General features: G+C 53.1%; 9 protein-coding genes, 2 long non-coding RNA genes and 8 other non-coding genes across 22 annotated transcripts in view; 9 read left to right on the forward strand and 10 right to left on the reverse strand.

Moving 5' to 3' along the window:
- LOC134146110 (partitioning defective 6 homolog alpha-like) overlaps window positions 1-3,357 on the forward strand; it is a 6,729-nt gene extending 3,372 nt beyond the window's left edge. Inside the window, exon 3 of the mRNA XM_062586308.1 lies at window positions 2,221-3,357. Coding sequence (XP_062442292.1) covers window positions 2,221-3,008 — 788 coding nt within the window. The 3' untranslated portion in view covers window positions 3,009-3,357. The remainder of the gene's footprint in view (window positions 1-2,220) is intronic.
- A 2,114-nt stretch (window positions 3,358-5,471) lies between these two features.
- ENKD1 (enkurin domain containing 1) lies at window positions 5,472-20,595 on the reverse strand. Its single transcript, XM_062586800.1, has 8 exons — window positions 20,267-20,595; window positions 14,974-15,082; window positions 13,966-14,190; window positions 12,407-12,579; window positions 8,706-8,867; window positions 8,041-8,210; window positions 6,984-7,120; window positions 5,472-6,429 (listed from the first exon to the last, which is right to left on the reverse strand). The coding sequence occupies exons 1-8, from the start codon at window positions 20,408-20,410 to the stop codon at window positions 6,269-6,271; spliced, it is 1,281 nt and encodes a 426-aa protein (XP_062442784.1). The 5' UTR covers window positions 20,411-20,595; the 3' UTR covers window positions 5,472-6,268.
- A 9,555-nt stretch (window positions 20,596-30,150) lies between these two features.
- GFOD2 (Gfo/Idh/MocA-like oxidoreductase domain containing 2) lies at window positions 30,151-47,574 on the reverse strand. 3 transcript variants are annotated; one of them, XM_062586351.1, is made up of 3 exons: window positions 47,537-47,574; window positions 39,860-40,203; window positions 30,151-32,421 (listed from the first exon to the last, which is right to left on the reverse strand). In XM_062586351.1, the coding sequence occupies exons 2-3, from the start codon at window positions 40,116-40,118 to the stop codon at window positions 31,523-31,525; spliced, it is 1,158 nt and encodes a 385-aa protein (XP_062442335.1). In that variant the 5' UTR covers window positions 40,119-40,203; window positions 47,537-47,574; the 3' UTR covers window positions 30,151-31,522. The 3 variants fall into 3 exon arrangements, with proteins under 3 accessions (XP_062442335.1, XP_062442333.1, XP_062442334.1); XM_062586349.1 differs by lacking the exon at window positions 47,537-47,574 and adding an exon at window positions 45,056-45,155; XM_062586350.1 differs by lacking the exon at window positions 47,537-47,574 and adding an exon at window positions 43,669-43,713.
- A 4,898-nt stretch (window positions 47,575-52,472) lies between these two features.
- TRNAG-GCC (transfer RNA glycine (anticodon GCC)) lies at window positions 52,473-52,543 on the reverse strand. The gene has a single exon. It is a non-coding gene; the product is annotated as a tRNA-Gly (tRNA).
- A 213-nt stretch (window positions 52,544-52,756) lies between these two features.
- Window positions 52,757-52,827, forward strand: TRNAG-GCC (transfer RNA glycine (anticodon GCC)). Its single transcript has one exon. It is a non-coding gene; the product is annotated as a tRNA-Gly (tRNA).
- Window positions 52,828-53,548: 721 nt separating this feature from the next.
- On the reverse strand, window positions 53,549-53,619 carry TRNAG-GCC (transfer RNA glycine (anticodon GCC)). Its single transcript has one exon. It is a non-coding gene; the product is annotated as a tRNA-Gly (tRNA).
- An 803-nt stretch (window positions 53,620-54,422) lies between these two features.
- TRNAG-GCC (transfer RNA glycine (anticodon GCC)) lies at window positions 54,423-54,493 on the reverse strand. The gene has a single exon. It is a non-coding gene; the product is annotated as a tRNA-Gly (tRNA).
- A 213-nt stretch (window positions 54,494-54,706) lies between these two features.
- Window positions 54,707-54,777, forward strand: TRNAG-GCC (transfer RNA glycine (anticodon GCC)). The gene has a single exon. It is a non-coding gene; the product is annotated as a tRNA-Gly (tRNA).
- A 667-nt stretch (window positions 54,778-55,444) lies between these two features.
- Window positions 55,445-55,515, reverse strand: TRNAG-GCC (transfer RNA glycine (anticodon GCC)). Its single transcript has one exon. It is a non-coding gene; the product is annotated as a tRNA-Gly (tRNA).
- Window positions 55,516-55,728: 213 nt separating this feature from the next.
- On the forward strand, window positions 55,729-55,799 carry TRNAG-GCC (transfer RNA glycine (anticodon GCC)). The gene has a single exon. It is a non-coding gene; the product is annotated as a tRNA-Gly (tRNA).
- An 802-nt stretch (window positions 55,800-56,601) lies between these two features.
- On the forward strand, window positions 56,602-56,672 carry TRNAG-GCC (transfer RNA glycine (anticodon GCC)). The gene has a single exon. It is a non-coding gene; the product is annotated as a tRNA-Gly (tRNA).
- Window positions 56,673-57,524: 852 nt separating this feature from the next.
- On the reverse strand, window positions 57,525-58,788 carry LOC134146393 (uncharacterized). The gene is made up of 3 exons (XR_009959834.1): window positions 58,711-58,788; window positions 57,675-57,961; window positions 57,525-57,561 (listed from the first exon to the last, which is right to left on the reverse strand). It is a non-coding gene; the product is annotated as an uncharacterized LOC134146393 (long non-coding RNA).
- Window positions 58,789-60,199: 1,411 nt separating this feature from the next.
- CIAPIN1 (cytokine induced apoptosis inhibitor 1) lies at window positions 60,200-69,585 on the reverse strand. 2 transcript variants are annotated; one of them, XM_062586122.1, is made up of 9 exons: window positions 69,470-69,585; window positions 66,243-66,418; window positions 65,792-65,944; window positions 64,331-64,404; window positions 63,755-63,923; window positions 63,476-63,549; window positions 63,056-63,171; window positions 62,134-62,203; window positions 60,200-61,503 (listed from the first exon to the last, which is right to left on the reverse strand). In XM_062586122.1, exons 2-9 carry the CDS (start codon window positions 66,397-66,399, stop codon window positions 61,393-61,395), a joined length of 924 nt encoding a protein of 307 aa, XP_062442106.1. In that variant the 5' UTR covers window positions 66,400-66,418; window positions 69,470-69,585; the 3' UTR covers window positions 60,200-61,392. The 2 variants fall into 2 exon arrangements, with proteins under 2 accessions (XP_062442106.1, XP_062442105.1); XM_062586121.1 differs by having other exon boundaries at window positions 69,465-69,585.
- Window positions 69,514-78,887, forward strand: COQ9 (coenzyme Q9). Its single transcript, XM_062586120.1, has 9 exons — window positions 69,514-69,622; window positions 71,258-71,429; window positions 72,072-72,207; window positions 72,575-72,717; window positions 72,990-73,074; window positions 74,264-74,368; window positions 76,385-76,540; window positions 76,961-77,014; window positions 78,682-78,887. The coding sequence occupies exons 1-9, from the start codon at window positions 69,556-69,558 to the stop codon at window positions 78,715-78,717; spliced, it is 954 nt and encodes a 317-aa protein (XP_062442104.1). The 5' UTR covers window positions 69,514-69,555; the 3' UTR covers window positions 78,718-78,887.
- A 214-nt stretch (window positions 78,888-79,101) lies between these two features.
- Window positions 79,102-87,301, forward strand: POLR2C (RNA polymerase II subunit C). The gene is made up of 9 exons (XM_062586123.1): window positions 79,102-79,237; window positions 79,607-79,656; window positions 79,927-79,995; window positions 80,195-80,247; window positions 80,374-80,502; window positions 81,351-81,402; window positions 81,925-82,093; window positions 85,967-86,041; window positions 86,737-87,301. Exons 1-9 carry the CDS (start codon window positions 79,152-79,154, stop codon window positions 86,879-86,881), a joined length of 828 nt encoding a protein of 275 aa, XP_062442107.1. The 5' UTR covers window positions 79,102-79,151; the 3' UTR covers window positions 86,882-87,301.
- A 1,412-nt stretch (window positions 87,302-88,713) lies between these two features.
- Window positions 88,714-93,719, reverse strand: DOK4 (docking protein 4). The gene is made up of 9 exons (XM_062586840.1): window positions 93,654-93,719; window positions 93,331-93,456; window positions 92,649-92,912; window positions 92,441-92,555; window positions 92,214-92,333; window positions 91,892-92,081; window positions 90,935-91,073; window positions 90,538-90,661; window positions 88,714-90,393 (listed from the first exon to the last, which is right to left on the reverse strand). Exons 1-9 carry the CDS (start codon window positions 93,717-93,719, stop codon window positions 90,269-90,271), a joined length of 1,269 nt encoding a protein of 422 aa, XP_062442824.1. The 3' UTR covers window positions 88,714-90,268.
- Window positions 93,720-96,120: 2,401 nt separating this feature from the next.
- On the reverse strand, window positions 96,121-104,563 carry CCDC102A (coiled-coil domain containing 102A). Its single transcript, XM_062586689.1, has 8 exons — window positions 103,835-104,563; window positions 101,628-101,845; window positions 101,345-101,453; window positions 100,869-100,985; window positions 100,393-100,602; window positions 99,904-100,074; window positions 99,315-99,418; window positions 96,121-96,831 (listed from the first exon to the last, which is right to left on the reverse strand). The coding sequence occupies exons 1-8, from the start codon at window positions 104,429-104,431 to the stop codon at window positions 96,705-96,707; spliced, it is 1,653 nt and encodes a 550-aa protein (XP_062442673.1). The 5' UTR covers window positions 104,432-104,563; the 3' UTR covers window positions 96,121-96,704.
- Window positions 104,564-111,625: 7,062 nt separating this feature from the next.
- Window positions 111,626-116,774, forward strand: LOC134146420 (adhesion G-protein coupled receptor G5-like). The gene is made up of 12 exons (XM_062586841.1): window positions 111,626-111,683; window positions 111,928-112,003; window positions 112,121-112,319; window positions 113,051-113,185; window positions 113,355-113,471; window positions 113,818-113,860; window positions 114,104-114,210; window positions 114,484-114,602; window positions 114,737-115,002; window positions 115,344-115,443; window positions 116,001-116,263; window positions 116,490-116,774. The coding sequence occupies exons 1-12, from the start codon at window positions 111,626-111,628 to the stop codon at window positions 116,573-116,575; spliced, it is 1,569 nt and encodes a 522-aa protein (XP_062442825.1). The 3' UTR covers window positions 116,576-116,774.
- A 1,092-nt stretch (window positions 116,775-117,866) lies between these two features.
- On the forward strand, window positions 117,867-120,631 carry LOC134146392 (uncharacterized). The gene is made up of 3 exons (XR_009959833.1): window positions 117,867-117,950; window positions 119,484-119,703; window positions 120,543-120,631. It is a non-coding gene; the product is annotated as an uncharacterized LOC134146392 (long non-coding RNA).
- Window positions 120,632-121,896: the final 1,265 nt, after the last annotated feature.

Below are 121,896 nucleotides of genomic sequence, written 5' to 3' on the forward strand. Positions count from 1 at the left end.
GGCTGCACGTGCACGTGCACACTTACCTACACGCGCATGGGCACGCATGTATGCGTGAGCAGCAAGACGCAGCCAGCGCTGTAGAAGCTGTCAAGGCGCTTGCAGCATTTGCTCTGCTCTTCTCTGCTGTCAGCCCTTTGGACACCTCCTTGGCTGCACTCTTGCGTGGAGGTGGCAAAGTTCCCGCTGGCGGTCCTGAGCTCGCGGGGTGCTCGTGGCCAGTCCGAGAGGGTACGCAGGAAAGGGGGCTCAGCTCCTCCAGCTCCGGGGTGCCTGTGGGTGTTGTGCTGCTGGCTCTCCCCGCGGGAACCCCACCACCACCACCACCACCATGGGCCCTCTTTGGGCTGCAGGGCTGGGCTGGCTGGAGGAAAAGCAGGGCCTGGCGGGAAGGGGAGGGAAAGGCCTGCGCCGCTAGCGGGATGGGGCCAGTCTGGAGGCATCGCTGGGGTCAGCCCCGGGCACGGGGCGCGGAGCTGCCTGGCCCAGCTGCTCCGCATCCCTCGGCTCGATCCCGGGGAGAGGAGCCGCTCGCTGCAATGGCTGTGGGAAAGCCTCGACCGCCCTTCCCTGAGCTAAAAATAAGCAAGGGAGTATTGCAGGGAGATATTTATAACCCAGGAGCCTTGGCAGGCTGGCTTGTCCTGGGAGAAACCCTGCTGCCTCCGGACTTCCTGGGGGTCGCAGCACCCATCCAGCTGAAGCGGGCTCTGGGCACTACCTGGGCACATCCAGAGCGGATGCTGCGCCTCGGTGGCACAGAGGAGCAGCAGCTGGAAAGGAGCTGGGGGTGCTGGTGGTGCCAGGCTGAAGCAGTCTGTGGCCCATGAAGCAGCCAGTCTGCGTGCCAGGCGGTTAGGAGGAACACGGCCAGCAGAAGGAGGGAGGCTGCTGTTCCCCATGGGGGACTTGCCAGCAACGCTGCCTCCAGTTTTGGGCTCCCTATATCCAAAGGGACGTGCAGAAACCAAAGAGGGACCAGAGGATGCTTGCAGATGGCCAAGGCCCAGGTGGGAGGTGGCAGAGCTGGCTCCCGTCGGGCTGCCAGAGGGGAGGCCCTGGGGTGATCAGCCGGGGCTGGTTCAACGAGCCATGCTCTTCTGGGTGGTGCCAGACAGCGTAAGGAGAGACAGTGCCCCCAAATTATGGGTTAGGAGGCTGGGGGGAGCCCCAGGCCACTCCATCTCCAGGAGATGAACAGGTGTCTGGGAATTGGGAGTTCTCCATCCTCAGAGAGGGCAGGACTCAATGGGATGCAGATACCCCGATCTGGTGCCAGTGCCAGTCTGGGGATTTGGGGTTCTGGTGGTCCCCAAACACTGCTGTGGGTCCTCCAAAGCTGCCAGATCCCCCAGTCACGTGGCCCGACTCACCCTCAGGGTGACCCAGCCCCAGGGAGCTCTTTGGCGTTAGAGCACACAAGCCCCTGGCAAGCAGCATGAGCTTGTCTGACCTTCCTCCTCCTCCTCCTCCTCCTCCTCACATGGTGCAGCCAGGTGACCTGCGATGCCAGGATACTACACTACCGCTGCCGGGGATGGGCCTAGGGTGCCAGCGCTGTGAGCTGGGGCAGGGGCGGCTCTGGGGGGGCTGCGTGGGGGCCCCGCTGCTTCTCGCTGCCTTTGGCTCCTCATGCCCCGCCGGGTGGGCACAGCAGCTCCTGTCGCAGTGAGACCAGCCGAACTGCCCCTGCAGAGCTGGCACCTCCAAGGGCAGGACGGGCTGACGGTGGGTGCCCAGCATCAGCGTGCAGGGTGGATTCATCCCACCGGGAGGGTCCTGAAAGTGCCTGCACCCTCTTCATGTTGGGATGGCCCATGCCAGGTTCCCTCTCCACCACTCCAGCCTGGGGCACTGCTGTGACTCCAGGGCCATCCGAGCTGGCAGCTCCAGTGTTAAACTGCAGAGTTGAGCTTAAAGTGTGATTAAGGCTGAATCACTGGCTAGAGCCCGCTAATCCTGGCCTCGTGTATGCTGGGTAATCCCAGGAGACGGGCCCAGTGCCTCTGCAGGGTAGATCCACGCTAGACGGAGACAGGCTGTGGGGAAAGCTGAGGGCGATGTTCTGGAGCAGACCTGGGAGCAGGGCACTTCTCCCACTGGGTCCCGTAATAGCCAGGCCAAAGGACCTGGTTCCCTGAGTCACCGGGTGATTGCTGGGGCAGGAGGCACCAGCTGGCTGAGCCCTGCCTGACCCTGCATCTCCCTTGCTCTTTGCAGCAGAGTCGGACGCCAGCGTCTTTGCCTCCAACTCCTTGCAGCGGAAGAAGAAGGGGCTGCTGCGCCCCGCGCACTACCGGGCCAAGCCTCACCTTCTCATCGGCATGCCCCAGGACTTTCGGCAGATCTCGTCCATCATCGACGTGGACATCCTGCCCGAGACGCACCGCCGTGTCCGGCTCCACAAGCACGGCTCCGACAAGCCACTGGGCTTCTACATCCGCGACGGCGTCAGCGTGCGTGTGGCCCCGCAGGGTGTCGAGAAGGTACCTGGCATCTTCATCTCCCGCCTGGTGAAGGGTGGCTTGGCGGAGAGCACGGGGCTGCTGGCTGTGAGCGATGAGATCCTGGAGGTCAACGGCATCGACGTGGCCGGCAAGTCCTTGGACCAGGTGACGGACATGATGGTGGCCAACAGCCACAACCTCATCATCACTGTCAAACCGGCCAACCAGCGCAACAACGTCATCCGCAGCAGCAAGGCCTCGGGCAGCTCGGGCATGTCCACGGACAGCACCCCCAGCCAGCAGACCCCCAGCCCGGCCTCGCAGTACTTGAGCAACTACAGCACTGCCGAGAGCGACGAGGAGGGCGACCTCGTTATCGAGAGCGACAGCGCGCCCCACTACATCCCCAGCGGCTGCCCCAACGGGGACCCCGCCGACAGACCCCTCCAGCAGAGCCTGTCCCTGCACAGCTCGCGGGGCTCCCTGCAGTCGCTCGGCAGCCATGACGGCAGCCCTGGCCGGGGCAGCGGGCAGGAGGATGGCACCCTCCTCACCCTATAGCCATGGGGCCCCTCTCCCCCGAGACCTTTTGCAGCAGTGGTATGGGCCAGGCCCCACGGCCGGCCAGATTTCCTCACCGCCAGACTGTTTGTGGGCACTGGGGCAATGCGAGGGGCCCGCTGGGGAGGGTGCAAAGCAGGGACTGCCTGCCCCACTTGCCTTCTGCCAGCGCCCATGCCCATGGGGAACCCCACTGTGGTTCCTGCTCACGCCGTGCACTGCCCACCCAAACCCCCAGGCCTCCCTCTCCTCTCTCTTCCAAACAAGTATTTTTTTTTATTGTTTTATCAAAATATGCATCATTAATTAATATATTGCAATGGACAGTAAAACCTTTTTTAGAAAGCTCTCCCGCTTCTCCCTGCTTTGCTTCACCGCAGAGGTCAGGCCCCATGGAGCCCAGCTGCTCTGGGGCTAATGAGGCCAAGGCACAGCCCTCTTGAGGACAGCAAGTAGCCTCAGCACCTTGGGACAGTGCAGGTCTGGCCCACAGTCTGTCCCCTGGGAGCATGTCAGGTCTGCTACGAGCCTCACGACCAGCTGCGTACCCAACACAAGTCTTCTGGGAGGAAGAGCTGTATGGGTCCCCAGGTAGGGGACAGCAGCTAGGGACCCTGGCCACCCCACAGCCTCCCTGGAGAAACATGTGGCTCTACATGTGCAAGGTAATGCCTGGGAGCTGCAACCACAGCATGGGAGCTGCCAGGCTTTGCTGCTGCTCTAGGTGACCCCAGCAAGATGTTCCAGGGAGGCCCATTGCTTGGAGGAGCAGGGGTTGGGGAGGATGCTGGGACACATCCCCATCCCGTGGTGTGCACCCAGGCTGTCCTGGGCAGTAAGCCTTGTATGCTACCTGACGTGATGAGCCTCATTTGGCCCATTCCCACCTTGCAGCAGGGACAATGTGCTGACCACCCAGTGGACACCTAGCAGGGAGAGGCAATGAGAGGTCTGGGGAGAGCTGGGAAGCACCCAGGCTGGCAGTGGGCACCCATAAACCCTGCTGGGGATGGTGGTTCTCCATTCTTCTCCTCCTCCAGCTCTAAGTGTGGAGGGCCACAGCCGTCCCTGCTGCTCCCCTGTGGTCTGCACAGCACCCCAGCACCTTCACTCTCTCTCCCACCACCCTGTGCCTAACCCTCAGGTTAATGGTCGGTAGCATCTGGCATGGGCTGTTGCCAGGCTGTAGCTGCAGCTTTGCTGCCAGCCTGGTCCAGGCCAAGGACAACAGAGGAGCTGTTGCAACTGCTCCCCCAAGCATCTTTCTGCTTAAAAGGAGAATGCTACACAGGTTGGAGCAATATCCCAGCGGAGTAAGTGCTTCCATGGACCTGTCAGACTCATAGCAATGTTGGCTTCTCCATTTCACACCTTGTTCCTCATCCAAGCTAGAAGCAGGCCTAGCCAGATGATGGCTGGACAGCCCTGTGGTCCCTCAGCCCTCTCTCTCCATACCTTCTGCAGCATTAGCCTCACAGCACTTGTATCTAGCCCCAGTGCTAAAATCTAGGAATCTGCAGTTAGGCCTAACGCCAACACCTTGGCATCTGCATCAAGGTCCATTACTGCCCTCCACTGCTAATAGCCACCATGGTCAGTCCTGCCACAGCAAGAGAAACAGGAGGATGGCCACTGGCCACCTTTGACAGTAAAGTGGCTCAGACAAGCTCCATCAGCAGCTCTGCAGGTAGGGATCATGTAAGCCCAGTACTTTTTCCAGCCTGCTCACCTGAGCAAAGGGAAGAACAGGACGCAGGCACGCAGGACGAGCAAGGGCAGCCAGCTAGAACGTCAGACCCCTTCGTTGCACAAGCTCTTTCTCAGTTACTTAAATCCTACAGAAAGCAAGTCCAGATGCCGCCCAGGCAAATCCAGCATCAGCCCCGGCTTGGCTCATATCAGCAGAAGCTGAGCAGTCCGATCAGATGGAGCTCAGGTGGAAGCATAGCTGGCTGCAATGTCTGTGGGGATCTTGCTTTTCCCAGGTGCTGCATTCACCACTTCCCAGTCTACCCACACACACTGCAATCCCAATCTAATCTTCCCAGGCCTGAAGGCTTCTAAGCAAGAGGGAAAGATCTTCTAGGGTTCATGCAGCAGGATCATTGAAAAGGCCTTGTCCACCTTTGGCACTTGATGGTGAGGAGGCAGCGGGCTCACTTGCACAATGGGACCTGCTCTGCACATCTGAGGACTGGGATCCAGCTGGATTTCTGCTCATGTTTGGCTTCTCCACTCACAAATCCACCAATGCATCCTGATATCCCAGCGCTCCAATACCTACCCAGACTGGCCCCTTCAGCCTTTCAGAGCCCACTGCCACCACATACAGCCCACAGCCCCCCTGTGGGGGCACCAACAGCCCTCCCCTCAGCTGCATCTAGTTTCCACCAGCCCATCACCACCACCACTCTTCAGGCCCTGCTGAACCTGCCCAGAACTGCAATTTGCCATACACAACAATGGAGGGAAACGATACTTTATTGGAGCACATCCTGCCCCATGGACAATGAAGGTTTCTCCAGACATTCTGTTGGCTTAGCTACCGACAGATTCCCCTGCTGCTGCCCCAGCTCTTCCCTGAGAGGGCAGAACTGGAGCACTATGCCCCTTTCCCTTGAGCTGTCCCTGAGCTGCTGAACACATCCAGCAGGTCAGAGGGTATACAGGTACCAGCTGCATGCTCAAGATAGGTCAGCACTGAGGCCCAGGACACGCATGGCAGACATGCAGCACAGTTGGTGGGTTTTTTTTTTTTTGTTGTTTTCTTTTGGTTTTTTTGTGGCTGCAGCTGGTCAGGCTGCCTCTAAATGCAGCCAAGTGTAGAGGTGCCAGGAATGAGCTATGCCCATGGACTAGTTAAGGAGAAAAAGGGGCACAAGGAGCACCAGGCCTAGAGGCAGCAGCATGGGAGACCTCCTACCAGTTTCCAGAAACAGGGAAATAAGAGATGATGAGATCCATCCCGTGGATCAAGAGCACACAGAGCAGATCTCTGTGAGAAGTCAAGCAGTACAGAAACAACTGTTCTCCACACTGTGCAGAGACAATAAATCAGCTCACCTCCCTCCCTTTCCCCTTGATGAGACAACTTTGGAGGGTGAGCACAAGATGCAGACTGGACATTAGACAACATATCAGCACCTGCATGGGCCCAGTGTCCTGAACTTGTCTTCCTCCCTCCCAAACTGACTCCAGCCCTTCTCCAGTGATGAAGGATGTTCACAAAAAGCAGCACAACACACCCAACCCCCAATGGCTCAAGAGTCTAGTTTGATGAAAACCTTGGGCCTGGAGAAAATTTTGAGGGCCTCCTCTATCTGGGATAGCTTTCTTTCCAGCTCCATCCGCCTCTTCTGAATGCTGAGGGTGTCTGCACGCACTGGAAGCATCACCAGGTCCTTCACCAGCTGTTCTTGGCCTGTAAGAAAGGAAAGCTGCATAACTGGAAGAGCAAAGAAAGTCATTTTTTTCCCAAACACTATGAACTTAGAAGCAGTGGATCTAGGACCTAGAGGGAACATACATCCTTGGATTCAAAACATAGCTGGATCAGTCCCAGGGAGACCTGCTCTAATGTTGCAGTAGCGCTGCTTTGAGCAAGGATTGGACTGGAAACATCCGGAGGTCCTTTCAACCTAAATCTATGATTTTAAGAGCAATAGAAACCCTAATATCATTGAGCCAATCCCACATCATTGACCACTGGCCCAAGCCCAGTCCAGACAGCCAGTCCTGTAACCTTCAAGCCCTAACAAGTTGAAAGGGATCATTCTTCCTGCACACACAGAGAACACACAGTTCAAGTGTGGCTATTCATGCAACATCTCAGCTGTATGTCTTATTCTGGACAACTCTTCAGTGGGGGAAAAAAAATCAGGTATAAAATCTGTGCCCCAGAACTTTGTTCTCCCTAATCCTGGCTAGCATCTCCTATTTTTTCTGAGCTAGAATTCCTATTTCTTTTCCTCTTACTCTGCTTCAGATTGCTGAGGGTCTCCAACCGCTGGCCCTCAGGCATCATGGTATGACCAGGTGGAGTGTCAGGATCTGGCAGGTTTCGCTGCTGCTCCTCCAACTGTCTGCGCCACAGCTCCTTCCTCTCCAACAGGCTGGCAAAGCAGAATGAAAGCACATTTTGGCATATCTGGAAGGAGAAGTTACCTAGGGCCTAGGGGAAACAGGCAAGAGGCTAGACACTGGCCCTTCCAAAGCTTCTCAGTCCCCATGTTGCTGTCTGAGGACACGGAGATCAATGTTGTCAGCACACACAGACCACACTCCACCCACCCTACCAACACATGCCCTTGCCATAAAGGGAAACACCCTTATATTTAGCCCACACGGGCTGGATTTGAACTCCTTGGAGGTAAGAGCTTCTGCTCCCTGCTTCCAGTCTAGGCCACTGAGCCCTCTCAAAAGCATCTGCGGGCGAGCGATGGAATGAACTCAGACAAAGTAGCTTACAGCCAGGAATGGCAGACACAGCAGAGCCAAAGGACCGAAACAGTGGTCAGTCTTAGGACAGTGTCACCCAAGAGTTGTTGGGGGCCACAAAACCATTTTTTACTTGGGACCCCAAAATGCAGCAAATTTTGATGTTTCTTAGACTCCAGTTGCAAGGCAGGAGGAAGGACTCCATTTGCAAGGCAAAGCAAGCTCTCTGCCTCTCTGGAAGCAGACCTTTTTGACACCGAAGCTATGTCACATGGAGCAACATTTACAATCAGGCAGGAGCACACTTCTCAGAACTCAGAGTATCCACATGCTAGCATCAGCATACAGCAACAAGCAAGGGGGAGGGAACCAAATTCTTTCCAAGCCCAGTCACACTGGCCATGGGATGCTCATTAAGTCAAGAAAACAGCAGGGACTCTAAATATTCCCCAGGCCACAGCAAATTGCACTGCCAGTATATGCAAGAGACACTCCTACACTCTTTCCCATTCCATTCAGTACAGAAGCTGGGGGACAAGGGGCAGAGTCAGGTTTGTTACATGAAGTCTCACGGACCAGACTGGGGTATACATACTACTGGGGGACGTGGCCCTTTTGTTTGGTGTTGTACTCTTCCTGCTCCCGGTGTTTCTGTTCCAGCAGCTCAGCCAAGGTTTGCAATGAGTGGGAACGCCGCAATGGGGCCCGCTTGGCGTTGCGGGCATTGTGTTTAATGAAGTCGACGCTCTTGCCCTCCACCTGGATCTGAAAGGAGAGGGAGGCAGCGGGAGCTGGCTGGGCAGACGCATTCGCACAGCTGCCCCATAGGGGAGAAAGCAAATAGTCAGAGACCTGTATAAGACACTGAATGTAGGTGTACTACAGCAAGATGGACATTTCCTCCACCAACCCTATCTGAGTAGTCAGAACATCCTGAAAAGCCCTAAGAAAAGCAGATGCAAGATTGCTGGCACTTCTAAAGCAAGGAGGAGGGATTTTCAAAGGAAATTTCAGTCTCTCTTCAAACATGAGCAAGGAAGAAGCTAGAGCATAGTATCAGCAATCACTGAACCCCTGTCTTACCACCCCTATGGTCAAGATCCTGCTCCTTCCTTCCAGCCAGAAACAGTATTTACAGATGTCCCTGCTCAGGCAGTGCATCTGACCTAGCGCTTTAGAAGAAACACATGAAGAGTCCAAAGCAGGAGCAACAGGCGAGTGTTGGAAACCCTGAGAGCATCCAGTCAGCATGCAACTCACCTTGGCTTCGGCACCTAGTGCCTCTGGAGCCTCTGTGTCTGCCTCTGCTTTCATTCTGGCAAGGCTTGGAGAGAGCGGCCTGCATGGCTTGATCCCAGGGCCACATCGAGAATATGCCCTCAGGAATTTCACAGCCTCTGGATTTGGAGGTGGGGAGCTTTCCTGGGAAAGGCAAAAAAAACCATGCTACTGGAGGGATGCTGGAGTAAAAAAGAAACCCATTCAACAAAGTTTGGGTGGTCAACCACAAGCTCAACCACAAGTTTCCAGCAGACAGACGAGAGCATGTCCTTCCTGCTACTATTTGGTGGAAGTTCTTGGGGGAAGGCAATCTGTATACAAATCATAGCCAGCAAAGGCGAAAGCAAACTTTGCCAACAGCATCAGATCTGGTCCTCTCAACTGAGCTTTGTGAAGTAACATTAAAAAAAAATGCAGGAATAAGTATACAGATCACATGTGCGCAAATCATTGACACTGTCTCAGAGAGTCCCTTTTTACTAACTAATCCTTCAGGTATGGAAAGACAGCAACATCAGATGATCCAAGAGGCTCACCTACTAGTGCTAGGGACAATCTCAACAGTGGGACAATCCAAACCGACAGTGATCATGACTCCTTAAAAAGCAGAAATTTTTCTGTGAAAAGGGTAAATGGTAGTGCAAAGTAAGTGTTCTGAAAGTTGAGAAACACATACCAGTATTCCTAGTTGGCAATGCTATAGAATATGAACTTTCTGAAGAAGCCTTCCCTCCTCCATAAATCACAGACATGCTACAGAGACCTGCTATAGCAAACTTTAATGAAATGATATACGCAGGCATGAAGCTGGCAGACGCACAAATTAGATGCTCTCAAGGTTCACTCTGTTCAGCACCCCAAATCTGTGATGATCCTATTCTAGACAGAAAGGTGCCCAGCTCAAAACAGGAGCAGAGAGTGAGACAGTCCAGTGGTTTGGGGAGGGTGGAATTGTATGTCAGAGGCATCCTCAACGGCAGTGATTAGCATCAGCACCTTGCAACACTGGCTGAGATCACAGTCAGTCTTGTTGCAGACTACCTGTCAGATAGCTGCCAAACAAACCCTGCAAGTTGAAAGCTGATGTTGTGGCAAGTGGATGGCCTTATGATAAATACCGCCAGGACACTGCTCTACTTCTGGAAGTTACAGGGACTAACAGGTATCCTCCAGATCTTTACAAACACCCAAAGTCTCAACTGCTCTGTCAAAATACTGCAGTCCACTAAAGGCAGATTCCTTGTTGCCTGGTTGTTGGGTAGTCCTGAAGACTGAATGTGGGATAGACGAGTAACATCAGTAACGTTGGTGTAAGGAGGACTGGGCTGCTACTGTACTGCTGAAGAAGTTCCTCTAACTAGTGCGGTCAGTTAGAAGTCAAACAAATTTGTGATCTTAAGCAGGAGTGCACTAGCAGAGTGCAGCGTGTCTCCCTTTGTGAGAGCACCAAGACACTGTCAAAGCCCTTTTCAAAGGAGCTGCTACAATTAGCAGGCGCTGGGACAGATGACAGAAAAGAAACCCCAACACAAGACATCAAGACCTAACAGAATCAACTTAAATCTCTCAGCAGAAGCTCCACAGAAGGTGGAGATCCTTCAGAGGGAACACACTAGCTCTAGGAAGGCAGCAGTAACAGTTAAAGTGACATGAGTCAGCATCAGGACCTTCTGCCACCTCCCTCTGGAGGAATCTGAAGAGTACTAGTAATACACCATGCAGAAATCATCTGCAAATAGATCATCCCCTTCTCCCCAGAACAGAAGAAGAAAAAACCCTCAATCTTCCTCTAACCCAAAGGATTTGTCAAATAAGAGTGTAGGCTTGTGTTCCTAAAGCACATGTGGGTTTCCTCCTTTCCATATGAAAGAATCATGGATGTCACAGAGTGGGTTGGTGGCAGACTGGAAAGAAAGGATGTGGTATTTGGGACTACTGACTTGAAAAATCATCTTGCCAGTTTTTGTAATTGTTGTCAATATATATAACAGTATCAAAAGTTGATCCAAAGGCTACAGACTGGAGATGAAGAAGGACTCGATGAAGTTTCCAACTCACTGAGCACCAAAGAAGGATTTGCATAAGTGAAGATCACCCAGGCTGCACCTACCAACTGCACAAGTAACAGCTCACTGTGTAGTGCCTTTCCACACAGAGTGGTTGCTGTCAAAGATGGAACAGAGAAGGAGACCACAAAGGAGTACTGGGGACTTGCAGAGAAACAAAGCCCTTTCCTGAACAGCCGACAAACCTGAAGCAAATGGGAATGTAGGATCCAACAGTGAGAGGTTACTCCTGACAGCCAGCTGCTTAACAGCTGAAGGGGTAGGCTCACAGCTCCCCTTCCTCAGCAGGGCCTCTCTCATGCAAGGATGAAGCTGGAATGGAGCTCCCAACAACCTCTAAGAGATCTCTGGGGCTGAGGGTGGGCACAGCACCCCTGCCCTCAGCTGTACAGCAGGGAACCAACCATCTACAACACTAGGAGCCACAACGTCTACTTCTTTTGGCTGAAGGAAGAGGACAACTGAAGGCAAAGGTCACCTGAATGACAGAGGCCCCCCAGATCCAAACTGATGATCCACTCAAAATGGATCCGCTCCAAATGGATCCACCTAAAGATGGCAACGAAACTTTTCTTACCTTTCCCAGTGGGCCTTAACTTTACAGTCCTTACAAACAGGTATCCTTCTATCCAAGACAGCCCACTTCATACATTACGCATGGCCCTTTGACAGGGGAACTATTTGAACACTGTTAGGCTCAGGGAAGCCATCAAGGAGAAAAGATTATTCAGAGAAAGAAAAAGAAAGAAACCAAAGATAAACAAAACCTTCACAGTGCTAGGCATGTGTGCAGAGCATAAGCTATAAATGTTTCAGCACAGAAAGCTTGGGAAAGACTTAGAAAAAGAGGCACGACCCACATCTCTCCTCGCACAAGCATATGTACATAAAATGAGAAGTATGCACACCCTTACAGGTTCTGCTAGAGCTATGACGCCTTCACCTTGATTGCCTGGATAGATGTTTGTATGCACCCACCACACAGTGAACGTTCACCGGGACAACTGCTTGAAGAAGAATCTGGAGATACAGGGCCCTCAGGACCCCTGAAGGTCTATAGGCTTGTAACAGTTGGACTGAAGTTCAGTGGCCAGCAGCCTGAAGGCCTACCTCTCCTTCTCTGTCCCAATTCCATGCAGAAATGGTGAGGACCATGATCTGTGAGGCAGAATACCACGGCCTTTTTGCATGAACTCCAGACAAGAGTTGCTCCAAACACTGTAAAGTTGAAAAGCTGGATACACCTCAAGATATTGCATATGCTGTGAAGGATGCACCACATTCAACCCAGGAACCACCCTTAGATGCTAGCAACAGAATGGCCAAGTGGGAGCCTGCAGCCACAGGGGTGTGACGGGACTTTTCTCTGCTTCCTTTACACAAAGGCTTTACTTGGCCAGAGAAGACAAAGATTATTACAGCAGTTACCCTCTGGATCCACACCACATGTTCTTGTCCAGGACAGTCTCACTGTTGCATCTGCCCTCTCCGCTTCAGCACTGAGTTGCCCCAAAACGATAGGGTCTGGGGCTCTCCTATTTCCAGTGTTCTGCAGATCTATTGGCTGACCTGCATCCCCAGGTCCAAAGAGTTAAGAGCTCAGTGGGTACTGACCTGAAGTTTGGCCTTCACCTTTGATTCCACATTGTCATATTTCTGGGATTTCCACAGAGCCTTCACAGGTTTGGGCTGATTGTGCTCACGGGCTCGCTCTTTCTCTTTGCATTTCTTCTGAATCTCCTTTATTCGCCTCACATTTTCCTTTTCATGGTCCTTGGACTCCTTCCCTACACAGCGAGGGGAGACACAGCCTTCATTCCTCAGACATTGCCAATAGACACAAGGTCTTGGAGCACTGGCACCAGAGCTGACAGCTCCATCATCAAAGCGAGTTCCATTGCCCACAGAAACTGCAAGCTCTCCCCTCTCCTGCAGGCTAGACAATCTGTTGTGTGCTTTCCTCCCATGCTACATGCACATTCCTGGAGGGACTGCACTCAGCAATGGACCAAGATCCCAGAGTGCCTGGATGAGTGTCAGCACAGGTTTGTGTGCATTCCTGGTGTCTGCAGACTCCCTCATCCTTAAGAAACATGGTTCACTTGTTCCATATTGGACTTTGCCAGACCAGCCAGATCTGCCCTTGTCATACTCTCAAGAGCTAGGCCAATGTCATGTTTCTGAACCTAACAAAACCAACTTTGCTTCACAAGAAAAGAAAAGTGTCCAGCTGTCCCTGTCTCAGATGCCAGGGAGAAAATCAACAGGCCTGTTGGGCATGGAAGGGAATGCTGGTTAATAGGTACAGGGCCAGCTGTTGTCAGTGGAAACATCATCAAGTGTTTGGAGCATACTTTTTGGGTTTGAATCAAGCAATAAAAGTGATCTCTCCTTGCATTCCCCACGTCAAGGAAGACAGCTGACACAACCAGACCTTCTTCCTTTCCCCTCTTGTTTTGGCACAGCAATTGTGGTAGCCACCAGCTGACATTCATCACACTGGTGACAGATAGGACCAGTGTCACTACCAGTATATGAGGCAACTTAAGTAACAGCCAGTACTTGGCTTCCTCTCTTCTTTTTTAGATCTCCCTATTTACTCTGGCTGACTTCCCTAGGGAAAAGGAGTATATTTTGCACTTGTAGTTCCCTCCACTATTCTCTTTATCCATGTACACAGTGTTTTCCTGAATCCTGGCCTAAATAGCAATGAATTCTCCCAGTTAAATATGCTCTATAAAGATGGATCAAGTGAAAACCTAATGTAAGTTTGACTAAAATGATAATGGTTATTTTCAGAGGCAGTAAACTAAAAGGGCTTGATTTATTTCCCCAGCATCTCTAAATAGTCTCTAATCCATGACTAGTCCTCAGTCCAAATTATATAGAGTCTTTTTCACAGTCAGGCATCTAACTGCAGACCTAGGCCAGATTGGAGTCTGGGAGGCCACAGCAGCAACCACAGCAGAATGCATAATGATCCAGGGACATCACTGCCAGCCCACATACAGACAGACCAAACACAGGAGATTTAGTGACCAGCCCTGTGGCCCTGTGACACTCGGATTCTCCCACACCTGGGGCAGCAGAGTAGAAGAATCCACCCAAACCCCTGACGTTTCATCCTTGGTCCCAAGCATGAACCATTTCAGCAGCAGTTCAGGTGTACTTACTCTTCACTGGCAGGCCCCTGTCAAGGGAGATGCCTTCAAGCTGCAGTAAGAGACTGACTGTTCCCTTTTGCCCCTTTTCCAGAATGTCCCTTCCACTGGGGCGAATACGAGGGGCTGGTTGGACCTGGCGGGCACTGCCCAAAGTGGGATATGGGTTAGGAACTGGGTCCAGGGGGGCAGAGGTAAAATCCAGCTTCTGTGCATTCCCTTCCAGCCTCCCTCGGGCTAAAGAGAAAGAAACAGAAGCAGATTATCAGGAAATGACTTTACCTTATGCTTTTCTTTACTTGCAGCTGCAAACAATACATACAGCACCTCAGCACCTCCCCACCTGTACCTTATCTTTTCCCATCTTTCAATCAGGTACACAGAATACCCTTAGGATCACCATTAGTGAGACAGGAAAAATACCTGCACTACTAGTGCAAGTGGAGACCAAGACTGCTGAGCACACCAAAGAATAAGGACATAAAACCTTCAAGTCCAGCAAACGGTTATGAAGATGATTAAAGGACTAGAGCACCTCTCACAAGAGGAAAAGCTGAGAAAGCTGGGACTGTTCAGCCTGGAGTGGAAAGGCTTGAGGTGGGGGGAGGGATCTTATCAAAACCTTTAAATATCTGAAAGGAGAGCATAAAGAGGATGGGATCAGAATATTTTTAGTTGTGCCAAGTTATAGCATGAGAGGCAATGGGCACAAACTGAAGCACAGGAAGTTCCATCTGAACATAAGGAAAAATTTCTTTACTGTGTGGGGTGACTGAGCCCTGGAACACGTTGTCCAGAGAGGTTGTGGAGTCTCCTTCCTTGGAGATATACAAAAAAACATCTGGACAGGGTCCTGGGCAGCAAGCTCTATGTGACCCTCCAGGTGCAGGGGGATTGGACTAGATGATCTCCAGAGGTCCCTTCCAACCTCAATCATTCTGTGGTTCTGCGAAAATGAGTTTGCTGTCTCATGCCAAAGTCCAAAAAAGATAGATACATTATAAGCACTCAAGGACTCACCTGAGAAAGGACGTTTGTAATAGTTTGGAAAGAGTGTAGGATCTGGAGGAATGGGTCCAGAAATCTTGGATGGCCCTTCACACATTCTGCCGTCACTCTGCTTCTGCAACTGAAACCAAACATCACTAAGAACAGAAATGAACGGGGCTCACTGAGCCATTGAAAAGCAACATTAACATACATTTAGACTTCTGACCTTCATCAGAGAGAGCTCGCACCCAGTTACAGAAACATCCTATAGGAAACCAGCCAAAACTGGACTCTGTGTGGGGTAAAGGCCCTTAACAGCACCATCCCCACTGTGTGACTAACCAGTGTTTTTACCAGAGCTGAACCTGAAATGTTCATAGTTGCTATCATAACTATATCTTCAGCACAGAAAATCTTTCCTGGATTTGCTCTCCCATACAGAAACATTTAATATAGATATACAAGCAAGAGCCAAGCTGTTACAACAGCCCTATGTGCTTTTAGCCTACAGGAAATACAGGGTAGTTTGACATCATCTGACAAATTTCAGTCTTACATTTGAATTATCTTGCACCATGGGCTCTTTCCAAATAACTACTGCACTTCACATCCCACCTGCCCAATGTAACATGAATCCCCTATCCTGTGCAGTCAAGCTCCTCTGCTGTATTATGAGCAAGAGATGTGCCAGTGAAGTCACCAGGCTTGAGCAGGCTGGGATTGAACCTCAAAAGGACCAAAGACAAAACACTTCACCTCAAGACAGTGTAGGGGTAGATGCTTCATTTCTAGGGAAGAGTCCTGAGACAAAAGAAGCCCAGCCGGTCTCTCAGATCTCAGGGAGAAAGGGGAGTTAGCTGTTTATAAAAACATCTTTTTTGTTTCTTCATAACTTTTCAAAGCAGACCAAAGGAGACACAATCCACAAATCCCTGTCCCAGCTAGTTTCTGACATATCCCATCACATGCCGTCTGGTCTAGCTCACACTGGTTCCTGCTGTCTCTCTCCCCTCCCTCTGACAAGGAAGGAGTACACTGCCCTCCAAAACATGAGCAGCCAGCGTCTATGTCCTTGTGATGCTAACTGAGATTTTTTGGACAAGAGTCTTGGGGGACTTGCTCCCTGCTCAGAAAACGAGGATTCAAAACCTCTGATTCACGCACAGGCTGCTGGTAAACTTCTGGCAGATACCACAAGAGCTTGGTCTCTTATTAGGATCACACCATAATTTCAATGGGAGTCAGGACAGATTGGCTAGAGTAACTACTTTTCAGCTAATGAGCTGAGGCTAGAACCTACATGCCCTTACTCCCAAGTCAGTAATTTAAAGATTTCAGAGACAACTGTATGGGAAGAACCCCTTTCAGGATCCTCAGCATCCTGTGCTGAAGACGGGCACAGTATCTTCAGTTTAATTTATAAACCAATAAACGATCAGTACAAGGATGAGTGAGCCTGTGTCATAGCAACTAATGCACTGCAGTCTTCCTTGCTAAATCACCCTTGCTGATGTGAGACCCATTAGCAAAAAGCTGTTACTCATCTCCCACACACAGCTGCAGAGGTAAGGTAAGCAATGTTGACTATTGCACATCAGTAAGCAAGTTCAGTGTCTTGTTTGTACACAGTTACTCTGGAAAAGCTATTTCTAAAGTTTCAGAACAGACTCTCAGTCTGAGATAAGTGGTATTATTTAGTTTCCTTTTTAATGGATCCAACTAAACCAGAACAGGTTCTCTTACTCTAGAAAAGAAATGTTCACCAAGCAATTACTCTAGAATAGCTACGGGCCTTGACATTCACATTTGATCTTGATCTGAACTCACTTTCAAACCCAATGATTTACACACAGAATGACAGACTCAAAACGAGACCTGTAACAGAGCAGACAATTAACATGGGGGAACGAAGGGGGAAAGGCAAGTTGATGGGAGGCGGGGGATAGAAGGCTGGCTTAAACCTTAACACAAGGCACATCTCATGTCCCAATAGCACCTGGCCCTGCCACATGAATTTGCAAATTACACCCACTCCCTGATTTGCAAGTCACATTGCCTCTGGATTTGGATCTTGCAAGATCACACAACCTCACTGCAATAGTATTTTGCCTATCTAGGTATCTACAGAAAACGCATCCTTGTAGAATACGAGTCCTTAGCATCGGTCTCTCTATCCTAGAACGAAGCAGCCAGTCCTTCAGTTACCAATGATCAGTACAGACATCCCAAGTTGCTGTTCTGCTCCTGTTTCTTAGCCATGACAACCAAAGGTGCATGCAGATGACACAGGAGAGAGAACCTAATGGCTCACGTCTGCCAAAAGAGGATGTGCTGACCACCTCCACACACTCCCACTGCCATTCCCATCCTTTTGTTTCATGTCTTGTAACAGCTCTGTAGCTCAAATGGTCCTGTGAAGAGCCAATTCAACTTACTGCACCTGCAAGAAACAATTCACTTCTTTCAGTGGGTTAATTTTCTGGCTGTTTAATCTTCTGTCTAAGCATAACCTGGTGCTACATCCATGGGGGAATCACAGAAGCACTGGAGCAAGCACAAGGACAACAGTGGGTACATTTGCTCATGATACAGGTGAGTAAGGAAAAGAGACCTTTTCAATAGTGACCTGATAGTTGGCTCAGCCACGCTGGCTAAATTGCAGCCAGAAAAGCATCTTCTTTACCTGTGTATTAGAACACTTAAAGGTCAAAAATACAAGTATCTGACTGTCCCGAAGATGCCAGGAGAAAGACACTTCACAGACTATGGCATTTTAGAGATGCAGGCAGACTGCAAACTCAATCTTGTTAAATGCAGGTAAATAGATACACATGTGCAACTCCTCTTCTTAACCCCATACAAGATTGCAGAACTGACTAGGGAATTAGTGATGCTGCTCCTAGCCACAGGGCTACATAAACCCTAGATTTCTATTCCCAGCTCACCTGAAATCAGCTACAGAAGAGGTGTACCACAGTTGCCAGAGCAACCAAAATACTTCAGCATTCCTTAGTCATCCAGTCTGATCCAGGATGGCTTGAAGCATTTGCTTTCTTGACTTGGGGTGCTTACTTTCTCTCCAGGACTAGAGCTTAATCCTGGCCTGGTTGTCACGAAACACAGCTCTAGCCCTACTTCTTTCCCAGAGTAGCCCTATAAGTTTAAGTACCATTAATTTAACTCTTTGTGCTCTTTGTCCTAGCTTATCAAATGGTAAAAATGTTACTTATCCCCCCAGATCTTTCAGAGCCTGGGAGAACTGTGACTTCATTTTGTGGCTTGTTTTTGTCATTGTAGTTAAGGAAACTACAAAACACACAAACAGACACAGCTTTGCCAGGTGCTCTTCACAGCCCAGTTAAAACCTGAACCTGAGCTACACCTGACTTTCAAGCACCCCCTTTTCTTCACAGATCACATTTCTACTGTGCCTGGGTCCCTGGCCAGAAGGCTGATGCCACACATAGAGCTGAAGCAAAACTAGCTTCATGCCTTCATGAGCCAACCTCTGCAAAAAGCACAGGGAAAAAAAATCCCATAGTTGTGATAAATTGTAGTTAATTAGAGTAAGTCTTCTGAAACAAATTAAAGGGCTAGTCTCAGTTCAGCTGGTCTTGGCTGTTTGGTCTGTCCCTCAATACTCTTAGCTTAAATGGAAAGTAACCCTCAGATATCCCTTAGGGCCAAGTATCACACAGGCTTGCACACAGATCTGGGATTACATCTATTGCAGAATCTCTAGGGCAAGATCAGCAGTTAGGAAACAAGGTCAGAAGAGCAAACACTTCAGGTCAAGACGGACTGAGTTTGTTCGTCTTTCAGTTGAGGGCTGGAACACTCCCTCCCTCCAGGATTCCAGTAACAGCACTAGTTTAGCACACAGGATGAGTATGTTTGACAGGAAGGGAAAGAGGAGACTGGAGACAGAAAAGGAAAAAGAGAGGAGGTAGAACTGGACAGTATGTCCCTGATTCCTAAAGTCTAAGTGACAGTCACTGTGCCATGTGTCACTGTATAATAAACCTACCTGGTGACTTTAGTCCACGTGCATGCTTTTTTCCTGCTACTCTGTGCAGATAGCAGTGCGATAGACTAATAATCTCCTTTTAACACCATTCCCCATGCATTTTCCCTGAGACACCAGCTCTTCATTGCCTGCCAGTCTCCAAGGCCTATTTTCTCTTTTGCCTCTCTGAAAACCAAGGGGGCCAGGTATAGCCAACTGTGGTACTGGCATTTGTATTTGGGACATCTGTTCCCTAGGAGTTGGGCAAGTGTCCACGAACATCCCCTCAGGAACAAAGCCAGCTTATACATTCTGTCTAATAAGTCGATAGCGTATCCTGCAGCAGCATCCTTGAACAGGAGGTAAACGAGAGCTGTGCTCAGCACTGGAAGGTAGGCAGAGACTGATGCGGGTATTTCAGAGTAGGAGCAGAGATACAGCCAAATCCTCTATTACAATGACAAGGAAGGCAGTGGAGGAGGAGAACACAAAGACACCCCACCTCAACACACGGGATCCTTCTCTGATGCAAGGATGAATCACGTGCTGAGCTTATAGGACTGACACGCAACGCTTAGCTCTCAGAGACAGAAGCCTGCACATTGGGGTCTACGATCTCCACTGGCTGTTTTGTTACAAAAAATCCACAGAAAGCCTCTTTCAGGATTCCACTGAACAACATCTAGACACTCCTAAAAAACATTTTATGCTTCCTTTCATTTCCTATGTGACCGGGGAAGGAGTGGGTGGGAAAAGGAGAGCCAGAAAAACAGATCTCAGGGTGCTACAACTTGACTGCCCAGAAAATCTGGAGAAATGCCATACAGATGCCCAATAGTCGGGGTAGGCAGAAGCTCACCAATGCTTCACCAAATGGGTGCAGCGACCCCTCCTTCCTGTACGAGACAACCGTCTAGAGGCTGAAAACCCACTGCCTGAAAACAGCTTATGGCTGATACGGTTCTGCCACGGAAAGGCTGCAGGCAGTGGCCAAAGCTGTGCATCACTAATACTTCATTAATATCCCTAAAACAACGAAGCCGCCCCTCCAGTCCCCCAGCGCTGGGCTTTTCTGAGCCCTACTCCACCAGACTGAAATTCCAGTCACATCTGGATGGTCCACTTGCCTCAACAAGCTGATTTCTCCAGGGGCACTGTACCCTGACACTAAAAACACCCTGCTCGCAAACAGCCTTGCTGTCTGACAGGCACCAAAAGCCCAAGAAGCGTTCCCAATGACACTTTAATGAAAATAGACCGTGGTCCCCTAGGACAAGGCACCGGGATGCCTCCCCGGGTGCCCAAGCCACAACTCACCAAGGGAGGCCGCAGAGAAACTCCTCCACGTGAGTCCCGAAACCAGGAAGGAGGCCGAGGCGCCTGCTGCCGAACTTCCCGGCGCCCCTGCAGAGCCGGGGTTGCGATGACGGGCTCTGCAGGAACCGCCGCCCCCCACCACATCCCACTTGCCCACAGCGCGATTTCGAGGGCTGCTCCCCGCCCCAGAGCCGGCGCCCCAGAGCCTGCCGCGTTTCCACGTCAGGCGGGCGGCTGCGGCCGGGGCTCGCTGCGGCCCAGAGCTGCGCTTCGCCCCGCCGAGAGCCCAACGGCCCCGGCGCCACCGGGCCCCTCGCGGGCGGCTCCGGCCGCAGCGCGGAGCAGGCCGCAGCGGCCGCAAGGCGCCTTCCCCCCGCCCGGCCCGGCCCGGCCCGGCCCGGCGCGGCGCGGGGCAGGCGGCCGGGAGCTCTTCCCCTGCGAGCCGGGAGGGCCGCGGGCGTCGGCAGGGCCGGACCCCCGGCCGCACCCCGCACCCACCCGCCGCGGCTGAAGGCTCGGCCCGGCCCGGCCCGGCCCGGCCCGGCCCGGCGCCGCCGCGCTCCCCCGGCAACAGCCGCTTCCGCCCGGCCGCCGCGCCGCCCCGCGCCGCGGAGGGGACGGGGACGGGGACGGGGACGGGGGGGCGGCCCTGGCCGCGCCGCCCGCCCGCGCCGGGGCGGCCCCCGCCCCCCTGCCCCCGCCTGCGCTTCCCCCGCCCGGAGCCGCGGCCTGGCGGCGCCGCCGCCACCGGGCTCGGGCCCGCAGCCGCCCCGCCTGGGGGCGGCCGCCCCGCGGCTCGGCTTGGCCGGCGGGAGGGTTTCAGCGAGCGGCGGCGGGGAGAGCAGCGGCGGCGGGTGGGAGCTTTGCAGCGCCCCGGCCGGGCCCGGGCGGCCCCCTCGCCTGCGCCCCGGCCCGCGGCAGGCCCGGCCGGGGCGCTCGCGCCCCAAGGCTCCCAGGCCGAGGGAGCTTTGGGTCACCCTGTCGGGTGGCTCCAGGAGAGGCCCCGGGCCCTGCTGCCGGCCGAGGCCGAGGCGTATCTCCAGTCAAGCAATTTGCCCTGCAGAAAGTCCCTAACAAACCAGTCTTCCCCTGCCTGGAGAAGCGTTCAGTCTAGATAGGACTGAACAAACAGCGATAAAAACTAATTTCGGCTGAAATGTTTTCTCTGGTAGAGCAGGTCTGGCTTTTAAGGCCTCCTAAGCAGAAGATAAGAAGGAGGTGGGAGGAGGACGGCCGCTTCTGTCAGGAACCAGCTGCCCGACTGGCTCGGTCGCTCCCCGGACCGCTCCTGCGGGGATGCGTTTCCGCGGCGGGGCGAAACCCGTCTCAAACGTTGCGGCTGCCGGGAAAGGAGCTGATGAGGGCAGGGCAAAACGAAAGCGCTGCAAACACGAGCGGCGTTCAAGCCGAGTGGGAACGGGCAGACAGGAAACGTTCGCTGCCCTCGGCTGCGGGGAGGCCCGGCGGGCTCGTGGTACGTGGGAAAACCAACCTCAGCTTTCCAGCCCTCCAGGAGCTAGTATTCCCTGCTTGCAAATAGGAATCAAATGGTAGTAATATTGTTATCGAAGGGACAAAAGGGAGATTAGCAGTGGATAAGCGGGCAATTAACTGATTCTTAAACCGTACCAAAAGCAGTTTGCTTATTTTTCTCTAGAAGGTCTCTTGTAGGCCAACCAGCTGCTTTTCCCCTCCCATCTTCATCGATTACCATAACAAATCATCCTGAGTAGGAAACTACCCTGCAGAAACCTCTTCCCAAAGTCTCTCGTATAGTTTCTTCTGGGCTGCAGCATTCAGACCCCAAAGTGGGAATGTAGTGCCTTAGGGTGCTCACTCAGCCCAGACGCATCTAGACAGAGATGATGGTTTAGACTTCTCTGCACCTCTCTAATTACAGATTGCCTCCATTTTATCACTCCTTTGCAACAGACCTACTTCTCAGACGTGGTAATGTATGCAGAACAGCCGTGTTCCCGGCCTTCGTGACAACCCTTCTTTCAAAGATTTATCTCCCCATTTTTTCAGGCCCCTCGTGCCCTACTGACTCCACCGACTTTTGACAAGCACCTTAAATTAAAAGAAGGAGGAGCCCTGCTGTGTCCTCAGCAAACGCATCCTGTGATGCTCTCCCTGTCCTCCTGCCTTCCTTTAAAGCTTCAGCGTGCAAAAGTCAAATGAAGTCTCTACATTTTCCAACCAAAGTCTTGTTGCAGCCATGAGGGATGGGCCTTCATGCTGGTTGCTATAGGAGCCACAGCAGCGTTTCTGGGAAGGGACCAGCACGGTCCCTCATCCCCCTTGGAGCAGGACTAACACCAGCACCTGCTAGGGGCGTTCATGTCCTATTGAGCCCTGACGGAGCCCCCACCTCCTGGTGACCACTACCAGGACTGCATCTAGTCCCTACCAGGATGGCGTGGCCTCGAGGTCCTCTGAGCCTCCAAACCCATAATCTGGGGGCACTGCCTCCCCTTACACTATTTGGCACCACCCAGAGGAGTTTGGCTCCATCCTCCTTGAACCCTCCCTGGGCGGTTGCCCTGGGGCCTCCCCTCAGTCAGCCTTACAGGGCCCAGCTCCACCACATACCCTCCTAGACCATGCCCCACAGCACTGGCCATCTAGGAGCATCTGCTGGTCCCTCTCTAGTTTCTCCACATCCCTTTTCAGGCAAGGAGCCCCAAATTGGACATAGCGTTGCTGCTGCGTCCCCACAGTGCCATGCAGGGGGATACCGGCTGTCTCAAGGTGTTCTGGAATTTCCCTTTCCAACTGGAGCCATTTGAAACCAAACTGCAAAGCCAACTCCCATGGCATGAGATAGGCTCAAAAGGGACCTGAGAGGAGGACAGGTTTGAAGTGACACAGCTCATCGTTATTACAGCTTGAAAACTTGCAGTTGACTTTTGCAACTCTGTACATCTCGGCCTCAGCCATCACCTGTGACGTGCTGGAGGCCTTCCAGGTGGGTGGGTCTGTTTATAAGGAGATTCAGTGGCTGGAAAGGGACTGTGCAGGGACCAGCAATAAGATGCTCTTTTCACTGGGGAGAGTAATTAGTGCCTGAAGCCACTCAGGGTTTTAGTCCTGCAGGAGAAATGCTTAAATCACGTTTGGATGTTTCTAGAATAGGCAAGACAGGAATGAATTCAGGACAATCTCTTGAAGGAAGGAGGCTAGATGAGAAAGCTGTAGTGGGTCCTTATTATATATTAAATCAGTGGGAAACTAGGTACTGAGCTGTTTTGTTGGATCTGATCCCTGGGTCTGTGCTAGGCCCCAGCTGTGTCACCATCCTCAGAGTCCCCAATATACCTGTGTTACAGGTGTCCCCTCCTTGCTTCATAGTCTCTTCCAGACTCTGCTCACCACTCTCCATGCCATCTTGGTTCCTTTTCCCTTTCCAAGGGTTACACTGAGAGTCATTTGCATCTGACAGATCTGTTTTTTTCCCATAAAAAGCAGGGCAGAGACATAGCTACTCAAATTTATCTGTCATAGGCTAAGCTAGCTGCTGCATCCATGCGATATGCCAGTAGTCCTCCTCTTTTTCCCATGAAAGGAGAGACAATGCCAAGGCTTAGGTCAGAACCTGGAAGCTGATGACTGACCTGAAAAGGATGCAAAAAAAAAGAGGTGCATGGTGTGTTGGGGTTGGGGGGGGCACTGGGATCTTCTGGCAGCTCAGGATGAAGTGGAGAGGGATAGAGATATGGATATGCTATGGGGCAGTGAGGTAGTTACAGACTGAGCAAACCAACAGTATGAAGGAGAAGGGGGGTTAATGACTGAGCACAAGATGTGGCTCCAGCCTCAATGCTCGCTCTAACACAACTCATGGAGGTATTGCACTGGGAAAAATTTAGCCCATTCAAACCCACCACCCTGACCTGAGACTGTGAGGAGGGCAGCACCATCTCAGCAGCTCCGTGCAGAGAAACAGCTGGTGCTGAGAATCCCATGTACATGCAGAGTTTGCCTTGCCCTGGCTCCAGGCTGGCTGGGCAAAGGATTGCACTTTGGTATGAAATCCTGAACCAAAACAGACGCTTACGTAGACATTGATCTGTGACCTAGAGTGTCTGCCACGTGGACATCTGTGCTGGAACTTCTGCCATGGTGAGGAGCCCCAGGGAGAAAAAGCCAAGAGGGAAGGCCATACCTGGGCACATCCTCTCCCAGCTATCAGCAGCCCTGGAAAATCCAAACATCAAAGCTTTGCAGGTGAACAGAGATTTTGTTTTTGACATGGGTATTATGGTGAACCCAAAGAGAAGTGGTGCCACAAATCAGAGCATTTGCCCCAGTGTGAACCTTGCAAGAGAATGGGGGGATCCTGATGTGCCCTAGAATTTGAAGATGAGAAAGTCATAAAGAAAGTGTCTTTCTGCAAAAGGTGAATATCCCAGGGGCAGGAACTGCTCACCAGAAACAAAAAGTACCACGTTACTGTTAAGTCTTTCTCAAGCCAAGAAGGAATGATCCCAAATATTTTTCTGTGATTTTCCAGTTAAAAACTGCATGAAATGGCAGCCAAATGATTTCCAGCCAACACTTCATCCAGTTGGTTCATGGTTTTCTGCCATAGTAGCACACTCAAGGGGTCCAAGGGGTCTTCCAAGCCACTACATGGGGCCTCACAATGGCATCACATGTGATGCCTCCTACTGTTGCTGGAGGGACAGGGTTGCCACTGCAAGAACATGGGTTTGCTTCTATCTATAGTCTAGCTGGGTTCATCTCCAAGACCTTGTGGCTACCGTGCATGTAAAACCATAAATGCACATGGTTATTAACACTGGCAAAGGGTTCAAGCCACAGTAACAGCGTCGGCAAAGACCATGCCAAGGCCTGAGAAGAGAGGGTACTGGGCTGGGCAGCATGGAAGCATTATTTGTTAGTGATGTCCTTGATGACCTCCCACATCTTGCCACAGTGGGACGAGGATGGGCGAGGTGTTGTTGTTCATGCTGAGCTGTATGAGGAGGAGATGCAGAAGAACAAAGATCTCTTTCCGGAGCTGAAGGATCTCAGATCTGTCTCAGCACTGCAGGTCTGGCTGCTAGCCTACGGCTTCCAACTCAAGGAAGCAAAGTAAGTCACTACATCTTCCTTTGTGAGCCAACGTTGTGTTGTAAAGAAACTTGGACTCACTGCACTGGGAACAACCATCAGCAAGGCCTGGACCTGCCCTAGGTGCACTTACATTGTGTGAGGGTGAAACAGGGTCAGGAAGAAGAGGGTGAGTGTAGCACTGAGGATATTAGCGTCAAGGATTTGCAGCTTAGGGCTAAGACATCTTTCTGCTTTGATTTTTGTTTTGTGCTGTTGAGATTTAAGGAGCTCTGTAGTAATTTTAAGAGTTGCTTAGCGTTCAAAAAAAGCAGATAGACCAGAGATAAGTGCATAAAGGGAATTCCCCCCAAGGGAATGTGGGGTCAACAGTAAAAAAGGGAACCAGAGTCTAGCTGACCAAGTCCAAGGTCAAGCCAGGGAGTCAAGTCAGTAAGGCAAGGGAAGGAGCAGCCAGATGCATAAACAGCACAGGCATAGCTGCAATGTAGCTCAGGCAAGGACCAAGGGTGACAGCTGAGATTAAACGCTGCCCCCGAGCCAGGGGCCAGAGGCCCTGCTGAGATGTCTCACACCTTAGCTTTTGCCCTGCAGCCTGATGCCAGGTTGCAGCTGCACCAGTTCGGAGCTGGCCTTGAGCCCAGACAACTTGTTTTGGTCCTGCAGGGTTGATTTGCAAATACTCATCTTCCAGCACACTGATTTCCAGAAGCTTCATCCCAAAACCGAAGAGACAGATGCCCTGAGAGGCAATTCTGGCCTCTCTGCCATACATCCGAAGAAAAGGAAGAGAAGGAAAAACACAAGTAGCCTGTCCTCTTGCACAGCCAGCTCTAGAGGGGCTGGCCTGAATGTGCTGGGTGAGCAAAGAGGGGAAGCTGCAGCCACATCGGCTGGCAGGGCATGGTGTCTGCAAGGGCTGGCATCTATTTAAATTATTTTAACTGATTTATCTCAGGAATGATGCCAGCCTCAGGGCTTAGTCCACAGCACAACAGAGTGGCCCCTGATGTTCAATGCCAGAACAGGCTCACCAGGGCTCTTCCCTCCAGCTGCTATTTTTGTCTCTGAGCTGTGGCCATATACTCCACTTTTGTCCCACTAGGCAGCCTCAGGTAGAGGGCATCCGCCTTGCCCTTCAACTTGTACCTCTCAGAAAAAGAAAAGAAAAAAAAAATCAGCCACCAGCTAAGCTAGTCAGCAAGCCTCCAAGATGGCTATGTTTGAGCCCCAGTTTTGCTTACAAACCTCTTCTTCCCTTAAGCCACTGCCTTCTCATGCCCCAAGAACTTCCCTATCCTCTAAGGATCCAGAAAAGATGCTACCCTTGGGCCACTGAGGGACATCATTCCTCAGGAGCAGCTTCTCTCCCAAATGGGATGCTGCAGCCCAGCTTGAGTTGGCAATGGCTGTTCTTCGAGGGAGCAGATAAAGCAATGGGCACTCTGCCCCTGACTCCTGTCCTAGCCTGGAATAATGTTCTCCTCCCCCTGTCCCCCTCATCTACTTTCTCCCAGGCCTGTTGCAGCCTGTGAGATAGAGCAAGGTCCTGGCAGGGAAGGGGTTACTGGTGTTGTGCTCCTCTCGCACCTATGCTAGGACGACTGCAGCGTCTGCGACCCTTATATCAGTACATCAACATGGACAGCCCGGAGCTGAGCTACCCATCAGAGGAGGAATGTGAAGCAGCAGGGCAGGCTGAGCCAAACCGAGTCACTGGAGCTCCGGAGAGGGCAACTTCTCTGGAGTTGGAGGGTGAGCTCCAAGGAGGTAAGAACAAACATGTTGGGTGATTTGAAGTTCCTCTGGGTTACCAGAGTGCCTGCTCCTCGCAGCAGACAATGCATGTCTGAGCTTGCCGGAGAAGACCCCTTCCCCAAAACCCACCCACCTACCTGGATCCGTATCTAGAGCCTTCTAGAAATGTAGAGAGAAGTAAACACTACAAGCATGGTTAATTCCATCTTAAGGTGGATGATGGTCCTGCTGGAAGCTGGCATGTTCAGTCCCTGCCAGAACCCCTGCCCCACACTTGTGCACATCTCGCCCGTCACTGCTGTCTCCATTGTGTGCACCTCTCTCACGCCACCTTCATCTTCCTCCTCCATATCAATAAGGGTAAAATGCAATAATAACTGCAAAGAAAGCAAAGGCTGCTCTAACAAAACGAACCATTTCTGAGCTTTTAGCTACAGATCCAAAAAGTCTCAAAGTCTGAGGGAAAATAGAACACAGCTCTGGTTTAACCATAGCTCCCAGGTACCCTCCTGCATCGGAGCTCTTATCTACAGTTCCCAAGGTAGATCCTTATTATTAGAGATTTGCAATTCACAACCATTTTCCATCTTTGATATGTTACGCTAAATTTTTGGCCATGGATAGGTGAAAAGAGACTTTTTAAAGGTTGGTTTGTTATTTTTTAAACCTGGGATAATTCCCTGGTCAGACTAACAGCACAGCCTCCAACCTGCTGTACCAGCCCTGGTGAGGGGTGGCAAGCAGCATGCGGGCAGGGAAGGAGGAGCGTTAGACCAGTGTTGGACCAGAATTGCTCTGACAGCCCTAGTTCTACAAGGCCTGTGGTGCTTGGACTTTGTGGTCTCCGGGGTCAATGACTTTCAAGACGTGGTGAGTCAAAGCCACAACCAAATGGAGCTAGTGCTGGTGACCATCCTGCCCCAAGCAAAAGATTGGGCTGGAGACCCAGAGGTCCCATCTCCCTACCACCGCTGGCATCCTGCTGGGGCAAATACAGGGTTTTACCCAATTTCGGATGGGGCCTGGCAGCTGATGCGCTCACTTCTCTTGCAGGTACCTGGGCCAGCAGCACTCCAGAAATCCCAGCCCTAGCAGTGGATGACAAATCCACACAGGTTGATGTTGAGAAGATGCTCAGCGTGTGTGCAGCTCACCTCGTGCCCCCTCTCTCACCTCAGTATAAATAGTCATGCAGCTTTTTGTGTCTTATTTGGCCCCTACAGCCTAACCTGCAAGGTTGTGATCACAGCATTGCTCATACAAACCTGTTTTCTCCCCCTTTTCTTAAAAACAAAGCAGTGAATATGATTTCCCTGGAAAAAAAGGGCATTTTTTCTTCATGAAATGCACTGCATGTTGCTCGGCGTTAGGATCCATAGCCCACCATTCCTTTTTTGTTTACGAAATGTGGGGAGCCCGGGAACCAGCTCTGCGCCACACTGCAAGATCCACCCTGCTCAAGGCAGATTGGAAGGGATACTACACTGCTGCCGGTCAATGGGGCAGAGCACAGAGCGTGCTCTCTTCCCAAACGCTTCTCACTGATTTTTTAAAATTTAACCCATGCACTAGAACATGCACAGTCCAGAAACATAGTGCATCATTGCAATGGGCTTAATATGAGCCTGGAGCAACATTTAGCACAGATTGCTGCTTAAATCACTCTTCGGACCCAACTGAAGAAATGAGATGCAGTTCCACAGCAGTGGTCCAAGTATTTCTTGGGGGAAGACGGTATGAATCATGGCTCACTCTGGCCTGCTATAGCTTTCTGTGCAGGTGTTAGCTCTGAGAGCAGGCATTTCCACTACTTCTGTGTTAAGCGAAGAGGGGTTACACACAAGACCTTGACTCCGTGATGAGGGTTCACCTCTGTGTTCCTTTGAGCACCATCCCAATACACTGTCACCCAAAGCTGGGCAGCTGGATACTGTAACTAGCCTATGAGAAGCCCTTCTCTCCTCTCTCTGCACTTCTGCAATCAGGTCTCCTGCTCACCAGGAGTCTTGGCATCCTTCTTACTCTGCTAGGATGGGGCTAGGACTTGTTTTGTACTCCTCTCTTCTCCTCTAGCAGAAGGAGTTTTACTTTAGGATTTTCTCCTCAATGAAAATACATGATTTGGTGGCAGAAGATAAGTTTCTCAGTTCAAGGAGGGCAACTTCAAAACAGGTATAAAACTGGCCTGAAATAAGCCAAATTCAGAAAGCCAAATACTTTCTGAATAAAAGTAGTGATTATTCCAGTTAAGCCCAGGAGATGTTAACTCATCCACTTTATGTAGCACAGACATCAGAGACAGCAGATGCTCAGAGCTACAGCAGAAACAGTCCACTATCAGTAAAGGAAGGTTTGCAGGGAAGATGCAAATCTTTCAGTGGTCCAGCTGATATAGCTGGGAATAGTGAACAAACTTCAACCATTTCACTTCACTTTTTTTTAATTTAACCTACAGCAAAGACGAGATTGCTCAGAGCACTGAGCAATCATCAGCCACCATCCTACCCTCTGAAGCAGCAGGTCAGTAGACTTGTTGCTGACAGAGCTGAAAATAGGGTTACCTGAATTAAGAAAAAACAAAACAAAACAAAACAAAAATAGTCCCATCTAACCAGTGGGGATTTTGCTTCTTACTTTGCTCCTTCCAGCAATTTTTGCATTGAGATAGAAAATAGAGATCATTAATCACAGAGGTTGATAGGAAGGAAACAACAAGGAGGTGGGAAATAGGTTTCACGTGACATTCTTTCCATTTGTGATACATGGGTGACCAGTACCTTTTCTTGGGCTCTATGGAAGTATCTCCGTGTTTTTCATAGAGCATGGAAAGGAGGAATGACTTAGCAGGCAATTAACCCCAAATGCAGGAAGTTGCAATGAATAGATATAAAAAAAAACCAGCAGAATCTTTCTTTGCTGCTGTAAGACATCTGCTACAACAGAGTGCTGTGCTAGCAACTAACAGTGATGGTCTTTTGATCACAGTTATTAGGATGCTTTCAGCTGGTCCAAATCAAATGCACAAATAGCTGCATAAAGAATGCCCTCAACAAACACAACTTTTTATTTCTGTAGAAAACAAGTAAGATACTCTTCAGGAAGGACCAGCTTATGAAAAAGCTGTTTGCATGTTAACGTACATAAATATACAGGGTTACAATTTAGTGTGAAATACATTTAAAAAAACCTTTCAAGTACACAAAATAAATGTAGTAAAATTGGATTATCCTTTCCAAACAACAGCCTAAGAGATAAACATTTCTCAAATGCAATGAGCTTCCACTCACGATGTGCCAGATATCTCCACTGGATACACACTGTAAGAGGGCGTGAGGATGGACAGGACTAGAAGGTAAATATCCAGTGTCTGAGAGTAAGAACAACTTACCCAGGATAGCTATCAGGATTTGCGTAGTGTGACGATTCCCCAGGCAGCCCGTAGGAGCTGAGAGAGGTAGGAAATACCCTCTTACTTCCACCTTCAGATTTCTAGAAGGTTAGTATTTTACAGCTTCATTAACAATAACATTGTGAAAATCCTGCGCCCCACTTGTGACACTGTGAGGCCATTATTAACAGTCACGGAAATGAGAAAATAGCAATACAGTCTTGGCATTTAGGCTGCCAGGCAGTAAACACAACTGACGGACGTGGTACTTAAAGAAAAAAGCTGCTGGATGCAGTCAGCCTCTTGTGTAGAAGGAATAATATCTGCAGATATGCAGAAATAGCACAAACCATCATAGACTTCCAGAACAGTTTCCTCATGACTGTTGAGAAGCTCAACAGAGAATCCATAGCATCATTTAAATAAAATAGCACATTACATGAATTTGAAAGACTTCTGCCAGGTACAAGAAGCCAAAGACTGATCCTTATTTTACAAACTGTATTCATTTCCTTCTACTCTTTGTACTACAGGAATTTAGAGATCTGTTACATCACCACACTTTTTTCTTTTTTATAAAATTTTACAAACTGAGGAGTAAAACTAAGTCAATCCCCAAGAGAGAAGGCAAAGGCACCTGGCTCCCTGATCCTGCTCTACTTGCCTTAATGTTAAAACTGTTAAAATAAGCGACCTGTGCATTTGGGATTGCATCCCATTTTCAAGCCATGCAATGGCAGAGATCCCATGCTTCACTTTAGCTACTGCAAGTGCAAAGGGCAATTCAAGTTTTCTTAACAGTCTCCAAGACAAAAATTAAACATTTTGAAAAAGGAAACATTTAAAACTCTTCAAACAATTTTAAATCAGAACAGTTTCTATCAGAACATGACATATTTCACACACATTAAAAAAAAAAAAAAAAAAAACAAGAGACTGAGCATATTAAATAAGAATCTACATATCTTAAAAACAGAGATTTTTACAGTTGCAGCTGGAAATGTTAACTGTCCCATCTTCCAGGACAGGACTGTTCATAAGTTATTTCTTTGCAGTGCCTCACAAAGATTTTGATTGGCATCTGGTTCCTCAGTCATCACTTCCACAGCTTCCCACTCTCCTGACCTGCTGGATTTCTTGATGGCCTCTACTACACTTTGCATATACAGGCCATCTTCAAAAGAGGCTGCCATAGAAACAGGTTTATGATCCCATGTCCGACGATCTTCCTGGTCTTGGAAAGACTGTCGCAATGCTTGCACCATGTACACCATTCCTTTCAGGTAAAGCAGTGGGATGTCTTTAAATTCCTTTTCCAAAAGGCCTTTGTTGACAGTCAGAGAATCTGTAAACAGTAGTTCTTCTTGGAGTGCCGTGTTCTTCTGCCCATACAAGTCCGTGCCACGAGCTATAAGGCGACCGGTGGATCCAACAACCATGACTTCATGAATGAATGATCCAGGCATGTTAAAGTTGAGAGTCACAGTGCAGCAGACACCCTCACTCATTAGCATCTGGAAAAAGCAGAAGTCATCACTAGTGACATGACGGATCCCACTTATAGCTGTGTTCTGCTTCACAAAAGTCTTGAGCAAGCCGTGCACTTTCTCTGCTTTCCTGCTAGTGAGATGAGTTAAGAGGTCAATAATATACGTCCCCATTGTATGCAGGCCACCTCCTCCCATTAACTCATCACAGATCCAGTTGTACTTGTGGCTGAGCAGGCTTCCTCCGTAAACTCGCACATCACAGATCATCACATTGCCCACGTAGTGTTCTTCTATCAACTGCTTCATCTTCACAAAGGCCGGCAAGAAACGGAGAACATTGCCAACGATGCTCATCAGCTTGGGATAATACCTGGCAGCTGTAACCATTCTGAAGGCATCCACAGAGGTAGCAGCTTTCTCACAGATCACGTTCTTCCCTATTCCTGCAGTAAAACAAAAACAAAAACAAATGGCACTCACGGAAGACAAGCATGCTCACATGCTTGCCATGAAGCAATGTCTTCTAAGAGTTGGACTTTCCCAGTGCAATTTCAAAGGCAAAGGTCTAGGAATTAACACAAGAACATCAGGTGTACCGCAAGACTCAAAGCTGCTTCCAAGATGTTTTGGTTGCAGAGCCAAACTCCCACAGAGAAAGGCTCCAAAGGAAGAGAGAGTTTTTAAGTTTGTGACAAGGTTTTACAATGATTGTCATTCGGTGGGGCAGCTCAGTTGTTCCATTTTAATTCCGCTCTTTCAAATTAAGGGTGGCAGGCTATTTTGTTTAGAAGCATGTTCCAGAAATGAAATAGTCCCACTAAAATAAATCTGATATACTTTGGGCTTCCAAAATCAAAAACAACAACAACAAAAAAACCCTAAAACTGAGCAACTGCTTTAAACTCTGCTGAGGGAACCCACCACCATCACCACCCTTTACTTTCTCTGCTTTCCCTCTAGTAGGATACTCATTCACATCCCCCCGCCCCTTGCCTTTTTTTTTTTTTTTTTTTAATAGGAATACTGCATTTCAGGAAATCTCCCTCTGGTAGGCAAATCTAGGTGAAATTGGACTACGATGCCATGAGTTATTAGGTGGAACAGCGATAGGCAGATGGTCAAACAGCATCATCCATCAAAACAAGACACAAATGTCTCTACAGCCAGAGAAGGAAAATCATCATGGGAATCTGTGCTCTGCAGAGAAAAAGTGACTGAAGGGGAGACTTGATTATGACTTTGTATCTTACTATCACTATGAGAACCTCATTTGCAAGCTGACCCACTTTGAGGTCTTATCACTAGCAATGTGCTCATCTTGCTCCCTGCCTGAATCAATTGGGACAGTCAATAATTCATTCTTTTACTTCTAAGCAGAAATAGCATCTCAAGGCAAGCTTCAGCCAGACTCCTACATCACACGCCCTGCTGCGATTCCTTCTCCCTTCCCCATCCTCACCTTTTTCTTCCTTCCTTCTTCTCCTTCTTCTTTATGGCATAATTTTACTTTTCCATATATGCCTATTCTGATAAATACTTACAGGCATTTTTCAACATAATATCACGAGACACATCTAAAGTCTCCAGACAGTAACTAGTGATGTCTGACTTGAAGGTCAGCCTCTTCATGCTACATTTTCTGCCTAAGAGTTACAGGAAATGCAGCATACAGTAGCAGGCACGTCTCTGAAAGCTACTCCGTACATGGAAGCGGACTGCGCTCCTTTCTCAGAACTGCCTTGGATTTTATCGATTCCCCAAGGAAAAGATCACAGCATAATCACTTAAAATCAGGCTCTTACATAATACGGCAAGCTGAATCCCACAGTGCAGTTCCTGCATCGAACACTCCACCTCCTGGCTGGACCGAGGAAACCTTTCAGTAAGCCATCAGAACAGTCCAGCTGCTGGCGAGCAGAATAAAGTGAAAAAAAGGGGTTCTTGTGATAGATCTCTAGGTCTAACTCAGCCAGAGAACGGACACACTAAAGCAACCCCTAAACAGAAACTTCTAATAGGTACAATCAAAATCCAGTCAGGAGAATGACAAGACTACAAAGTTGTCATTGCTAGCAATGGTTTGAGTACAAACAGTTCTTATCCAAAGAGCATAAAAATAATAAACCTCGGGCTTTATTAATTTTTAGCAGTCTTTTCCAAAGAAACCCCCTAAACAAGTATACAATGCAAGAAGCTTTGATGAACAAAGGGTTGGGTCAAACTTCCTGCTGCCTCCGGGAGCTTCCCGCTATCTTGCTGCCTGCCAGATATTCCTGCTTACGCACTGGTAACCCGTTCAGGGACCATTTCTGCCTCTCTTACCCTCGATCCCTACCACTTAAACGGACGCTGCTCTTTTTGCCAAACTTACTCCCCCAAACTTACTTATTTTCTCTTTATTCAAGAAACAGGCTGTCCATTCAACATCATAAAAGCCAGTGCTCTTTTGCTTCCTGGGAGATGCAAGTTTCTCTGTTAGCCCACACTGCAGTTAACAGCTCAGAGCCTCTGCAGACCCTCTATGCTTTGGTGATGATTCCTTGGAAAGTGTTTCTTATTTAATGTTATATGCTTTGTCAGTGAATGTGAAACTACATATTTAACATAATCATCTTAGTATAAAGGTATGTAGCTCTCAGACTGGTAACGACTGCAGTTAACCCTGAAGGGGCTTGAGGTGACTGGCCTTAGCATCCTTCCCAAAACAGTGCTGAGTTCTGCCCTGGTGAGAGTATAAGGAAGGCATCAAGTGGCTGCATGCCTTTTGACTAGTATTTTGGTTAGAAGTGGAAAAAGCAAAAAGTCTATTTTGTAGATTGCTCTCAAGAGCAATCTTCATTCTACATGCTCCAATCATTTATGATGATTTTGCCAACAGAAAAAGGCTCTGGCACCAGTAGGAGTCCACTGTGTCAGCAGAGGAAGGACATGCTGATGAGACCAGACTGCAAAACCTGATTACACACCTCCAGCAAAAACATCCAACTCCCTTGATCTTTAGAAGTTTGGTTCAGCCACTTGTAATGGGGTCAGTGTCCCTTCTGCAGAGGGCAGGATCTAAGGAGCAGCTAAATCCTATTTCATCAAGGTGATGATGCTTTTGGAACTAAGACACAGGAAGAGCATGCCCAGATGGTAAAGAGAAAGTGGTCCTGCCTAACCTCAGTGCTTAATGAAACTGAGGAAGCTAGCACCAGTTCACTGTTTCTTTCAGTGACAAGAACCACCTGCCTTGTAGAGCCAGTCAGTCTCACTCTTCTTATCAGGCTAGGTCATCTTCTTTTGCTCCTTTTCCCCTTTTTAAGGGAGACTCCAGCAGGTCTTTTGAAGACCTGGCTTGAACATGGACCCAAGTGAGACAAAAGGATGAACTAACAAATTGGAGTTAAGGCCAAAAATGTAATCATCATCCAGTAAAATCCAGAACCTACATCTGTGCTAGTAAGTTATACAGGCTTAGGTCTATTTGCTGGTACCAAAACTAACTGTCATAGAAGGGCCCATACTCATACCACAAACGCACCTTGCTCTCCAAAGCAGGATGCCTGCATCCAAAATGCTGGCTGGGAACAGCGTTTAGCCCAGATTGGTCCCTAAATTGTGCCTGGGGGTTGCTTGGGGGGTCTGACAGCTGGCACTGACCCAAACCACTCCATCAGGGACCACGCCAACTATTCCACAGTATGGACTGCATTCAGACTTGAGCAGGTTATTTTAGAAGCTGAAAGGGAAGCACATAGCAAGTGCCTGCAAGACCACTTGAGATGAAAAAGGAAATACCTCCTTGAAACACCTGTATTTCTATTAGAGTGCTTAATGAGAGCATGAACACTCAATATTCCTTACTAAAGCAATCTGTTCAGATTCTGAATAGACTGCTACTCTCTTCCTGATACAGCAGAAATCATCTTTTCAAAATACATTTCCAAGCAGATACACTCTTCAGAATGTTTATTACTAGCTCCATGCACAGAAGAAAAGCTATTCTTATTTATAGTTGTGGTAGTAGGATGAAGAGGAAAAAAAAATTTGACTCCATACCCAGGATTCCTTAAACAAATCATCCACTCCCATATTCAGACATAAAATCCCATGCTAGATTCCAAGAATTTTCAAACTGATTCCTGACTCAGGAAATAAGCTAAACATTTAGACAGACATCCTTCACTTTTCACTCATTCGATACACCCAAAATATAGTTTCAGGCCAGGAAATATCTGATCCAGAGAGTTTTTATATCCTATAGAAGCAATCAAAAAGTAGCAGATGAACTGAGACTTTTTGGATGGCAGAATAAACTAAATCACTTTTTTTTTTTCTCTCTCTCTCTCTTAAAGGAGTCTTATATCTTCAGTCAGACCCATACCGGCTATCAGCCAAGAGCTCTCAGCTTCTCCTGCAGCTGGTTAGCCATGTCAGATCCAAAACTTGCCTTATTTAGGAAGTATTTTAAAGCACTGGTTAATAAAACAGAAGCACAGAAAACCCACTGCTTTCTCATCCTACCTGTATTGCTTTCCTGTCTCCTGACACAGCACAAACTTTACTCTTCTCGGCCCCTTTCACTGCAACCCCACCATTCAAATCCATGGTAAATGGATCTCTCCTCAGCTAACCTCAAAAACCTTTCAGGGGAAGGAGAGGACTAAGGAAAAAGAAAACCTGGAGAAAAATCGAATGTTTCCAGTGAATGAAATACAGGGATGGGGTGCAAGGGTTTACCAGGCAATGCAGTTAGGAGGGGCACCTGGCTGGGGGTCACGTAGCAGAGGAGTGGGCTGGGATGGCCTTGCCACCAAGACAGCTACTGCTTCACCCATTTGCTTAGCTCCTGGCCATCATATGCACAGCAGCTCATACAACACTTCCTATAAATATCCAAGATCTCCCTAGTCTTGCCTCTTTCTGCTTGTGTTGCAATGCTGACTCAAACTACTAAAACTATTTATCCTATGTGAATATGTCCATTCCACTGAATTGAAGTTCCACTACTTTATTCACTTGGCTTTTGAATAATGTACGGTATCTGAGGCTGAACCTAGAAAGATGCATAGCTGGCCATTACTAAAGCATCCTAGGTTATTGCTTTGCCCATCATAAGAATTTGGGAGTGACAGGGGAGTCTTCATAAAGCAATCAGCTTACTTTCAGACTTGCTTGCTTTGGAAGCCTCCCAATGAATGACAGCTCAGTCCAAAATGCTCTTTCATTTTGTTTCTTGTTTGCATAAGTCTTGACAAGACTTCCATGCTATTTGTTACAGACATGGGAAGCAAAACATGCAAAGAGCACTCATAACGTGCTTGTTCATCCTGTTTCAGAACAGGAAATCTGGGTTTGTCATAATGCAAAGCAGTGATATAGCCCTTGCTGATTCTCTCCTTCATAATTTACAGGTATGTGCAGTAACTCTACAAAATCAGGTGTCCAAACAATGTATTTTGCTAAGATTTCTTATTCTTAAACTATGTAATCAACCCACATAATTCAAAACATGCAAAGTAAAAGGCTTCCTTTGTAGCCCTTCCAGAAAGTATCCATTTAAAGGCTGGGCTCTGTATGGGCAACACTGTTACCATTCACATCCCGAAAAAATGTTTATCTGAGGATTTCTAATGTTTTGTCTCCTTAAACTTGGCTTCATATACATATTGTATACTTTACATTCCACTCTAGCCTGTCATTCAGTTCTGAGTTCATTTAACACAGAGGTGAATGCATTTTAACTGTGGGACATGAACCACAAAATTAAATTTATTTCCTCCGAGATCAAAAGAAGCACAAATTTTAGAATAGCTCCTTGCTTCACCTGCTGAGATAAACCATAAGATTACTCTGTTTTAATTTGAATTATTCTCTAGGCTTTGATCTGTTCTGTCTGGTTCATGAATTCAATCTAGCATTATTATTTTGCACCTGTTATGCCAGGATTGTACCTATGCTCGTTGCTGGGTGACAGTCAGTGAGAAATTTAATGCAAATAAATAGAACACCCTGGAAACACTAGGGCTCTCTTTTAGGTATAAATATATATGTATAAATAATATGTATAAAAATAAAATGTAAGAGCACAATATGACAGACTATTTCCATTGCACCACATCTGATCTTTCCTAAATCCCTGTCTCTCAGCTAGTAAAATCTCAGTCTAGTATCATATACAATTCCCAGCCAAGACAAGAATCTTCTAATCACAAATATCACTAGGTCAATCTGAATTTCCCCAAAAGACATACTTCACATCTTTGTTCTGATTTTTTGTTGCTCCAAAATGCTGAAGCTATTCAATATTGTGCTTAAAATATGTCATGACATATTTAGTAGCAGGTATATAAATACCATTTCAATAAATCTAGAAAGCCAAAAGACAGGAGCAGCCTCAAACTGTGTTTGAGATAGTCGTACCGATTTGCAGATGGGAACATTTCAGGGAACATAGAAATAAGTGAAGAATAAATTGTCCTTTGCTACTTCATCCGCTGATCTGCCTAGCATTTTCAATTTTCAGCCGAAGCATAAATATCTACCTTGCAGTTAAGCATAACATACCGCCTCTGTACTTCTGCACTAGCTTTGACTCCTTTACCTCCTCTGGGTAATGTCATCTGATGGGTTCCCAATCTTTGCAGAAAAATCCAAATTCATCTTTTAGCTGCTAATTCACCAGAGAAGGTCTAAGTCTCCCTTTTAGATCACTTCATACTTGACCGTCAAAAGCTATGAGAGCTAGTTAAATGCTTATTACTTAGTAAATGTTTAAAAGAATTTTCAGTATTTAAGAGAAAGCTTGACTTACAGTCCAAATATTGAAAAAAAAAAACCAGAATTTCTTAAGGAAGTCTAACAACGTAAACCAAAAAAAAAAAAAAAAGAAAAAGAAAATCAAACAAACGAACAACATAAGAGATGATAAAGCCTGAAATATCTCTGTGCGTATCTAAGTGGCATTTCAAAAGGTTTTTGTGAGGAGTTATTTACTTCCAAAACAAATTACCATAGAGCAATGATGTTAAGAACAAATCACCCTGGCTCACACAGTTTAACATATTTCTCCCTCCTGAAATGAATTCATGTATATCTACTGTAAACACAATAAAAATATCACACTTGTTATTTACAGAATTATACACAAAGTCACAGCAGCACTGTACTATGCAAGAGGAACATTAATACTACAGAGTCCTGCACTGGAAAATTAAGAAATGTCAGGACGCCCATGCAGTTGGCTCCTACCTCCCTGCCCAACCAGTTCGATATATCACCCTTCTCTCCCGAGGGCTCTGACCCAGACCTCCTTGTTAGATCCCTGCTGCCAGGGCTGTGGCCAGGCTAACAGCATACTCACTGAAGACAGCATCTTCAGAGAATTTAAGTCCTCAGACATCAGACTATCAAGTAGATGCAAGCATTTTCTTCCAAGACTTGTAACTTTCAAATGTTGTTTTATTTGCGGGGAAAATAAGAAACACAGCTGAACAATCACCCCCTTCAGCTCCGAGGCAAATTTCAGGTTCCTATTCCAGAGCACAGGGAGGTTTGCAATGAAGTAATCACCATTTTTTTTTATGCTAATAAAAACTCCCCCTCGCCAATCATCATCTCCAAATTAGTTCAATCATTTTTATTACAATCTCCCCACCATAAATTCAGTCTGAAAAGGACATGGGCCTTTAAACAGTATTATAACTATTAATATTAATTTTTTACAAGAAATTCTAGGTAATCTCTCTTGCAGAAGGCTTTGCCAATTGCAAACAAAAGAGCCTTTAGCACTGTATGCGCACATCGGTGCAACTAGAATAGTACTAGGATAAGAGGTTCAAAATGCAATCCGCCAAAACACTATGGATTTGGGGGCCAATTCCAAAGATAAAAAGGTACCTAGAGCTTTCACAGCAATTTGCCGAGTTAGCGGTGGAGGGATATTGATGCAAACCAAATCTACGTCCTGGTGCAGCAAGACGTCATCAGTCCGACTCGTGTAGAAGGAGATGTTCATTTCCTCGGCCAGCTGTTCTGCTTCCTCTTCGGTCTTCCCCCAGAGCGCTTCGATGGAGAAGCCTTCTGCTCTCAGCAACGGGACCAGTACCCGGGCAGTGCTGCCAGTTCCAAAAACACCCACTCCAGGAAGCATTTTCATTCTGCGTTCATTCAAGCATCAGGGTCTACATGTATGCCTTCGATAAAATGCTAAACTCCTCAGCTTTCTGTTTTGACCACAGTTCCTAAAACATGAAAAGTTGCGAGTGAGTATCAACAGAGGGCATAATTCGTCATCAAATGTATCAAGTCCAAACGCTACCTACTATCTTTCACGCAGCATCCAAAATAGTCAAAGATCCACACACACACACACAAATAAATAAATAAAAAGGCCACGAGAAAAAAAAATCCAATTCTTGGAGAAATAATATTAAGGGAATAAGCCAAACAGTCCTATTGCCTAGGACAGGAAGAATGATAAGAAAGCAATTTGACTAACTCATGAGTTTCTCGCAAGCTTCAAAACACAGGAAGCACACACAGAAATAAATATGAGCATGCCAGGACAAGTCAGAGAAGTCAAGGCACAAACTGGAACTGAGAGGAGACATCAAGGGGACAGGACATGCAGTTTATCGCATCAGTAGTAAGAGTAGCATGCTGAAGTCGGGATAGTGTCAATCTCTAAATAAGATAAAAGTTTGTGAGATGAGGTAATACCTTTTACTAGGGCAACTGATATAGCTGGAAAAAAATAGGCAAGCTTTTGAGCACATAAGCCTTTTTTCCAAACTAAATATACAAGCTGAAAACAGCTCTTTCGAGTTTAACGGTTATGCCAAACAGTTAAGAGACTCCAGAGAAAGTCTAGAAAATATGTTCTGTGGAGAAAGTGGAGATTCACCGAGCTTCTTGGAGAGGAGGGGGCTAAAAGGATCCTTAATGTCACTGTCAAAACACGTAGAAGGCTGCTTCAAAAAAGAAAAGAACATTCTCCCATCCATGTCCGCTTTGAGTACTTAAGGTTTCCCTCAACTCCGGACCAGTTAAAAATACCTCCTTCTGCCCACAACATTTACTCTCTGGGAAGGCAGGTTCTTGCACACAATTATTATATGTCCTATACACAAACATTTGGTTTAGGCAAACTTTATTTTATTTTTAAACGTATTTCCTGATAATTTAATTTCTTCAGATCCCTAGTTGCATGTCTGTCTTAGAACTGCCTCTGGCCACGACTTGCTTTAGCAAAAGCCTGCTCAATCTGCGATGCCACCTACGATTCGGTTTTTGTTGCTGTGTGCTTTTTCAAATATGCATCTATTACACCCACTGTCGACGATCTTTCTCATTTCTTTGACTTTAAGAAGTAAGGTTCTTCAGAATCGGGTCTCCTTAAAAGTCTATAACGAAAAGGCAGAGGTCATGTTGCAAACAGAGCTGCTACTGGTACCGGAAAAAAGCCCCGCAAGCCATCCTAGAGGCAACGGGAGATGATCTGGTTTTGAAAGAGACAAAACAAAGCGCAGTTACACATCTCCCCATCCTAAAACGCTCACTCGAAGTTACAGTGCGTGAAAGCAAATCCTGACATAGCATTTGGAAGTACCGGCATACAAGTCAGAGTACCCATAGGGCAAAGGTTTCATATGCTATTCGTATTTTGTTAGTTTGTGGGCACTGCTTATACAAGAACATCCACTGACCAGCGTAACAATAATTATAATGCTGACCGAATGTCTGGGTATTTTTGTGATATAAACACTGAACTAGAACACAGAAACATCGGCATTTATGATTACTTATCTTGCAATATACATATAAATATTTACAGATGCTATAAAACGTTATGAAACGTTCACTGAATTAACTCTATTTTCCCTTGTTCTGTGGGACATGAGGTTTGCAGTGATACACGCACTGACTTTCCTTACAACTGTGAACAAAATTCATTTGCATTTAGAATTTACTCCTCTTTCTTCAACATTTAGTGGAGCGCTGAAATCAGGATGGTATCAAAGGGATCTTGAAAATGTTTATTTCTCTACAGAAGAAGATAGCTCACTGGCACGAAAGGCAGTTTATATTCATGATTGTTTTCTGTAAACCAAATGAACAAAAATATCTTCCATCCAGTTGTCAGGCTTTAAGTATAAATCTTAAAGTCACCACACACCTATTTGGCAGTTTATAGCTGGAATAAGTGACTGCGGTAAAAAGAATTCTTCTTTTTGAACACAAACTAAACATGTTGGAATACCGACAGAGCAAGTGCATGTCAGCTGGAAAAAGATTACAGACATGCTCAAAAACATCAAAACTACAAAATACGTAACGAAAGTTTTTAAAAGGTGAATTGCTTGAAACTGCTACTAAGAGCACACTGTAGTACCTAACATATATAATATGAGACTCTTGCCTTTCAAGAAAGCTGAATTCCATAACATTTCCTTATTTTAAGGGTTTTTTTTCACTTTCTTGTCCAACTGCCTCTTAAAAGTCCCAGTCACATAGAATTCACTCTAAACTCACCTGTCCCCCAGAAGCAGCGTGCAGCTGCTTCAGCATCACCAACAGCAACTGGCACAGACCCACAAAAAGTAGCATTTTACTTCCATGGAGACCTAGTACCGATCATGTAATGCCTTAAGGACAACACCAACTCACCATCAAGTGCCACAACAGAAGTCCAGGACCATCAAGAATTGGCAAGCCTAATTTTAGCAATGAGTTCCAGCAACTCAATCACGCTCTCAGCAATTGATAACATGGTTCCCCCCAAGAGAGTCTGAGAGCCCCCCCAAAAATGCAGCCAGTTGGTTCTGCAGACAGAAGAGTGTCTCAATGGCCAGAGGACATGCCTCTCTTCCCTGCCTTGAGGGCTCACTGTGCCCCTTAATCCCTCTCCAGTCTTTACTAACTGGAAAGTCAGAGCGGGATCAGTGTGGATGTCGAAGAGTAATGAAAACAAAGTATTATACAGAGTAAGTCACAGAGCATACGTGATGTGGATAGAATTAGAATAAATACTAAGAGAGTTGTAACAGAGATTTATGCAAAAGCTTTTGAAATGGGGTACCAGTATGCACCCTATGCAGCATACACACACTATTGAACTACCTTGCAGAGCCTTTGCCTGAGGCATTCCTGCCCAGGCCACCCCTGGGAAGCAATCTTAAAAACCAGTGTATCAGAATGAGCTCTCAGTTGAGAAAAGAGGAATCTGTAATTAACAGATATCTTCCTAAGAAAGGACAGAGAGACCAAAAGAACATCACTGTGTCACTGCAAAAATCCCTGGTGCACCTTCCTGCTGAACACTGTGTGCATTTCTGATTCTTCTAATCTAAAAAAAAAAAAAAGGAAAAAAGAAAGAAAGTAGAACTGGAAAAGTCTCAGACAAAGGCAATCAAAAGCACACATCTTGCATATAACACCTAACCAAGGAAAGACTCCTCAGCCTGGCAGAGATTAGCTAAGAGCCACGAGCAGCACAGACAGCGTAGAGAAAGACCAGTTATTCAATGTTACGAAAAACGGTATAGATCTAATAGAAAGCAAGATCAAAACAATCGGAAGAAAGATAAAACCACAAAACTTCGATAAGCCGTGAAAAGCCTTGCCATGGGATATTGCGGATGCTATCTGTTTACGTGGATCCGGAGGGCAGTCACCGGAGTTCAAGGAGCCCGCTCGGTGTTACTAACCACACAGAAGTCACATCGAGCTCAACAGGCAGCTGAGCTGGAAGCAACTGGAAGCTGAGCAAGTGCAGAGGGAGAGAATGCAAAAGGGCCTTGCATTCGTTCTTACGCCTCGTTTCTTTTCGTTTGCCTCGTTCTTACGCTCCTCCTTGGGCTTGTGCTATCAGGGATGGGCTAGTACATGGTCTTATCACCCTGGTTTTGGTAAGGAAATGAAGCAGTCTACTTTTGCAGATGCAGCAGTCTGTAAACATGACTTGGAACGGACACAAGCACGTGCTGACTGAGGGCCTGGAAGACAACACCACTCAGCGCCGTTTCTGTGTCTCCTTGAAATCTGGGTATCTAGAGTCACACAAGCGTACACAGCCAAGCGTTGCCGATGTGGCAAAGAGCTCCCTTCTCTGGCTGCAGGATGGCACTCCAAACGCATTACAGGATTCAGCAGGATAGGAACAGTCCTGAGAAAGACAGGCCTGAAGCTGAGGAGACGCGCGCTGGCTTCCGCACCCTCCAAACGGTAACTTAAAAAACGACGCGCGATTTCTAAACACTTCCACTCTAGGACCCAGCAAGCCTAAAATCTTAAAACAAGGCTGACCAAATTAGTTAAACAAATAGTTTTTTTAATAGCCAGCCTTTCAGAAAAATCCCATCTACTAGCATCTCTGGTGAGTAAACACTGGAATGAACACCAGAAGGCAGTACTCCTATCTGGAAATAAAAACTGGATTGAGACCACTATCTTGCAGGTCAAGCGATACAAACCAGTTTTCCGCTTAGAGAGACAAAATCATTCTGAATTTGTATTTTCAAATAGAAGCATTTAAGGCTCCTAAATCTAATCTTGGCTCTAGCTGCCTTTCCCTTTTATAACCACTGAAGGTTTTCATTCTGCAACGAATTTCACAACGTGTTTGAAGTCGCATCCTACAGTCACAGGAAGGAATAGTTTGACTTTTGGGGATACACGGCAGCAAACACATGACTCAACACAATGGAAAAACACGATTATTCCTGCAGCATTTGATAACGATTTAATTCCATGTGGAAGTAGACACGAGTTTAGGAGGCAGAAATCTCAAAAACCCGGGGCTACAACACCCTCAAACAGTTTGCGGACAATCACCGCTGGCCAAATACAGTAAAAAACACCCGAAGATGCCAGGAAGCCTCCGAACCGCCAGTGTTGCAAGGATCCCAGCAGAGGTGTCAGCCGGGCCGAGCGCGGCGGTGAGGGCCGCGCCGGGAGCAGCGGCAGCCGCAGGAGCGCGCCGAGCCCGGGCAAGGGCAGCGCGGCGGCCCCGCTGCGCTCCCGCGGACCGGGCAGACCCCCCCCCCCTCGCACCGCACCGCACCGCACCGCACCGCACCGCACCGCGGGCCCTACCTGCTGCCGGCCGGCGGAGGGGGCTGCGCGGCGCCGCCCCGCCTCGCCGCCGCCCCCCTCTCCTCCCCTCCGCGCATCTTCGCGCCGGGCGCGCTCCCGCGGCGACGCCCTGCCCGGCGCACGGCGCATGCGCAGCGGCCGCCCCCCTCCTCTCTCCCCCCACCCCCCCCACCCTGATGGGCGGGGCGGTAGCGCGCCGCCGCTTCTCGCCGGCGGGGCGCTGAGGGGGCAGCGCCGCGCCGCGGCCGGCTCGGCTCGCGGTCACGCATCCCGCGGCGGGAGAGCCATCGCCGCGGGAACAGGCAGGGCCTTGGGCCCGCCGCGAAGATGCCTTCCGGCGTCCCCGCGCTGAGGCGGGACAGGCACAGACGGCAGCGCGGAGCGGCTCCTCGGCGTTGGGAGCGGCTAGGGCCACCTGAGGGCGGTGCGAACGCGCGTCCCGGGTGAGCCCGGGTTTACAAACCCCTGGGCCCACCCTCGGCCCGAGGAGCCGGCGAGGGACACCTGCCCCTCAGTCCTCCTCGCTCCAGCATCTGTAACCAGAGCAGTTGCTCGTACAGTCCACCGCTCAGGGCTGCTGGGGCAGGATGGGGCAAGAGGAGGCTGCCCGCTCCGGCATCCTGCCGCCTCAGGGACCCCGCACCGGGGTTACCGCCAGCTCAGAGCCCGGCACAGTCACCCTGGGGCAGAAGGGAGCGAGGAGCCGAGGCCGACTGCCCCAGAGCAGGTCTGTACGCCCGGTTCCAAAGAGCGCCCACAGCAGGAACGGGGCAGGGGCTTCTAAAATGGCGTCGTTGCGGGCGGCTTCAGCCCGGCCGTGTGACGTAGCGGCCTGTCACTACCTAGAGCCGAGGAAAGGGGCGGGCCTTTAGCCGACTGACAGTGCCGGCAGCCAGTAGGAGGTCGGTGCTGTGTGTCGTCAGCGGCGGCAGTGAGGTCGGAGGCCCGTTGGGTGCCCCGCGGTTTTGCCCTCCGCCGTCACCGGTCTGCGAGGCCCCGCGGGTGGTACACACATCCCTGTGACCTGCCTGTTTAGACACCCAGAGCTTTGGGAAATGTTTTGCCTTCGCTATCCTGTCACCCTGTGTAGCCCAGACCCTCCCTGTTTACACAGTGACAGGGCCAGTTTCCCTTAAACAATTATCTTCTGCCTGTCCCAGAAAAAAAAAAAACATCCAGAGACGAGGAGAACACTCATCCCCCAATTTCTTCTGTCCAGTGGCCAACAAAAGTGCTAGTTTATGCCACAAGCTGCAGAGTGTATGCAAAACAGGTTTTCTTCTTTACTGCCCATGCTTCCAGAAATGGCAAGTCAAGACTCTTCTTCAGCCCCTCAAAGGCACTTCTCTAAAATCCTTGCCAGCCGCTTACGCCCCTCAGCAGCAAGCCTGTGGCTGTCTGACTTCAAAGCCAACCAGCCTCAGAACTCCTTCATCTGCCGCAGAGACAACAAGACCAATGCGGTTGTTTTCTACAGTTAAAATAATAATAAATCATCTACATTTTCTCTTTCAGGAAAACTTGAGAAGTGACAGAGATGAATCAGCTGAGCCCGGTAAGCTACAGCGAGCTTTGTCCTGGGCACACATCTCTGCACATCTTGTTCTCTCTGTGATAAAAAGCACTGACTGTCAAATGCTCATTTAAAGGACTTAAAAGTAACAGTTAAATCCGCTTTGCATTGGTAAGCAGGCTTCAGGAACCATGGTCCTAAACACCATGGGCCATAAGGGAATTTAAGCCTCTCACTTCTTATTAAATAGGAGCTTACAAGCCCAAACAGAAAGCTTCAGAAACAGCCATGTGGTGCGTGTTAGCATGGGAGGTGGCCAAGAGTGAGTGAGTTAAAAAAATGAGAGCAGAAGATGCCTTGCTTGTTCCTCTGCAGTGGTTAAACAGGGTCTTCAGAGGTTTTAAAAAAAAAAAAAAAAAAAAAAAAAAAAGTACTTTTTCTAAGCAATTAGAAAGGGAAGTTCAAGGCAAGAGCAAACTTTGTGCTGGGGCAGGCACCGTTTCCAAATATCAGGACACTGGAGAATGCTATGTTTTTTGCTGATACGCATCTCAGGAGTGCCAGGGGCTTATTTACAAGTCAGGGAGCAGTCTCCTGAGAAGCCAGGCCCTCTTTGACAGTGCTTGGCCGGGGGGAAAACATTTGATCCTAGAGCTTGGCACATGCAGAACTGACAGCCCAGGCTCCACTCACTGCTCGCTTCCTCTGCAAGCTGCCCTGGCATCTCAAACTGATGCTGACCTGAACTTTGAGAGGTTCTTTATGCTGAAATAAAACCCCGGCAAAAGTTGAGGAAGGAGAATGCCAGTGTTACCTATGCAAAAGCAAACATTTCCCATTAGGAAGAGGGCAACGTGTTCTAGTTAGATTCCCAGGGGCCAAACATCCCGTTTGGCCAGCCAGCACAAACTCACACACACACGCACAAACACTCTTCAGTAGCAAGCAGTTTATTAGTAGATACTTACAAACAGACCGACCCGATGGTAATCTTGAGAAGGACCACCTCAATGCTTGTGCCGATCGTCTGCATGGCGAGAGGGAGAGTCGGCAGGCACAATCTTTTCGGGTGTCCCCGAGGAGGCAACGTGGTCCTCTATTGTGTAGCAGCCTCCCCCTCCTTCGGAAAACTCTGGCATTTATGATTACTTGCGGTAGGCGGGAGTCCCGGCACCTGGGGCCAGCAAGTGCAGAGAGTTTAGCCCAACTCTGCCCCGGTTGCATAACCGGGCTATGATACTGCGCACGCGTGCAGACTTATTTCAGGGGCCACATTAGACTTTGGGGGTCGCTATTTCACTACTCTTCAGCTTCTGACCTTCATGTTGACTGCTTCTCATGGTGATTCTGTGGCTGGAAGCCACAGAATCTATATGTGACCAACCGCTGCTCTTTCTCACAGATTTCTAAGACCTTGTTAGTTACTTATTCGTATCCCGCTTAACACAGCGGTATTGTTCTAGGCACTAAAAAGTTACAGCACTAGACTATTCTCACCAAATAGCGGGTGGTACAGATACAAAAGTTGCAACACGGACCATTCCCGTCAAATATCACGTAGCACAGATACACAACGGGGAAGATGAAGGGGACAAGTAGCATCTCATGTGCCTGGCAGGGTTGTATTCCCTGAACACCAGGCATTTGCTCTCAAGGAGGTACAATCTTGGAGACTAAAGCCCTCTATTTACACCCAAATGGGTATCAAGGTGAGCCTCCCTCTTTCTACTTTACATTGCACTGGAAGAAAACAACTCTTCAGGTGAAGAAGGGGCTTGCCCAGCCCCTTTCCCACTTGCCTTGCTGCAGAAGGGCCAGTCAGGACAGCAGTCACACTGTGAGCACTGCCACATCTCAGCAACTCATTTGACAGACTCTGATCATTGCAGGGCCCTTGTAGCAAGATCCTCCATATCTCAGAAACATTGCCGGGCATCACACACAGCCACCCTGATGCAGGAAGGACTTACTCTCCGGACGGCACTAGGTGTGCTGAGTTGCCCTGAGGAGATCCCAGTGCTGAGGGACATCTGTACTGATAAAGCCCAGGAAAAATTTTCTGAGTTTTCTCACTTCATCCAGAGCAGGAGTCTTCTGTGAAGTGACTTGACCCTGCTCTGATGCGCTCCCTCGAAGCACAAGAAATTGGTCAGGAAAGCCATCATTTGCTTCAGAGGTACGCTGCAAGTACAGCTGCAATGATCTACAGAGAGCTGCTCCTTATACCAAGAGTGGATATGTATCCTCACGTATATAGAGCCTTAGTATAATTTAAAAAAAGAAAAGAAAAGGTATATTTTTCACTTTTTTCCAGTTATATGCTGATGATGGAGACCCGACTGTCCTGGAGGAATTACTGCAGAGCCAGGAAGCCTTTTCGGTTTCCCCCTTCAGTCCAGTTTCAGATCAACAACCAATTGGAGAGCCAAGAAGCAATGGAAGTGGAGCCCACGAACGCTCATCCTTGAGGCAGAGATTCTCGTTAATCCTCCCGATGGGGCAGATATAATCAGGGTCACACACAGCTGCAAAGACACAGCCACGGGGAAGAGCTATAGAAGGGGGGAAAACTGGGAAGATAACAAATGTTTGTGGGGAGCAACTGGCGAAAAAGGTATTAACTCCTGGGCATCCACAGGATATGGGGAAGGAGGATTGCTGGGAGGGTGCCCCAACTTGGAAAGGAAAAGCATAAATTAAAAGCTGAAGGAGAAGTGGAGCCACAACCTCAACAGCAGGTCCTGAAGGCACTGGAAGAGAAACTGTCATTTGAAACACTCAACATACTTTCTCCAGATGGTCTGGAGAAAGCTGAGGTAGTCATAGTGCCATTTTTTCATCCTCCTTCACACTTAAGGTTAGCTGGGGGCAGATCTGTGACAGCATTTTTTTGACAGGGAAATAAGGGAGCAGGCCAGAACCAAGAAAGAAAAGGTTAAATAGCGTTAGAGAGCAAGACGTGAAGAAATTCACCCACAAGTGCTTAGGGAACTAAGTGAAAAAATCTCGTAAGATCTAGTGGTCTTTTGCAAGAACACAGAAGAGGGGTGGGCGGAACACGTTAGAGGATCATCTATTTTTAAAAAGGTGAAGCGGGTAAATTCAGATCAGATCTTAAGAATTTCCATTCTTGGAGAATACTAGATGTCTTTCTGCTAGGTTCTCTTTCTACCTACTACTTGTTATGAACAGATGATTAAGCAAACGTGGGAGTGCTTATCGGATGATAAGGTGATACTGAATGCAATGCCCCTCCAAAACTTGCATTTGCCACCTCTGCACGGAGAGAGGTTCAGTCTCTGGCATGAGCTAGAGGGTTTCTTCACTCCCTGCAAGTGCTGCTCTCTGCACGGAGGGAGCTTCTGAGTCACACTGAAAAGGAGAAGCAAAATGTTGCTTTCTCCCGCTTTATTTTTTTCCAGCAGAGTCGCGTCAACAGGTATTTGGGCAGGCTGGTTACAGAGAAACCGCTCGCCCGGTTGCCAAGGTCAGAGCCTGGCTTTGCTGAAAGACGTTTAGTGAGCACTTGGCTGTGTGGGTCCATCCTCAGCGCAAGTCGGCTCAGACGTCGGCCGTCACAGCTGGAGCGCGGGGACGCGCTCTGTTTTGGCCAGCGTGGCCTGGCCACCCTGCGCTCTGCCAGATCACCATCCTGCGATGCAACCCCAGGTGTGCAATCTTCCAGCTCCACCAAGAGCAGGAGGCACAGAAGGGTCAAAGAAAGGAAAGGGGGGAGGCATTTGAGTGCCTACAGGTGGCACAAGAAAGAGAAAGGGAGAGGTCAGCACAGAAGAGAGAAAATTGAAGGGATTTAGGGAGAAAAGAACAGAAAGAGGTGGAGAGAAGGAGAAAGAAGAGAGACCGCAAGAGGTGGAAGAAGCTGGGAGAAAAATAGCTCAAGCTAAGGAAACTCCTGAATATCGTATCTGCAGGGAAAACAGCAGTTTAGGTGGGTGATCAATCATAGTTCTGCTGACAAATTCCTTTGACCTTACTACTGATGAAGTTCTTAGAGCCACAAAAAGAGGTTTATTCTTGGTTTGCGTGCCTCCCCGTCAGCAATGCAGCTGGTTCTCATTCAAGGGAGCAGGGGCCCTTTTCTTATTTCTCAGGAGAGGAAGTCTATCATCGTATTTATTTAAAAGCAAAGTAGTACATGTCAAGTAACCTGCAAAGACCCCGAAAGAAGCTTCCTGGCCGTAGCCCAGGTCAGACTCTGCAGAGGATGCAGGAGCGGTAGCAGACGGCCACCCTGCTAGGAGGAGTTGCTGAGCTGCCCATCCGAGACATCCTTCCTCAATATTCAAGTGGAAAGCAGCGCATCGGCTCATGCTTCTCCCAGCAGGAAGACAGGCAGCTTGTCCGACTCGAGGAGAGGAAAGCGGGTGCACGCACGAAGCACGGGAACCCCCCCCCCCAGCTGCCGCTGCTTCCCAAGCACAAAGCCCCGCGATGCAGCATCCCAGCCACGACGCGAGTGTGGGGAAACCCCCGGAAGGGCGAGGAGGGGATGCGCTAGGATGTTTCCCTGGGATGTTTCCCCACGAACCGCTCTTGTTCCACAGCACTGAGACCTGGTTCCAAGACAAGAAGGGACAAAATGGACATTCCTATCTGAGGAAATAAATGAAGAGACCATTCCAGGCAAGGAAACTGCTCTATCTGCTGCCATTCAGGGGACCCTAAGAGAGGTAGAAGAAGCAGAGAGAAAAATGTTATTAATCTCACCCATCAAGGGAATAATAAAAGATACAGATGCTAATCAGTTAAGCAATATTTGGTCAAAGAGAGTGGACCTGCAGCTTGCAAGCATGGTGAAGAAAATGGAAAAAATGCCATGAAAAGCAGGTGCACATCTCCCCTCCAAGCAGTTCATTGGGTTGCTGCTGACAAGCAGGCTAAAATGTGCCCAGCTGACAAATGAATGTGCAGCTAAAACAGCATTTGCAAACCAACCACCCCGCAAATCACCTTCGTGCGAGGATTATAGGGCCAGTTCCTCATTGCCTGTATATATGCATATATATACGTATGTATATACATGCAGAAGAGGAAGACCTGTGCCTGGCCTGCATCCCTGAAGGGCACAATGTTGCTCTCAGCTGCAATGAGGAGGACTCGCAGCCCTGTCGGGGGCTGGACGCCTCTCCCCAGGCAGCAGCAAGCTGGGCACAGCTTGGTCCAGCGTGGTCCTCTGGCTGCCCCTGAGGATGGAGGAAAGCAGAAATGATGGGTGCGCAAACTGGGATAGTGGCAGGGCTCGCAGCCAGCTGGCTGGGCCACCCAGTGAGGTCTCAAGGGAGGGCGAACCCGAGCCCCCAGGCAACTCAGGAGAAATGGTGGGGTGGGGAGTCTCTGCCCCTCACTTTGGCATAGCAGTTTGTGAGGAAGCATGAGGACAAGCACAAGCCCCATAGTGGCTTCTGCACAGCCCCTAGCCTTGGCCCCTGCCCAGCCTCTGCCCAGCAGGAGAGGCCAGACCCAGAACTGCACTTTCCATGACAGGGGCGACCTCTGGGTGCTGAACAGCCCCAGGGCGCTGGGACAGTCACTGCTGCCCGGGAGACGCCAGAGACAAGGACCCAGCAGGATGGGTTTGAAGCCAGAGGATGGGAAATGAGAGCGGCTGTTTCAGCTGCCTGCAACAGGAAGGTGGTCATTAGGCTCCAGAGTCCACACACAGTGTCCAATGGCCTGGGCGGAGCCCACCCGCTGCTGAGAGGAGCGGCCTGAAGAGCCAGGTTAGCTCCAGCGGAGCCCAGGATCCTGCTGGAGCACAAGGGGCCACAAGTCAGCGCTCTGGGCCCCCAAAACGCGGCTGCCCCTGGGGTGGGCTGCAGCCCCCGTGGGGCTGGAGCAGGGGCAGCCCAGGCTGCGCCGCGCAGCGGGGCAGAAAAGCAGAGCTGCATTGGCCGGGAATCAAACCCGGGCCTCCCGCGTGGCAGGCGAGAATTCTCCCACTGAACCACCAATGCTAGATGTGGGGCTGCCCCTGGCTGCCCCACATGCCAGCCCCCCTCGGGCACGGGCCAGTGCCCCTCGCTGCCACCCACCGGCGACAGGCGCTGCGGTGCTGCTGCCTGGGCAGCAGCAGGCGGGGAGATGGCGCAGGGCAGAGGGTCGGGGAAAGCGCGCTGGTGGGAGGGCTGCAGCCTGCGTGGGGCAGCCGTGGGGCAGCCCCACATCTGGCATTGGTGGTTCAGTGGGAGAATTCTCGCCTGCCACGCGGGAGGCCCGGGTTCGATTCCCGGCCAATGCAGCTCTGCTTTTCGGTCCCACGGCACGGCCCAGCTGCCCCTGCTCCAGCCCCACGGGGGCTGCAGCCCACCCCAAGGGCAGCCGCGTTTTGGGGGCCCAGAGCGCTGACTTGTGGCCCCTTGCGCTCCAGCAGGATCCTGGGCTCCGCTGGAGCTAACCTGGCTCTTCAGGCCGCTCCTCTCAGCAGCGGGTGGGCTCTGCCCAGGCCACTGGACACTGTGTGTGGACTCTGGAGCCTAATGACCACCTTCCTGTTGCAGGCAGCTGAAACAGCCGCTCTCATTTCCCATCCTCTGGCTTCAAACCCATCCTGCTGGGTCCTTGTCTCTGGCGTCTCCCGGGCAGCATTGACCGTCCCAGCTGCACTGTCCCAGCACCCTGGGGCTGTTCAGCACCCAGAGGTCGCCTCTGTCCCAGCACCCTGGGGCTGTTCAGCACCCAGAGGTCGCCCCTGTCGTGGAAAGTGCAGTTCTGGGTCTGGCCTCTCCTGCTGGGCAGAGGCTGGGCAGGGGCCGACGCTAGGGGCTGTGCAGAAGCCACTATGGGGCTTTTGGCTGCCGGGCTGGGTGACCCGGCCTGCAGCGATGAGGGTACCAGGAGGGAGCCAGCGCCCCTCCTGCGCCAAAACGCAGCTGCCCCTGGGGCTGCAGCAGCCCTGGCCCCCGTGGGGCTGGAGCAGGGGCAGCTGGGCCGTGCCGCGCAGCGGGGCAGAAAAGCAGAGCTGCATTGGCCAGGAATCGAACCCGGGCCTCCCGCGTGGCAGGCGAGAATTCTCCCACTGAACCACCAATGCCACATGTGGGGCTCTCCCTGGCTGCCCCACACATGGGGCACCCCTGGGTGCCAGGCGCTGCCCCTGAGCAGGGCTGGCACAGGGCTGCCCTCCCTCCCAGCCACGCAGCCCTGCCGGCACCGTGCTGCTGCCCGGGCACGGATCCAGGGGAACCCGCGCATCCCGCAGTGAGCGACTCCAGCGCCTCCGGGACGCGGTCGGCGAGTCCTGCCCTCCCCTCCCACGTCAGCCGCTGGAGCCAGGCTTGGCCTCCTCTGCGCACCGGGGCAGTTCGCAGCAGAAGAAACAAGGAGAGGAAAAGGCTTGGCCCAGCGCTGCGGTTTCCGTGACAGAGTCAACCTCTGGGGGCCCCGTACCCCTGCGCTGCTGGGGCAGGCACCGTGGGGCAGCGGGGCTGGCTAGGGCTGGCAGGGAGCCCCTAAGGACGAGGACCCACACAGCCCGCTTTGGTTGCGGGGAGTCAAGCCACGAAAACGTCAGTTTGTGCTGCCTGAGACGTGCTGGCAATTAAGGGTGTTGTCACTAGGCTCCAGAGTTAACAGCACTTCAACAGGGCCTCAGCTAAGCTCACGCTGCCCTGCGAGGGGTGGCAGACCCTGCCATCAGGGAAACACCAACCCCATCGACACTTTGGGCTCAGGCAGGAGGCATAACTTTGGGAAAGCAGCGCTCCCAGCTCCAAAACGCAGCTGCCTCTGGGGGCAGCAGCAGCGAGAGCGGCCCTCGGACACCCCACAGCAGTGGGGCTGGAGCAGGAGGTGGCGACGGGCCGGGGGGCAGGCTGAGCACTGGAAAAGCAGGGCTGCATTGGCCAGGAATCGAACCCGGGCCTCCCGCGTGGCAGGCGAGAATTCTCCCACTGAACTACCAATGCCACATGTGGGGCTGCCCCACGGCTGCCCCACGCAGGCTGCAGCCCTCCCACCAGCACACTTTCCCCGACCCTCTGCCCTGCGCCATCTCCCCGCCTGCTGCTGCCCAGGCAGCAGCACCGCAGCGCCTGTCGCCGGTGGGTGGCAGCGAGGGGCGCTGGCCCGTGCCCGAGGGGGGCTGGCGTGTGGGGCAGCCAGGGGCAGCCCCACATCTGGCATTGGTGGTTCAGTGGGAGAATTCTCGCCTGCCACGCGGGAGGCCCGGGTTCGATTCCCGGCCAATGCAGCTCTGCTTTTCTGCCCCGCTGCGCGGCACGGCCCAGCTGCCCCTGCTCCAGCCCCACGGGAGCCCCAGGGCTGCAGCCCACCCCAGGGGCAGCCGCGTTTTGGCGCAGGAGGGGCGCTGGCTCCCTCCTGATACCCCCATCGCTGCAGGCCGGGTCACCCAGCCCGGCAGCCAAAAGCCCCATAGTGGCTTCTGCACAGCCCCTAGCGTCGGCCCCTGCCCAGCCTCTGCCCAGCAGGAGAGGCCAGACCCAGAACTGCACTTTCCACGACAGAGGTGACCTCTGGGTGCTGAACAGCCCCAGGGCGCTGGGACAGTCACTGCTGCCCGGGATGTGCCAGAGACAAGGACCCAGCAGGATGGGTTTGAAGCCAGAGGATGGGAAATGAGAGCGGCTGTTTCAGCTGCCTGCAACAGGAAGGTGGTCATTAGGCTCCAGAGTCCACACACAGTGTCCAGTGGCCTGGGCAGAGCCCACCCGCTGCTGAGAGGAGCGGCCTGAAGAGCCAGGTTAGCTCCAGCGGAGCCCAGGATCCTGCTGGAGCACAAGGGGCCACAAGTCAGCGCTCTGGGCCCCCAAAACGCGGCTGCCCCTGGGGTGGGCTGCAGCCCCCGTGGGGCTGGAGCAGGGGCAGCTGGGCCGTGCCGTGGGACCGAAAAGCAGAGCTGCATTGGCCGGGAATCGAACCCGGGCCTCCCGCGTGGCAGGCGAGAATTCTCCCACTGAACCACCAATGCCAGATGTGGGGCTGCCCCTGGCTGCCCCACACGCCAGCCCCCCTCGGGCACGGGCCAGCGCCCCTCGCTGCCACCCACCGGCGACAGGCGCTGCGGTGCTGCTGCCTGGGCAGCAGCAGGCGGGGAGATGGCGCAGGGCAGAGGGTCGGGGAAAGCGCGCTGGTGGGAGGGCTGCAGCCTGCGTGGGGCAGCCGTGGGGCAGCCCCACATCTGGCATTGGTGGTTCAGTGGTAGAATTCTCGCCTGCCACGCGGGAGGCCCGGGTTCGATTCCCGGCCAATGCAGCTCTGCTTTTCCAGTGCTCAGCCTGCCCCCCGGCCCGTCGCCACCTCCTGCTCCAGCCCCACTGCTGTGGGGTGTCCGAGGGCCGCTCTCGCTGCTGCTGCCCCCAGAGGCAGCTGCGTTTTGGAGCTGGGAGCGCTGCTTTCCCAAAGTTATGCCTCCTGCCTGAGCCCAAAGTGTCGATGGGGTTGGTGTTTCCCTGATGGCAGGGTCTGCCACCCCTCGCAGGGCAGCGTGAGCTTAGCTGAGGCCCTGTTGAAGTGCTGTTAACTCTGGAGCCTAGTGACAACACCCTTAATTGCCAGCACGTCTCAGGCAGCACAAACTGACGTTTTTGTGGCTTGACTTCCCGCAACCAAAGCGGGCTGTGTGGGTCCTCGTCCTTAGGGGCTCCCTGCCAGCCCTAGCCAGCCCTGCTGCCCCACGCTGCCTGCCCCAGCAGCGCAGGGGTACGGGGCCCCCAGAGGTTGACTCTGTCACGGAAACCGCAGCGCTGGGCCAGGCCTTTTCCTCTCCTTGTTTCTTCTGCTGCGAACTGCCCCGGTGCGCAGAGGAGGCCAAGCCTGGCTCCAGCGGCTGATGTGGGAGGGGAGGGCAGGACTCGCCGACCGCGTCCCGGAGGCGCTGGAGTCGCTCACTGCGGGATGCGCGGGTTCCCCTGGATCCGTGCCCGGGCAGCAGCACGGTGCCGGCAGGGCTGCGTGGCTGGGAGGGAGGGCAGCCCCGTGCCAGCCCTGCTCAGGGGCAGCGCCTGGCACCCAGGGTGCCCCGTGTGTGGGGCAGCCGGGGAGAGCCCCACATCTGGCATTGGTGGTTCAGTGGGAGAATTCTCGCCTGCCACGCGGGAGGCCCGGGTTCGATTCCTGGCCAATGCAGCTCTGCTTTTCCTCTGCCTGTTGTCCCCTCACCCCCTGGGCTCAGCTAATCACGTTCCTGCCTAAAACTTCCGTACTGAAGGAGAAGAGGTGCAAAGAGCTGCTGTGGTTCTTGGCTTTGGCCCAGTTTGGCCGCAGCGAGCAGCTGGTGCTGGAGCGACAAGCTGGCCGTGAAGAGGAACGGGCGTGCTCGAGTGCAGCCGCTGGAGGGAGGCAGCAGAACGGAGATGTCATCAAAGAAACCTGAAACACCACTCGAGCCTCGAAACACCCTACGCAGAGCGAACCAGGGGGAAACGCACGCATCCATTCACCTGCAACAGGCGCTCTCAAGGTCCCGTGCAACTCCACTTTATTGCAATACTGCATTTATTAAGTCTGATGTCTTCCTGAGTTTCTGCAGCTGGAGAAAAGCCCAGGTCTTAGCTGTTTGTGCTGTGCAATTGGAAATAGCAGGAGGTGAGGATCAGCATGGAGAAATACGTGCAGCAGTCCTGGTCCAAACGCCTCAGTCGTGTTCCCTTTCTTCCCCTCACACCTCCGTATGTTACAGAGGCAGCCCCCGAATCCCGTCTCGATGCGGACGGGAGCTCCCAGCCTTTCCTCAGCACTCAGGGCGAGCGGAGCTGCGCAGCCCTCGTGCTCGCCCAGAGCCCCGTCTTACCGCTCCAGCCCCCATCCGCGCCCAGCGGGCGGCACGTAACGAAGGCCACGGGCTGCGCTGGACCTGCTGGTGAAAGGGAGTCCTCCCGTCGCCTGAAGGGGAGACCAGATACCCGTCTCTCAAGGCAGAACTCGAAGAAAACGAGGAACGAGTCCACAGCTGCCATCGCTGAAGACAGGCAATAACTTCCCACGGCTTAACTCAGTAATTTGTTGATACCAAGATCTTGATTTGCAACCAGCGCATGGCAAAAAATATTATTTTCCAATTAATAATGCATTTTTACAGTACAAAGAGAAGTCTGTTAACTATAAATACGCAAAGCAATGAGCATTCACCTCACGGATCTCAATTCATAAATCAGGGAGAAACATTAATTTGCCTGTTTGCGGATAACGGCGGCCAATTATTCAGCCGGGAAGGCAGAGCAAACACCAGTTAAAGGTCAGGTAGCTTTTGAGAGAAGGGTGCCGTGGGCCGGGACCGCTCTCCGCATGGAGGGCTTCAGCATCCCCCAGGGGTACGGAGGGGCCGCAGGGCTCCCCGGCCACGTTCCCCACGCGCTGTCGGCTCTCGACGGGTCCAGCGGGCTCTTTTTCATTTCCACTGCTGCTCCCTGCTCTGTCTAGGTTGAATTGAGAAAAAAAATATATATATATATATATATATATATATATATATATATATATATATGGGAGCAGCAGAAGGAAGTGCCTTTGACTTCCTAACTGCAATTCCCTTTGGGGAGCTGGGTTAGAAAGGTTAATACACCCAAATGGGGTCGTTAGGTCTTTGTCAATATGTGACAAAAACGCATGAACCTTTTCTAAGGCCAGCTCGCAGCAACCTGCAGCGACACGGAGACGTTGGCCTGGCCGGCAACAGGGTCGGCCCTCTCTGCAAAGGCCACAGGAGGCCTGGCTCCAGCCAGCCACTACCCCAGGAGGAGCGCGGTCCACACGCTTGGGAAAAAAACACCTCAGGAAAGACTAATGCGGTCCTAAGAAAGGGCAACGGGCAGCGCAGGGGCTGGACCGGACCTGCAAGGCAAGGTTTTCTCAGTCCTTGAGACAGCACGCTTTTCCCTTGCCAATCCTTCCCAAGTCCCCGCAGAACACCCCCCCGCGCCCCTCTGTCAGCCTCCCCACAGCCTTCCCAGCTGCAAGGGAAGGAGAACTTAGCCTCAGGTCACTCAGCTCCTGGGGACAAGCCCCATCAGCCTCCAAGATGCACGGTGGGCGGCCAGAGATCAGGACTGGGACGGAAGGACGAGAGGGAAGGCAGTGTGCCTATAGTAGACACTTGACTAGCAAAGGAAGGGGACTAAAAGGATAAATATTCATCAAATTCAGCTTGAGAGTAGCATATTCCCACCTGAAGGATGTTCCACTGCCAAACTCCATCCCTGGTTGAGGGCCTCTCAAATAGCAAGAGGAGCAAGTAACACTATTTAAAGAAGAAAACAAGATTATATGGCCTAAACCATGATTAACTGAACTCAACAGCTTGTGTAAATTCCAGCTGAGTGAATCATCACAAAAACAAAAGCCTCTGTTGCTTCCTCCCTCCGTTATCTTATTTACTCCTGAAGGGAAAGCAGAACTTGGCTCAAGGACTATCTTTATCTGGGACCTCTCACATGGAAACATTCAGCTCATTTAATCCAGGCACTGAGCAGTTCTGTCTCCAGAAAGGGCAATGCCCTCCTGCTGCTCCGGGAAATGCAGCATTGCAAAGGACTTCAGCTCCAAAACTTTGGAGACCATTACAAACTTCAACACTCCTACCCAAGACCACCAGTTTAGCCACACTGAGCTAGAAAATGCCTTAATGTCTCTGCTTTAACATGTTTTCATTGACCAGTGGGTTGCTATGGCCTTTGAGGCAGGCTGTGGTCTGCTGAGCAATGCAGAAGCCTCCCCCGCTGAAGGCGTAACCCCAAATTCCAGCTCAGTTCATGCCCTGCATCAGGACAAATGACAATCCCAGCCTTGCTGGTATGAGGTAGACTGCCATCCTCGTTTCACTCTTTAATTACCAAAAGAAGAAAAGAATCCCAGTCATTCCTTTTCTGCACCCCTTGGCATCTTACACCTGTTTTTCCAGATACAGACACATTTCTCTTGACCACAGCAGAGATATCTTCAGCTGCCAGTAAAATTGAAAAGAAAAAAAAAAAAGTAATAATTTTAAAAGCTTCATGGAGGTTTTTACCCATTTTGTTTGATGACAAGACAGGCACGCTAACAGATCTGTGGGATACGTTTATCACGAGATTGGTGTCTCCATGGAAATTGCCATTCCCATGAACAGAGCCAAGGATTTAGGAGCAGGGCGAGGAACACGTTCCATGAAAGCTGTGCTCTTGCCAGGGGGTAGCCAACACATTTCCCCTGTATTTACAAGCACTTCAGAAGTCACTGTAGCCTCCCAGTCCCTCATTTACCTCCAGCTCCAAAGTACCGAGTGTAACACAGCAGTGTCCACTCCTTGATCCACACAGGGTACCTTCCACACCTTGAGGTTTCCTGCATACTCATTCCTCTCCCTGTAAGCCTGGTTCTCTTAACTTTGAGAAAGCCTCTTCCTGAAATTAATGCTGAATTAAAAAAAAAGAGGGAATCTAAACATCTTGATTCTATTCTTTCTAATCCGTACCATGTATTCGAATCATACTTTCAGTGGAACAATTTTTTGTAGGAGAATTTCAAGATGTACTGTGTAGCCCAGCTTTTTAACTGCTCCAGAAATAACAAACAGACCCAAGCTCAGATTAAATGAGTAAAATGAGTAGAGAGTGAGGAGGAAAAAAAATAGAAAAAAAAAAAAAAAAAGAGGAGACATGTTTCAAACGCCACTAACGCCAGTTTTAAAACAAATGCTTTATTATTGGTCACCTTTATTTTAAGAACAGAGCCTTTCGTCCCAACAACCTGCACGAGTTTGTTGTGTAACTCAGAGAGCATAGTGGCAAGAAGTTACACTCTGTAGAGTGGCAGTTCCAGACAGAGCAATCCTCTTTCGAGATGCTGGATTTGGCTTTCCCACCTTTCCTTCCCTGAACAGGAGAAAGCCTGGCACAGAACAAGAACAGCTCTCTCATCCCATACCCGCATGGATGCTTCACTAACAGTAATTATGCAAATAAATAAAGACCTGTCAATATCTCACGGAGAGGAAGCAAATAGTGACCACAGATCATCCAGAAATTAAGTTATTGCTATATTCTCTCTTATTGGACACTGTTAAGTAACTCAGTTTGTAACCACCAGAAGAGATAACAGTCTTAGATTACCCTTGTGCCCTTACTGGTTCACGCTGGACGGAAAGGTGCGGGGGAACAGTGCAGGGATCCTATTAAATCCTTAAGGGCAGGAGGTTTCTCAATCTGAGTTAATCTTTTTCATTTTGATGGAAACAGAGGGTGGAATCACCTGCAGGCTCCCAAAACACTTGGAAATTCATCATGCCTGCCAAACTTTGCAAAGGAGTTCCATGTACACCGTGTATCACTAGGTGTACTTACTACTCCTGACTTACAACAGGAGCTGCTGAGCAACCTTCACGTGGCAAGGAACAGCAGGTTCAAATTTCCAAGAGGGCAGGAGCGCAGTGTCACCTTGAAAGCTAAGCCAGAGCTGCTGATTGACCAGGGATAATTATGGCAAAGAGCAGCACGCAGCAGGCTAGGGGAAGTATCAATGAGGCTCCTGCCACGCACACGTAAGGTCAGCTTGACACTCAATTCCACTTCCCTCTCCTAGTGGGACATGCTGTGATGGCCAGTGTCTCAATATCAAGTCAAGCCATCTAAAACAAGCTGTAACATTAAGTCTAATACATAGGAGACCACCTGTCAACAAAGATTATCAGATACCCCAGGGCTGATTACATCTGATGAGCTCACAGCAGTGTCAGTGCCCATAGTGTCCGTCCTCATGAAGAGTATTGGTTGGAGAGCATGAATTTGAGAAGATGAAGAGGACTGCAAGAAGCTCTGCATCTCAGACTGATGGAAAAGCAGGGAGTCCTTTGCATGACACTCAGAGATGTCTGTTAGGCATCATGCAGCTGGTTCTCTTTCAGAAGAATCTTCTCTCCAGGTTTGAATGCTGGCATCCCCAGGTAAGGGCAGCTGGCACAGCGGAACGCATCTCCCAGGTAGCACTGGCAAGAGAAGGAAAAGCATTTTCTGTTTAATCAAAAACCATGGGCAATTTTCAGCTCTCTCCCATTGTGATATGGTTTATCCAGCTAGAGAGATGATCCACATCTCAGTACGTATCAGCACAGAAACCACTTCCCCTCTGCCTGCTCTCAACACATGCTCGGTGAGGTCTGTTAGTAGAGCTGCACAGGGCCCTGCACTCACATGAAAGAAGCCAATTTCCACCACAGCCCCACAGGAGGGTGGCATCACCCAGATGCTGCCAGGTGCTGGGTTTCAGCAGCTCCCTAACCACCACCAAGTCCTCCTGCACTCCCATAAGGCAATCTTCAACGAGCAAATTGCTGATTAGCATGCCAGCAGGTTGGTAAAGGTTCACTGTTCACTCTGCCTCCTGTATGGGTGGTGGTGTGCTGTAACAGACAGCACACTGATAAGGAGCATGTGGGCACAGGGCAGGAAACTGTTTTAAGAGCCAAGACAAGTAGGACAAGAAGCTGTGCAGAATCTGTATGGGCAGCATTTGAAAACAGAAAGCCAGCTTAGGGAGCAGTCACTCAAAAACACAGTTCTTAAAATACAGATTGTACAGTACAAACCAGAGTACAGAAACAAAAGTGATCATTTACATTTCCACAGGCAGATTTGGGTTGTGAGCTCTTCTTCTCTTGTTCCAGCTCTTCAGCTAAGCCACATGTGCTGTAGAAAATAATAAAAAAGTTACTTGCATCTTTCTGCTTAAAGGTTATGAGTCATCGATACCTGTTCCAGCTCTGCTCCCGCACAACAGGTAACAGCCCTCATTCTGTCGCAGGACACAGCTGATACCAGGAATTTCACGTTATTTACAAAACATGTTGTCAGAGAATAAGTGCTAAAGTACATTCCTCTGGTTGAAATAAATTGAAAAAATGAGTCTAAAGTACTTGGTGATCTTTTTAAACCTACACGGACTATTTCTTCTGGAAATCTGAGAAAGAATCAGGATTTTAGTGAAAATGATACAAACTGTGCAGCTGTCCTCTACCCCATGACCACCCCATCACTACCATGAGAACGCAGTAATTTCTAGCAGTTTCAGTGTAGCTAGCCAAACGGTGAGAGGAAGATACTTTTAGAATTACCTTTCTGTACCTGGATTAACTTTTTAATATGAACTGCTTAATCAAAAGTGTTTTGGTTTTTAGTAAGATTTAGTGAATGGTTAGATTGGTATTGTTAAACCTCCACAACTCTTCAAATAAAGCAAGCCCTAAGGTCTTCAAAGGACAATTAACATGCTGGACACTTTAAGAGTAAGGCAAAGCAACCTCACCTGGCCAGCATTTCTAAATTCAGTACCTTAAAAAAAAACAAAAACAAAAAACAAACAAACAAAATCTTACTGTATTTGGACTTGCATTCAGATTGCTAAGATAAAAATAGATACAAACCAAATGAGCTATGCTTTGAAGAGCAGAAAGTGCTATAATATTTTTAAAAATGGTGCAGCTCTAGAGGTTCAATATTACCGTTAAAGAGATTCACCAGTAAGCTAATCCCAACACTGACCAGTTCTTGCAGGCTTTCTTCTTGCCCATTTCTTTGCAAGACGGAGCTCTCAGGGATGATGGATCTGGCTTCTTCAAGTCCTCCGAATCCAATAGCTCATCTGAGTCCAGAAGATCCTGGAAACACACAACAGAAGAGAAGAGACAGGAAAGGGATTGTCAGTATGTAACGACATTGCTGCATTACATTAAAAAAAATGTACTACCTGAATAGCATTAACTTTGAAGTGCTGCAGCCCTGCCCTCTTATCCATACTCACTGCACCTCTGGGGACAGTAGCAGCAGAGAAATTTTGCCCTAGGGATATTGTTCTAGCTCTAAAGCTGTAAAGCTTGCCAAGTGGTGTGGCTGAGACCATCTAGAGCAGGAAAGAACAGAAGGGAGAGGGAACAGCAAAACTTCACAAATAAATGTAGATACCATCTCTTCATCATTCATATCGTTGGCAGAGAGAGTCCACAGCTTAGCAGTTGCCGGGTCCACAGAGGGCTTTCCTGGAGCCAAAACAAAGAAAAAGGTGGTGGCTACTCCAGTCATTTTCCTGTCTACTCCCAATAATGGAAATCAAACAACTCTGGAAAGCCTCACTCTAAGTTTGTACTTCTTACCGTAGCACTCCCAACCCCAAAACTGTCTCGCTATTTCAAGAGATGCTTGCCACCTGAGAGGCAGGCAATCCAAACATTCCCCATTTCTTACCTGAAGGACCAGGTTTCTTGGCAAAGGAAATTCTGAGCTGACTTGAGGATCCCACTTCAAAGTTCGGTTTCCTGCCTTCTAGCTGAACAATGAGGAGGTCATTGCCTTGGTATCCCAAATGCTCTCGGACCGACTGGGCCTCCTCTGGGGTCAGAGGTTCCTTTTGCAGCTGCAATGCAAGATCTTGGGTTAACCTCACGCAGAGCCACCCTGTTTCAGTGCCCAGTCCAGAACTGCTTTAATACATTTCATTAGCTGTGACTGGTTCCCTTTAGCTCTGGCTACCCATCCCCTATTGCAGAGGGTGAGTCAGTCCCAGCCGCAGTGTAACAGAAAGAGTTGCTCAGTGTGACACCAGACAACAGTCACAATAAGAGACCGGTTCCTTTTAATTTTCAGCCCTAAAGAAAACCTTATTTTTGCACTAAGTTTTTATGTCAAGCAGCGTCCGCGCATATTTACAGCAAACCTGAGTGGCTAAAGAGCTAATATATAACAAGTCTTTCAGAAACCCCTGATCTACTTCTCGGGATAACAGCATGAGGGAATTTCTTAATGTAGTTAATATACACACACCTCCTTCACTTCTACCAGCCCAGAGAGGGTCAGAGCTGTAGGGAGTTTGGCTGCTGTCTTGATTTTGCTGTTTTCTGGAAGAGACAAAAGCAGGAGGTAAGAAGAGGGAAGATTAAAAATAAAGGTCATTGAGAAACAGGCATGGTGCTTGAAACAGAGAAGAGCAAGAACTTTGTAAGGAAGCACCCAAGCCAACGTTTTGGTTTAAAATAGGCCCTCTTCAGTTCATAACAGGAACAAACCAGAACAAAGAGTCAGCAGCTTGTTCATTAGAATGGCCTGAGGTTACAAAGCTAGTTCTAGCTGTTCTATATATGCCAAAACCTTCCTGAACCCAGCTAACACCCATTTAAAAAACCACCTCACTCCTAAAAACATTTTAACGTATTAAAGTGAATAACTCCTGAAGTTTTCAAAACATGGACTACTACATGAACATTATCTTCAGAAACATAATATTCAAGAGCTCATTCTAGAAGGCAAAGGATATTAATCGTTGTTTAAATCACAAATTCATAATAGGCCTCTTCCTTTGGGCACAAAATAGCCTTCTCACACTAGTCTCACTTGTACTTTATCCTAAGTCCATCAGATTCTTGATTGCCAGATAGGACTTTGGAAAGAAGAAACCTCCTCTACTCCTGACCTTGCATGGTCATTCCTGAATCCCAGAAATGTTCCCCCTGTAAGGTACTACCAGCACTACAGAGCCATTACTAGTTTCAATACATTGGCCAATCTTTTTAACCTCAAGGAGAAGCTTTCTGCTTCCGGTTAAATCACCTTGTAGATTATGCCAACAAAAAAAGACAGTCAGCATGGATGCTCCTATTCTTATCAGATAGGGAGTTACTTCCTCCTTCCAGCCTAAAGCAACTCACTACGCCAATGTCTGAATGCAAGTCATGCCTAAGACAGAGAAACAATCTTGTATCCACCTCCTAGTGTATTTCTCCAGCTGTCCTATGCAACACCTGCAGGTGCTCTGGCTTCACTCTTAAGACTTAGTCCACACATTTCTACCCTTTTCTGGGTAACACTCTCAGCTGACTTCTGAGACAGTCTCTCTCAGCATTTGTTGCTAACTCGTTACATCTAAAGGCACAGTACTTTTCTCAGGACACCTATTTTCAAAATCAGTTCAGAAGCTCTTCAAAAATATGACACCTGTAGCAATATTTAACTCTACAAGCTCTAGCAGAAGAACAATGTCCGTGAACTTTTCTGTGTGGTTTAGGAACAAAACTGTACTTTCGAGAGAAGGAGAATCCCTGTAGACATCTTGGATGGCTACCAACTTAAACACAGGATAAAAACATTGCTATTCAGGTTAGCGTGTAAGGAGAATGGAAGTCTTTACTTTGAATGTCAGTCAGTGTTCCTGCTCCTTTCATTTTGGCCTAATCCTCACAAGAATTTCTTTGGTTAGTTTGAAAGCAGAACTGATGCAGATTCTCTCACCTGATTCTGTAACCACCGGTTCCTTCAGGAGGACACGGCCCCCTGGCTTAAGTATCCGAGCTATTTCTGCCAGTACATCTGCACTGTGCTGAACTGTACTACCTGGCACCATGCCAGAGAGAATTACATCGAAACTGGACTCCCCATGAGCCGCTGAAAAGAGATACAGATGTAAGGTGATACAATTTTATATACATACATACACACACTCTTGCTTAATACATCAGTTTCACCCCCTTTCCACATCTCTCATGCTTGTGCACAACAGCAACAGCTGATTAAAGACACTAGTTATGAGAAGCATGAGTAGGGTGAATCACCTTCTTAGCTGTATGTAAGAGTTAGCTTCTGGTGTCATTATTCTGAATGTAGATCTACAAACCAGGGCAGCTCACAGAATGAAAGTGCCCTCTCCATTCAGAGTAGAGAAAAAACAAAAGATCATTCTTACATTGAGACAGTTGGTTAACGTTTTCCACGGACACACGGATATCAGCTCCCACCAGCGCTTGAATTCTATCCACCAAATCTTTCAGCGCCTCAACTGGTGAGGAGGTGTCCCAGATGATGGCCACACGCTGGCCGGGTACAATTCCATATTCCCCCATTTCTACAGCAGCACCAAGCCTGGCAGGGACAGATAGGAGAAGGGGTGGTGAGGGAGAGATGGACAAGAATGAGACAGAAAGTGATTAAGGGACTGGAGTTCCTCTTAAATGAAGAAAGGCTGAGAGAGCTGGGGCTGCTTAGGATGGAGGAGGCTCTTGGGGAACCTTATCAATCTGTATAGATCTCTGATGGGAGGATGTCAAGAGGATGGGACCAGACTCTTCTCAGTGGTGTCCAGTGACAGGAACGAGAAGCAATAGGCACAAAACAAAACACAGGAAATTCCAATTGAGCACAAAAAAATGCTTTTACTGTGGGAGTAGTTGCCTACAGAGGCTGTGGAGTCTCCATCCTTGGAGATGCTCAAAATCAACCGGATGCAGTCCTGGGTAACCGGCTCTAGAGGAACCCTGCTTGAGCAGGGGTTTGGACCAGATGATCTCCAGAGGTTCCTCCCACTGCCAGCTATTCTGTGATTCTTTGAAGAAGGCTAGGTGCCAAGAACACCGGAAGAGCTCCATGGAGTGTGACTTAATCCACAGAGTATTGCCTTCTTGTAATAAATGGGATTATTTTCAGGAGACAGACAGCACAGAGTTTCCACAAGCTGGGTGTTAATGCAGCATTAAAATGTGTCAACATTTAAGAGAATAATTCAGTTGCTCTCCAGTTAGAAGGCCTGCTTCTCAGGGAGACTGCAAGCCTTGCTTAAAACAAAAAACAAATAAACAAAAGAACACACCCTTACCTACTTTTCTTAAAGATTTAAATAAAGATTTACACAGGATTTCTAGAATTCCAGACTAGCGATAATTATTTGACATTAAGCACTAGCTTGCCTCTTCTGCTCCAAACATGACTCAGTGGGTGTACATTTTCACTGCCCGTGAGAAACAGTGAAATGTGACAGGCTTGAGAAAAACCGTCTCTGCACCAGTATTTTAATAAATACCGTATTTCTGATGGAGTGCAAAGAAAATCTGCATTACAAAGGTATCATTTATATAGCTTAACATAAAGGTACCTGCACTTACAGATGCACAGACTACTGAAATAAAAGCCACCTGTGCTGATTACTGAACAGGTTACATAGCTTCTTATTTCACTCATCCAGTCCAATCTACTTCCTCTGTAATTTAACACAACCACGGGGAACAGAGAGCACTGGAGAGAATACTAGTTGTACATTGTTTCTTCCAATTTGATGTGAGCTACATGCTTGCTTTGGAAGAGCCTGTTATATGTAAGCTCTTTTGGGCATCCAAAATCATTGGGCATCCTGGCTATCTACTGGAATCACTGTGCATCCTGGAGTTCCAGAGTTGGGTCTTCCCCTTGCAATATCAAGTCGCAAGCTTTCAAAGTAGCCTCACAAACAAAATATCTCAGTAGGTCCCAAACAAAATGTCACAATAACCACTTTTAGTCAGAGCCCAAACTGCATAAACAATACCAGTCTGCATCAACCCCTGGAAATATAATCAGAAGTCAGGAAGCTACCAGAGACCTCAAAGACATGATTATAGTCTGCCCGCAGTTAGTTTAATGGCTAGGAATGACTGTAGGACACACAGAATAAATTCTTGATAGGGCCATGGGTGAATATTTTTCATTTAAAATGCAAGGTTCTGTGTGCAAGCCTACAATCTCTTTGTTCTTTCAAGTATCTCCAGCTTTATAATACAACGACCTGGCTTGCTTAACCATCACAAAGCTTGACTTTGTCACCATGAATAAGGTGAGCACGAACTTTCTTCCATCATGAGCAAGGAGGATTCTTGCCAGCTACGATTAGGTTTCTTGGAGCCACATTAGGGAGGCTGTCCCAGGACTGGATACACGGTATGCTGGGGGGGGGTGGAGGGAGGGAAGTCCTTATCTTAATTTCACATACGTTTAACAGCCCTTGAAGCTCAGGACAGATACTCCCCAAAACAGGGTGAGGAAAGAGTTTTAAACAATATTGGAGGTTTCCAGCTTTGACAGTTTAACAAATCTTCTGTTCTCAAAGATACCCTGTGTAGCCCATCAAAACTGCAAACCAAGAAGGTTCTAGTGACCAAAGGCTCAGTTCAGCGCAGCAGGCAACAACCAAACTGGACCTTCAGTTGCTGAATATTTTAAATACAGTCCCTCACGCAGAAAGGGAACACTAAACCTTTAAGTCAAGGAGGCAGAGTTTGTAGGGACTTGGAATTAGCTACATGAAGAAATGTCACTGCAGAGCTGAAAAGCAAGCATTTGAATAAATGGTAACAAAACCCAATTTCTCAAGGAAAACTGGAAATATTCCAGTTCATTTTGAGAAAGGAGGAGACACAGTTAGTAGATAAGTGACCGGGTTTTCACTTCTTGCTAGTCTGACAAGCAGTTAAAGCACCTGGGAGCTGCACAATGACGTGAGCAACATTATCCAGGTTATTTCTTTGACTTGCACCACAGCAGCTACATGGTCAGGACAAGCCTTGGAGCCTCTCATTCCCAAGGGCTTCCCTCCAAGCCCAGCTCTCTCACCCGTCGCTTCAGACAAAGGCCTAAAGTCTTTGATCTCAGGCCACTTGACCTTCCCAACATAACGCTTTGGGTAGATTAAAGCTTCAGGGAGGCTGCTGGGAGGGGCAAGGAGCTCTCCTTTGAGGCTCTCACTAGCTCTTTGAAGGTATAACCAGCCGTGTTCCTCAGCAAGGAGCTCGAGCAGATTTTAACCGCCTTAAGAGCGGTCACGTCGGCGCTTCGGGGGGGGCCCGACGCGCCCGGCAGCACCGCGCCGCTCCTTCCGCCAAGGACACGAGGCTTCCGCAACCGCAGAAGGGAGGCGGCGGGTAGAGACGGGAGCGCTCCGGCCCGGGGAAAGCGGCTCGCCTGTCGGGGCGGCGGCGGCGGCGGAGGGGCCAGCGGGGCTCGATCGGGGAGGAAGGGGCCCCGCACACGCACCCCCCTCCCACCCCCCGGCGGCGGGACCGACGGAGGGGCCGCGCCGCAGCCCGTCGCGCGGGGGGGGGAGGAAACGCAGGGGTTTGCCGGAGGGCGCCGCTGCGGAGGGCCCCGTCCCGGCCCCGCTCACCTCACCTCAGCGCCGCGCTCGGCTCCGTCTGACGGCGTCACCCCGCCGGGCCCGCCCTGCGCAACGTCATCGCCTCCTGCCCGCTTCCAAGATGGCGGCGGCGGCGGCAGCGAGCAGCCTGCGGCGCGCGGGCTGGCGGCTGTGGCGCGGCCGGCCGGGTGAGGGAGGCCGGGGACACGCGCGGGCGGCGCGGGCCGGAGGGGGCGCGCGCGCGGCGCGGCGGGCGGGGCGGGGCGCAGGGGAGGGGAAAGGTGAGGTGAAGGGCAGCGGCCGGGCGCCGCCAGGGGGCGGCAGGGCCCGGCGGGGCTTCCCGCCCGCGGCGCGGGGGCGGGCTCGAGGCGGGCCGGGCCGGGCCGCGGCCTCGGCGCAGCTCGACGCCGAAGCGGGCGGTTGGCGGCACGGGGGGTGCAGGCCTCGGGGTCAGGGCTCCCGCAGACCCTCCAGTAGCTAGGGAGCTTGGAGAGAGGTGACCTTGCTGGTGAAGGTCTCTTCAGGAAAAAGAAGCGGTCGGCTGAAGGGTATTACAGAGGCCTGCTCTGAAAACCCGCTGGCTGTTCGGGCCGAGATATGAAGAAACTCAGTTTGGCTGCTCAGCAGGTTGGCGGCCTGCTGAACCTTTCGACACCCTGAGTAAAACTGCCCCGTACGGTACACACACGGCTTTCCCCGGAGAGTGAGCTGGCAGGATCTCCCACCCGCGCTGTGCGCTGTTCTTTCTGAGCCGAGCACGGTTCGGTGGAAATGTTAAAACTCGCTTATGGGACAAAATAAAAAAAAAGCGTAAGGGCCTTTCTGGCGTTTGCAAGCTGGCACTGTTAAAAAGGAGTTGTACTTGCTGCACGCTCAGTCTAGCAAAAATTGACCTCCTCTTTTAATCGAGAGAAGTTGGACTGGTGTCTGTCAGAAAAGTCACTGCTCTGCATGTAAATGTTAAGTGACAATTTAGCCAGCTTTCCTTCTCAGCTGCATGCGAGTTTCGTGCTGTCCAAGTCTAGTTCCCACGCTACCACTTCCAAAGCGAGCTGTGCACGTTCTTTCAGCCGTGTTCTGCTTGACGTGGCTCTCAGAATAGCCAGCAAAGGAATTCAGTAAAACAGCTGTCCAGCTTATTTGTTCCTTTTCTTTTTTTTTTCATCGCTGTGTGACGTTTACCAGAAAACTGAAGTAAGAGACTGGTTTCCTTTGAGTTTGCAAAGGAAATTGGGTTGTGTGCCTTTTAAGAGCAGGTCATGTCTGTCCCCTTAAAATATATGCAACCCAACCTTATTGAAAAACAAAACTTCAAAGCAGCTAAATTTAAAATTCTCATAGAATAGCCATAATTGAAGGTCTTTGAGTCATCTTAGAAATAAACGCAGTGATCACCATGTCGTATCTGTTAAGTTTGCTATCTCTCCTGAGTATTACTCACCCCTTGTCCCAGGCTCAGGAGTCGACACTTCCAACACATCTGATTCACTGTGGGCCAAAAAGGAGAGAAGGCGTGCTGGGCCGCACTCTGATGAACGTTTGTTTGCGTGGTCACCAGCGCAAGATTGTGAAGCTCCTTTCTGTGGAATCGGTGCTGTCTGCAGGAGTCTTTTTCTCACAAAAACATGTTCTCTTTATTTTTATCAAGTAAATGTAATCCTCAGCTGAGAGGAGTTTTTTTTCTGAAGTAGAAAAATACTGTCTCCCTGCAGAATTTTGGGGGTCTTTCAGCGGTATTTGCCACAGCTCTCCTCTTCACCTTACGTTCCCATGCTTTTCTCTTGTTTGAAGGAGATTTCTGACTCTCTTGGTTTCCATTTCAGTGCTCAGGTGCCAGCTCTACCCACCCCAGCGTGCCTTCCACGCCTCAGCTGTGCTGAGGAGAGTCTCAGATGAGCACAAGAAGGAGTCATCAGCATCTTCCTCTCAGCAGCAGTTTGATTCCCATCCTACAGATCACGAGCCTGAACAGGAACCTCAGGGCCCTCGCCCCAGGTAACTTACCTAGCTATTTCTAACGCTGTCCTGTCAGCGGTGGGATTGGAAGGCCTTGCTATGCTGAAACTCGTGTCTGCTGAAAGACAGCGAGATCCAGAGTTAATCCAGAGTGTCAGACTGCAGCAGCTGGAGATCTGATTTGCTCTGACAGTGCAAATTCCACTTGCAGAATTCAATCACACAGTCAAGATGGGACTTGCTTTCAAGAAAGAACCTCTGCAGTCTGCAAAGCGCAATACTTCACTTCTGGATTTTTTTTGTAAATTTACAGTTAGGTTGTTCATACATCCATTAATTTAAAGGCCCTTTTGGGGCCTTATTTGGCTTATAGTTAGAGTAAGGATTTTTTGTTTGTTTGTTTGTTCTAAAGGAAGTTAATAGCTGAGCCTGGTCATTCTCCAGATAACTATCTCGATTGAGACGTCCCTTATTTCTCTCTTTTCACCTTATGACAAAGGTCAATCAAGAGTCCTTTTTCCAGAATGGTAAGGATTTTAGAGGGAGAGGTGAGGTTTTATACTAAATGAGCAGATCCTGAAGTGTGTCTTCACGCAGCGGTGGCAGTGAATGAACAGTAGAGTCCAGGTTGCTGATGTTTGATGGTGACATTCCCCTCACTGTAACAATACCTTCTCATAGTTACACTGGCCAGGGCGGCCAGGAGTCTGAAGACTATGAGAGCGAGGAGCAGCTGCAGCATCGAATCCTCACAGCAGCGCTGGAGTTTGTGCCTGAACATGGCTGGACTGCAGAAGCTATTGCAGAGGGAGCCAAGGTATGTGGGGAGAGAAGCAAAGAACCAGTTGAGAACTGGATGGAGCTGAAGTTCAAAGACAGCCAGGCCTGCATGCTTCCCCCACATACTCTTGGGCAATGCACTCTAGCCAGGGTGGTTATAGCAGCAAATGGTACTGGGCAGAAACAATCCCAGCTGCTACAAGATAACACTGTCAAAGTTAAACTTTGTGGTAAACTAGTAGTAGTGATCCTAAAGAGAGGAACATATGTACAAGACGAGTTTTTTAATGCTGTATTGTTCTGTTTAAATTTACATAACGTCATATACAAAACAAAGTATTTCCTAGCTGGATCCTGCTTAGTAATGTATGATCTGGTCTATCCTTATCCCTTCTTCCCTGCAGACCCTGGGTCTCTCTGTTGCTGCAGCAGGGATGTTTCAAAATGATGGCAGTGAACTGATCCTGCACTTCGTGTCTCAGTGCAACACCAAGCTCTCCGACCTGCTGGAGCAGGAACAAAAACTAGTGCAGCTGGGTGAAACTGAGTAAGTATCGGGTATGAAAAGACACCTTCCTTGGCACACAGGTATTCAGGATTGGATAGACAGAGGGGTTATCCAGTAGACAGATACTTAAGTGAAAGTGTTACTTATCCAAATAAACCTACCTTCTTTGACACATTTGGACTAGAGGCTGGAAGGATACAAAACAGCTTGTGTCTCTAATGCTGAAGCAGAACAGAAGATGATTTTTTTTTCAAGTTCAGAATTGAGTTTAACTTAGATGTTCGTCATATTTTTATTTTTTCCTCTTCCAGAAAGAAGACTATGGATCAATTCCTGAGAGATGCTCTTGAAGCCAGACTAAGGATGTTGATTCCGTATATTGAGAAGTGGCCGCAGGTATAAAATGAATATAAGGATTGTCTGTCTTGTATGTATTTTAAACATCCTGTGGCCTTTAACATAGTCTCTCCACCAGACTAGTTCAAGGCTATAAATGAAATCCTCAGTAGACATTTCAAACGATTTGCAGCTTTCAAGAGGAGAGCACCCTTGGAAACAGGCAATTGAAGGTGTCTTTAGAACAACGCTATTTCTTGCAGTTCCAGAAAGGCAAACCTCTCCATTGTTCGCTCCACCCATCTTGAATCCCCAGGGGATAATCTGTCTCTCCACTTAGTTGTACTAGTTGTACTTGAAGCATCATTGCAAGTTAGGCTCCTTGCAGCACTGTTGCAGCTGCATTGGTATCACCTGAAACTTGGAAATGCAGAACTACAAGAAACTGCCCTGCTTAGCATGTGAATGAGAAACTTTTGACAATCTGAGGAGAGTAGCTCTATAAACTGAGAGGGGTTTTGCTCCAAATTCAGATTTAATTCTCAAGTCATTCTTCCCAGAGTCAGAAGGGATTTGTGCCTCAGTAAGAAATAAAGAGTTTCCATTTGAGCAAAGATATTGCTACAGAGTTAACTTTTGTTGGCCAGTTGCTGGTTCATTGCTGGTCTCCAGAAGGCTGAATCCAGCGCTCCCTGGGGAGAGAGAAGATAGGATTTACACCTTTGTTAGCATAACTTGTCTTGTCAAGGATACGGTTGGTTTGTGACTTTTCCTGACATATATGTTATTACATTCTTAAAAGGCTACAAGATCTCAGCAGGGCTATCATGGCTGTATCTATTCTACCATTGGTAGCTGGGTTTGAGTTCGAATGCAGAGAACCAAGTGATTTGACTCCCTGCGTGTAGGGACACAGCGCAAGTGTGAGTCACCTCAGCCTGTGCTGAGTTTCCATGTCTGAGGCGGCAGCTCAGGAGATCTAGCACACTGGCATCAAAAATGAGCAGAGAGCTTGGGCTCCAATACATACTGAGTTGTGAGTTCAGCTGCCACACTGTACATTCCTCACAAATCTCGCTCCTTGGAAAGACCAGTGCCAGCTGAATGGAGCTTGGAGGACTTGCCGTGGGAGAAGGAGGCAAGTCAGTCACAATAGGGAAAAGATACCAGAGCAAAGAAACGTTGATTTGTTTGATGCTGTGTCCTTCTCTCTTCGACTCTTCCATTTATCTGTGTATGTTCTTCTCAGGCTCTGAGCATCCTGCTGCTCCCACATAACATCCCTTCTAGCCTCAACCTCCTCACCAGCATGATTGATGATATATGGCACTACGCTGGAGACCAGTCCACAGATGTAAGTCTTTCTGCTAGGCTGGTTAGAGCTCTGCACTTCAGCAAAATGAAGGATTGAAATAGGCATTGACCTGTGTCTTTCTCGAAACAATCCATTTGTTGAATGGGGAAGACATTTTTCTGAAGCACCTAAGGGGCTTCAGAAGCTATATTCTAATTTTCAAAAAGACTTAGGAGCCCTTGGGACTCACTTTTTAGGCAAATTAAAAGCACCTACTTTCCTAGACTTATTTGTAAGCACTTTTTTCTTTAGAACCCAGACAAAATTGCTGAGATTTTGAATTAGTGACTAAAAAGTTGATCCACTATTCTATTAGCAAGAGAGGTATCTCTGTTGAAGCAGCTGTCTGTTCTTCCAACAATAGCATTTACTGATTTTACTTGAAAAGCTTTAAAGAATCTACCTAAAAATACCAGTAGCTTATTAAAGCTTTCATCTTTCTGGCAGGAAATAAAAGAAAATTATAACCTTAATTAAAGCAATTAATAAATTATTTTAATTCATGTAGATTTAGGGAGAGATGAGAAAACCTATATGAACTATTTTAACAAAGTACTTTAATAAACTTCTTTTATGTGAGTATAAAAGAGAAGCTACTGCAGTGAAAAATAAATAAGATGATGGAAGGATTAAAGGAAAAAGCCAGAAAAAAACTGAAAGGTTGTGATTGCATCAAGAACTGCAAGTCCCTTATGGGTTATGAAAGTCACAGTGACACATCAGAGTCAGTGCCTGTGCTGAGCTGTTCCTGAAGTCTCCTCACTGACTCAGGCAGCAGAAGAGGTTCTTATGCTTTTTAAAAAAATCTTTTATTTGCACCTTCTGGTTGATATGCAGAAGTTTTCTTGGTGGGCTTCAATGCTGATCACACTCCATCTTTTCCCAGTAAAGGGGTTTAATGTCACTTGCAGTAGAGCCCTCTTCAGAAAGCCAGGAACTATGCAGTGTATATACCCTTGCCTTGGGGACCCCCTTCACATGCTTTTCAGAATTAGCACAAAGAATTCAGTATCCGTCTCTCTGGGAGAGACCAGCTGCAAATGGCAACATGAGGGATCAAAGCTTGCAGGTTGTGGTGCAAACAGCATAGCTTTCAAGCAGACAGTTATTTTCAAAATCTAGACTGGTGTTTTTATTTCTCTGTTGTTTTTTTAATCGTGAATGGAACAGCCAGTATTTTTAAAAGTACCTGAATTGTGTAACCACCATAATAGCAGCAAATGAAGTTCAAAACCCATTTTGGTAAAAATACATAATTTTGTCTGCTAATGATTCAAATGTAGCTGAAAAAACTGAAGAGAGTTTCTGAGTTTTTTGTGCATCTTTGCATTGCTATAACCTATTGTTATAACACATCTTACAGGATTGCTGCCAGCAGTATACTGATGCATTTAGAGGCTCAGCAGGCAGTACTGGTATTTCAATGATAGGATTTGGGAAAGGTGAATCCCTGTGGTGTCTTGTTCATTTCTGTCATCTATTTGTTCCCTTCCTATGTGCTTGTACCTAGTGCAAACTACAGCTGAAGTTCAATATTTAATAATTTTTTTTCTTCCAGATTAGATCTAGAATTGTAGCTTTGTATTTCCTGATAACAGTCTTTAGGGCAAGATGAACTCTTGTTCAATGCAGCTGGCCAGCTGGGCAAGGGAGAATTCCTTTCTGTATGCTGCAGGTGCCTGCTTGTAATCAGAAACAGGTGGTGGTGACTGTCACTATTTTGTTCAGCAGTTTTATAGAAGTACTTGTGACCTCAGTCTGGTGCCACAGGAGCAGCTGTGCTCTCGTGTGTCACTGTTGGATGGTGGCCTACTGCATCACAGAGACAAGTTATACAGGAATGAATGTGCAGTTCTAGAGCTCTGTTTGCTAAGCAGTTTCTTTCACCTGGGGCTGCCTAGTTGCTAATGATGGAGAGATGCTATCTTTTTTAACTTGTTCTCTGGTCTGCTTTCGTGGTCTGCATCCTTACAAGATTCAGGTCAATTTTCTCTCTCTCAATTCACACCCTTGCAGTTTAACTGGTACACTCGTCGGGCCGTGCTCACTGGCATCTACAACACCACAGAACTGGTGATGATGCAGGACTCATCCCCTGACTTTGAAGACACTTGGCGCTTCCTGGAGAACAGAATAGCTGATGCCATGAACATGGGCAACACAGCTAAGCAGGTAATGTTATTGGCAAGCTCTATATATAGTGTTCCTCTCTGCCATAATATATGTGCAGACAGAGCTGGCTTTTCGATCTTGCAGGCCACATGCCTGCTTAGAAATTGCCTTGTACTTACTTATTTGCAGGCAATTGCATAAATGCTATCAGTTCAGCACTAAAAAATGCTTATGTATGTTCTAATAAAAAGACATACAGGCTCTTGTCTGTATCATACTGGCCCATTTAACTAGGAGATCTATATTCCCAGGAAATCTCCTCTTCTTTTTTTTTTTTTTTTTTAATCTCTGGCCATTATTAATCTCCAGTACTTGGCTTTTATCAGCACCTTCCTGTAGCAAACATATGTTTGTTACATCTCTGTATTTGGTGTAATGGCAGAAGGAAGCTGGAGGTCATGTTCCCCTCATATCTCCTAGGTACAGTCAACCGGAGAAGCTCTTGTCCAGGGACTGATGGGAGCTGCAGTTACTGTAAGTAATGCTGAAACTAGCAAGGCTTTAAGGGCAGAATTGTTTCTGTTCCCTTCCGTGCTTAATGTCAGCATGTTTTTCCTCCCAAATCTAGAGGACAGCAAGAAAGAGATTTCTCTTTCATAACTTAACTGTAAGAATGACTTTCTGTGTAGCTGGGAGTCAGTTTACTATTCTGTAGTGAAAGCACTTGTGATACAGTGCAAAAATAAAGCTGCAGCTGCAGGATGAGTGATCAGGATGAGAGACAGGAGAACAGAATAAAGATATAAACCTGTTCTCCATCTCTTGTAACAAAGTCCTTCCTCTGCCAGTCTGTGCATTGGAGATCTTGACAGGGGGTCTGTGTGCCCATGGATACATAAGAGGTGACCCTTTTCACTAGCCCACACCAGGATTACTTCCTCAATCTGCATTCTGCAAGAAGACTGCTTGGGCTGGCACAGCTTGTCTGACATGCAAATAGAAGCTCCTGTCCCCTCTGGGGAGCTCGTTGTCCACATTAGGGTGCCTGCCAAATTGTTTTGGGCCAAATTGCTACCTGGCAGACAATCATGATCATGACCTGTCTCTAGAAGTTGCTTTCATGGTTTCACTTGATTGCAATATCCTTCTAAGAATTCATTCAGTTCTTGGTAGCATCCCAGGCTACTCTGTTCCCATATAAAGATAGCTGCTATTTTTTGGTGGGTCATGAAGTAATCCCTTGTGTACTTAATGATTTTTAAAGCGCTTCAGGGCCCATTGGGATGGTTTATTTGGACACCTCCCATTGTGTGTAGTAGCAAAGTTACTTCCTTGTTGCCAGAAGTACATTTCCTTTGTGCTTACAAGTACAAGAAAGATCCTGAAACATAAATTAGAAATTACTTCTACTCTATGACGTAGTTCTCAAGGATCTCTCCCACCTCCTTCCACCTGCAGCTATGGTGAAATCATTTCACATTCTTAGTGTTTCTCAGCTCCTCTCTGCATTCATACCCATAGTGTTTCTTCTGACACTTGCCAAAAGCACTGTAGGATCCTCTACTAAGGAAATTCAAATGCAACTTGTTATTGTTAGTATTCATCATATGCCAATAATGTGCTCCACTACAAACTGCATCTGTGCAGTTTATGACCCATTATTGGATATTTAGTCTTACCTGTGCAGCAAATAGTTCCACCACTCATGTAAACGAGAGTGTCTTTACAAAAAGTGCGTTCTTCCAAAGGGAAATGAGTAGCAGCCAGCTGGTTATTGCAGAAGTATCAGACTGTTAACACTGAGAAGGAACCAGTATGGGTCTGCCAAGTCCAAAGCTGCAACCACTGGGCAGCTGTACTGAGCTCTCCGAGTTCATTCACAACAGATAAACAAGCTTAGTGTTAGTAGGCTTAAATTCAGCCTGCGTGGGTATACACAGTCGCGCAAATCAAAACAAGCTGACACCCAGTAACCAAAAGGGCTTTCACAGCTCGCGGGGGTCCGTGCAGCTGCTCCCCTGAGCGGATCTAGAGCAGTGTGTCTCCAACCGTTTTTCATTAACCCTCTGCTTTTGAGCATAAATCACACCTTTCATCGTCACCTCTCAACTCTGGAACTCCCAAGCACCCCTTAACGTCTGCTTCGGCCTCGATAACGCTCAGCCTTTTAATTGCCTTCCGCTTCTCCACGTATCCCACAGATAAAGAACCTGACGGGGCTGAACCAGCGCCGGTGAGGAGGGAGCGGCGTGTGCGCGCCTGGGCCGCGCCCGCGGGCCCGGCGGGAGCGCGCGGGGCGCCGCCGCCGCCGCCGTGGGACTTGTGCCGCGGCTCCCCGGGACTGGCCGAGCGCCGCGGCCCGCGCGCGCCCCCTCCCCACTTCAGCAATAAACGCGACCCCTCTGCCGCCGCGGCGCAGGTGTGCGGGGCGGGGCGGGGCCGGGGGCGGGGCCGGGGGCGGGGACAGGGGACGCGGCGGCGGAGGCCGCCAGGGGGCGGGGCGGGGACAGGGGGCGGGGCGGGGCGCCCGCCAGGGGGCGGGGCGGGGACAGGGGGCGGGGCCAAGGGTCGCGGCGGCCGCCAGGGGGCGGGGCGGGGACAGGGGGCGGGACCAAGGGTCGCGGCGGCCGCCAGGGGGCGGAGCGGGCGGCGGCGGCGGCGGCGGGCGGCCATGCCGTACGCCAACCAGCCCACGGTGCGCATCACCGAACTCACGGACGAGAACGTGAAGTTCATCATCGAGAACACGGACCTGGCGTGAGCGGCCGGCGGGCGGAGGGCCCCGGCGGCGCTGCGCGGCGCGGCCTTGTCCGCCGGGAAGGGCGGGCCGAGGCGCGGGATGGCGGGGGGAGGGCGGGAGTCGCCGTCGGCCTCCCCGCGCGCGCGCGCGCGGCAGCGCCTCGGCGGCCGAGCGGAGGCCGCGGCGGGCGGGCGGAGGCCGCGGCGGCGCCGGGGGGACGGGCCCGGCCCGGGCGCGGCGCGGGGCGCGCAGGCCGCTGCGGCGGGCGGCGGCGGTGGCGCTCGCCCGTGTGGGCCCGCCGCCGCCGCGGGGGCGGCTCTGTCGGCAGGCTCGGTTCGGAGCTGGCGCTCGGTGTCTGAACGCTGTCCGTGCTCTCTCCCCGTCAGCGTGGCGAATTCTATTCGAAGAGTGTTCATAGCGGAAGTTCCCATTATAGGTATTTGCCTTTACTTATGATTTTGCCTCGTTGTGGCCGCGGTCTGATGCGCTGCTGCTGCAGTCGCCGTGTTGCCGCTTCCCATCTCTTTTATCCTCCAAGCACCTTGCTTAGAGGCCACCTGATGCGTAGCTAGTCCTCACGGCTGAAATCTGTAGAGTGAGTGCTGTTGCAGCCTCCCCGGAGCCTCTGTAATGTTTTGCGCTTTATAAATGCTCTCGTACCTTCTCCACACGGCCCTTTCTCAGTTTGTCTCTGTTCTCTTTACAGCCATCGACTGGGTCCAGATAGATGCCAACTCCTCTGTGCTCCATGATGAGTTCATTGCACACAGACTGGGTGAGTCCCGGGCGACTTAGAGGAGGTCAGTGCAGGGGAAGCTAATATGTACAGTAAGGAACTGGACACGGGCAAAATCTGTCTCTACACTACTAATATCAGTCATGGGACTGCTCTTCCTCTGTTAGTCTTGGTAGGAGGGTCAGTGCTTCCACAGTCTCACTCAGATGAGTCTCTATAACTGCTTTTCCTTCCTCAGGCCTGATCCCACTCACCAGCGATGACATTGTGGATAAGATGCAGTATTCCAGAGTGAGTAGAGTAAAATGTCTTTGGTGCTTTCTGAGTTCAGGGCAGAGGAGTTTATCTAATTTGAACTGTTACTGATTCTGGCGAGGAGAGCATTGGCATCAAGGTTTTGACCTGTGTCTGTCTTAGGACTGCACGTGTGACGAGTTTTGTCCGGAGTGTTCTGTGGAGTTTACCCTTGATGTCCGGTGCAATGAAGACCAGACTCGTCATGTCACATCCCGCGATCTCATCTCCAACAACCCCCGCGTTATACCGGTCAGTGTCACAGTCTCTCTGCCTGTCAGCAGGTCCCCTCTCTACATTTCTGTGGGGGCTGGAGTGGTTCATACATGGGATATGGACCAAATAAGGCCTTTGAGAATATTTCATATTGCCTAAAGAGCCACTAAAGTAGTGAAAGTAAGAAGCAGGAATATCTGAGGAAAGAACAGTGTCTACAAATGCCCTCCTGTTCTCTGCTGTGTTCTCCTTCATTGGCTGTCTGATGGCATTTCTTCTGCAGGCAGTATGGTCTTGTTAAGACCTTATCTTTCCTCTCAAACTCATGGGAGGCTTTAATGTAGCTTATCCATCTTAACCTTACACACTCAGAACTTGTGCACTTGTGTCCTGCTGAAAGGATGCAAAGGAACTTAATGGAGAGTGTTTTAAAATGCTATCGGCTGGAGGAGCCCTGTTCTGAGGCTGCATCCAGAGCTCTCAACAGTCTGGGGGCTGCTTTTGGTAGTGGCTGCCTGGTTATAGCCTACTTCAGCCTTCTGTCTCTTCTTTGCTTCAGTCGTGCTGCTGTGAGCAGTGCGCGTCACCTTCCAGCAGTCTGTGAGTGGCTGGACTGTGTCACACAACCAAGCAGCTGGGCTGGGCCTAGGCAGCAGCTAGGGAGGCCAGCAGGCTGACTGAAGTGCGCTATCGATGGCATAGCTGCAACTGTCTGAATTGTCTTGATTTCCATTAAATAGGGTGGACTGGATTTGTGGCTGAGAATAAATCACTGCAGGCTGGCCCTCTTGCAGCCTCTAATTTTTGTAGGGAGCTGCCATTTGACCTGGGGGGAAAAAAAGTGATCTCACCATTAATGCATCTGCTTTCCTTCTCTTATGCAGGTGACATCTCGGAGCAGAGACAACGACCCCAATGACTACGTGGAACAGGATGGTAAGTATCACACTGGGAATAAACCTTGCAGAAGGGAATGGATTTTCTTTTCAGGCTTTTCAAGCTCTTCCTTCATTTACTAATCAGGTAAGCCTAAGGCAGCTGTAAACCTGGAACTGACATGTAAAGTGAGTAGCTGAGAGACGCCAGCGTCAACAGGGTTAGCATTTGGTCCAGGACTCAGGCTTAACACCACTTACATGTTATTCCCAGGGCTAATGTTTTGTATCAAAGATGTTTTCTCTCTCCCTTTTGAGAGCTCAGGCAAAGATGCAGAGTACTGTGCTGTCTGCTATGGCTTTAGGGTCTGAGCTGTGCCTACGGACAGGTGTGCAACTCCTCTTTTTACTTAGCAGGATGTTTCCTAGTTACACTAGATAAACCCATTCAAAAATCCAAGCAAGCACTGGCTTCTGGTGACATCTCTCTGGGCACTAATAATTACTGCCTTTGCCCTCATGTGATCCTACACACTCGTTTATCCTCTGCGGCCTTCTCAAACTCATTTGTGCTTTTCCTTAGATATCCTCATTGTGAAGCTGCGGAAGGGCCAGGAGCTCAGATTGCGAGCCTATGCCAAGAAGGGCTTTGGCAAGGAGCACGCCAAGTGGAACCCCACGGCTGGCGTAGCCTTTGAGTACGACCCGGACAACGCGTTGAGGCACACGGTGTACCCGAAGCCGGAGGAGTGGTATGTGCTTGACCCTATGGGGCCAGACTGGCTGGGTTTGGGGTGAGATATGTGGTCCTGAGGTGAATCCTGGGGTATCAAGTAAAACAACAGCTGTAGTAATGGCTCAGAACTTAAACCTGACGTTTAGGCTCCTAAACCCAAGCAGGTTTCTGCAGTGGCTGTATTTTTTTTTCATTGCTGTTAGTCCTCTGTGGTAAGTGTGGGTCAGTCTGGAGAGACTTGAAAAGGTTTTCCAGAAGGCACTTACACTTGAGCTCCAGGGATAATTTTGGTCAGTAAATGATCCTGAGCATCCCTTTGCACAGACATCCCCTGTCCCCTCTGCTCCTATATTATGCTACCGAAGCCAGTTACTTTGTTGTAGCTGCGCACAAGGTGGACTGATTTGTGGCCTCCCTTTGTCTCTCCTCGTGCAGTGTCCTTGAAACAGTTACCGCCATTTTATCTCGCTCCCTTTCACATTTTTTCCTGCCACTCCTTCAAGTTTTTCCTTCCCTGCAGAAGTTGTATGCAGTAGAAAGTAAGATTTGAGGAAGGAAAAGAACTCCCCTAGACAGAGGAGGATGCTATGAGAGTGGAGAGAGGAAGGTTAGGTTGCAGGATTAATTTTGAAGCCCAGCCTGGTTGAGGAAGGCCCAGTGTGTGGCTCTAATTTCACCCACAGACCTCCTCACTTGTGGAGCTCATGCTGGGAGTTCCCCTTTGACCCTCTCCTCTGCCTAGCCCCTACCAGAGTGCCTTATCACTCTGCTTCAGTTGTGTGCTGAGTCTCAGCCGAAGGTAGCCTGGTTTTGCTTTCGGGAAGCTGCTACCCTGCTTTGGCCAGGGTGAGGAGTTCAACTAGCAGAATTTTTCCACCAGTAGACATCTGAGCTGCACCTAATAGTCATCCTGTCATGGACTGTGCTGGAGCCAGCAGCAGAGAGAGAAACCAGGTACTTTAGGCAGAGCAAGATCAGAGCAGAAACTAGAGAAGGAAGGGGATATACTGCTGTAGCAGCAGGACAGTAGAGACAGCCTGAGCTCAAGGTCAGCAAGACTTTGGTATAGGAGCAGGATTTGGTGCAAGGACCGTGGGAGTGAGGGCTGAGCAAGCAGGAACAAAGCGTTGAGCGCAGCTGCAGCTGGACAGAAGGCTGAGCAGGAGAAGGGGCTCAGCAGGCTTTCCTCCTACATCAGGCATGTTGCTGTCAGGCCCCGCGTTGCCAAGGTTGACTCTGCAAATGGCTGCAAGCAGTAGCAGACAGGTAGTGGGCTATAGTCCATCCATGGTTATCTGCTCTGATCCCAGGTCCTTGGACCCACTACAGAGCATGGCGTTATGTTGCCCCTTGCTTAAGTCAGCTATCAGTAAATGATCTTCCTGGAGGAGTAAATGGCCTAGAGTTCACACCTCAACCAAACTGCCGGGGTTTTCTGCTGCCGCAGAGATGTTGTGCCAGGTTTGTGCTCTGGAGATCTGAGAAACCTTTGTCATAGAGGGCGGAGTTGCAGGTAAATCTGTAATATGGATAAAACGGGCAGGAATCTGCCTGCAGCAATTTCAGTCCTGTTTTATGGATGGAGGGAGAAAACCACACTTGACTTTGATGGGTTCTGCAGGGCACGGTCACGAGTCTGGTTCAGTCCGTCTGGGTGAGAACAGGAGATGTCAGGCATTCAGTTCCCTCAGCAGTTCATTGGTTGATACTCTGGGATCTGCAGCAGTAACCAGGCTGACTCGTAGTGCAAGAAATTTGGAAATGGGAATGCATTTTCTTAGCATTAACGAGCTTCACGGGAAGCTGGACTTTGAGATGGCCAGCTACAGACTAGGCCATCAACGGCAAAACCCATGTAAAGGGCTGGTTGTGACAAGGTGGTGCAGAGCAGGAGGAGGCTGCTGCTCAGCAGATCTTCAGTTAGGATCCCATCACAAGAATTGATGGGCAGGTAATTCAGGACTCTTTGTCCGCAGGAGTTCTGGGAGAAGAACTCACTAATTTTGAAGTAGCTGAATGATTTGTGGCAGGCAAATTGCATCGAAACTTATTTGATTGTCTTGAGTCATACATGGGATGCTTGAGAAGCAAGAATGTCTCCTTGATCTGGATTTTCAAATCAGGGTTTAAAATAATTTTAGATTTCATTTTGGTACTGAATAAGTCTCTGGTTTGATTGATTGTGGTGCTAGATATTATTTTTTCCAACACTAATGGAGGTAGGTTTTGGAAATACTGCTTTGAGTCATGTAGACACATGCATGTAAGCTCAAGTATCAGGTTTACCTTCTTCTGGACACAGGATGTCACAGTGTGTGCTTTTGGAGCCTTCAGGGTTGCAGAGAACAGCCCCAACTGCATAGCTGAACACATATATGTCAGCGATGAGGAGCTTCCTGGTCTGGGTGGCCCAAGGCAGTTGTTAATGTAGATTATTTTGTTTCATGGTAGACTAGGCTGTGTCCTCACGAACCTGGATATGATAAGCTGGGTATCTGGAAACAATTTTTGAGGAGTCCTTCAGAAAACACAGGTAAAAGCTGGAGAACCCCAAAGAAATGATGATGGCCATTGGAGTTGTCTGTTCCTTGATGATATGTGTTTCTTTCTAATCTATCTTAATCTATCTGAAGACAATACAGAGACAAATCCCTCTGCTATCCAAGGATATTTATGTTTTTGGTTTGGTTTTACATAATAGCTGTTTTCTGGGGTATCTGAGCATCACAAACACAGCCAAAGTCCTGGAGACAACTAGGATACTTGTCATTATGAATGATCAGACTGGTCTGATGTATGACTGAAGAAATTGTTGGCAGAACACTGGAACACAGCTGGATGCTCAAAGCCAGCTGCCTTGGGGGTAGAACAGCGGGTTACTCTGTGCCTTGTTTTCCATTATGGACGGTGTTGCAAGTAAGGTGAAGATCCAGCTCCATTAACACTTTATTTCTCATTTCTCTTGGTAGTTTGTTACGGACAGAGGATTTTTTAGGGAAGTGCAGTTTGATTTAAGACAGTTGATGACAGGGTGCTAGGATCAGCCTCTCTTGACATCACTGGGACAGCCGGCAGGAGGCCTTGATGATCGTGGGGTTTTCTGTGCTTGCTTCTCAGACAATTCAAGGCTTTGGGGTTTTTTGTTTTTTGTTTTTTTTTAACAAGAGTTATGCACTTCCCAACAATCTCTTCTATATGATGACCTATCAGCCAAGAGATGCAACAGGTAGAAAGATACAGCTTGTTGACGCAGCCTAATTCTTTGATATTGCAGTGATTTTGGTAGTGATGTGTACAGGGGAGTGGAAGTGCAGGGCATGAGGAGTGCTGAGCTCACTAGTGCAGTTGATGTCTGAAGTACCAGTGAGCAAGCCCTAAAGCTCCAGGAGAAGGGTTTATTTCTGCTGGCCACAGGCTGATCAGGGCCTTCCCATCTCAACTGTGCTGCAGAGACAGTGCTGGAGTCCTCCAGTGTTTTTTTGGCCAGGCAATCAGTAGCGGAGTCCGTTACTCCATAAACACGGAGTGCAGGCTTTATAAACACCATCTCTGCAGGCATCGTCATCCCTTCCCTGCAAGCGCGTTGTCAGACCCTACCAGTGCAGCTGCACGGAGCTGCAGTACTGCACGCAGAGCAGGCCTGACCTCTTTCTCCGGTGTTGCTGAGAGAGACTGGAAGGTGGCAGGTCCCACCAGGTGCAGGGGCAAGGAGTCATTCCAGCTGTCAGAAATAAGTGCTGTGCTGTACCAACAGCGCGGCAAACCTCACTCTGAGACCTTCCAGGAGGGGAGGCATCCTCCAAACAGTGCCCTGAGTGCCTGGGTGCTCTGGGGCTAAACAGGCTAGTGCGTGGGCTTTGTGCTAACCTTTCCTGCTACTTGATTTCAGGCCCAAGAGCGAATACTCCGAGATCGATGAGGAAGATGCTCAGGCTCCCTATGATCCTAATGGGAAGCCAGAAAGGTAGGAACCTAAATGTGATCCTGTTGCTGGAAAACCAGGTGATACTGCTGGGTACATCTCTTTGGCTTTTGTTGATGTGTGTCAGATACTCTGCACTGAAGTTTACCAACCCATGGAGCTGGTGTTCCTTGAAAAGCAGAGCAGGAGTTGGAGTTAACTGATGAAATGTCCCTGACTGGCAGGTTTTCCCCTCTGGGAAATACTAGACTCTTCTGAAATCATGTTAACAAGCAAGGCAGTGCAGCGCTGGGTGGAGTGTGAGGCTCGGGAAGGAGGTGGCCTGGGATGTCTGCGAAGATGTCACCAGCACCTGCGGTATTTATTCACCCATAAAGGTCTTTCACACCCTGATTGCTGATAGTACCCCGACTCCCATGTTGTTTGCGTTGCCACAGTGCCTGCAGCCAGCGTTAGCTCCCCTGGCGCAGGGCTCTACGCTGGCTTGCACGTTGCGGTGTCTGGATAGAGAAAAGCTCAGAAGGGCTCTTAGCTGGTGTCACAAGTGCTGGTGTGACCTCTGCATGGGTCTGCAGCTGTTGTAGAGGAGCAGTGCTGCCTGCTTGGGAGGTCAGTGATGCTGACCCCTACCCTCCTAGGAGTAGGGTGTGCTGGGCTGGGATGGCATTGCGGGTGCTCTCTGGTTTTGCAGCTCCTCGAAGAGCAGATGGTAACTTTTCCCCAACTTGTAACATCAGGTTTTACTATAACGTGGAATCCTGCGGTTCCCTTCGCCCGGAGACCATCGTTCTGTCTGCGCTGTCCGGCTTGAAGAAGAAACTGAGCGACCTCCAGACCCAGCTGAGCCATGAGATTCAGAGTGACGTCCTAACTATAAACTGAGGTGGCCCCATGGCAGGAGACTCTCCAGGCACAAGTGATGCAGAAGAGTTCCTGCCTCTGCCTGGCAGCAGGCTGGGCAAAGCTGCACCTGCCTGGACTGAGGCTTTTACCTCCTCATCCCCCCCTCTGCCTTTCCTGACCTGGCTCTGCTGTTCGATGACACCTCTTCCCTTGCTTCCCTTCCCAAACTATGCCATCACAACGTGTATAGTAAAGCAGGAAGAGAACTTACGGGTACTGTGAATGCCTTTGTTGGGATGGGGTTTTGTCCCTAAGTGATCCCAGTGTTTTAGCCCAGAGTTTTGGACTCCGGTCACGTGGCATTTGGAACAGGGAAGCGCATACCTTGGTTACACAACCCTATCTTATTTGCATGTCCGTTCCTTACTGTGCTGAATAAAGCCTTACCCCCTGTGTTCAGTGAGCCCTGAAAGCACGTCCGGGGCTGCAGGAAGAGATGTCACATCATTTACATCTCTCCAATAGACATTAACTTAATGAGATCTGCTTTGGAGGGAGCGCTGCTCTCTGCTGCTGATTGCTGCTCTTGACATTATCTCCTAAGGAGACTGAAACCCCCTCCAGTATGTAGCCCTGTCATTTATGGATCCAGCACTATCTTTGAAGCATATGTTTGAAGCTGGGCTGGAAAGTGAGATGCTGCAGAAGGCAGTGCTGCAGGGGAGCCCAGATGGGCCAGGGAGGTTTAGCTGTACTTAAAGATTCCTTTGGAGCAGGCTCCATCCATGCATTATATAATCTTTACGTTAGGAGCTGGGATGTCAGGGACTCTGTCATTACTAAACCTCGGCTGACAGCTTCAAACGTGCCTACGGCCCCCAAGGTACGAGGTGGCTTGTGCACTTGGCTGGAGCTTGGGGCACATACCAAGCCGTTGCCACTGTGGCAGCGGCTGAACGGCTCCCAAAGTTGCTGGGTCGCCCTTTCTCTTCCTCTCCTTCATCAGCTCCCAACAGGATTTAGGATGAGCTTCTCAGTAGCTTTTTTTTTCTTGGCTGCTGCTGGAAAGAACATGATCTAGCTGGAGGGGGAGACGTGTATGCTGCTGCGCTCGTCCCAGCACGGCCAGGGCAAGGGAACAACAGGGTGTGGGGACGTGTCCCGTGCAAGGCCGCTGAAGCAGGGCCTCACTCCCCCACGGCAGCCTGCTGAGCTCCTGGGTGCCATCCTGCCACGGAGACCTGCCTTGTCCCTTGTCCCTGGAGGGAGTGAGGTGAGAGGGGCTGTTCCTTGCTGCGGGGGGAAGGTGGCAACCAGGAGACCAGGCAGCTCTGGGCGCAACCGAAGGGGTCTGCACGGCTGCTCTGGCCTCCGTGGTTCCCTCTTCCCTTGCCTCGAGACCGGCTCCAGCGCTCTGCCAGACAACTCAGGCGGTGATAACCTCGTCGGCGCAATCCTGGAAGAGCCTGGAGCTAGAGGGACTTGAAACGCCTTCTGCTGCCCTTGCGCGTCCCCGAGCTCCCCGGGCGGCGAGCCGTCGGCGTGCTGTTTCACCAACGCGTGTCAACGAGGGGGACAACTCGCTACACCTTCTCCCCTCCCCAGCGCTTTCAAGGCTTCGCCTGAAACGTCCTTGCGGGCGCTGGAGGCAGAACAAAGCTCTCGGCCAAACACGCTGCCTCGTAGCGGTGGGGAACCTCCTCTCCCAATCAGCACTTTTTTTCTCCCGCTCTGGCGTGCGCTATTGTGGCTTGTACTTCCCGAGCGCATTTGGATGGAACAGACAGACAGGAAGGGTGGATAAGGATTGTTTATTCATAGAGCAATTCCTTTAAAAAAAAGATTTTTTTTTTATCTTTTTTGGTAATAAATGTTAAATCCCATCTTTTCCAGACGAGGTGTGTAGCCGGGCCAAGCCAGCAGGTTCCACCTCTCCTCCCCGGGGGAGGACGCGCTACCAGGCAGTGCTGGGGTGCTCACGAACCCGTCTGCACCCAGCAGTAAGGCGAGGGGAGGGGGATTGGGGGGAAGCAGCCCTTCTCTGGCCCAAAACTGCTCCAGCAGATCCCCAGTATCATCCACAAGCTACACAGATCCAAGACATAGTATTTACAGGCCACAGACCACAGGTTCCCACAGCACAACACTCCTTGTCCTAACAGGAAGGACCTGGAGCTTTAAGGGGGAAAAAAAACCAAACCCCACCAACCAACCAACCAACCAACCCAGACCAGAAAGAAAATTCAAAGGAAACACCTTAGTTTGTACTGCAATAAAAAGATAGCCCTTCTAAAGGAGTTCAATAAATAGGAGACCTAGAAAATCAGTTGCTTTTGAGTTCGGTATATTAAACCCGGCTCCCGTGTGCAAGGGAATTTCACCCGTTCTCACTGGTGCCCTCTGGCAGCAGCGGCGAGGCGGAGGGAGTGCGAGAGCGACGGATGGAAACGGGATGCAGCTAAGGAGAAAGACGGCTTTTCCCACCGACGCCTCCTCCGTCTCGCCCGTGGGAGGTCCTGGGGCTGCGGAGGTGGGGGGGAGCAAGGGCTCACAGCCAGCGCCTTGCCTCCACCCCGGGAATTTTTATTTCAGCAAAGCTGCCCCTTTGCTCCCGGCCGGTTCTGCTGGGCAGGTAAATGGGGCGCGTTGTCTTGGGGGGGGGGGCATCGAAGCGAGGAGAAGCTGGCGATGAAGGAGCAAGAGGCGCCGGGGACCGGGTGGTCTCCCCGGGTGCTGGCCGATGAGACGCCTCCCGGCCCCAGCAGCCGCGGCGGTGCCCCCGCTGCACGCGCGAGGCCTCCGTTCAGAAGGGAAAAACCAGTTTCTCCTGAGACGTCTCAGTTCTACAGAGCGCGTAGAAAATTCACCGGTCCGTCCGAGCGCCGTGCAGGGGGGAGCCAGGGCTGTTTTCCCTCGTGGCAGTGCTGCGCCGTGACTGCGGTTGCCTGTCCCGCGAGGTCACCTCCCCGCTCTTTTCCACCTCCCAGCTGGGTCCCCAACACTTAAAAAAAAAAAAATCTCGAGTGTCTCCTCTTCCAAGGTCTCTGCGGTGGCTATGAAGTTGGCATTGGAGTGAGAAGGAAAAGTCTCGTCCTATATAATATGTATGTGCAATATATATTTAAAATCATTTAACATAGAGCTAGTTATCACCACCTTCTGCAAGGTCCAGCCAGGGCGAGAGCCCCCGTTGCCAGCACCTGCTCCCCAAAGGTCTTGGCACGGAGGATGCGTCTACCTGCCGCCGTCTCTGTCTCTGCAGTGAGGGGCTCTTCACCTCTCCATCGAGAGGGGAGGGTTCTCAGATCCTTGACACCCCCAGGAAAAACAAAAAAGGGGGCAGAGGAGCACCCGAGAAGCAACCCTCTGAAGCCGCACGTGTCCTGCGCTCCTTGGCCCCGGCGGCGGGCGCCCCGCACCGCGGGCTCACTGCGACGGTTTGGACTCCCTGCTTTCGGCCTTATCGCTTTTGGAGGGCTTTGGCTTCAATAAGATGAACCTGTTGAGGAGGTCGGTGTCCGAGCTGGCCTGGGCGCCCGAATAAGCCTCCCCTGGGGACGAAGCACAGCTTGGTCTCGCGACGGGACCGACGCCACGTTCCCACGGGTGGCTCAGCCCCACCGCGGGAGGGTCGACGGGTGCCCGCACTGGGCCGGAGGCTGTCGGAGGCGCGCGGGGCGGACGGGGACACTCACCGGCGTAGCTGGAGGACTCGGCGATGTTCTGCGAGCCGGTGATGTGATGCCAGTAGGCGCTGCGGGGCAGCATGGTGGTGGGGGTGCAGGGGTAGGAGTAGTGCTCGGTGCCCTTGTTCAGCAGCTGGAGCAGACGGAGAGGAGATTAGGGGGTGCTGGTGGCCGCCAGCACAGCGGCGCCCCAAAGCACCAGGAATTGCTGCCCGTGGCCTTGGGAGCTGCATTTGCTCCCAGCGAGGGCAGGGAGAGGCTGCAAACGGCCGTCAAGCGGCAACGGCGCGTCGGCACGAGCCGGGAGCACCCCAGGCAGCGCTACGCGGCACGGCGCGGCGCCCGGCTCGCCGTCCCCTCCGTCAGGCCACCCCGAGCGGGCTGGGTCCCTGTGGGCCCCGCTCACCCTGACGTTCTTCTCCATCTCCAGCAGGACCCTCTTGTGCTGCTCGGCGATGGCCAACGTGGCGCTGTGCACGCGCTGGTAGATCTGCTCGCCCTCCTGGGTCTGGAAGGTGTAGAGGCCTTCGCCTGCGTCGCACATGCTGCCGGGCCGGAGCGCAGGGTGTCACGCGGGCTCACCGGCGCCCAGCCGGCACGCACGGGCCCGTCCCGCATCCCCCAAAGCCGGGCCGCGACACGGCCGCTCCTTGCCCCCCCCCCGCCTCCTTGCCGCCCCCCCGGTAATCCCCGCACCCGTCCGGCCGCTCGCGCACGCCATCGAATCTATTTCCAGTCTGCTAAAAATACCAGAGAATCGGAAGCGACGGAAACGCGCGCGCACCAGGGCTCTCCCTGCCGCCCCGCGCCGGCTCGACAGCGCGGCCGCAAACTCGGCACGACGCTCGGCTGCCTGTTTCCCAGGGCGATACCCGGCACCTTATTAACTAGCCCGTGCGAAGCGGCTCTGCCGAGCGCCGGGGCCCGGAGGGGGACAGCGGGGAGGGCCCTTCCCTGAGGGGGAAAAAAAAGAAAAAAAGAAAACCCCCCCGCAAAAAAAACCCTGATCGCTGCCTGGATCCTGCCGAGGCGCCAGCTCAAAGCCCCCGGTGAGCGGGAAACGGGCGGGGGGGGGGGGATGGGGACGGACCACCGCCTCCCTCCCCTTGGCTCCATAAAAGAGCCCAAAGCGATGAGTCAGCGGAAGCCGAGGGCCGGGATGAAAGGGAAGATCATGTTTCCTCCCGTCTGTAGCTAGTAATTAGCAGGAAAGTTCCTAATATAGTCAGGCCCGGTGGAGCCAAACGAGCCTCGCAACGGGCGCGAGCCCGGAGCCCGGCTCCGGGAGGGCTGAGGGCGCGGGTGGCCCCGGCCAGGGCCCGCGCGGGATCCCGACGGCCCGGCCGGCGCGGCGGCGTCTCACCGGCCCGCCTCGAAGGTGAAGCGGGTGGCGTCGCGCCCGTAGCGGCGTAAGGAGCACAGCGGCCAGGACACCAGCTTCACCCGGGGGTTGCGCGTGTCCCAGAGGTAGATGTTCTCGTGGGTGATCTGCAGCTTGCACTCGCCGTAAAGGTCCAGGTTGGGGCAGGGGAGGAGGAACACGTTGAACCGGTCTGGATGGGGGGGGGGGGAAGGGAAGGGAGAGAAAAAATAAATAAACGAATCAAACAAACCAAAGGATAAAACCAGCGGGGCGGTCGCCAGGCCGAGGCGCCGCCGCCGCCGCCGCCGCCGCCGCCGCTCACCCGTCTGCTCGCTCTGCACGCCGGGGGCCAGCAGGTCGGGCTCGCCCAGGCTGATGTCGTTCAGGCGGGCGCCCAGGCACTCGACGGACAGCGTCTTGTACCACTCCTCGGCCTCCAGCTCTGCGAGGGAGCGGGAGCGGCCGCTCAGGCGTGCCCGCGGTCGGCCACGGCGCGGGGCCGCGGCGACGCTCCCCCCCCCCCCCCTCCCTCCCCGGCGCGCCCCTCACCCGAATCGCAGGTGAAAGTCCGGGCCGAGTCGTCGGGGAAAACGATGGCCACGGCCTGCCGCTTGGTCTCCTTCGGCAGCCGCGTGATGCACTTGACGTTGCTGATCTCCGTGACCTGCGGAGGCAGCGGCGGCGATGGCGGGAGAAGGCGGAGGGGGGGCCGGGCCGGGCCGGGCCGGGCGCCGACCGGGGCTGCCTCCCCCCTCACCTTGGGGCAGCCGCGCAGGCACGCCGCCTTCTCGTCCGGGTACTTCTCCAGGCGCTGCGGCCCCTTGCTGGAGGATTTCCTGAAGACGAGCCAGCACCGCCGGTAGATCTGCGGGACGCAGAGCGCGCCGGGGCTGGGCGCTTCCCGCCCGCTCCTGCCCCGCGCAGTCGCCGGGGCGGCGGGACGGACGCCGGCTCCCGAGCCGCCCGCGCCTCGGTTTCCCCATCTCCTGCCCGCCCGCCACCCCCCCCCAGCCCGCTCCCTCTTTGTTCACCCTAATTAGCGCGAAATTACCCGGCATTCCCGCCACTCCTAGCGATGGGGGGGGGGGGACACGGCCTCGGCCCCCCCACCCCACCCCACCCTGCCGCCCGCCGCGGACCCGGAGGCGGAGGGGCGGACGAAGGCCCGCTGGGGGTCCGGCCGGCCCCTTCCCCGCCCAGGGCGGGTCGCTCCCCAGAAAGGCCGGCCGGCAGCTCGGCCTCCCCCCCCCCCAAAACAGGGGGCAGAGCGGGCGGGCGGCGGAGGGCCCAGTGCCCGCAGGATCTGGCCCCACGGAGGGCGGGGTGGGGGGGGGGGTGTCACTCGACGGCTCGGATGTCACCGAGTGGACGGGCCCGCCGGGCAGGGCTGCCAGCGGCACGTGGCGGCGGACGGACGGACACGACCCCCCACCTCCCACCCTCTCCGCCCCGGCGGCGGTAGCGCCCGCAGCACTGGCCGCCCTCTCCTCCTCCTCGCTCCCCATCCCCGGCCAGTCCCGGTGGGGGGGGCCGGGCTCGCTGACGGCCCGGCAGGCTGCTCCCGGCTAGCGGGCGGCACCGGCTTGAGGAAGAGGATGCCGGAAAAAAAAAAACCCTCTCCGAGGCTGTGCTGTGACACAAAGCCGGGGGGGCCGGGGAGGGGGGAGCCGGGGCTCGCTCCTGCAGCCGCCCGGAGAAACCCGGCAAGCCCGCTCCGGCGGCGCATCCGCCCGGCCGCGGCCCCTTCCGACCCGCCGCTTACCCCCAGTTTCCTGCTCTTCATTTTCACGTAGCCTTGCTTGACGATGTCGTTAAAATTTGTAGCCATGGCGGAGCCCGGGCTCCGCTCGCCGCCCCCCCCCCGCCACCGCCGGGGTCTGCTCCCGAGAGGCTCGAGGCTGCCGGCGGCACCCTCGCCCGCGCTGCCTTCGGCCCTGCTCCTCCTCTTCCTCCGTTCACCTGTCCTCGGATGCTCCCAGCGCCCGCCGCCTTATCTCCTCCTCCACCCCAGCTTTGTTCTAGCGGCAGCCCGCATCTCCTCCCTGGCGCTGGTCCCCTTCCTGGCACCGGCTGTAAAATAAAAATGACAGATAGATTCGAGCTAGTGACATCTTTCTCTCTCTCGCTCTCTCTCCCTCCCTCTTTTTCCCCTCCTCCCTTTTCTGGCTGAACCATCTCGGAGAGGCAAGGTGGGCCGGCGGCGGCGGCGGAGTGGAACAGTCCGGCGTTAACCCCTGCCTTCGCGGCGGCGCCGCGGCGAGCGCCCGGCGCCGGGCACCGTGGACACCCGCGCTCCGGGCCGAGCGGGGAAGATCGCCTTCCCCGTGCCCATCCCCATCCCGGGCCACGCACGGCCTCAGCCCAGAGCTGCTGTCTCCGTTCCCCGCCCCGCCAGTCGCCTGTGCCTCCCCCCCTCTCTCAGCAACCCTCCTTCTCCGCGGTCCCAACGTGAACGTCACTTCTGGCAGGAAGGCAACCCCAGGACACGCGCCCTGCTGTCCCCTGGCTGGGAGATGCCAGACCTCACCCCCGGGTCTCCGTCACCTCTCGGACTTCCCTTCCTTCCTCCTAGACTGCTCGCTTTGGCAGCAAAACGGCCGCAGCCACCAATGGCGGCATCAGTAGGGTTCAGTGTTAACGATCTCTTGCCAGGAGCAGGACGAGTCGGAGCCGGGGCTGTTTGCAGAGAGGCTCCCGAACGGAGGCGTCCGCTGGCGATCCCATCGCCAGCCTGCGAAGCCCCCCGGCGCCAGCCGAGATGTTCGGCCCAGCTCCTCCTTGCCGGCCCTCCCCACCGGCGGGCGCCGCTCGCTCCCCACCCCCCCAAACCCTCCACCGAGAGCCCCGCGGCGCCCGCCAAAGCCACCCTGCGACCCCGCGGCCGAGCGAAGGCAGAAGCGGAGCCGGCCGGCCCGGGGGCCTTCTCTGCCCTGCCTCCGCGGGGCTGCTTATCCGCTCGGAAAGACGCTTCGCCGGCCGTTTCCCCAGCCCCAGCCTGGGGAGCGGGCACCCGCAGCCGGGTTAGCGACCGAGCCGCCGGCGCCTTCGGAGGAAACTTCCCAGGTGGAGCGTCGCGCTGCCGGGAAAAGGCTTGGAAGCGCCTTGGCCTTGACACTAGTGAAATCACCGCCTGGATTTCCTCTCCGGGGCCGCCGGCCCGCGGAGGAACCCGCCGCCCGCTCCCGGCCCGGCCGGCCGCGGGGAGAGCCCGTCGCGCGCGCCGCCCCGGAGCCGCCGCAGGCCTTCCCTCGACGGAAAAATCCCCTCCGGGAAGGCAGCGACCGGCATGGCAGCTCCTCCCCAGGGATGTTTATAACCGAGACAGCTCGAAGCAGGACGGTCCGGTCCCGGGAAGCGCTCGGGATTCTCCCGGGACAACCCAGCAGGCCTTTCCGTCGCGGCCAGACACCAGGATTACCGCCCGCGCGGGCCTTCGGCAGCTCAAACCCGGGAGAAGCAGCTCCGGGTCTCCCCGCCGGGCAGCACGGCCACCACCCTGGCCCGGCCGGCTGTCCCCTCCGCAGCCGGGCTGTCCCCTCCGCAGCCGGGCCCTCCGCTCCGGAGAGGCCCAGTCCGCCCAGTTCCACCTGGGCCGCGACCTTCCTTTGGCCCCCAAAAGTATTTTTGGGTGCTTTTCCAGGCGAGGGTATTTGTGGCCACCAAAACCGTCTGCAAGCGCTTCCACCCCCACAGGCTGATTTGTTTGGCCATAAAAGAATTAACGTTTGTGGCAAATGAAGGACATTAAAAACAGCAAGCACTGGAGAGCCGTGCTTTTAGCTAATCAATTAAAAGGCAGAGCGAGGGAATTAGCTCACCAAAATATGAATTTTTAATAAGATTGCGTCTGAGTTCCTCCAAACCCCGCTTGCTGGGCTGCCTGGCCCTCCCCGGCTGAGCGGGGCCATGCAGGGCTGGAGCTGGTGCGACCGGCACCCATGGGTGGGTGCTCCAGGGTGAGCACCTCTGCGGGTGAGGGGGGGGGAAGCAAGAAGATGGCTCTGGAAATTAAATAACCCCCCCCCCCAAGGAAAGCGTGGTGCAAGGGGGTGCATTTTAGTTACAGGGCAGGCTGCTCGTGGCCCCGTGGCTGCGTGTCCCCGCTGTCCCCAGCACCCCCACCCCTCGCTCCTTGGGGGCAGGGGGGTCTCTTGGCACAGCCGCAGGACGGCTGTGCAGCCGCAGGCAAAGAGCAGTGGGGCAGCCCAAGCCATCACAAGAGCCTGGACCCCTCTCAGCTGTATATTTATAATAATAATAAAAGAAAACATATACAAATACATACATATATATAATATATATATATATATATATATATATATATATATATATATATATAAAGTAGACAGGATCAATCTAGCTGGCTCCAGGGACCAGGTCTGTCCAGGTTAGCTCGGTCCTCTCTCCATCCTCTCTCCAGCTTGCGTTTCCTCCTCGTGGTCTACTCAGGTGATGCTTATTTTGGTGTCCACGGCCGTGTCCCGAGAGGAGCCGGCGGCTGATGGAGCACAGGCAGGCTGGCCGAGAGGCAGCGGGTTTGGGGCTATCAGACCGGGCAAGTTCCTCCCCGCTGCTCTGTGCCTCAGTTTCCCCATCCGTAAGGCAGACTGCGGCTGTTTGCAGCGAAGGCTGGGTGGCGCAAAGGTTTGGGACGAGCCCCGTGGTGGCAGGCACTTGTCGGGCGAGGAGAACCACCACGGCACGGCCCCATCGCGGGCAGCCCTTGCATCCCACTCGGCCTCGGGTCCAGTTCGCAAAAACCCAGGCCACGGCCAGGGAACACCTGACCCGCCTCGCGCCGCAGCCCCGGGCGCTAGGGAACCTGGATCTGCAGGTCCTCGTCCTCGTCCGGGTCGCTGGTGCCGTCTCCGGGGTCGTCGGGGCCAAAGCGGGTGCCGCGCATCTTCCCGAAGAGCGGGGCGTTCTGCTGCCGCCGCAGCCTGCCGGAGGGGAGAGCTGGCTGGGGCGGGCGGCGGGGACCCTGCCGCCCCCCCCGGCCGGGGCTGGGGGCACGGGCCACCCAAAGGCACCCGAGGAGAGCCAGGCTGGGGGCCATATGGGGCACGGGAGCCAGGGCAGCCGGCCGGCGACTCCGGCCCGGAAGGGCAAAATCAAGGATTGCCTGGGACCGAGGTTGAGTTTTAGGGGTGCGCACGCGGTCTGAGCTGCCGCGGACGTGGGCCGCCCTGGGCACGCGCCCAACGGCGCTGCTGAGCCCCCTTCTCACCGAGTCTTCTCAACGTGGCTTTGGCCAAAAGCCTTTGGGGGTGGGGGGCGGGGGGAAGGAGGGCCTCAAAGCAAACCTAACGCTAGCGATTCTCCATTTTTTTCCCCCAAACTGCCTATCTCCAGTGGCCTGGGCACAGCTCAGACAGGCACCTTTGCACACACTGGTGGGGGGGGGGAGGGCGGGAAGCGAGGATGTGCCTCAGTTTCCCCAATCCCTAAACCCGACGACGCTAGCGACCACTGCGGCGGAGCATCCCAGCAACAGCCCAGTATGAAGCACGGCGCAGGCTAATCCACGGTGCTCGGGCACGGCGCGGCCGCTCCTCCGCACGGAGGAGGTTCTCCCGCAGGAATGCGCCCGCATCCGGCACCGGCGCGGGCGCCAGGGCAAACCTCTGCGCGGTGTGGCCGGGAGCCAAAGCTCCCGGGCTGGTAGCCCCAGCGGAGCCTGCAATGAGCCACGGGAAGCTTCCCCGGGGCCGAGAGGGCTGCGGTAGGGACGCCGGAGGCTTCGGGCTCCGGTGCCAGCCCGCGGCCTCCCCATCAATGGGAAGCGCTCGGTATTTTTAGCTCCTCACTTACCCTCGCATTAAAATTCATCAGCTGAATTTATGAGGCGAATTTGAAATCAAAGGCCTGAGATTGTGAAAAAAACAGTTCTCCCATCAGTCTCCGGTCAAAATGGACAAGTTTGCTGCATTTTACTGGAAAGCATGAATTATTTAGAGCAAGCGTGCAGGCAGGCTGGAGGGGGCAGGGAGGGGAGAAGATGAAGCCTCCATTATTCCTCTACGATTTAATGAAGATGTCCCAATAAAATAAAGAAAGAGTTAAAAAAAAAAAAAAAAAAGAAAACCCAAGTGCCTCCCAGAGATACTTGGATGGAGAATCGATTTCTCTCGTGGCCATTTCAGCTTTTTATTGCTGGAGAAGCAAAGTGAGGGCAGAGAAAGTTTTTAAGAGCAATAAAACTAGAGGGCCTTTAGGGAAGCTCTGGTTGCCTGGAGTAGCGGCTGCCCGGTTCCTACCTCCCTGCACGACTCCCTTGCCCTGCACAGCCTCATTCTCCGCGAGGTTTTGCTCGGGACATCTGTGCCACCCCGGGGACAGGGATGGAGAAGCATGAAAGGTCCTTCGAAGCCACTAAAGAGTCAAGCCAGGAGGAGTCGGCGAATTTGAAGGACAGACCTTCAGCGCCCTTGAGGTGCTCATCTCCGTGTTTTTGCGCTTTTGAACGTCCCAGATAGGACAAGCACAAATGCGGTTGGGATCCCAGCACAGGGACGAAGATGCTCTTTGCTGGGCCAAAAGGACAAGCAGTGAAAACGCCCTGAATGCCTTGTGCCCCCTCCCGAAGCAGCCCTGGATGGAGCAGGCGCCGCGGCTGGCCCATGCACGGGGCTTTGGGAACGGCTGCAGCATCCCCCCCCCCCCCCCCCCCCCGCCCCGGCATTGAGATGGAGGGAGCTTCCCTGGCTTTTAGCTTCCTGAATGAAAGTGGCAGAAAGAGGGAGCGAGCGTGCCCCCGCCGAGCCCTGCGATCCATCACCACGCGCCGATAAAGCACTCGCCCGACGTTCTTCCCTGTAAAAGCTCCCTCCCTCCCTCTCCTCCGCTCGGTAGCCGTCCCCCGGGGCCGGGAACGCTTACGTGAATTAGCCCCCTTTGGAAAGACCGCTTTGCTGCTGAGCAGCTCTTTATCATCGGCGTGATGCTTCTCCCTGGCTCCAAGGGATAAATCACTCCCGACAGATCCCCTGGCTGCGGCGCAACCCTTCGCCTTCTCGTGCTTCCAGCCGAGGGTCTCTGAGCAAAGGGGCGCTGCTGGATGCAGGCCACGCTCGGCACTCACCCGCCAAAGCCTGTTTGGGATGCTCAGAGCCTGCACCCAGCATTCCCCGTGGACACTACGGATGAAATCCAGTCCTGACCCAACTGTTAAGAAAATCAGGCTGCACTTGGCAGCCTTGTACAAGTCACAGTAATGTGATACCAGCTTAAACTGGTGTGAAGGCTGCTCCGAGGCTATGGGGAGCTCTGGAGGCCCGTAGCCCCCCAGTAGACACAGCCAGAGAGATGCTGCTAGAGGGATGCTTGCAGAGAACGCCCGATCCCATCCTTCGGTTTCCCCAGGTGCCTCTCTGCCGTTGCTGCCCGTGACGCCCGCGTGGCGCAGCCGCGGCCCGCCGCTCACCGGGACTGCAGGTGCTCCAGCTGCACCTGGAAGTTCTCGCTCTGCTCTGTCTGCTCGTCCAGTGACCGCTGCAGCTTCCGCGTCTGGTTGTGGGCCTCGTCCAGCTGCAGGACAGACAGGAGCGGAGCTGTCTTTGGCCACGGGGAGAGGACAGAGGTCCCCAACACCCGCTCTACTACTCTTCCCCTTCCTCAAGAGCAACCTGTTCCCCATCTCCAGGACGGGACAAGCTGTGCTCGACTCTCAGCTACTAATCTGAGCTGGCCGAGATTTCAGCCTACAACCTGGGTGAGACAAGCTCTTGGCACATGTCCCAGGCTGCATTTTTAATGCTCTTCTCCTGGAAGATCTTGGCACCTCCTTCACCAGAGCACAGTCAAGAGTTCAATTCAGCCTGCTCCAGGCTGGGATCTTACTTCTGAGAGCACTGTGGTGACAGCTCTAAGATAAGGAGATTTTCTGTTGTTAATGTAAAGAGGGAGTTTGCATGCTGCTAACCCCAGGCCTCAGCAGCTTGCTAGCCAGGCTCTCCTCCCTGGTCCCTGAGGCGCCCCCCATGCCATGGCTCTGGACACGTTCAGAGACTCACCTCATCCTCAGCTTGGGCCAGCTCCTTCTTCAGCTCCTCCACTCTCAGGCGCAGTTTCTTCACCTCACCTTCATGCTGCTCCACACGGCGGTTGGCGTGGGCCAGCTCAGCCATCTTCTCCTGGTACTGCTTCTTCAGCTTCATGTGGACATGCTTCAGGTCAGCCAGCTCCTGTGGTGGGCACAGCATGGCCAGGGCTGAGCGAGTGAGCTGCCCTGGCCAGTGCATCCTCTGCTACACGATGCCCCAGCAGCTCCTTTCCCCCTGCCAAATAACTCTCCTTCTGTGATGGAGGAGCTGTGATGGAGCCTACAAACGGGCTCCAGAACAGAGTCACTGTCACTGTTCACATGAAGGGAACAAGTGGAATCTGGGGTCAAGGGAGTCTGCAGGACCCAGATCCACCATCTGAGTGACATTACTCAGGGTTCTTCTGGCAGGGGGTGGCATGAGGTTGGGGGTGGCCCAGGCCCGAGCTGCTTATCCCACCTTGTTCTTCTCGAAGAGCTCAGTCTGGATGGTTTTGAGGTCGGTGTCCAGGGCACTGGCTGTCTGACGCCGCTTCCGAGCCAGCACCTCCTCCAGGTCCTCGATTTGTGCCCGCAGCTTCTTGTTCTCCCGCTCCAGGTTGAGCTTCTCGGTCTCCAAGCGCTCCCGCTTGCCCCACTCAGCCGCGTTCTCTGCCTGCAGTCGCTCCATCTGGGTAGGGGGATGCCTCGCAGGTTCAGGCCAGGGTGTCCCCTGGTGTAATGGTGGGGACTCCCCTCCACTGCCATGCTCTCTTTGCTCTCTGCACTAGCAATTGCCTCTCTCCTCACCACAGTCAGTCGTCCCAACCACCCTCTTGAAACAGCTCCTTGAAGTCCTTCCTGCCCTTATTCCAGTGCAGCTAGATGATGTTGTCCCCCTTAGTGAGGGCTCGGTCCCACTGTCCCCACCAATTCAGCCCCACAGCCCACCCTCACCTCCGTGCGCAGCTCAGCCAGCTTCTTGTCCATGCTGGAGCGGGCGCCCAGCTCATCTTCCAGGTCCTCTGAGATGCGTCCCAGCTCGTCCTGGTGGATCTCCTTCAGGATGTTCAGCTGCAGGAAGATACAGAGTGTGAGGGAAACAGTGAGCACTCTTAACCAAGGAGATTCAAACCCAAGTCCTACTTTGCCAGCAGATCCCCACCTGGTCTCGGGGAGATGTGGCCTCCCTTGGCTACTCCACAACTACCACCTGTAGTGGGGCCAGGCATATCCAAACCTCTGGAGAGGATGGATGGACTAGTTGTAGCTAGATCAATCAAGCTAGTTAAGATAATTAATGAGCGCCTCAGACACAGGCGGCTTGTCTGGAGCAGCAGTGCCCCCTCGTGGAGTTGAGGCCAAGGGTCCCCATGCCCCTGGGGACAGGGCAGCCTCCCCAGGTGGCAGCAGTGCCAGACCCCTCTGCTTACCTGCTTCATCACCTCCTGCTTGTTCTTGTTCAGCTCCTCATACTTGATTTTCCACTGGCTGAGCTCGCCCTCCAGCTTCTCAATGCTCTTGCTGAGCGCCAGCTTGTCCCTGAGGAGAGGCAGCCCCACGTGAGGGCTTGCAGAACCCCCCGCCCCAGCCCGTCCCAGAGGGGAGGGTCTCTGCTGGGCTCCCGAGCTGACTATGCCTGCGTGCCCAAGACCCCTTGGGCTGAGCTGGGCTCGCACCCCGTGAGGGTAAATTCCCACGACCCAGGGCACTCACTCCCGCTCCTTGAGCAGCACTTTCTGGGACTCGTCCAGCCTTAGCTTCAGGGCGGTCACTTTGGTGGCGTCCTCCTCAATGACACTCATGTCCTCCCAGAGCAGGCGGTTCCTCTCCTGGCGGGTGAAGGAGGTCCGTACGCTCACGGTGCTCCGCTGCTCCCAGCACTCAGACCCGTCCTGTTTGCTCTTCAGGATGTTTTCCATCAGCTCAAACTCCTGCAGCGACACAGGGTGGCCAAGCAGAAGGAACGTTACACAAAAAGAGATGAACACCCTCAGCAGCTGACCACTACCCACCCTCATATTCCAGGACCTCCAGCCTTGTCTCCCAGCACCCCACATTGCCCCAGGGCAGCACCCACCACACCAGCCGTTCTGTTGGGGTGCACAGCTGCTGCCCCACACCGAGCAAGGGCAGTTCTGGCTCCCTCTTTCGGCACCCCATATCCCAACCAGCTTGCACCCTTGCCTATCTTTCTGGGCTTTGCTCCATGCAGAGTTATAACGAGCAGCATCCCTCCATGCTGTACCACCAGCAGAACAAGGGAGCGTTACTGGGCCAAGCCACCCTGCGGCTGACATCTAGAGGACCCACTGCAGCAACCACATTTTCTGCCATCAGCCTCAGCAACTTGCTTTGATTACATGGTGCATTAAATTAAGGATGGAATAATATTGATTTATTAATCCAATCTCAGTGCGACTACTGCATAGGTTCATCTTTAATTAGACTTAGTGAGAGTGTGGCAAATTAGCTCGGTGTATAAAGCTCACTCACTATTCGCTTGCTTCTGCTTTTTGCATAAAATCCATAAAAAGCATGCCATCTCCATGACGAGGGGTGGCGGGAGGTGTTGTGCACACAACTCTACCTCCAGATCGCTGCCTAAGCACTGCTCATTCCCGGGGCCAAGTTAGGGAAAAACGGCCTCTCTGCTAATTGCACCAGGGAAGACGCAGTTGATGATGTCCCCTTGGCTTCAGCCAGCAAGATCTCTCTCTGCGGTGGGCCCTGCCTTGGGAGCCGGGAAGTGGAGAACGGCAAAGCCTTTCTTCCCTATCCAGTTTCTGCTATAACTGAGGAGACGCAGACGGCTAAGATTTGCTTTAAGATCAAAGCTCCTCTAGAGCAGCCAAGAATAATTTCTTTGGTTCAACTGGCTTAAAACTAGCTGGGCTTGAAAAAGGGAGGTGCTCAGGCTGCAAAGTCATGACAGTCTGCAATGAGATTTTCTGTCACTGAAGCCCATCAGACGACGGCTGGAGAAGTTGTGGCTGGAGAAACTGTGGGCATGGAAGAGGTATTTTTCCCCTCAGCCCTGGAAGAAAACCCAAGACAAAAGCACAGCAGGGAGCAACAAGGTCTACACTTGGGTTGAAGATACTCTAGGACCACAGAGCTCCAGACTGCATTTACTCCATGTGCTCACATCTGATGCTGCCACAAGGACTTGCCAGTGAGGGATGGGCCTCCCTGTCCTTGTCCTTCATGTAGGGCCTCCCACGATGTGTTGGGCAAACAGCACAAAGAAGAGCCAGACTACACCCTCATAAGGGGGAAATTAGGTCCTTAGGGTTTTTTTAGCAATGAGGTGTCAAGTCCTCAGGCTGATTCTTTTGACCAGCTGGGCTCTGCAGCAGCACATGAGGAGTTCGGGAAGACTCAGCCCTGCGGGTCAGCTGCATGGAGATGGCTCAGTCTCTTTTGATGCGACACTGGTGCGGTTGCACAAGAAATAGGAGGAGGCCAGTGAGACACAATTGCAGACAGCTATTTTCGGGCAGGAACTGCACTAATCCCAGCGACTGAGGAACCCCCTTTGACTCCTGCTACAGCGGCTGCAAGGTTGGCTGCAGGACAAGAGAGGGGCTAGGAGAGAAACCCTCCAGAAAAGCTTCCTAGTGGGATGCTCCATGGGATGCTCCATGACCTTGCCTGGGATCCAGGCGACCTTGCTGCACCCAGGTTACAGGAATCTGGGGCTGGCCGTGCTGCTCAGAGAGGGGTTTGACCCCGCCAACCTACCCCAAGAGGGGGTCGTTCCCATCAGGCTGCCCCAAGAAGGGTCCAACTCTGCCACGCAGCTCCAAGAGGGGTCTGACCTTGTCACCCTGCCTCCAAGAGGGGCTTGGCCCCACCACGGGGGAGCACCCAGAGCCACCCCATTCCTTCCTCCCGGCCCCGCGCGGCCAACGCGCCCTCACCTTGTTCTTGGCCGGCTTGTCAGAGCCCACATCTCGCACGGGCTCCTGCTCGGGGGCGGCCTCGCTCTCCTTCTCGGAGGCCACCCGGTTGTCCATCTCCTTCTCCTTCTCCTCCTCGCCCTTGAGGCGCGCCACCTCCTTGCCCAGCTGCTCGTTCTCGTTGAGCACCTCCTGCCGCTCCCGCTTGAGGCCCGTCAGCTCCTTGGTGAGCGTCTCCAGCTTGTGGCGCAGCTGGCGCACCTCCTCGCGCGCCTTGTTGCGCTCGGCCCGCACCTTGCTCCACTTCTCCCGCCAGTTGGCCGTGCAGTCCGACCACCAGCGCATGGTCTTCTCCATCTGGGCGGCGCGGGCCCGCGCCTCCTCCAGCTCGCGCAGCCGCAGCTCCTCGCGGCTCTCCCAGTCGCCCTCGAGGCAGGCGGCGCCCAGCAGGGGCAGCTGCGGCGGGCCGGGCGACGGCGTGCCGCTCGGCGGCGTCGGGGGCGGCCCCGACTCGGCCAGGCTGGCGCGCTCGGCGTGCGCGCTGCCCAGGATGGTGAGCAGGGAGCCCTTGGAGAGCTGCGGCGAGTCGGCGAGGCGCGAGCCGGCGCTCTGGCTCATGGCGGCGGCCTGGCGGCGGGCACGGGGCGAGGACGCCACCGCCGCCGCCGCCGCCTCCCTGACACGCGGCCTCAGCGGAGCGGGGGCCGCCCCGGGCGGCTCAGCATCGCCGCGGCGCCCCGGGCCGCCTCTCGTCCCGGCCCTGCCGCGCGGCGGCCGAGCGGGAGGACCTGCGGGAGGAAGAGGCGAGGAGTCACGGGGGCCCCGCTCTCCGCAGAGGGGGCCGGGCGCGCGCCGGGAAGGCGGCCGAACGCGGGCAGGGACCGACAGAGGGAGAGGAGAGACAACCGCCCCGGCGAGGGGAAGATCCTGGCACGCTCCGCGCTGCAATTTGGAGCTGGCCGGCCTGCCGTGAGCTCGGCGGGAAGGCGCCCGGAGCCGCCGGAGCCGTGGCGCCGCGTTCCCGGAGGGAGCGGACCCAGCTGCAGAGGAGCAGAGCCGCCGGCAGAGCCGAGCTCGCCCGGCAGCCCCCTCCCTGCGGCACAGCGACGGGAGCTGCGCGAGCCCCCGCGGGACGCGGGCGCTAACCGCCCTCGGGCTCGTCCCCGCGGCGCTGTGCCACGGCTCCAACGCCACGTCCGGCCCGGCGGCGGCAGCAAGGCCCGGCCCGGGCGAGCAGGCCGCGGGGGCAGCGGCGGCCGCCGCGGCCCTCCCCTCCCTTCCCCCTCGCTGCCCCCCCGGCTCCCCCCCTGGGGTGGGGGAACAACTCCGGAAAAGCCGGAGTTGTTGAAACCGGAGAGCGTCCCAGGCGAAGGCGGCCGGGGAGCAAGCGGAGCCTCGCGGCTCCTCCCGGTGCGTGCCGAGCAGACGGAGGCGGCCGCCCGGGGAAGGAGCCAGGAGGGGGGCCAGACGCACCGGAAAGCATCCCTTGGCCGGGCTCGGCGCTGGCGGGCAGCCCGCGCGCCGCTCCGGCGCTCCGGCGCGGGCCCGCCGGCGGAAGGACGCTCCCGCGGCCCGGCCCTTCGCTCCGCGGGCGCGAGGGGCCGGCGGGGGGCCGGTCCCGGGGAGGCGAACGCTCCCCAGCTGCGAGAACCTGCGGCCGCAGCGGCGCGGCCCCGGGGCTCTGCCAAGCTGCTAAACCGCTCCGGGAAACCTCAGCGGGAGCGCGCTGCCGACGCTAATGGGATAAACACAGAGCCGGAGGGTGGTCAGCCCGCAGCCTAATGGCCTCGGCCTCCCTCGCGGCGCTGGCAGCCGCGCGGAGCTGGACACGGGAGCCGGTGCTGGGTCTCGGCACCCTGCGTCTCCAGCAGAGGAGAGGCAAAGGCTACGCGCGGCCCCAGACGCCGCAGCCCGCGCTGCACGCGCAGCCCCGAGCCGCTGCCCTCCGGGGCGACGTCGGCAGCCGGGCCCCCGGCACGTGCCGGGCCGTGCTGCAAAACCCGGCTCGCAGAGGCTGCGGCACGGCCCTCGCGCGATTTCAGCCCCTCTGAGCAGGAGAGAAAGATAAACACACGGCTTGGGACCACGAGCTTTGCTGGGAGGACACAGCCGACTTGCCAAACCTGAGATGCTGTCAGCACCCAAAGTCACAAACCCTTCCCCGCCAGCAAAACAGCATCAGGGCGGCAGGGACCGAGAGCCCGAGCCAGGGACAGGAAAGCGAGGAGAAACCTGGCACCATGGAGCTCTGCAAGCAAGAGCAGTGAACACCGGAGGGAGTTTTTCTTTGCTACTTCTTGCTCAGAGCACTCAATTTCCTTCTTGGGATACAAAAGAGGATTTGGGAGTTGCACATTTGCCAACAACGCGGTCATCCCCAAAGTGCAATTCCAGCAGGAGAGGTTGTCTGTGCTCCAGCTTGCCTGCCGGGACAGCTGAGCCCAGGCTCGATGCAGGGCCCGAAAGGGGATGCGCACAGCTCCGGAGAGGCCCCGCGGCTGCCAGGGCAGATCCCCTTACTCCGGAGATGAAGCAGCCCGCTCCAGCTTGGGAACCAGCCACACGCTTCCGTGTGTTCCTCGGTTTCATGACAGCACAGCCTCGACCAGGAGTCAAACCCTGCCAGCTTCTGAGACCCATTCCCAGAACACAAGGCAGCAAAATCATCAACTGATTGCAATTACACATTTTGTGCTGGGGAATAATACACTTCTTGGACCTTATTCACTAAAATAGTTAAGAGTATTTTTTGCTGAAACACTCGAGAAGATCCAGACAAATGACACAGAAAACACAAGCCTCATGGCTCTAAGTTGGGAAAAGTTACAAAGCAACGAAAACCAGGGTCCTACAACGGCCTATGCCAGGGAATTGCAGAGATGAGTTTTGGTATTTACTTTTCTGCTCTCCCTACAGACAGTTTCTCCGGATAACAAACCCAGGTTGCCAGCAGACAGACCCCAAGCTGCTGTGCCATGCCTTTGGGAAGCCTGCACGCAACACGGGACACTACGCAGCATCCAGAGAGCAAGCACAGGGCACCTGACGCTGTGCAACATCCCGGGGGAAAATGCACAGTCCGTGGAGCGTCACACGGTGCCCACTGGGCGCAGAGCACGGGGCGCTGTGCAAAACCTGCGGGGAGCCACGCGATGCCTGCGGAGAGCACGCGTGGAGCGCCCCTGTGGACATCGCGCAGTGCAATATCCACGTGGAGCATGCACGCTGCATGGGATGCCGTGCAATATTTGCGTGGGGGGGGCAGGCGTGGAACACGGGAAGTGGGGCAGCCCCCACGGAGAGCGTGCGCAGCACCCACAGGGCAGCGTGCGTGATCCCCGGGAAGCCACGCACTGCCCTTGGCGAGCGCGACCAGCGTGACACGCACACGGGGTGCGCGGGGACGCGCGTGGGGCACGGCGTGCCCGTCGCTCCACCCCCCACCCGCCCCAGCCGCGCGGCGCGCGCACGCGCCCGGCGGGAGGCGGCTTTCCCGCGCGCGCCCCCCGGCGGCCGCCCCGCCCCCGGCGCCGCCCCATTGGCCGACGGCGCTGCCAATCGGGCCGCCGCCGCGGTGACGCCGGGCCCGGTCCGGTCCGCGGGGAGCGGGGCGCATTCCTCCGCGCCCCCGAACCGGCCCCTCCCCCCACCCCCGGGCCCCGAACCGGCTCGGCTCGGCACGGCTCGGCTCGGCTCCCGCCGGCCCCGCCGAGCCCCGGGCCCGGCCCCCGCCCGCCCCGCCAAAGTTGCCCCAGAAGTTGCCCGCGCCGCCCCGCCGCCCCCCCGCCGCCGCCCGGGCCTGGCCTGGCCTGGTCTGGCCTGGCCTGGCCCCCTTCCACCCCGGCCCCGGCGCCGCCCGCTCACCGGTGGCGGCGCGGCGGTGCGGGAGCCGCGCGGGCCGGGCCGCTGCCGTCGGGAGTCTCCTCCCTCCTTGCCCTTCCTCCTCCTCCTCCTCCTCCTCCTCCTCCCCCGCCTCCCCGCTGCCCGGGCCGGCGGCAGGGGCGGGCCGTGCCGGGCCGCGCCGGGCCGGGGGCGCTGGCACGGCCCGTGCCCGCCGCGCGGCGGTGCGCGGTGCGCGGTGCGCGGTGCCGCCCCGTCGAGCTGGCGCGGGCGCTCGGAAGCGCGGCGCAGCCGAGCGTTTGCGCCTAGCGGGGCTCGGGCGCGGAGGCTTGCGCCCGAGCGTGTTGCACGCAGGGGGGGTTTGCACGAGGAGGCTCGCACGCCGCTGCGGGCAGGCAGCCGTGCTGGCGCGCGAGCGTTTCCACGCGGCTCTGCGTGCCCGCGGGCGCTTGCACGCGGGCGCGTCGCACGCCGGCGCGTTGCTCGGGCGCAGCCTCGCGTGCGGGCGTACCCGCAGGCCGGCGCCCAAGCGCGCCAGCACGCGGGGCTTTGCACGGCGGCCCGCTCTCACGCGGCGCGCTCGCGCCTGGCGCTGCAGCTGCCTGCCTTCGACGCGGCCCGGGCTTGTTCCCGGCCCCTCCGGGCTTGAGCGCTCCTAGAGCTGGCGGAAACGTGGCGGCGGCGTTGCGGGGGGACCAGCTGCGACAAGCGGGCTTAGAGCTCCTTCCTGGTGCAGGCAGCACCGGCGCGGCGCTCGGGGCGCCAGGGGTTCCTCCACCCCGCGACACCGACCGGGAGCTCGCGTCCTCCGCAGCAGCGCCTCGGCCTCTGAACCGCAGCGTTTTTCCTCTGCTGGTTCATCGTCCTGCCGGCACCGCTGAGGTTTGATCAGTCCGAGGTTTGAGGCGCTGTTGGCTGCGCGGGCACGGGCTGGAGCAAACGTCTCTTAAGTTTGGAGCTCCGCTGCCCACCACTTCCACCCTGGGCTGTTGCAGCTTTCTATTTCTGGAGCGAGGGAGGCGATGATGCCAGCGGAAACCAAAAGCCGCCTGGAGCGCGTGGTTCAGGGGCTCGGGCTCGCGAGCGCCCTTTCCTGCGCTCCGTATAGCAGGTAGACGCACACCGCTTCCGCTGCAGAGGTTTTCACCGCCGTGGCAGGATGAGTCCCTCTCTCCTCGACGGGGCGAGACGCCGAGCTTCGGGGCCCTGGGGGGACAGCGCCGCGACGTCCCCCCGAGGGGCCCCACGCAGAAGGGGCAGAAGCATCGGCTCAACCCTGTATTAGACATCAAAGAATCCACTAGATGGACAGGGAGATGTTATGAAGTTACCTAGAGTTGTGTCCTTGCAAGCCTGGGAGGATTTCTCAGCACAGTATTCCCCTCCTATCTCATCTTTCAGCCGTGACACCGTTTTTCCTAGGTAGTTTTCCCTTTGCTGGATGTTTTTCATCAGAAAATACTGAAAAGCAAGAGGCCAAAAGCATTCGTTTCCCACGAGAACAGGAGTGTCACTAATACCCTTTTCTCCCCCCAGCATTTGTTGCATGGAGAAAATTAAGTTAAAGCAAAGCCAGGAACGTGTGTGCATGTTTTCACCCCTTCCCTCCTAACCCAGTGTTTTTTCCACTGGAAAAGCAGTCGAAAAGCCAGAGAAAATGGATCGCCCTCCCACGTTCGGTTTTTGGTGGTTTGCCTTAGAAAAGAAATTCGTTCTCTCTCCACAGCGGGGCCTTTCCCAAGCCGGGTCGGCAGGAACCCTCGGCTCTGCCCGACACCGTGCCGGGATGCAGCGCCCAGCTCCAGCCAGGCTCTTGGGAAAACCTGAAGAGGGACAAATTTGCAAGCTGAAGTGTGCTTAACCCGATGTGGTAAAAAATAAACTTGCATGAGATCTGAAATGAAGTTCCCTGTTTCAGCTGGAGGGAGAGGTTAAAGTCATTTATTTAAAGAAAATAAAAGTGAAAGAGTGGTTTGCAGAAAAAGTCATTTTGGACCAAGAAATTCAAAGAGTTTCTTTAGAAAACACCAAAATTAAAAGTGCCAAATGTTTCTTTGCTGTTTGTTTGCACGTCAGCGTCGTGGTAAACCCAAAAGATCCAAGGACGTGTGCTGGCATCACAGCATCGCTATTTTTACCCCCCCTTTGCAAAAATCAAGACATTTCGGCCACGGCGATGTCACCTCGAGAGCTGCGTTGCCCTTTTGAGCGCTCCGCGGGGCGGCCAGCAGCGACCGGCTGAGCGTCCTGCCGGGATCGCAAAGCCGGAGCGCGTTTGCGCTGGGGAACCCCGGGGCTGGCATTTCGGCCCGCCGGATCCCCCGCAGCTAGACCTCGATCCGGTCTGGAGGACGGGGCATGGGAAAGGTCCGTTTTGGCGATGCTGGATCCGCCTGGAAAGCAAATGGCCTTTGGGCCGCGCTGAATAGCATCGCTCCTCAAACCCGCAGAGGAGCCGCCTGAGTTTGGCGCCGGTGCTGAGGCTCCCCGCGTTGCTCCGGCTGCTACCCTGGACCCTAGCGCTGCTTTTGCAAAGGATAAGCCAAAGGAAATATAAAAGCGCCGTAGATGTTATCGGCTCATCCGCGTACGAGACTTTATCTGCTCATCTGCATTGAGCACTTCCTTTGCTGCTGCCGGGGCCTCGCGGCACAGGCAGCGCCGGAGCCCCGCGGGCTGCCAGAGCCCTGCTGCGCTGCCCGCTGCTCCGGAGACGGCCGAGCGCCAGGAGAAGTGCCCCGCGCCCGCCGGGCACCGCCGAGCGGGTAAGGGCTTCCTCCGCGCCGCTTGCATCTCGCTGTAGGAAGGCTGGTGATACAGGAAAGTGTGCAAAGATGGGTTTTTTTCTTTTTTTTTCCCTCCTGCCTTGGGGAAGCCGGAGCAGAGTAGCAGGGTGCTGGCACCGCACCGGCGAGCTGCTGCTTCCCGAGCCCTGCGGTCGCACGGCGGTGGCAAGCTTTCCCTCCCCGCTCTTGTATTTATTTATTCATTTTTTTTTTGCGCTTTAACCCCCGCCGTTTCCCGTTTTCTGCCCAAACCGGTGCGAAACGAGCTGCGGAAGTCCCCGCCGGGCGTCGAGGCCGATCCTCCGCGCCGGCTCACGCACGGCTGCTCCAGCTCGGGGCTGCTCCCCTTTCGGCTTCCTTTGGCTTCCAGGCTAACGTCACCGATGGCTCCGATCCTGCCAAATTGTGCCCAGAGGCGACATTAAAAAAAAAAAAAAAAAGAAAAAAAGAAAAGAAAAACTCCCTAAAATGCAAATGCTGCAGTTTGGGGGGGGGGGGGGAAGAGGAGGGCTGAGCAGGCTGCGGAAAAGCTGCACCGCTCGCCGTTGCACGGCCCCTTTCCCACCCTCTGCAGCTCGCTGCCGGCAGCCGCACCGCAGAGGGCAGCGGCCCAGCGGCCGGGCTGGATTTCTCCCGCAGCAGAGCCCGTACGGGCGAGGGGCTCTCTGCGCTTCCTGATATCCAAAAAGCGTTCGGCTTCAGCCTCACGATGGGGCGCTGCAGCGTGCCGCCCCGGCGCGGAGGGGAAACCGCGTGTTGGTGGTTAGCACAAGAAGTAAAACGGTTATTTATTGCAAAAAGGAAAAAAAAAAACCCACATTTTTAATGAAGCGCTGGGAGAAACTGCGTGGAGCATCCCTAGCCGGGGCTTTGCACGTGCTACGCCACGCGGCGATGCCCCGCTGCAGCGGCAGCGTTTTGGGAGATCTCGGTGTGCGTGTCCGGGGAAGGGGGACGACGGCGGTTTTCGGGGCTGCTGCCGCTGTGGGTGGAGCTGGGAGCGGAGCCGTGTTGCAACCCATGCAAATCGTGCCAGAGGCCTCGCGCCCTGGGGCGGCGGGCGCTCGCGCTCGGCGCGCTCGGCGGCGGCAGGAAACGGAGCCGCCGAGGCGAGGGCTGCGAGCGGAGCGCCCCGGCGGCGCCCGGGCTGTCTTTGGCAGGAGCGACGGTGCGGAGCGCCCCGGAGATGAAGCCCCGGCTGCTCGCCGTCCTCATCCTCGCTGTCGCCGCCCCGCCGTTCCACGGTAGGGACCGAACCGATGGCAAGCTTCCAGCCTCTGCGGCTCGATTTTATCCTGGGTGGCACCGCGGTGGCCGCGCAGGGAGGCTTTCCCGCCCGCTCGCCGGCCCAAATCGAGCAAGGCACCTTGGTGCACGGGTTTCGGGGCAGCCGCTCTCCCGGGCAACCCCAAAGCTCTTGGGACCCCCCCACACACACTCCTCCGCCCCCCTCTCCCTGCGAGGGCCGCTCACGTCTCTCCCCCGCAGGCCTGGAGCGGGACGTGGCCGAGCTGGATTCCTGGCTGCAGGATGACTGCGCCGCCGCCGGCGCCAACATGGCAAGGTGCGTTGGTGCTCCGCCACCTCGCCGCCGTGGCGGTCCCCGGGCACCCCGGCACGGTGCCACCGTGATGTCCCCGGAGCGGTGCAAAGCCCGCAGACCCGCGGTTTTGGCCCGCAGGTTAAACGCGCTCGAGCGAATGCTGGCCAAAGCCAACTTTGAGCAGGAGAGCCTCACCTTCAGCTTCTCCACCATCCAGACCCACGTGTTCAAGCTCAGGGCCCAGGGCTTCAGAGGCCTAAATCTCACCAGCAAGCCGGTCAGTACCCGCAGGCCTCAGAGAGGTTTCAAGGTGTGGGAGCCATTTGTGCTGGCGCCAGTAGGTTGCCATCGGCGTCCGCGGATGATTTTTGCAATGGAAACCCCATGAGATGCCACTGTGGTGGAGCTCCCCTGGCAGCAGGTGGTGCAGATCTCCTTGTGCTGGACGTGGGATCAAACACGGGGCTTTGAAAGCCAGGAGTATCTCTGCAGGGAGCTGGGATTTGGGTGACAAGTCCCTGTCACTTGATATGTGCTTGTCCTAAGGACTGGGAGATCGCCGATGGTGGGACTGGAGAAACTGCAAGGTCTGAGAGTCTGAATGCATCCCTGGCACCTTGGCAGTGAGCTGGGGACATGTGTCGTGGGCCATGAGCTGTCACTTGGCCAGGGGAGGCCGTGATGGCCCACGCTGATAATCGCGGGTCACAGCGTGGGGAGGGTCCAGCCTCTCACCAGGGTGACCTGTGTCCTGGGGGCCTCCACAGCCGTGGTGGGTGCCTCCACCACCACCTCCTCCAGCTGGGCACTCCTCCACCAGGGCGACACCCAAGGGTGACAGCAGGGCTGGGTGTCCCCGGGACAGCACAGGCCTTTGTCCTCCTCTAGTGGCCAGTTAGAATCAGAGCTTGGAAATCACCCAATGCCTCTCGGCAGCCCGGTCCCTGCTGCCAGCAGATCCTGTGCCGGAGGCGCTGTGCTGGCCTAGCCCAACTTGGGGATGGAGATGGCAATCACTGTCCCTGCGGCTCTCCTTGGGTCTCAGCCAAGCTTTCTCCTCCTCCCCAGTCACAGATGGAAGAGCAAAAAAGCATCCCATGGCATGCCATGCGCTTCCCAGCGGAGCTGATGAAGGGTGTCCAGGGAAAAGAGGTCCAGCAGAAACTTGTCTGCATTTACATCCACAGCCCTTGCATCTTCCAGGTGAGCCACCCGCTTCACACCCGTGGGCCAGGGTGATGTGGAGGAGCGAGGGCAGCCCCTGGAGGTGTCCTTCATGGCTCCTCTCTGGTGTCCTGAGAGCAGCTGCATCCCCAACCCACCACGAGCCTCGTCCCTCCTGGGAACTGATGGGCACCCCAACTCTTTGCAGGATGCACACAACAGCTCTGTGCTGAATGACAACATCTTGGGAGCCTTTCTCCAAAACGTCCGCGTCACCAACCTCAGCCAGCCCGTGGAGATCCAGTTCCGGCACAACAAAGTGCTGGTGAGTGAGTGAGTGACCGGCCAGCCCTACTGCCTGGGGCCACCAATGCATGGGATGCTCTGGGAAGGATCGAGCTGGAAGGAAGGGGCCGGACCTGATCCCTGCGGAGGGGAGCAGTGTAGCTCCGTTCCATGCATGCATGATGCCTGCTAAGAGTGAGGGATGTGAGGGTGACCCCAAGCATCAGGATTTTCATTGGAGTTCAGAAAAGAGATTTTCCCTGCTTTGCATTAGAACCAGGATGTTGCTTTGCAGCTGACGAGTTCCTTGGGGACCACAGACCTTGCCCCATTTCTAACCTCCTCCTTCCTCATCACTGACCCCTCTTTCTTGCCCTTCCCACCAGAACACCTCCAACGCAACCTGTGTCTTCTGGCTGCCTGGAGCTGGTAAGTGCATTGGCAGCTGGGGCAACAGAGTGAGGCCACCACCTAGGTGCCACCGTCCCTGGTGGCACTGCTGAACTGCCCCAGGGCAGCTCTCACTGAGCCTGAGAGGGTGAAGGTGGACCAGGGCTGGGGCGGGAGTGCTGAGACCTCACCTGTGCACTCAGCCCTTCACCCCCATCAGCTCCATGGGGCGTCCTCAGGACCCCCTGGCTGCCTCTCCGACAGTGTTTCTCCCTCTGGCAGGCAGTGACGACTTGGGAAGCTGGAGCTCAGAGGGCTGCGAGACCAGGCACAGCCAGGGCACCGTTCTGTGCCGGTGCAACCACCTCACCTACTTCGCCGTGTTGCTGGTAGGATGGACGCCCGCGGGTTGTCTGGCTGTTTTCACCTAGCTAATCCCTTGTAAAGGCTGGTCCTTCACTGTGACCCGATCCCTCTTTGGGCTCTTTTGCCATAAAGCGCTTTGTTTTTTTTGATGAGAGATACCTTGTTGGGGAACGGAGCTTCTCTGGGCTGTCGGCGAGGGGGTGCAATGCCGTGATTGCTACAGGGCTGGCGTGTCCACACCGGGGTCACGTGCCGCTGGCCCCTAAGCCCGACACTTCTCTCTCCTCCCTGGCCAGATCACGCCGGGTAACATCAGCCAGGCCGAGTTGGTGTCTCTCACCTACATCAGCATCGTGGGCTGCTCCGTCTCGGCTGCTGCTTCGCTTTTCACCATTCTTCACTACTGCATTTTCAGGTAACTCCAGCTGCAGCCACCTTGGCCCTGGGCCCTGCAGCATCAGTGCTGGCTCTCCTTTCCCAACCAGAGGGGGCCAGGTGAAGACTTCTCACCCCTCCAGCATTGCCCCTTTTCTTGTCCCTATCTTTTAGGAGGAAGAAGAGTGATGACACGACCAAAATCCATATGAACCTCCTGGGTGCGCTCTTTCTCCTGAACATTGGGTTCTTGCTCAGCGAGCCGCTGGCCTTGGCCCCGATGGGGCTGTGCCAGGCTGAAGCTGCCTTCCTGCATGGGTGCCTCCTCTGCACCTTGGCCTGGGTGGCTGCTGAGGCCTTCCATCTCTACCTCCTCCTCATCAAGGTCTACAACGTCTACGTCCGGCGCTACCTCCTCAAGCTCTGCTTATTTGGTTGGGGTGAGTGTGGCCTCTCAGGTTGCTGCCACTGCCATGTTCGTCCCTATTAGCACTGATGGGTGGAGGTGTGCAACTGGGGCTGGTGGGAGGCCCACCAGGAAGGAGGCCAGTGGAGGGAATGAGCATGGGTGCTGTTGCATGGGCCAAGGGTCACGCTCATGTTGGAGGTGCCTGCCGTGGTGCTCGGCTCTCTGCAACGCTCCTGTGCTAGGACCCTTGCATGGTGCTGCAGCAATCACCGTCTGCAGGCCCTCTGGGCTCCCCGCCCCTTCTCCAATGAGCACAGCTGGGATTTCTTGTCCTGTCTTCTCTCCGACCATATTCTGTCTCCTGACCCACAGGTCTGCCAGTGTTGGCAGTAGTTAGCATTTTGCTCTTCAAGAAAGACACCTATGGATACCTTGATATCAAAACTGCTGATGGCTACAAAAATGCTACAATGTGAGTGCTGGAGGCATGCGGCGTCTGGGGCACCATCGTGGCTCTGCTGACATCAGGATGAGGTGGAGCAGAATTAGTTTGGCTGGAGAAGGAACCTCTTTCTCCTCCCTGAAGGGTGCCCACCTCTCTGGCCATGGCCATTTCCCCGAAATGGGGACTTGCTACACGCGTGGGGAGGCATCTCCTGCTGTCCCCTGTCTTGGCCATGGGTCAGTTCACCCTGAAGCAGCTTCAGAGACATTATCCCACCCATGTGTGAGTGCCATGGGATGTCTGGTGTGCGTGGCCATGCTGGGAGACGCAGAGGGGATGGCTCCATCCCACCCTTGCTCTGCTGCTGAGCTGTGACTGCGCAGCACTGTCCTTCCTGCAAACACAGGTCTGTCCCCCTCCACACACAGGGCTTTTCCATGCAGGCTTGGCTCCCCAAAACCCCTTCTCAGGGGACATTAGCCCTTCTCCCCAAGAAAATATCCCTCCCGGCTGCTCTGGGCTGCATCTGCCACCCCTGAGTGCTTCTCGTGGCTCTCCCCAAAAGCATGGACTTCCTTGCACAGGTGCTGGATCACCAGCCGCGCAGCTTACTACTGCACCCTGTGCTACGCTGGCCTCATCCTGCTCTTCAACACCCTGGTGCTGCTCACCGTCGTGAGGATGCTGAGGAGCAGCCGGCGCCACAAGGGGACGGCAAGGAAGGACTGGGCAACGGTGCTGGGGCTCACTTTCCTGCTGGGCACCACCTGGGGCCTGGCCTTCTTCAGCTTTGGTGTCCTCTACGTCCCCCAGCTCTACCTCTTCACCATCCTCAACTCTCTGCAGGGTCGGTGGGAGCACTGGGCCTGGGAAGGGGTTTTCTGGGGGGAAAAACCCATGCACTGGAAGCAGCAGGGTCCTTGCAAGCTCCATGCTCTCCCTGTGGCGGGAGGGATGAGTGACAGGCCAAGACCCCGTGCTCCAGGAGAACCTGGAGGGGCATGAGCTGGTTGATGTTGGTTGTCCCGGTGGATGGTGATGGCCAAGGGGCCTTGCTGTGTTTCCACCTGCAGGTCTCTTTATCTGCGTGTGGTACCACATTGTGCACCGCCGGACGGACCGTGGCTCTGTCAGCACCTCCTCCAACACCACCAAATGAGCTGGCCTGGCCAGCAGGACCAGAGGCTGGCAGGAGACTTTGTGGGGACACCACGCCAGAGCCCCTCCATCGCTATGAACTGCACAGGGAGCAGGTCTCCTGGAGACATGTGCTCCCTAGTGCTTTTTCAGAGCTGCCCGGACACATAAACTGACTCTGTGGAGGAGGATTTGCCCTCTGTGCCTCCTCCACAGCCTGTTCCCACCACGGGACCTGGCAAGACGCAGGTGGCTCTGAGGGGCAGAGCTGCTCCCCATGGGCACCTGGGGGCTGTGCAGGGACCTCCCGCAGGTGCCCGGTGTGGAACGTTTGGGCAGCCAGAGGCAAAACGCTTAGCCAGATGTTTTTCCAGGTGTTGTCAGGGCATGCACAAGTCCCCCACGGGAGCGGGCAGCCTACGTTTGTCTGCTCCGAGCAGGAGCACCCCAGCCATCGCTCCTTGCGGATGCCGGACACGGCGTGGAAGGAATCCCCGGGCTTGACAGCCTGAGACTGGAAACGCTTGGCTCCTTCGGTGGCCCAGGTGGGCAGACCCCAGCAGCGACTTCCTCGGCTTGACAGGGTTGTCATTAATGAAGGTCCCACTAGATGGCACAAGGAGGTTTTCAAAGATTTTCCCAGCTCTGGACTGCTCACGCGGCGGGGTCAAATGCCCAAACACCTCTGCGCGCTCTCGGAGGCCAGAGCGGCTGCAACAGGCAATGCCGGATTGCAGCAGTGCCCGAGGCCCCTTCCCCAGTGCTGCTCGGAGGTTGCTTTTTGGAGGAAGACGTTGGTCTCCTTCATCCTGCCCCACTTGCCCCGGGCGGGGGGGAAACCCAGCTCGCTGCTGCAGTGCATCCCGGGGGCGGTCGGTGGTTTCTCTTCTCGCACCCGAGGGATACCTGTGCGTCGGGCTTTGACACCGGTCCCCTCCGGGGCTGCAACGTGGGGAAGCCCCCCGGCTGCCAGGGTTTCCCCGGGGCTCGGGGAGCGCAGCGAGCTTGCCGCCAGCGCTTCCTGCGTCCCCACGACCGTGGCGGTGCTGTGACACGTCTAGAGCTGGCGGTAAAAGGGGGGGGGATTTCTGATTCAGCCCCGTCGATGTGCTTTAGCGATGCAAATACACGCGGAGCCGCCCGGCAGGGCTCCCGGCAGCGGGCGCCGTTGCTGCAGCCGGGACCGTGCGGCAGGCAGGAGGCCTCCTTGGGCTCCCGGGCCAACGGCTCCGCGCCGGAGCCTGGTCTACCAGAGACAGGATCCAGGTCTGCAAAAGCACGCCAGACCCTTGGTATTTTGGTATTCGGTATTTCAGCAGGGACCCCGGTGGGAACACGATAGGATCGATTTATCCAGCAACGTAGGGAGCGATCGCCATCCCAGATCCTCGACTTCGGTGGGTAGCAGCCCCGCGCCAGGCGCTTCCCGGGCAGCACAGGCATCGGCACGTCCGCCCTCGTGGCCGCGCCGCCGGGCACGTAGCCCTCCTCCGGGCTGCCAAGCACGGCCGTTTCCTCAAGGTCAGAGCCGAGACTGCGGCCGGCGGGCTGCTGCCTGCTCTCGGCTCTCCGCGGCTCCGGCGTCTCGCGGGGCTGCGGCAAAGCGCCGCTGCGCCTGCCCGCCGCAATGACTAAAGCGCTGCCCGCCGGCGCTTTGGGGCCGCCTTTCGAGCCCGCCCGGCCGCGCCGGGGCCTCGCCGGCGCGGCCCACGCGTTGTGGCCATGAGCCGTGCGTGCCTCATCGCTCCAGTGCCCGCCGGTGGAAAGAAAGGCCGGCTGTTGGCGAGGCGCCAAGCCGTGGGCCCCCGCGAGCCCGCGGGAACGGTCTCTCGGCATGAGTCAGGCGCATTCCCGGTGACGGCGTGTGCGCTGACACCGCTCCGTTAATGCACCTTTTTCCTGTTTCCGGTGGCGGTAGGGGAACGGCCGCTTTGTCGGCGCCTCCAGCGGCAGCTCTCCCGGGAACACGGAGGGCGGCGACGCGTCTTTGCATCTTCTCGCCGGCGGTACCTGCCGCAGCGTCGCTCCGGCAGCCTCCCTCCCGGGCATGCGCGCCCTCTATGGGCTTTAAACGCCCCGGCGGTTTGCCGGCGGGGTGCGGGACGATGCCGCAGCCCGTCTCTTGGAGCTCGGCGCCTCCGGGCCGGCCGCAAAAGCGGACGTGCCTGCAAGGAGGACCTGCTGCTACAGTGGGCGCGTTGGCCGTAGCGAGCCTGAAACGCCAGCTGTGCCAGGCACGGAGAAGCAACGTGTTATTTATTTATTTTTTTATTTTTGCGATCAGAAAGAGTTTCTGCACTTCTCTACCCGCATGGCACAGCATCTCCTTGGATTTCCCAGCCAAGGAAGCGCAATCGGGTTGGGGGTCACCCCCGATCCGGAGCCTGGCCTGGCTCCAGGGGTCCTGCGAGCGTGCCGGAGGCTCGGCGCTGGCACTGAGCCCTATGCGCTGAAGCGTGCCGGCCACCGGCCGTGGCACCGGTCTGGGGGAGTTGTTCCTTTTCTTAGGGCAAAAAAAAAAAAGCCGTTTGTGGCATCGCGTTCACACGTGCACTATCGGCGCCACGCTAACCACCCTGGGCTCCAACTCCGGGCAAATCCAGAGGGACAAAACCTTGGAAATACAAACCTTGAAGTTTTGATGAACCAGGCAGGACCAAATTAATCCAGGGAGAGGCAGCAGTGTGGGCACGGACCTTGACTCCCAAATCCCTTCCAGGGACCCAGCCTTGGGTCCCCGCTGCCCTGGAGGCTGCGGGAGAGCCGAGACAAACTTGAGTTTCCCGTGTCCTGCGGAGCATCCTAAGCCAGCGCTTGTGCTAGCCTCACATAGCCTCAGGATCGCTTTTCATCCAGGCTTCACTAACATCATTTCAGGCTTATTTGCAGCGCTGAGCCCTGCAACAAGATGCTTTTATTGCTCTCTACAGTTGGACTTTGCCGCTCTGGCGCCTGGCAAGGAGCTGCTACTCCTGCTGCCTAACAGAGAAACCCGGACACGGCGAGGACCTGCAACCCGGTCGCTCAGCGATGGAGTTTTTTGACCGCTACCCGTCCCACCACTAAGATGGTCCCTGCAGGAGGTGACGTGGCTGCAGCCTAAAGCCTCCCAGCTTTGCCCTGATGTTTTGGAGCGGGGCTCATGCAGGGGTAATTAAATGAAACAGCTATTTCAATATGTTAACTAACTTCAAAGCTTCTGCTGCAGGGTGGGCTTGCCTAGACATCAGCCGCTTGTGCACGCACGCACTCAAGCTGGAGACGTGAGGTTCTCCGGCGTCGTTTGAGTTGCAGACCCTTGAGGTCCCGACGGTCGGGGAGAGGCACGGTGCCTTCCTTGCTCGGCTTTGCCAGCCCTCCTGCAGCGCCTGCGTGTCCTCAGACCGGGAGCAGAAAATCGCTGCCCGGGAACCCACGGGCTGGTTTCAGCGGGTGATGCTTTCGGCAGCGGAGCCTCAGGGTTTTTATGGGGAGGTTTAGTATCAGAATTGGGTAGGCATTTTACAGCAACATTTTCAAAGTCGGAACACCTCAGTTAGGCAAAAGTGATCCCAGAAGAAGGGTATCAAAAATACAGGAAAATAAGGATTCTGTTGGTTTTCATGCAAAGTGAAAAATCCATTTTTATGCTGGGTGCTATTTTTCATTCTGAAGTTTAAGCAAACGCACATAAAACCAGAACACATGCTTTATGAGCGTGTTGAGGCAAGAGCTGATTTTATTGCTAAGGGTTACGGAGCCAGGTCTGACGGGTCAAACAGCGCGGTGAAGCCCTTCTGTGGCCGTCCCGCTCTGCTGAGCCCTGTGTCCATGAGCAAATGCTGGGGCACGCTGAGCCCCCAGCCCAGCTCTTGCGCAGGCACCGGGGAGGGATGGAGCAGGCAGACTGCAGTGGGTGCAAACCCTGCATGCCCGTGGTGATGGCCACCCACTACGAAGGCTGAAAGGCATGGGGCCAAAGCTGTAAATGAGCCTGCTGTCCCTTCCAGGCATGGCTACAGGCCATGGGCAGCCCCTCTTGTTGACAGTCAGAAGGGCTGCAAGGATCCTGCTTGCCGTGGCCACCGAGTCACCAGAAGACCCTCTGGGGAACGCTGACCATGAGACCAAGACCGAGGCTCGCTCCTGCTTCTGTGAGGCTGGCATTTTGGATGTAACTGCTCATAACATGGTCTGCTCGAGCTCCTCCGAGCACAGCCCCAACTCTTCCAAGGCTCCTTCTTGCTCATTTTTTTGTGGTCTGTCCCAAAAGATGCCTGTGTTTGGCTCCTTGGAGTTGTCTCAGAGCCAGGAAGGATGTTTTGTCTTATGCCGACTGGCAGGTTTGGGCACGAAGGTGGGCAGCTCTCAGCAGCCAAGGCAAAGAGACTGTAGGCAGGCTGGAGCGGCTATGGGGCAGATCCTCAGGTGCAATAAATTGCTTTTTCCATAGGAGGTGCCGATTCCCAGACCCATTAGCTGGCACCCGCAGCAGACTGCTTGGCACCCCTCTCTACTTCTCCCTCCCACTTTCCAGCACGTGCTGTGGGGCCCCCCTTGCTGCAGCTCAAGCCCAGACAACGCTCAGCCCTCCGGGATAGCACATATTTTATGGAGAGATGCTGATAGAGCTGGGCTGGGCTAGTCTGGCAGAGAGGCAGCGAAGGGGAGAGCTAACAGCAGCCTACAACTACCTGAAGGCAGCTGCAAAGACTTTGGGGTCAAACTCTTCTCGGTAGTACCGGGTGATATAACAAAAGTGGCATCGGCCGTGGGTTTGAGTTGGGAGGTTCAGCTCAGACACAAGAAAGACAGGTTGACTAGGAAGATTGCATAGCCCTGGAACATTTCCCCAGAGATTTGGGATCTCCATCTTTGGAAGTCTTTAAGACTCAGCTAGACAAAGCCATGTCTGCCTCACCTAGCCCTATCCAAGCAAGAGGTTGGACTGGAGACATTCAGACAGCCCTTCCAAACAGTGCTGTGATTCATGCTGCTGCATCATCCCTCTCCCCCTCCTCCATCGCTGACTATAGCTGGATTCAAGGCAGCTCAGCTCATGGTTGCACATTCCCTGAGAGTGCCTCTCCAGTGACTGGTACAGGACCTGTAAGCCCCAGAGCAACTACCACTGCTGCAGCGGTCAGCCTGAGCAGCAGGAGACCAGCACCAACCTCTTGAGAACATCAGTGGACCATGTAGCAGCTGAACCTGGGGACAAATAGCAGTGGGACAGTGAGACCAGTGATGAACAATGTGAGGCCAGCTCAGGCCAGATGGGAGCAGATGAGCCTGGCACTGACTAATCCCACAGATACCAAGGGGGCCTCCGAAAGTATCACCAGCATCCTGGCACCACGTGTG

This window comes from Rhea pennata, chromosome 13, assembly GCF_028389875.1.
Source record: "Rhea pennata isolate bPtePen1 chromosome 13, bPtePen1.pri, whole genome shotgun sequence".
Taxonomy (NCBI): Eukaryota; Metazoa; Chordata; class Aves; order Rheiformes; family Rheidae; genus Rhea; species Rhea pennata.

What these genes read in the sequence shown, in the direction of transcription:
- COQ9 (XM_062586120.1), top strand. Translation starts at nt 69,556, where the DNA reads ATGGCGGCGGCGGCGGCAGCGAGCAGCCTGCGGCGCGCGGGCTGGCGG. An exon ending in GTGCAGCTGGGTGAAACTGA is followed by an intron (nt 72,718 to 72,989) that starts GTAAGTATCGGG and finishes TTCCTCTTCCAG; the next exon opens with AAAGAAGACTATGGATCAAT. An exon ending in ATATTGAGAAGTGGCCGCAG is followed by an intron (nt 73,075 to 74,263) that starts GTATAAAATGAA and finishes TGTTCTTCTCAG; the next exon opens with GCTCTGAGCATCCTGCTGCT.
- GFOD2 (XM_062586351.1), bottom strand. Translation starts at nt 40,118, where the DNA reads ATGAAAATGCTTCCTGGAGTGGGTGTTTTTGGAACTGGCAGCACTGCC. An exon ending in AATTGCTGTGAAAGCTCTAG is followed by an intron (nt 32,422 to 39,859) that starts GTACCTTTTTAT and finishes GTTTTACTGCAG; the next exon opens with GAATAGGGAAGAACGTGATC.
- ENKD1 (XM_062586800.1), bottom strand. Translation starts at nt 20,410, where the DNA reads ATGTGGTGGGGGGCGGCGGTTCCTGCAGAGCCCGTCATCGCAACCCCG. An exon ending in TTTCTCTGCGGCCTCCCTTG is followed by an intron (nt 15,083 to 20,266) that starts GTGAGTTGTGGC and finishes GTTTGGTTTCAG; the next exon opens with TTGCAGAAGCAGAGTGACGG. An exon ending in TTACAAACGTCCTTTCTCAG is followed by an intron (nt 14,191 to 14,973) that starts GTGAGTCCTTGA and finishes CTTTCTCTTTAG; the next exon opens with CCCGAGGGAGGCTGGAAGGG.
- POLR2C (XM_062586123.1), top strand. Translation starts at nt 79,152, where the DNA reads ATGCCGTACGCCAACCAGCCCACGGTGCGCATCACCGAACTCACGGAC. An exon ending in TACCCGAAGCCGGAGGAGTG is followed by an intron (nt 82,094 to 85,966) that starts GTATGTGCTTGA and finishes ACTTGATTTCAG; the next exon opens with GCCCAAGAGCGAATACTCCG. An exon ending in CCTAATGGGAAGCCAGAAAG is followed by an intron (nt 86,042 to 86,736) that starts GTAGGAACCTAA and finishes TTGTAACATCAG; the next exon opens with GTTTTACTATAACGTGGAAT.
- CIAPIN1 (XM_062586122.1), bottom strand. Translation starts at nt 66,399, where the DNA reads ATGGGGGAATATGGAATTGTACCCGGCCAGCGTGTGGCCATCATCTGG. An exon ending in ACCGGTGGTTACAGAATCAG is followed by an intron (nt 64,405 to 65,791) that starts GTGAGAGAATCT and finishes TGTCTCTTCCAG; the next exon opens with AAAACAGCAAAATCAAGACA. An exon ending in CAAGAAACCTGGTCCTTCAG is followed by an intron (nt 63,550 to 63,754) that starts GTAAGAAATGGG and finishes TTTTGGCTCCAG; the next exon opens with GAAAGCCCTCTGTGGACCCG.
- LOC134146420 (XM_062586841.1), top strand. Translation starts at nt 111,626, where the DNA reads ATGAAGCCCCGGCTGCTCGCCGTCCTCATCCTCGCTGTCGCCGCCCCG. An exon ending in GCCGGCGCCAACATGGCAAG is followed by an intron (nt 112,004 to 112,120) that starts GTGCGTTGGTGC and finishes TTTGGCCCGCAG; the next exon opens with GTTAAACGCGCTCGAGCGAA. An exon ending in CATCCTCAACTCTCTGCAGG is followed by an intron (nt 116,264 to 116,489) that starts GTCGGTGGGAGC and finishes TTCCACCTGCAG; the next exon opens with GTCTCTTTATCTGCGTGTGG.
- CCDC102A (XM_062586689.1), bottom strand. Translation starts at nt 104,431, where the DNA reads ATGAGCCAGAGCGCCGGCTCGCGCCTCGCCGACTCGCCGCAGCTCTCC. An exon ending in GTGCTGCTCAAGGAGCGGGA is followed by an intron (nt 101,454 to 101,627) that starts GTGAGTGCCCTG and finishes GCCTCTCCTCAG; the next exon opens with GGACAAGCTGGCGCTCAGCA. An exon ending in TGGCCCAAGCTGAGGATGAG is followed by an intron (nt 99,419 to 99,903) that starts GTGAGTCTCTGA and finishes TCTGTCCTGCAG; the next exon opens with CTGGACGAGGCCCACAACCA.
- DOK4 (XM_062586840.1), bottom strand. Translation starts at nt 93,719, where the DNA reads ATGGCTACAAATTTTAACGACATCGTCAAGCAAGGCTACGTGAAAATG. An exon ending in GACTTTCACCTGCGATTCGG is followed by an intron (nt 92,334 to 92,440) that starts GTGAGGGGCGCG and finishes GCTCCCTCGCAG; the next exon opens with AGCTGGAGGCCGAGGAGTGG. An exon ending in TTCACCTTCGAGGCGGGCCG is followed by an intron (nt 91,074 to 91,891) that starts GTGAGACGCCGC and finishes CCGGCCCGGCAG; the next exon opens with CATGTGCGACGCAGGCGAAG.